The sequence below is a fragment of the Vicia villosa genome, linkage group LG2, assembly GCF_029867415.1.
Source record: "Vicia villosa cultivar HV-30 ecotype Madison, WI linkage group LG2, Vvil1.0, whole genome shotgun sequence".
Lineage (NCBI taxonomy): Eukaryota > Viridiplantae > Streptophyta > Magnoliopsida > Fabales > Fabaceae > Vicia > Vicia villosa.
The window spans coordinates 200,219,869-200,362,999 of NC_081181.1; the positions used below are offsets into that span (position 1 = coordinate 200,219,869).

General features: G+C 33.1%; 12 protein-coding genes and 2 non-coding genes across 19 annotated transcripts; 4 read left to right on the forward strand and 10 right to left on the reverse strand.

Moving 5' to 3' along the window:
* Positions 1-559: 559 nt before the first annotated feature.
* On the forward strand, positions 560-8,537 carry LOC131653573 (DDT domain-containing protein PTM-like). 2 transcript variants are annotated; one of them, XM_058923759.1, is made up of 10 exons: positions 560-1,451; positions 2,084-2,746; positions 2,978-4,187; positions 4,286-4,559; positions 5,096-5,226; positions 5,316-5,770; positions 5,889-5,917; positions 6,233-6,712; positions 6,798-7,334; positions 7,455-8,537. In XM_058923759.1, exons 1-10 carry the CDS (start codon positions 646-648, stop codon positions 8,015-8,017), a joined length of 5,148 nt encoding a protein of 1,715 aa, XP_058779742.1. In that variant the 5' UTR covers positions 560-645; the 3' UTR covers positions 8,018-8,537. The 2 variants fall into 2 exon arrangements, with proteins under 2 accessions (XP_058779742.1, XP_058779741.1); XM_058923758.1 differs by having other exon boundaries at positions 561-1,451; positions 6,798-8,531.
* An 11,973-nt stretch (positions 8,538-20,510) lies between these two features.
* LOC131653574 (AP-2 complex subunit alpha-1-like) lies at positions 20,511-33,030 on the reverse strand. The gene is made up of 27 exons (XM_058923760.1): positions 32,544-33,030; positions 29,869-30,000; positions 29,581-29,706; positions 28,194-28,256; positions 28,019-28,116; positions 27,717-27,924; positions 27,491-27,562; positions 27,321-27,413; positions 26,593-26,694; positions 26,287-26,384; positions 25,975-26,056; positions 25,724-25,812; positions 25,041-25,146; positions 24,896-24,961; positions 24,430-24,536; positions 24,243-24,347; positions 24,037-24,157; positions 23,744-23,935; positions 23,382-23,612; positions 23,082-23,162; positions 22,769-22,933; positions 22,601-22,687; positions 22,052-22,177; positions 21,835-21,915; positions 21,666-21,737; positions 21,183-21,262; positions 20,511-21,099 (listed from the first exon to the last, which is right to left on the reverse strand). Exons 1-27 carry the CDS (start codon positions 32,673-32,675, stop codon positions 20,940-20,942), a joined length of 3,075 nt encoding a protein of 1,024 aa, XP_058779743.1. The 5' UTR covers positions 32,676-33,030; the 3' UTR covers positions 20,511-20,939.
* A 2,953-nt stretch (positions 33,031-35,983) lies between these two features.
* On the reverse strand, positions 35,984-36,065 carry TRNAS-GCU (transfer RNA serine (anticodon GCU)). Its single transcript has one exon. It is a non-coding gene; the product is annotated as a tRNA-Ser (tRNA).
* A 9,034-nt stretch (positions 36,066-45,099) lies between these two features.
* LOC131647931 (protein RETICULATA-RELATED 1, chloroplastic-like) lies at positions 45,100-48,871 on the reverse strand. The gene is made up of 7 exons (XM_058917743.1): positions 48,297-48,871; positions 48,101-48,199; positions 47,753-47,973; positions 46,204-46,273; positions 45,916-45,995; positions 45,717-45,781; positions 45,100-45,631 (listed from the first exon to the last, which is right to left on the reverse strand). Exons 1-7 carry the CDS (start codon positions 48,750-48,752, stop codon positions 45,438-45,440), a joined length of 1,185 nt encoding a protein of 394 aa, XP_058773726.1. The 5' UTR covers positions 48,753-48,871; the 3' UTR covers positions 45,100-45,437.
* Positions 48,872-48,886: 15 nt separating this feature from the next.
* On the reverse strand, positions 48,887-48,968 carry TRNAS-GCU (transfer RNA serine (anticodon GCU)). Its single transcript has one exon. It is a non-coding gene; the product is annotated as a tRNA-Ser (tRNA).
* Positions 48,969-50,594: 1,626 nt separating this feature from the next.
* Positions 50,595-54,062, reverse strand: LOC131653575 (BTB/POZ domain-containing protein At3g44820-like). The gene is made up of 4 exons (XM_058923762.1): positions 53,788-54,062; positions 53,603-53,672; positions 51,988-53,208; positions 50,595-51,855 (listed from the first exon to the last, which is right to left on the reverse strand). The coding sequence occupies exons 1-4, from the start codon at positions 53,838-53,840 to the stop codon at positions 51,274-51,276; spliced, it is 1,926 nt and encodes a 641-aa protein (XP_058779745.1). The 5' UTR covers positions 53,841-54,062; the 3' UTR covers positions 50,595-51,273.
* A 22,366-nt stretch (positions 54,063-76,428) lies between these two features.
* LOC131653577 (GDSL esterase/lipase At5g22810-like) lies at positions 76,429-78,551 on the forward strand. Its single transcript, XM_058923766.1, has 5 exons — positions 76,429-76,902; positions 77,060-77,190; positions 77,316-77,549; positions 77,790-78,045; positions 78,128-78,551. The coding sequence occupies exons 1-5, from the start codon at positions 76,665-76,667 to the stop codon at positions 78,319-78,321; spliced, it is 1,053 nt and encodes a 350-aa protein (XP_058779749.1). The 5' UTR covers positions 76,429-76,664; the 3' UTR covers positions 78,322-78,551.
* Positions 78,552-78,859: 308 nt separating this feature from the next.
* LOC131653576 (uncharacterized) lies at positions 78,860-84,471 on the reverse strand. Of its 3 annotated transcripts, XM_058923764.1 has the most exons (11): positions 84,290-84,471; positions 83,720-84,070; positions 83,455-83,520; positions 83,181-83,320; positions 81,918-82,044; positions 81,515-81,666; positions 81,189-81,324; positions 80,330-80,414; positions 79,961-80,211; positions 79,124-79,219; positions 78,860-79,032 (listed from the first exon to the last, which is right to left on the reverse strand). In XM_058923764.1, the coding sequence occupies exons 1-11, from the start codon at positions 84,371-84,373 to the stop codon at positions 79,000-79,002; spliced, it is 1,521 nt and encodes a 506-aa protein (XP_058779747.1). In that variant the 5' UTR covers positions 84,374-84,471; the 3' UTR covers positions 78,860-78,999. The 3 variants fall into 3 exon arrangements, with proteins under 3 accessions (XP_058779747.1, XP_058779746.1, XP_058779748.1); XM_058923763.1 differs by having other exon boundaries at positions 78,860-79,219; XM_058923765.1 differs by having other exon boundaries at positions 78,860-79,219; positions 83,720-84,038; positions 84,290-84,424.
* Positions 84,472-88,669: 4,198 nt separating this feature from the next.
* On the reverse strand, positions 88,670-90,146 carry LOC131653578 (uncharacterized). Of its 2 annotated transcripts, XR_009299103.1 has the most exons (4): positions 89,792-90,146; positions 89,265-89,326; positions 89,074-89,170; positions 88,670-88,806 (listed from the first exon to the last, which is right to left on the reverse strand). XR_009299103.1 is itself a non-coding variant. In XM_058923767.1 (3 exons), the coding sequence occupies exons 1-3, from the start codon at positions 90,117-90,119 to the stop codon at positions 89,150-89,152; spliced, it is 411 nt and encodes a 136-aa protein (XP_058779750.1). In that variant the 5' UTR covers positions 90,120-90,146; the 3' UTR covers positions 88,846-89,149. The 2 variants fall into 2 exon arrangements, 1 of the variants encoding a protein (XP_058779750.1); XM_058923767.1 differs by lacking the exon at positions 88,670-88,806 and having other exon boundaries at positions 88,846-89,170.
* Positions 90,147-90,625: 479 nt separating this feature from the next.
* On the forward strand, positions 90,626-98,856 carry LOC131653579 (magnesium transporter MRS2-11, chloroplastic-like). Its single transcript, XM_058923768.1, has 14 exons — positions 90,626-91,168; positions 91,394-91,466; positions 91,942-92,012; positions 92,142-92,227; positions 92,346-92,436; positions 93,527-93,595; positions 94,577-94,657; positions 94,746-94,911; positions 95,015-95,060; positions 95,468-95,548; positions 96,065-96,147; positions 97,313-97,356; positions 97,460-97,577; positions 98,433-98,856. The coding sequence occupies exons 1-13, from the start codon at positions 90,812-90,814 to the stop codon at positions 97,553-97,555; spliced, it is 1,344 nt and encodes a 447-aa protein (XP_058779751.1). The 5' UTR covers positions 90,626-90,811; the 3' UTR covers positions 97,556-97,577; positions 98,433-98,856.
* Positions 98,857-102,029: 3,173 nt separating this feature from the next.
* LOC131653581 (uncharacterized) lies at positions 102,030-106,733 on the reverse strand. The gene is made up of 4 exons (XM_058923769.1): positions 106,328-106,733; positions 104,101-105,069; positions 103,214-103,261; positions 102,030-102,940 (listed from the first exon to the last, which is right to left on the reverse strand). Exons 1-4 carry the CDS (start codon positions 106,514-106,516, stop codon positions 102,551-102,553), a joined length of 1,596 nt encoding a protein of 531 aa, XP_058779752.1. The 5' UTR covers positions 106,517-106,733; the 3' UTR covers positions 102,030-102,550.
* Positions 106,734-115,621: 8,888 nt separating this feature from the next.
* LOC131653582 (aspartic proteinase 36-like) lies at positions 115,622-119,310 on the forward strand. Its single transcript, XM_058923770.1, has 10 exons — positions 115,622-116,138; positions 116,953-117,082; positions 117,156-117,406; positions 117,534-117,761; positions 117,902-118,067; positions 118,222-118,295; positions 118,428-118,524; positions 118,647-118,713; positions 118,845-118,916; positions 119,037-119,310. Exons 1-10 carry the CDS (start codon positions 115,915-115,917, stop codon positions 119,201-119,203), a joined length of 1,476 nt encoding a protein of 491 aa, XP_058779753.1. The 5' UTR covers positions 115,622-115,914; the 3' UTR covers positions 119,204-119,310.
* Positions 119,311-120,043: 733 nt separating this feature from the next.
* On the reverse strand, positions 120,044-123,174 carry LOC131653583 (uncharacterized). 2 transcript variants are annotated; one of them, XM_058923773.1, is made up of 8 exons: positions 122,937-123,174; positions 122,762-122,802; positions 122,607-122,670; positions 121,291-121,479; positions 121,109-121,180; positions 120,850-121,028; positions 120,643-120,761; positions 120,044-120,351 (listed from the first exon to the last, which is right to left on the reverse strand). In XM_058923773.1, exons 1-7 carry the CDS (start codon positions 123,090-123,092, stop codon positions 120,647-120,649), a joined length of 816 nt encoding a protein of 271 aa, XP_058779756.1. In that variant the 5' UTR covers positions 123,093-123,174; the 3' UTR covers positions 120,044-120,351; positions 120,643-120,646. The 2 variants fall into 2 exon arrangements, with proteins under 2 accessions (XP_058779756.1, XP_058779754.1); XM_058923771.1 differs by having other exon boundaries at positions 120,633-120,761.
* Positions 123,175-125,971: 2,797 nt separating this feature from the next.
* Positions 125,972-127,773, reverse strand: LOC131647932 (phosphatidylinositol N-acetylglucosaminyltransferase subunit P-like). The gene is made up of 4 exons (XM_058917744.1): positions 127,359-127,773; positions 127,175-127,247; positions 126,858-126,976; positions 125,972-126,584 (listed from the first exon to the last, which is right to left on the reverse strand). Exons 1-4 carry the CDS (start codon positions 127,546-127,548, stop codon positions 126,460-126,462), a joined length of 507 nt encoding a protein of 168 aa, XP_058773727.1. The 5' UTR covers positions 127,549-127,773; the 3' UTR covers positions 125,972-126,459.
* Between the last annotated feature and the right edge of the window lie 15,358 nt (positions 127,774-143,131).

Here is a 143,131-nt window from a genome sequence, read left to right on the forward strand (position 1 = left end):
ATTAGTGAACTATCTCAACTGCACAAGTATTCTACAATAATCTTTGTCGAATTAATAATTGCATTTTTGAACTCTAAAATATATTGCGAGTTGTTATTTGCCCTTTCAATTTTTAAAAATAACTTTAAATCATTAAATCTCTTAACTAACATGTTATTTACAATAAAAAAAATTAAAATACTAAAAATTACAAAATTTAATTAATAATTTATTCAACCTCATGTTAATATTAGTATTTTTATTTTAAATAACAATACTTTAGTCGTAAGAATTGAGTATCATCACATTTCATCATTAAAAAATTCATCACACATTACGTCATTTCAACAAATATTAACTAAATCGAACGAAAAGTAACACTAAATTAGAAAAAAAAATAACATAAGGAATGACTATAGAATTTAAAGGAATAAAGTAACAATTTTCGATATATAGTAGTGTTAAAGTACCACAATTTTAAAAAGAACAGGTGGATTAAGTAAACTAATCCAACCCGCTAAAATTTACGTTTAAACGGGCTGATGACCCAATCATCAAACAGCCCTAGTCCGTCAAAAGCGCGCGCTCTTATTCTTTCATCATAAGAAGCTGCAGAATTTTCAAACCCTAGCTTTTTCACCCCCAAACCCTAACTCTTCACATTCAATGAAGCTTCCGCGAAAAACCAAAGCGACGGAACTGCCTCCGGCGACAGAACCGCCGTCGGCGACGGAACCACCGCCGGTTCCGAAGCGGCGAGGTCGACCGCGGAAGCAGAGAAGAGCAGAGGATGGAACGGTTACGGGTGTTTCGAAGAAGCCTAAGCCGATTGTATTGATTGGACGATACGTTTTGAAGCAGTTTCCAAAACGCGCTCGAATCGGAAAAGTTGTAAGCTACAAGATTGGTTTATATAGAGTCGAGTTTGAAAACCGTGTTTCTGAGGATTTGGATAGTAGTGTTATTAGGAAGATTCTTCTGGAGGATTGTGAGTTCGATGAAGATTTGATTCGGAGGAAGAAGAAATTGGATGAAAGGTTGTTGCAGAAGATCGATAAGGCGAAGGAGAAGGAGAAGAAATTGTCTGAATTACGTGCGGAAAATGAAAAGGAACGAGATGAAACGGGAGATGTAACGGACGATTCCATGGATTTAGGTTTGGAAGCTGAAAAACGGATTGAATTGCCAACGTTAGACTTGCCGCCGAAGTTGCAGTTACCACCGTCTTCGAGAACTATTGGTGTACCTGATAAATATGTTTCACACCTGTTTTCAGTTTATGCATTTCTAAGATCATTCAGCTTTCGATTGTTTCTGAGTCCGTTTACTTTAGATGAATTCGTTGGTGCGCTTAACTGTCGAGTATCAAATACATTGCTTGATGCTGTTCATGTTTCTTTGATGCGTGCTTTGAAACGTCATCTGGAAAATCTTTCGGCCGAGGGCTCGAAGATTGCATCAAAATGCCTTAGGTAATAATTTTTTTTCTCTCTTGATCAACTTTTGGTTTTATGCTGTGGCACTATCTTATTTATGCTGTAACTTAATCATGCTTTCGATATTAGAGCTCTAAATATTTAGTGATTTATTTATTTCAGAACTATACATTGATAGAGGTAGGAACCTACATTACTATAGGTGCAAAATTGATAGAGCTCTAAATTTTTGTTTTGGATAAAAACAGCATGAAAGTTAAGATTCTGAAGGAAGTTATGCATAAGTACTTATGAGTAGTTTGTTACTTTTAGTGGAAAATAACACATACAACACCTATGATAATGTCCGTAAACATTGTCAGACATCCGTTAGTCAGCCTAATATAACTTGGAACATCCTTTAAGCAATGTCCGTAAGCATATTATGTGTATTTTTTTTGGAGTCTTCATGATTGTTGTAAAGGAATTTGAAAGTGACCGAATGGGTTTTCGATTCCCACTAACTAGTTTTCAGAGGCAGGAGACATCAAATCATCTACATAATTGCAGCATTCTCTTAATGTGTCTCCATTTGTGCACCACCATATACATGCTCGTGTTATTCTTTTTGAGATTGTTATTTGTATTGAAAAAGCTATCAATTTGAATTTGAGTATGTATTATTCCAGGTACAGTGATTGGAGCTTGCTTGATGCATTGACTTGGCCTGTTTTCATAATTCAATATTTAACAGTTAATGGATACACCAAGGGGTCTGAGTGGAAAGGATTTTATACTGAGATTTTATGTGGTGAGTATTATTCATTGCCCGCAAGTAGGAAGTTAATGATATTGCAAATTCTCTGCGAAGAGGTTTTGGAGTCCGAGGAGCTGAAAGCTGAAATGAACATGCGTGAAGTATTAGAGGTCGGGAAGAATTATGATGATGAGGACATTCCTCTTGCAGAAAATGGACCACAAAGAGTCCATCAACGACATGCCAAAACTGCTGATTGCCAGGATGAAGAATCTCTGAAGTCTGTTTCAAAATTAGATGCTGTGAACTTACCTGGTAATTCTGAGGACGAGGTTGACGATAATGGAGATGAATGTCGCCTCTGTGGCATGGAGGGGACCTTGCTTTGCTGTGATGGATGTCCCGCTGTTTATCATTCAAGGTGTATCGGTGTGATGAAGATGTACATACCAGAAGGGGCATGGTATTGTCCAGAGTGCAAAATAAATATGACTGGGCCAACAATTGCACGAGGAACATCTCTTAAAGGGGCTGAAGTATTTGGAACGGATTTATACGGGCAGCTTTTCATGGGTACTTGCGACCACCTACTTGTGTATGTTCAAAATCTATTGCGTTACTTTAACTCTTTCATTTGTTATGATGGATAAATGTGCTTTACTCGAAAGTTAATGAAATTCAAATTCCAGATGTATTTTCTTCTCATAGACTTAAATTTCTGCATTGGTTATGTTCTGTTTTACTTTTTTACTTTTGGCCCATATTGTCCCCGTAACTGCAACTGCACTTATAATTTCAGGTTCTAACGCATGATCCATGATTGCAGGCTCAACGACAGCAGCAGTGAGTTTTGTCTTAAATACTACAATCAGAATGACATTCCTGAAGTCATCCGAGTGCTTTATGCTTCCATGCAACATAGACATGTATACTCCAGTATTTGCACAGCGATATTACAATATTGGAATATTTCAGAAAGCTTCTTACTCCCATGTTGTCCAAACGGAGTAGCTATAAGCTCAGAATATTCAAAGATAGATGAAAACACCTCTGCTGCATTACTTCCTCATGTGGTTGAAAATGACCATAAAGGTGTTAGTTTCGGTAAACCAGGAAATGGTCTAGCATTTGTTAATGGGATTTGCGATGATAATATGGTCCCATCCCTTGATGCTTCGTTGGTTACCAGTAGTCCCACTAGTGAAGCCAGTGACAATACTATAACTAAGGAGTCCCCTAGCACGGATATGAAACTTCAGAAGGAAACTGTGACGAATTCTGTTCTTACTGTTAACCACCTGTCTGATACAAATTCCCCAAATGCTGATAAAAGATCAACTGCGCCTATTCTTGCCAAGTCCTCCTCGGTAAGCAACCAATTTATTAATCAAGGGCATGCAAATGACACGGGGTTGCCTATGAATTTGTCTTTGCAAACTAAAGGTGATCAAACTGGTTTTGGAAAGAGCAAAGGAAATATAACTAATGATTTTGTGTATATGGGTTGCTCCTATAAACCTCAGTCATACATTAATTACTATATGCATGGTGATTTTGCTGCATCTGCTGCTGCTAACTTGGCCATTCTTTCTTCAGAGGATTCTAGATCAGAAGGTCACGTGACTGACTTGAGGAGAGCTACATCTGAAAACGCTAACTTGATGGAAAAAGCATTCTCACTAACAGTTTCACGCTTCGTTTGGCCAAGTTCTGACAAGAAGCTTGCGGAGGTTCCTAGAGAGAGGTGTGGCTGGTGCCTTTCTTGTAAAGCCCCTGCTTCAAGCAAGAAAGGATGCATGTTAAATCATGCTGCTATATGTGCCACCAAAAGTGCCACCAGAATCTTTTCGGGTCTTGCTCCTGTAAGGAGTGGAGAAGGAATTAGCCCTACCATCGCAACATATGTCATATATATAGAGGAAAGCTTACATGGTTTAATAGATGGGCCCTTTCTTAATGGAAACTATAGAAGGCAATGGTGTGAACAAATGGAAAGGGCCACATCATTTAATAACATAAAGCCCCTTTTACTTAAAGTAAGTAGTCTTATTCAGTTTTTCAAAATCAGGGATATTTTTAATTATTTAAGGTATAATTATATGTTTTTGTATGTGTAATAAATTTTCATTTTCAGCTAGAAGAGAACATTCGCTCAATTACTTTTTGTGGCAAATGGTTGAAGCTGACTGATGAGTGGTTGGTTGAATCTCTTACAATACAAAGTGCTACATCTATTGTTGGAACAACACGGACACGTGCATCATGCGACATATGTAGAAAACAACCTATCAAATATGCAGTTGACCCTCTCCGTGAGAACTTTGGCTGGCGGAATAGCAAATTTACCAAATCTGTGTTTCAGAAAGCTGCATTGCCAAAATTCATGGTCAGAAAAGCAGCTCGGCAAGGTATTTCTTTAAATACATGTTAATTCTACGATTAACTGGGAATGAATTATTGGCTACTCCTCTGATGGGTGCACAGAACATAATGAAGCAAACTGATGGAATTTTATTGACAATATATGAATGGGGAAAATACATCATAATAGAACAGAAAAACAAATCTAGTAGAGGGATACTCTCTCTAATGACAGATTGCCAAGGCGATTATTCTCTTACACCATATTGTTTTCAAAGTTTGAAGTAGTATTAATTATTATTTTGTCAAATATAGCTCTTACTATTTATTGTAGAGGGAGAAATATGTGAAGTGAAATAATAAAGAGTTCCGTTTAGGAAAAACCAAATAATTCTATCAAAAGTAACCAAAATTTATTGATTTTATTTCTTGGTACGTGTAAACAATCTTAAAACAAAAATTACAAAGGAATGGAGGTAGTAAATAAATTGACGTCTGGTTGATCAAATTTAATTTTTCCATTTTTTGGTTATTGTTTAAATATGTTTGGGAATAAAATCACTAATTGTTGTATGGGCAACAGGTGGTTCAAAGAAAATTTTGAGTATTATCTATCCTGATTCTGGTGTCTCTGAAATTCCTAAGAGAAGCCGACAGATGATTTGGAGAGCTGCCGTTCAAATGTGTAGGAATGCATCACAACTTGCACTGCAGGTTCCCCTTTGATTATTATAAGATGTATCACAGTATATTGGATCTGACAACCATAACTCGATGATGTTTGATATTATTATTTGTACCAGGTCCGGTATCTGGATTTTCATATCAGATGGACTGATCTGATTCGGCCGGAATATAGCCTCCAGGATGGAAAAGTTCAAGATACTGAAGTTTCTGCTTTTAGAAATGCAAATATTTGTGACAAAAAACGTGAAGAGGGAAAAACATTATATGATATAGATTTTGGGAGCCAAAAGCATATTCCTTCTCGGGTATTGAAGAATGCTAAAATTGATCAAGGGCCAAAAGGAGGGAAGTACTGGTTTTTCGAAACACGAATTCCTTTACATATGATAAAAGAGTATGAAGTAAGCAATGAAAAAGAGCCATCTTATAAAGATAACTTGAATATTGCATCTCAATGGCACAAAAGGCGGTTGAATGCTATCTTCACGGACATATTTTCTTACCTCACTCACAAGAGAGACAATTTAGACATGCCATCATGTTCTGTATGTAAGCAGGATGTTTTTTTTAGGTAATTACCCTAACTTGGTTCTAGTTTTTCACATGATTCTACGGTATCCCTTCCTTCTTTTCTTTTAACATCTCTTCACTCTAAAACCTCAGTTTCCCCCCTATTTTTTTGTTTACAGGAATGCTCTCAAGTGCAGCACATGTAAAGGTACCCCATTCATCATCCTTTCGCTTACTATAGTATTCTGTTATAGTGCTTTTGGGAATTCTTGAAACGAGACATTTTAGTTTCTTATAAAATGAATCGTTCTCTTCCTAGAATAAAAACAAGTAAAAAATAAAAAATAAAGAGTCACTAAATTGTGTCTCTTCATCTTTTTGATTTTGTATGTGCTTTGGTTTAACATTTTTTTTCCATATATTAAAGTACACAACACAGTAGTTATATCTGTAACTACTATGTTCGAGATAATCATCACCTTCTCTATATTTCTAATATCATATGGGTGGGTATAATTGTCAGGTTATTGTCATGAGGGCTGTTCAATAAATCCAACTTTCCCTACATATACAGACGTTGAGTTCTTGACCACATGCAAACAATGTTATCATACCAGATTACTTGCTCAAAAAGAGACCAATAACAAATCTCTAACCAGTCCCTTATTGTCAAAAGGACATGAACACAGCTCCTTGCCAATTTTGAAGGGACTAAAGCCTAAATGTGATAACCAAATACTGTTATCTACCAGGGCAAAGGATTGTCGATCTGACATGGAAAAAGTTGCTTCGTGTTCCTCTCTGGAATCAAAAAGTAGTCGCAAAAAATCTTGGGGTATTATATGGAAAAAGAATAACAGTGAAGATTCAGGCCTTGATTTCAGGCTAAAAAAGATAATTCTGAAGCGGCGTACAAGCTTGCCTCAATTGGAACCTGTTTGTCAGGTGTGCCAAAATCCATATAGGCCTGATCTAATGTATATAGGCTGTGAAACATGTACCAGTAAGTATTTTTCTCTGGTTGTAAATGATAACACTTTTTAACTGCTTACAATTTATTATCTAATCTTTGTATGTGGGCTTTTCAGGGTGGTATCATGCTGAAGCTCTTGAACTTGAAGAGTCCAAAATATTTTCTGTGCTTGGCTTCAAATGTTGCAGGTGTCGCAAGATAAAGTCACCTGCATGTCCTTACTCCCAGGCTTCCAAGAAACAAGACTCTGGAGCAGATTCTGGTTCTGGAACACTAGCTGATGCAAGCGCAAGTGAGCCTGATACGCCGATCTTTCTTGCAGAGGAGGTTTCTAAATGCAGAACACTAGGTAACGGAAGAGCAAGTGCGCCTGATACCCCGATCTTTCCTGCAGAGGTGGTTTCTAAAAGCAGAACACTAGCTGACGCAAGAGCAAGTGAGCGTGATACTCTGATCTTTCCTGCAGAGGAGGTTTCTAAACGCAAAACACTAGATGACGCAAGAGCAAGTGAGCCTGATACGCTGATCTTTCCTGCAGAGGATGTTTTTAAACGTAGAAAACTAGCTGACACAAGAGCAAGTGAGCCTGATACCCAGATCTTTCCTGTAGAGGAGGTTTCTGAACGCAGAACACTAGCTGACGCAAGAACAAGTGAGCCTGATACCCCGATCTTTCCTGCAGAGGAGGTTTCTAAACAAGAGAACAATCCTCTGTCATTTTTTCTTTCAAATGTCGAACTGATTGCAGAACCCAACTTTGAGGTCGATGCAGGAATTGAGTCTAACCTCGTCTCTCGGTCAGGCCTTCAGAAAATGCCAACTAGAAGCGCTTTTAAACCCGAGGGGAACAGTAATGGCTCTTTTGGAGGTGAAATTTCAACAAAGGATGAAGTGGATAATCTGCCTGCAGAGGTTTTCCCACCTTTTGTAGAACATGACTCTCTATCCGCTCACTACAATCTTCTGAATGACTCTGAAATTGTAGATAATGAATACACTGAGTTTGAATCCCTAATCGAGTCTAAACTTATGGACCTAGATTATGGGGAAACTTATGCACCCGGTGACTTGTCAGGATTTACCAAAGATTCTTGTACATTCGATGTTCCTGAAGAACTTCTTGCATCTACTAGTTTAAAGAACAACCAGGAACCTACAATTTCATCAAATCAAAATGTTCATAGTTGTACGGAATGTTCACAAACGGAACCAGCCCCGGATCTCAATTGTAAGGATTGTCCGAAGTGGATTCACAAAAAGTGTTCACGCTGGATTGAATCACCATCTATGCTTGAAGAAGAATGGAAGTGTGGTGATTGCAGGGATTGGTCGTAGCTGAATTAGTCACCATCTCAACGAACAACCCAAATGTCTCAAGAATATGGGTATGAACTAGTTCAGGTATAGACAAGGTGCTGTGATTTTTCTTGTCGTAGATCATCACAGCTTCCCCAGCAGACCAAAATTTTGTTAGTGATTTACTTTCAACAGTTGAGTTTGGTTGAATGCTCTAGGGCATATAAACTGAAGTTATACTCCCAAGTTTCTTTTAGGATTCCTTCCCCTCCTGCCCCGACATTGTTTGATTTTCAGAAATCTGTTCCTTGGGAGATAAGCAGTTTTATGTTGCTTATCTGATAGTATTTTTTATACAGGTTAGTAATGTTCAAAATTTTTGTTTAGGATGAATGTATGGTATTCCCATTTATTATTTTTTTGGCAAAGATAATGTAATAATCGGATAATTCCCATTTATTATTTTCTCAAAAATAAGACATCACAGTATGTATTAAAAATTATGGTGAATGTATGGTATTCTAAATATTCAGTTATGGTTGGAGAGTGATTTTCAATAGGTACGAAAGAAATTTAAAAACAACTTGTGAACATGTTATTTGATAACTTTACAAATTCTTTTATTCTTTTATTAAACAGCTTAGCACATATTTATGATAGTTAGGTTCTAATAAGTCAATCTAAACGTGTTTTTGTTGATAAGTATGTTTCATATGTACTATTTCTATTTATTGCTTTCAATAGTGGGATGTTTCTCCTCTAAGACGATTTCTAAAGAAATGAAGCAGGATTTTGAAATAGTAAAGCTTAATTAAAGTTTGTGATGTTTATTTGCCTTACTTTATATATTCTTTGAGTTTGTGTACGGAATAATAAATTTGATTGTTCCGAGATAATTACGCATGAACTTAATTGAGATATTTTATGAGAAAGTAATAAAGAACTAGATACATTAAACATTGTGCAAGCTCCTAGATAGGGTAGTCGCTCAAAATAAACCTATAGGTCGCTCAGTTGAATTGGGGGCTAGTCGCTCAAAATAAACCTATAGGTCGCTCAATTGAGTTGGGTTGTTTGAGGTGAACCACTCGATAGGGCGAAACCCACAATTCGCGCCACCTATCATACATGGTTACAATGTGGCTGAGAAATAACAGTTAGAGAAACAATCAAAGAGGAGTAGTTGCTCTCTCCACGATGGAAGGAGGATTCGTCACTATCCGTTCCAAGTTTGGTCCTAGGAAAATCGCTCTCAACCTTTCAGCCCAAATTTAAAATACTAATAATATACTCGTTTAAAGTACAAATGCTTGATAACTCCCAATAGATAAGAGTTATCAGAGATTTTAAGGCTGTTCAAATATTGAGAGCCAACTCACGTGAGGTGAGAGGCTACTATATATCTGTATTTCTCTAAGTTATGGCCCATCATTAATATTATGATGCTAATGTATTTATAGTCACATGAGTCTGAAACCCGGTCTTCCTATTTAGAGTTTGACCTAACTCATCTTTACAAAATCGACTTGTAAGGTGAGAGATGTCACCGTTGGAACAAAATTGGTTTATACCATATCCTTTAAGTTTTGATGATAACAAAGTATTTGAAGAATAATTGGATAGTCTAATGTGTGTTCAGGTGTGCAAATACAAAGATCAATATACTGATTGAAAGTTAGTTCTGAAACTGCATTGAACATTGAAAGAGAAGCTTTTTAAGAGGCAAATTCTGAAGATCAAACTCTAAAAAATCAACTTCTGATTAAGATGATCAAAATCTGATATCTCCAAACTCTGAACAAGCCATCTTATGAAGAGTCAAAGTATGAAGGATCAGAAGTCAAGACTCAGACTCTGAAGGACAATAGCCTGAACACAATCAAAGCTCAAGAATCGAGGAAGTTAGGACACGTCGCTATCAGAATCTGAGGTCAATTTTTCTTGTTCTGGTTACGAGATAACTCAACAGAAATTTGCAGAAGACTGAACATTTGCAACTGATAATTCCTTTTGTAGCAAAGGAAGTTCAAATGAGTTTGTAAAAGCATTATCTATTTGAGGAAGCTTTGCAATGGATCTGTTGATGTTTCTCTACAACGTTTCTCTTGTGTATGAAGAACTCTCCAACGATTCTTTCATGGAACTCTTTAAAAAGAGCTAGAGATTTGAAGAAAGATACAACAATGCGCATTGACAAGAAAAAGAGAAGTTACTCTGTCAAAACAAAAAGCACAAGCTAACTTAGAACTTCTTACCATTGTACATTCTTAGAAGTTCTTAAGTCTTAAAGTTTTCTGTATTGTAATTTGATTACACCTATGACTGTATATCAAGTATAACTATCACTCTATCACTATCATTTATTGGTTAGATATATTGTTAGAAGTCTATTACTTGTGTGCTTAAGCTATTGTGAAGTCTCTTACTTGTGTGCTTGAGCTGCTGTGATGTCTTTTACTCGTGTGCTTGAGCATTTGTGAAGTCACCTTCTTGTGTGCTTAAACATTTGTAAAGTCTCCTGCTTGTGTGCTTGAGAAATCTGAAGTCGCTTGATTGGGTGCTTGAGCATTGAAGTCCCTTATTTGTATGTTTGGGAGTTGGAAGTCTCTTGTTTGTGTGCTTGAGAAACTTGTAATTAGATTCAGCTATAGTAGAAATCTCTTGGAAGTGCAAGAGGGCTGGACTACGCCTGTTTGTAGGAGGAACCAAGATAAATTATTTGTAAAAGTTATTATGCTCTGATACCGTATTAGAGTTTGGACTAACTCGTCCTTATAAAACTGGTTTGAGTGACACTCTATATAAACGTTTTCAATGCTCTCTATCTCCAACCAACAGGGGACTTGGAATTTTCCCGATATCCTATAATTTAGCAACCACTCTAAGCATGGGTGGTTGAATCCCTAAAATCCAAGGGGCTTAGTTAAGCTCCCATGTAACTTCTATTGACCTAGTATATGCTCTACGCATGATTGAACGTTATGGACAGGGAAGCTTGAGGTTCAGGAGACACATCTGGACCAGGGGCGCTCAAAATGAAAGAGGGAGCTCTAACTAATGAAAGGGCGATTCAGAAAGGATGAGGGACCAAGCGTGTGACACTTCCCACCCCAAAGATCTCTCTAAATTATACTACTACACAATTCCTCAAGCACAAGGACTCATAGATGCCAAAATGTATTAACGTATGATTCGTCTCAGATCTCCGTTAAGAGCCTTGTTGAGGCTTTGTTCCTACCTATAAGTCTTAAATGGTTCTTCTATGTGCTTCTTGAGTGAGACTTAGTCAAGTCCCTCTAGAAAGACGTAGTTGAGTCCTTCAAGCGAGGTTTAAGCATGCAATAATTGCATAAAATCAATGAAGATTCTGCCAAGAAAACATGAGAGCCAAAATCTTCTAAAATAGGTCATATAATCAATTATATTGAGGCCCTAATTGATTAGACCCTATTGTTTGTTAGGATTGCACAAGTCTGCCATTAATGCACATATTTGACTTGGAGTCAAAGATCAAATTAGATTTTGTCTAAAATTTGAAGCGCTTAGGTTACCTAGTCAATTATCTAATTGATTAGCCTCTTGATTTTCATCCTCCTTAGTGTTTTTTTATTATTCTGATGAATTTTTCCTTGGTACCCATGCTTCTTACACCCTTGCTCATTCTGGTTGCACCCTTTTCTTATTAAATACTGGAAGCTCAAACATTTTGTTAGAGATTTTTTTAAAATAATTGATGAGCTGATAATAAAAGTACTTAATTAAAGGTTCTATTTGAGTTTTCCGATTATTCAACCTTTAAACAATGTACTACTTTTATTACCAAATAACGTTAATATAGGCTCCCCCTTTCAAGGAAATGACGACATAATGTTGTACACCATTCTCTATGGAATATTGGATACACGGGTTGGTTAAACATGAGATAGATATATGCACTACAAACTTATCTTCTCCACTTACTAAGAGGTTAAATGATCATCATAGATCAAAGATGTTGAGACCATCCTCACCTAACATTTACTTTTATCACAATCGTTGATATACACCAACAGTTAACATCCTTGGATCACCAACATCGTTATAGACACACATTATTGTATAATCTAAGGTATACACTATTCTTTGCATATCTACATTTAATATGCTCCAAGGCTTCATTAAAGCTACAAAGCATCCATGCAAAGCACAATAGGTTTCCAGCTTTGGTACCCAAATTTTCTTAGGTCCTGGTGCGTTGGTGCTTTAGTGGTTTCCAAAATGGATCTACATATCCAAATGTATTGCAGAGAGAATATTTATGTATAGGTCGATTCACTATTAAATCGTTTACTATTTGTTCTACCAGACTTAAACCTTAATCCAATTTTATTTAAGAATGGTTTTTGACTTGATATAATCAAGACCAAGGTTTTATTTCCCCTTAGTAAAATTACTTAGAATTTAATGGAAATCTTTTACTTTTTTTTTATCGAGACACAAGTCTCACATGTTCCAAGTAGGTTTCTAATATTGGCAATTTTGTTCTTAAGTATTTCATTACTCTTTTCTAGAAACTCAAGATAATATTTAAGGTCTAAGTTATGCTACTTAATATTATAATTTTCTTTGATTAACTTAGAACTTAATTTAAACAACTGCTTGTATGATAACTTTATTACCTATGGTCATCTTTTTTTATGAGATGCTTTCAAACAAACTTCATCTTCTTCGTTGGTCAAAGATTCTTTGAAGGTTCTACCAGAGGTTGATTCTTAGATGTTCCTCGTTGATGTTGAATATCTAAATGTGTTTTTTGTAGAGACTTTCTTCTCTCAAATATTCCACTAGATAGAGATTTTTCTTCATATTCTCTTCTAGATGAATTTCCTCCATTTGATGTTGAATCCTATGAGGATCGTTCAAATATGGAGATTGTTCTTTCGAAAGATATTTTTGGATTTAATTTGTCTTCACTAGAGTTTGTGATAAAGTTGATAGGTATTTTTATAGACTTGATCCCATTCCTTCTCAACAACTTCTTCCTTCTAAGAGTTTTCCGAAAAATCATAAAGTTTCACATCTCTCAATTTAAGGATTGAATCAAATTTTTTATTCCAATTCTTAAATCTTATTTATTCAATATTTGTTAGCAACGAAGGTTCTAACATTATTTCCAAAATATCTAAGGGTTTAAAAACATTTGTGAAAGAGAGATTCATCTTGTTTACCTCGAGTGTTCATTCTCTTTTGTTTGGTGCTTGGAGAGACTCCATAGATCATTTCAAGAGTATCTCACATTTTCTTGGCAAAGTTACAATTATGAACATGGAACAATTGATTATCATCGAAAGACATGGCTAACATTTTTTTTTGTTTTGAAATCAATTTCAAACTTTCACTTTACCTTTATGGGACAAAGGAAATATGGTTTATCTACTACTTCACTATTTATGCGATGAGTAGGGTTCAACGGACTGTTAATTATAGTTTCCCATAATTCTAAATCAAGACTTTGAATGAATATTTTAAATCTAGATTTCCTTAGTTCAAACCTATCACCATTAAACGAAGGTGATGTCTTTAGGAAAGTCATCTTTATAACAATAGTATTGGAAGTCATCCTCCACCTGAGATGATTAGTCTTTGAATATAAGTTAGGCTCTGCTGCCACTTGTTGAACATAAGACTCCAAATTCAAGAGGGGGTTTAATTGTGGAGGGTTAAAACGCGATAGTTCAAAACATAGTTATTTTTTAAATTAGAGTTTGAAAACATTTAATAAAAACGTTTGAATATGCAATAGAAAATAAGGATAAATAAAATAAGAAAAGTAAAAAGTTTAGGAAAGAGAGATAACACAAGAGATTTATAGAGGTTCAATCTAAAAGAAGTAACTTACTACTCTCCGTAAGAATTTATCTTGAGAGTGTTCAATAAATCTTGAGAGATTTTAGAAGGTTAAGCCAACGAACCCCCTTACAAAAGGAAAATAAATTTACAGGTTGACTTCCAACCAAACAATGAATTGAGGAATGACGCGAAGTCTTCGCGCCAAACAACGAACAAAGATTTGAGCGGTTAGTATCTAATCCAAACTGATATTTTGCACTAGATAATCTAGAATCAAGTTGGAGTTTCGAGTTGGCTATCCTTTGAACCGGGCAGAGGCTTTACACGGGTTGACTATAAACTGAACCAATATTGTTTATCGGGTTGATCTCGAACCTACTGGGATTTTACATAAATTGAACTAAAAAATCAAGTGAGATTTTATACTAGGATGAACTCGAACTGTTGGGAATATTTTTCTCTTGTTTTTCTTCACGAACACAAAAAAGGAAATTTTCTTTAATGGCATAGCTCACGAACCAAATTAGGACTTATATTAATCCCCAAAAGAGCTTTTATACAAGTTTAGCTCCAAACCTAAACAATTACTTTCTAAGAAAGAATAGTTTACTCAAGAGGAAAATAACTCTTATTAAATTTACCATAATTCTCTTTCTCATAACAGTTTTCTCACTAAACTCAAGAACGCTCTCAAAGTGCTATCGCTAAAAATATGTCAGAGCAAGAGAAACAATTTAGAGAGAAATTAAGAGGAAAGTGAGGCATCTCAGGTTTTCTGGTGTATTTGAAATGAAAGGGATTACCTCTATTTATAGACTAAGAAATGGTTCATTTTATAAAAAAAATCCATGGGAAAATTAAATGATTTAATCGATTAGGTACTTGCAATAATCGATTATTGCCGCCCTAATTGGAAGGTTTTCATAGAGAATCTTTACCATTCATTAAGAAATTGTTATAATCGATTATAAACTTGATTCTCGCTCATCTAATGTTTAGACATTTGTTCTAATGATTATATAATTCAAAAACATGTCCTAATCAATCTGGAGTTTCAAATTCATTTGGGTAGGTTAAATTTTTTTGGTGATTTTATTTGAAAAAGAAATGCTTCAAAACTAGTTGTGTGTGTGATTTAGCCATAATGCATCCAAAAAACACCCTTGTGTTTTTACAATACTCTTATCACTCAGAAAGGCACAATCAAACAAGCTTTCACTATTCCTCTCTTTCAAACTCTAAAGCTTTAAGTCCTTTTGATGGATATATAAATCATATAAGTATTTCATTTGAATATTCTTCTGTGTGAGGCTTGATATATCTTCGAGTCAGACACCATTATCATAGGACATCACTGGTGAACATAAATCCTAATTTTTTAGCTTGATTTGGAGGAATAACTTGATCACTCATCTAGGGAATCTTTGACCGCTTGAGTTAACTTCAATCAATGTTTGACTTCAAGTTTGTTACCAACATGTGCTGTCATTATCAAAATCATGACATCATCTGAGATAGACAAATCTTGCTTATCTTTGAGCTTTTATCACTTTTTAATTATACGTACAAGCACATAGTTCCATAAATTTTACAAGCAATCAATGAAAAACCCAATTTATCAGGTAAATATGATAAAATATTTGTATGAACTTTTTAACTGTTTGAGAAAAAGACCTAGAAAGCACCGAGAAAAGGAAAAATTCACCATTCAATCAAAATATGGCTAAGCCAGAAAAAGCTAGCTAAGCCATGGCGCACTAAGCTAGAAAAATCTGGCTAAGTCACGACGCGCTAAGTGAGATGAGGCAGCCAAATATTATTTGGATGAGCTGGCATAACTTCATGGTGAAGTAATGTTTTACTAGTTAAGTGAAAGGGTAATGTACCCACCGAAGAATGGTATCTAGGACCACCTGTTAGAAAGCTAGAATTGCTTAACATATAAGACAACATGCTCGCTAGGTGAGTATGGGAGATGCGCCTAACGAAAGCCCTGATCCACAATTATAAATAAGGGTCTCCTGTTCATTGCAAAGAGATTTTTAGTTAAGTGAGTTAGTAAAAATTGGAGTATGTACATCTTGGTCTATAATAGGAGAATAAGAGAGGGAGATTGAAGGTGGAACTGTTGCTCAAGTGATACGACAGATAAACTTCCAAGCTCGTGTTTGTGGGATTACCGGTACAACTTCGATGAGTAAGCATAGCTAAAAATCTCTTTGTAGGGGGTTAGATGTAGTCATTATATTCATGTATAAAATAGGTCATGGTGTTTTATGTAAGTCTACTCAGGCTTTAATATTGATGACTATTTTATCTTAATGCATGTTTTAGATTTGCTATCTAAAATTTATTTTTCTGGTATGACTTGACATTCAAAAGGTGTTTGTCATTACTAGATCCAAAATTATCATCTACTAGATACTAAGGTCTAAACATAGGGTTAGATTCAATATCCACATGTACTGTAGTGAGATAAGTGCAAAGTCTTGTTGATTCATAATCATTAGAACTTACTGATTTATGTTGGTTAATAGATTGAGATATCAGTTATTAAGTAATGCACTGATCTCTCAATGTTGAGACCGACATGAGATACAAATGAGAGCAACAAGTGGTAATATTAATGGTTGAGTAAAGGATCATATTACTTACCTATGGTTATTAAAGATAAATACATAATTACAAATTCTACTTCTAGAAAGACATCTTAATGTTAACACCAAAATCTCCATTTTACTTTGTGCCATTTATTTTTTGTCATTTACTTTCATGCATCAAAACAACTATAAAACCTTTTCTACTTAAGAACTTTTGAACGGTATTTGAAAGTCTTTATGGATAAGATAATGAGTTAAATATGTTTTTGGTTCTTATAAATATCTCAAATTTTATTTTTAGTCTCTGTTAAAATGACATATTTTGATCCTTACAAAAATTTTATGCATGCTTAGTCCGTGCTATTTTCTAAAATTTTGAAAATAGTTTTATTACCCTTTAACTTTTAAGTTTTTGAATAACATTTTTTCATACATATTTAGAATACTGTAAAATATTTATTTACCAAATTTTAAATTTTTTTAAAATAAGAAGAATTAAATATGAATTTTTTAAATTTCAAAAGGTAATGATAAAAGTAATGAAAATCTTGACTTAGAAATCACATTTTGAGTCCCTTTTTTTTAAGGAACTGTTTAGAACGTTCTAAACATGTCTGTAAAATAATCATTCAAATATACACATTGGTTTAACAGTAGAGACTAAAACTACGTGCATAATAATTTTGTAGAGACCAAAACATGCCATTTTTTATAGGGACCAAAATCAAAATTTGGTAATTTATAAAACCAAAAACATATTTAACCCTAAGATAATTATAAAACTTACTTTTGTGTTCACACCAAATCCCTCATCGTTGTCATGAATCTCACCATACAAATGAGTGCTTCGAGTCTTAGAGCTAGGAACGACTCACATCTGATTGCGAATCAAATCACTAGGGAGCATATGTGGAAAATGAATCCCTGATGATCAAGTATAACACAACAATAATTCAATTATCTGAATGTTTCAAAGCCTTTGAGATAACATATAAGCCTAGGGAATAAAACTTTTGAGCAAATTTCCTCTTAAAGCTTGCCAATAACAATAAATTAGGACATAATTGGAATGTCATACAAGAAACTCTAGTATTCCCTAGCATTAAGACAATAAATCAACGTTGTTGAAGTCGTCAAACCCATCGGTTGGATGGCGCATGTAATTCGCTACCCGGTGATGTAAGAGTTACCTTCAAACTATATGGAGGCAAACAAAGTCCAAAAACATGCAGCAAAATACACCATGGTGTTTGAGAAGCTCTATAATATGGGAAGGCTCTTCCCCATGCTAATATGTCTAAGGAACATGCGACATTCATATTGGTCGGAAAGCTCTTTCCCAAAACTAATGAGGGCAGGCTATTATTGGCCCACTCTAATGAAAGATAGTACATAATTCATTAGAAAACGTGACAAGTTCCAGAGACATTCCAATGTACACCACATGCCAGCTGAAACTCTTCACTTTATCACATCGCGGTGGACATTTAATCATTGGGGTGTGGACATATTATGTATTTTCCCAATATTGTTGGGGCAATTGAAGTTCCTAATCGTTGGGGTAGATTACTTCACAAAGTCCATAGAGGTGGAAATCGTCTCCAAGATCACAAAGGGTTCAACTCTTCTATTGGAAGCATATTATATGCAGGTTTGGCCTACCAAAGGTCATCTTAGGCAATAATACACAATTTGTGAGCTTTATTTTGGTGAATTTATGCAATCACTTGAAAATACAAATGAAGTTCATCTTGGTCGTTCATCCGCATGTGAACGGGCAAGTTAAATAATGATATTAGGCGAGATAAAGAAAAAATAGACGACGCCAAAGGACTTTGGGCAAAACATCTCCATAAAGTATTGTGGTCATATCACACCACTCCACATTCAACCATCAAGAAGACTCTATTTATAATGGTATACGATACTGAGTCCATGCTACCGATCAAAACTAACATGCCCATATGGAGGTGTGCTTAGTTCAATGAAGAGGAAAACGAGACAAAACATAGATATGTAGCTAACCTGTTGAGACCCATGACATCACCTTATTAGAAAATCCGCTGCAAAACAAAGGATCGTCAGAAGATACAACTCCAAAGTGGTCTATAGGAAAATTCAAGAAAGCAACCTATTTCTTAGGCAAGTGGAAGTTCCATCTTGCTTGGAAAAACTACAACCTAACTAGGAATACTCACATTGTGTATGCGAAAATTACGTCATGGCGCCTACAAACTCGAAGATCTAGATGGAAAACACATCCCAAGAGCTTGGAACTCGGTTAACATGTAGTCAGTCATTTACTATTTCTTATTTAATAAGGCGAGAGGATTTGACACTCTTTCCCCCCATTTGGTTGAGGGTTTTTAACGAGGCACCTTATCTTAAGAACTGTCTAAATTATGATGTTAGATGTATTAAACATATTAGAACTTCAATGAATTATCCTTGTTGCCTACGATGATATTAAACGTTGGAATTTTAATGAAGTTTCCTTGCCGCCGACGAGGCTATTGAACGCTTGAACTTCAATGAAGTATCCTTCCTGCCCATGAGGCTACAGAAAGTTTGAACTTCAATGAAGGTTATTGAATAATGGAACTTCAATGAAGTATCGTTGTTTTCTATGATGTTATCGAATGTTGGAACTTCATTGAAGGATCCTTACCGCCCTAAGAGGAAATATGTTTGTTGGACCTTTACTGAACGATCATTGCCGCCCTAAAAGCAATATGATTGTTGGACCTTCGTTGAAGGATCCTTTCCGCCCTAAAAGAAAATATGATTGTTCAACTTTAGTTGAAGGATCTTTGTTGCATTATCAAGAAACTTACTATTGGAATCCTCGTGAAATAATACTTAACTCACCCATAAACAAGGTTTGAGGGACTGGCCCTATGCGAAAAATATATTATTGTAGGGTGACATAAAAGAATATGCCTCGAAACTAATTAAATTTTGAAGACATAAATCTAAATAACATAAGGCAAATTGACACAAGGTCTGAACATTGTCTTTAATAAATATATTGAAGGGAGATGTTACATGACCCCTCTAACAGGGAAATGAAATAAATAGTACAAAAGAAAATGCCTAAGAGTTGGAAAAATTCATCTTTATAAAGTCTCACCTGAGAAACTCGATTGTTTTAGTCTCGCTTAAGATACTCGCCTCTACGAAATTTTATCTGAGGGACTCGACTATCTAAGTCTCGCTCGAAAAACCCGCCTTTACCTTATGCATGGGTACAATTACTTTACCCTTTCCATGGCCTCGTGCTTGAGGGACTTTGTGTTGAGATATTTTTTTGGGCTTCAACAGAGGTATCCCATGAAAACTCAACAAAGAACCAGATACATTAATATCAGGCGAGAGATCATGGAAATTCTCTCAAAAATACATACATAGAAGTTCTAGAACACCCTTACGTGAACGGGCTCGCATCACACCACAAATTCTAAATACTCATACAACTCTACACAAACTGGGGCACCCCTTATTGTGTTTTTTTAATAAGTACAACTATCATAAATTCAAGAAATTGCTTATCTCACAAACAGGGGCACCCTTTTATATAAATAAAACATGCACTTATCAAATAATACCATGCACTTATCAAATAATACCAACCCTTTTATATAAATTAAACCATGCACTTTTCAAATAATACCATGCACTTATCAAATAATATGAAATGACACACACCAGTGTATGTCAGACTTGTGCCCCTAATATGAAATAACACACCAGTGTATGTCACTTGTGCCCCCTTGTTCATACTGCCTCTTGTAATGTAGTGCCGGCAGTGCCTCCTCCAGAAAGGCATCTAGAATGTCTAGTATTTGTTTTTTCATATATTTTTCTATTGGAGATAATATTTTTGACACTAAACATAGGCACCTGTGTAAAGAGATTCACATTGAGATGTTATGTATATTATTTTTGCTTGCATTCGCGTCCAAGATCACGTTTACTCTTTGAGATTTAGGTATTGTTTAGATAAACTAATAAATTGTTTGCTTTTAAGAGTAGTATTGCATTAAATGATCAAATTAAATTGTCAGGGTAATAAAATTTTCATTCAACTTCCCTAAAGCAAAGCATTTGAAATTAAAATGCTTACTCCACGAGCTATTATTGCAACTATAATTTGAGAACAACAATTCCAAACTATTACAATTGGTTCTACCAAAGGCAATATCTTACATGCTACGAGGTGCACCACCACAAACAATCCAGTAAAACTGGGAGGGGGGAAATATGGGAAAACTGAAAACCCTCGCCCAAATATATAAAATCTGGCTTAAAATACAATCACTTTGTGCAGAAAGAATCTCAAAAATGCCCACCAACCCATAAATCCTAATTGGAACACTCAGCTGGCAAACAAGCTCACCCTTAACTCCGCCAGCCCTTGCTCATGATTTCGTTTAACCACCCCACTATAGCTTCAAGGACACATGGGTGAGTTGGGCTGCATAGATCACGTTTACAAGTGTGTAATTAATGACTAATGAACACCCTCTATATTGTCATAGAAGAGCAGCAAGGAGTGCCCCGGGATCGTCCGATGCTGCAGGAGGAGGAGCACTAGCTGGTTGTGCCACCGGAGACATTGGAGCTGCTTGCGTTGGCGGTACACGGGATGCTAGAGGGATACTGACGAATTGTTCCTTGATGAACTCCTTCAGCCTGCAAATAAATGTCGAAATGATCTGTAAAAGCTGTAGAGTATATTGATAATATCCTGCAAGCAGAAAACTTAAATCACATACTCAAATGTTAGTGTTGGGTCCCCTGAAGCAACTGTCATTCGTAGCTGGGTTCTATCTGCCGGATCTGTTTCAACTCTTGCCTGCACATCATTTACGTAAAATATTAAGACAGCACTTCCCTTAAATTTCAACAAAGGTTATCAACTTAATTTAATTATGAAAGACAGTCAGAAAAGCCTAATAATACAACCAGGATCTAAAAACGACAGTCTAAAATAAAACAGCAACCCTGAACTCCCAATGCTTCTACTATTCTTGGTAGAGAAGTAAGCAGCTATGCAGGCTTTGTTGCACATGGAGGTTCTTTATGAAAAACCAATACATACACGGTAATGTGATACTGAAGAAGGTAAAAAAAATGATGTTTCCTTGTTAAAAAAAATGCTGCCTCCATTTCCTTTCTTTTTCACATCAGATAATTTAGGAATACAGTTCTAGGGAAGAATGCAGTGCCATATATACGGTTTTGACAAATATACTTACCAAACAGAGCATTGCCCTTGTACTTTCTGAATAAAATGTGGTACTTGCAACAATATTGTTTGGATTGGGATCCTAAAGAAGATATATAAGCCAAAGCAAGTTAGTACAGGTTGATTTGGGAAAATATATAAAAGAGTAAGTTTTATGAAGAGGGACTTCAATCACGTACAAGCCCTGGGCAAACTATCAAATGGAAACTGTTGAATAAGTTTGCCATTTCAAGCAGTGGAAGTGGTCTAACACCTCTAACCTGCAAAACCAACAGGAAAGAAGTACCTATCACTGCATGACCCGAAGAAACCACAATAAAATCTACATTTTCAAGATATCCATAACCAAATCGGCAAGTATACAAGCTTCACATGTACATAAAGCAGAATACATACAACTTCTTGAAGCTTCAAAGGTGGTCCAGGAAGCGATCTCCACTGCGGGAAAAATTCTTCTGGAGATATAGTTATAGGCTGAAGAAACTTATTTAGGACAGCTGGTAGGCGAAGCTTGACATTGACCTATGGAAAACAACACAGATGAATGCACATTAATTAAAATTTTGTGATTGTAGCATGTCAAGACTTCCATGTAACTTCACATATTTTTTCAATTCAATTTCGGGATGGCAAGGAACTTATAGATATACAATAACATATTGCCTAAATATTAAAAACTGAGCTATATCACAATTTTGGTAAAGCATGCCTTCATTTTTTTTTAAATCAACCAAAATAAAGACTTGGGCTCCGCATGCTTTCCTTTTTCCGAGACACATCTCATTATTCACATTTATACAACTAAATGTATTACAAAAATGGCTAGCCTGCATTTGTTTTCTGACTAGCTGCAGAAGTACACGATCAACTCTATCATGAGTTGAACTACATAGGGGGAGACTGGATTTAAAATTAGGAATATAATGTACGAGTTTAATTATGTACCATATCGTTACCAAACTTGTACGAGAAGTCAATAACAGCAACATCCCTGCTTGGGTGAAGATTAATGATCTCAAGTGGACATTGTACCTAAGCAATCAAAAGAGGGGAAATGTAAACAAAACTAACAGTATTCGAAAGCAACACATGATTGTAAAAATTTATTCTCACTTGTGCCCGGGGAGGTATAGTATCTGGTACTAGAGAGAGCTCCATCTTCAAATGGATGGGAGGCAATATTAAAGCTTGAACAGCTATAAGAGGAGAAGTATTCTTGTTCCCCAAGAAAAGAACAAGATGACCTTGATGAGCTCTCCATTCTGCTTTAATGCCAATCTGTACATTTACATAAATAAAAAATTAAGAACACAAGAATGAATGAAACTTTAATTACCACAATCACAAATGCATGACCTTACAAGCTACAGAAAATTTAAACAAAAATATAAGAGGACCATTATTAAAAAAGAAATGAAGAAAAAACCTGAATATAAGGATCCTCATATAGAACACCACTATCCTTCACGCACAAAGCCTGAAATCTTTCAGCAATATTTCCAATTGGCTGCACATGCAAAGGGTGCAAATTATGCTCCAATGCCCATAAATGTTTGCAGTAATATTCTTTAATGTTGAAAAATGGAAAATGGAGTCTACTACCAATCATAAAATGTGAAAAGTTGTAAAGTAAATAATCTTCAAATGGAATTTCATTGGTAGAATTCAGTAAGCATGTCTGTTTAGGCAGAAAACTACATTATTTGATAATAGTCAACTAAAATACCTGCACAGAACTGGCATCTTGTCCAGCAGGGACTATGGCTGTGGCATCGACTGCAGACCCTTCTATTCCTGGATTTGAGCTTGGCTGAGGGTGGCCACTGCTACTAGGAGGGCCTTCAATAGCCAAAGGACCCAATAGATCACCAAGAAGATCTGCAGACGGTTGTTGAGAATCTATGTTATTTGAAGTCCCATTATCCTGGGATAATCTTTCATCTGCTGAAATATCATCCTGTGTACAGATGAAGTCAGTAGCAAACTAAGAAGTAAAAGGAGGAGCTGTTTTATGGCTAAAACGGAGGACGCTGTAAACAATTGATGCTAACCAAAATAAACTCATAAAAATAAAAGGTACGAACTAACCACATTACTGCTCGTGATGGGCATCTTTACAAGACTGAGTTGACCGACATGCGGAGGAGCTCCATTAGCTTGACTTTGGTCCGTTACAACCAAAGCATTTGATGCTTGAGATTGTTGCTGAGCACGCAACTTAATGGCACTTGTTTCTGCAGTATCAACTTCAGTATCTTCGGCCTTTTTAATTAACGCAGACTGAATTCAAAGATTAAATTCGTGATTTTTATGTCATTGGTTACTCAAGTGATTGTAGAAACTTCAAACAAAGTGCCTCCGAATTAGTATTGCAAAAGTACCTGTCTCTCAGGGAATTTAGGCATTTCAGCCAATATATCCATTAAGGCTGCCCCCTTTCTACTCAATGCAAAGTATTCAACTGCCCGTTGTTGAATTTCAACTTCAATTGAGCTTTCATATCTAAAAGGATGAGAATGGCTTAGAAAAACTTATGGCATTATAAAAACAACAAAACAGTCACAAAGAAAAAGTGAACATCTCTCACTTTTTAAATATCGCCCATATCTGATTTTGCAGTTCAAGGTCTGGTGGTTGACAGTGCATCAGAATTTTAGCGTATGTTGACAGAAGTATAGATATAGTAGCAATCCTGAAAATAAAGTATGTGTTGTAAGGCATCAATGGAATTCATTTGAACTAGAAAAACGAGAAATAAGGTTTGTTCCCCTTACGATACAGTAGGAAGCTTTTCATGTATGATGTTAAATAGCTCCTTTGGGCTGCACCCAGGCCGTCTCCCCAGAAGGTGTCCAAATTCCCCAAGTAAATATGCACTGACCTGTTGAAATGTTCAGATACAAAATTATATTTTAAAACAAAACACTGACAAAAATTTGGAGCTTTTGCTATTTCACAGCAACTTATTGAAGTTCAAGCAACACATTATTTAGTCACTACGAATTAACATAAAGTCATGGATTAAAATAGAAATTGACATTCTGTATACTTCCTAGTTCCTAAGAAAATATCGAAGTTTTAAATTAAATTGCCCCCTATAACAAAGATATCGCGATAGCTATTTAATACAAATTTTACATTTTTGAATACATAGTCGGTGAGTGGCACGTAAAACAGGTAAATACTATATATACACTATTAGAACTTGGTGAATTTCAGCATGCTAGTGAAAACACAAACCTTAACCATTGTCTCATGTATGGCAGGTTTGTCAAGATACTCTCGAGCTTTTGCTGCAGCATAAGGCTGATTAAAGACATAACATGCCCTGTGAGTGATATGACAACTAGGAAGCAGCAACTGTCAGTTCAAGTTTCAGACTCACCTGTAGGTCTTCGTTGTTTGTAACAAACTGTACCACTCGAAACCAGATGTCATCACTAACAAAATCCCCGGCCTTGTCAATTAATTGAAGAATCACGTCTACATACCTATTAAAAAAGGATGGCGTGATATAGATATTGATGTTATCAATTCAGATGGCAGCAGATCCCAAAAATGTTAAAAGAGGAATTACAAACTCCCACAACTTTATTTTGATTTTTGAAAAATATCAAAAGTTCCTTACACAATGTAACATAAATTATACAGATGGAAGTAAATTGGTACATTGCCTCCATTAAAATTTACCCCTTCCCTTGCAAACCAAACTAAAAGGGGTTATCTCGCCTCCTCTTATTTCAACAAAGCAAAACATCTAATTAAATCCCTCCCCTCCTTTCTCCTCGATTGAGAAAAAACATACCCCAAAGGTGCGATAAGTTATTGATTTTGTTTAGTATTTTGAGGTGTATATTGAGTTTTTTTCAGGCCTACCTTCTTAAGTGAAAAATTCATTAAAGGCTATATAACATGTATGTAATGTAACCTTCTATATGAGCAGCTAAGCAGTTACACAGAGTAGACAATGACACGGTCTAAAACTATTTCTCAAAAGTATCAAATGATGATTACTTGCTACAGTATAAATTGACTATTGGATTCGTATGATAGGCTCGAATGAATTACCACGAAAGATCTGGTGCAAACTTCTCAGCTAGAATAGCCGCTTTAAGTGACAATTCTTCACGCATTGCAAACTCTGCAGTGCTGAGATACTACAAAACAGTTGGAATTGCAAAGTAATCACTTTCGGGTTTACATGAAATAGTACATTTATTTTCTTACATTTCGTTTGTTCTACGAGGCTGGGGAGAAAAAGGGTTTACAATAAGATCTCTAAATTGCATGAATAAGTCCATATGGATCTAGCTCCATACCTGCAGTATTTCTTCAACTATATCCTTTGCATTTGTAACATCACACATGCCATAAAGCAAATCTAGAGCACGCCTCCGAATACTGTGTATATCAATGCAATTGAAAATATTAAATTTAATAAAAAGTGAAAACTTTCATGAATGGGCATCTTATCCTTAATATTACCACAAGCTTATACATATTACCACAAGCTTATACATACATGTAAACCATGTTACTGATAGATTCTGTGATAGGCTAGATTTGACAAGCAAAAAATTCAGTGATGACACATACAAGATCAATGATTTCAACATATAAACACATGTAACCTGATGTCAGGATCCTTCAATGAGGTAATAATTTGGGCTTGATGTCTTTTTATGATATCTTGCACATCTGTAACCATCAACATTCTAGTCATATTCTCCTGCACCGCAATAAAATATATCACGAACTGGACACAGTGTTATGATAATAACAACTACCAAACCTTCTAATCTCTTAAACAATGAGATCTACAGCATAATATTGGTCATGATCATAGATTCCTTGCTACTCCATACAAACAAGGAAAAAAGGAAAGGAAAAAAACACCGTAAACAAATATAAATAAATCAAATGTTCCCCCAACATACCAAGCCAAGATAACGAATATTTGGTTCCCGGACAGCAATAAATTTTCCAAGAAGGGCGACACATTGAGACATCATCTCCTTTTCAGCATCAAGATGCATTACCTGAACAGAGCAATTACAACAGAAAGTATAACTAAAACATCTCCAATATCAACCTCAGTAGCATGTACAAGTAACTAAGGTAAGAACAACAAAACCACCAAAATGAACACTGTAAGCATCCCTACATGGCTGTGCATAGCAAAGTACAGAAACAAATATATCCAAGTAAAATATGGAAGAGGGAAAGAGAAGGGATTTCACCCCCTGTTATCAACTCTTTGGTTTTAAGTGTATTATGTGCTTTAATGTGTGAACAATGGTATAAGGGACAGCCCTACATAAATCATTTAATCTACTTGGTTAGATCCATAACTGCAACTGTGCAAGCAGTCAAGTGTGAAAATATAAATAAATAAATCAATAAATAACAAAATTAATGTATATGAATCATTAACCATTTAACAGAATTAAATATACTAAACAGAAATAGAACCAAGGGGAGAAAAAACATGCCAGAGCACCATAGTATAAAGTTCTCCCCTCCTCTGTTGGGGTTTTAGCTCGTTTTTAGACCAACAAATTCATAACCAAAGGATTAGCAATTATTTACACATCAATGTCATCTATAAGAAGATTACAAAAAATGAGCAAATTGTATTTGTTTTCAAAAAGTGCAATGAACATACCAGAGCAAGGGCTTCAAAAAGAACAGCATGGGAAGCATTGTTTTTGTTTACATTTTTCACAACATCGGTTCCCATCAGTATCCTTTGTAAGACCTGAAATAATTCACAAGGCTCACTAAAAGACATTACCTAAATAAAAAATTTGGATGCATCATTGAGGTACTACAAACCTCAAACAATGATCTTCTGGTATTTGGATCTTCAATGGTAGGAAAATACTGGAGAGCTCTCATAGTTTTGACCTACATTCGGCAAAAATTGTCGAGTATTAAAGATGAGATGAAAAACTTTGTTTGACACCTTTAGTTCTCAATAAAGGCAAGCATAGCAATTGAAAATCTTTGTAAAATCAATGCCCCAAGATATATTTTTTCATAAAAAGAAAATTTTACAAACCTGAAGCCATGGAGATGGGATACCATAATAGGTGTATTCTTGTGGGATATCCTGGTTCCTAGCAAGCCGCTCTAAAGTTTTGACACACTTAGGAAGACAACTCCAATATGCCTCATGTTGGTTTGATACTAATGCAACAAGAAGACTCATAGAAGATGTTAAAACACCAAGGTCTCGTTCATCCAAAAGTTGAGCCATTCGATCCGCCCTTAAAATTAATGTATGAGGGGACTAATAAGATATATATTTGGAGAACAGTGAAGAAAGAAGTATATTATCAGCAAAATTACATTCACATTTACCATCCATCTACATTGACAACATCGGGATTTTTCCTGTACAGTCGCAGCAAACACAATGCAGCTTTTTTTCTCACAAGGGGCCTGCAGCTGCTAGATAACTAGATGACAAAAATGCAGTTAGGATCAATATTTTCCAATCATGCCGCCTATTCAATAATAACAGATAATTTCTTACCAGCAACTTCTGTACATCAGGAGCTAAGGACTCAGCAAATTCTCGGCCACCAATATTTCCAACCTACAAATTAGAAGACACAATATAGAAGTGACTCTAAGTTTATAAAGGCGATAGAGTTTTAAATACACAGTATATGTTATTACAATATGGTAAACATGGAAATAAAAGACTCAAATGAATCCGGTTTATCTAAGATACTAAAATGACTAGTCCAGCTTATATGGCAAAACTAGATGATAAAAAATGAGTTTCAATAATCTGTGAAAATTTATGCCCCCCTCGTTGGTTAAAGCAAGGCACCAGAAGTCCAGAACAGGTCAGTACCTCTTGCTGGTTAAGGCACACACCTTTGGTGCCACAGGAACCCTTTATGGTTTTGGTAATCCACTACTTTTGGAACCTTCAATAAATATTAAGTCTAAAATCAGTCACCAAAACCAGTGGATTGTGATGCTAAGTCACTACCCTAAGCATTGTATGGTGGGCCTTAAGACTCTTAACAGTAAACAGTGAACAACTTTTGGTTTGCTGCCGAGTGACTAGAGCCCACGGCTTTGACTCATGGAATTAGCCTCTTACAGTGAAAATGCAAAGCAAAAGGCTAACTACAAAAGATTCACAATGAATCCGACCCTTCCTTATACTCCATTATAGCGGGAACTCTACAGCACCATTTCCAGGTTGCACACTTGCACTTTATTTTATTATGAATGTTTGGGTCAGATTAACTAGTTAATTTACACAATAAGTAAACAATAATTATGATGCAGTCAAACTTTTTATCGGTTTCTTATTCAAATATGCCATCTTTCTTCAGTGAACTGTGTAGTGCTTCTCGCCAAAAGATACTTAAGCTCCCCAGAGTCTACTTTCTTTGACAACCTTGAGTGTTATTGAATCAGAACAGAAGAAAAGATGGAGAATTTACTAGAAAAGTAAATTGTTTCAAATACACTTGTGTTTTTATTTGATAAAATCAGGAACTTGCATGCAGTTTTCCCAACAATATTTCACCAGAAAATATTTATTTTCCAAGGAAATAAACAGGACGTCTGGAAATTCTTGATTGCAAATGTTATAGAATAATGCCTTTGCAGTGACACATTTAATTCACATATGTTAGAACGATGATAATAAACAAAAATCGAGTGTGGATATTTGTTGTTTAAATACTATATACATATTTCCAAGTAAAAGCATTGCCATGACACACGCATAAGCAGAGGATGTCAAAATGTGAAGAGGAAGTTCTCCAGAAATGACGAAACCTACTGTATAACTTCTTGCTAGTATATTAAGATATGAGAAACACAGTAAGCACTGCAAAATTATTAACTTTAAGAACAAGCTATGGATATGTTGGCAGGTTATCAAATTACCATACCATAGTCAATGCTAGGCACTGGAAGGTTTCATTCCGACCAATGATATCATTACGCACGGTATTGATGGCCAACCTGAGAAAGTCGTGATTTTCATTGAGCAAACTTGATGTTACAATGTACCCGACCTGCAGACATTTATGACAGTATTAGAATACCATCTTTTCAATCCATATATTTTCTATGCTGGGTGAGCATGTAAACGAACTGAAATGCCAGTTCACAAGAATCACACACACAACACAGCAACAAATCATTATGAAAATGTACAATAACGGAAAATAGTTTACCTGCTTTTCTGGATACTTTGGGGCAGATATAAGAGAAACAGCCTCCATGTGGCCAAAATCCACATCATAACCAAGCATGTATATGTAAAGCATTTTCCAAACATATTTCTTTTTCTCATATGGAGTCAAAGCCTGAAGATAGAACAGAAAAGCAAGAAAAAAGGTAACTTAGAGGCAATATTAGGACATTTAAGTTTCTTTAACAGCAAGCAACCATGGAAGCAGATATCAAACAAACATGTATTTTTTAATTGCCAATGAAAAGGAAGATAAATGTGAAGATACAAATATAATATAAAACCCCTAAATGTGTCTTCAACTAACAACAAAATGGTATTCAAAGTCACACGCCAATTTCTATAACAACAAAATGGTATTCAAAGTCACACTCACGCCAATTTCTATAACAACAAAATGGTATTCAAAGTCACACTAACGTCAATTTTGAAAACACGGATATGTCATATGTGTGTGTGTCACAACATGATTCAAACTAACAAATTTGTTGCATCTTATATCCTATATATGCCAATAGCTATAGATATACTGGTAATAAGAAAGAGTCTGTTGTGAGATTACACATATCTTTGGGTTCTAATAACTAGAATTTTCAATTGAATTTATTTTATCTCAGTTGATATTTTCAGATTTTGGATAAACTAATCCTGTAGTTTTTAGTTACATTCTATAAACGTGTGTGTGCGCGCGCGTGTGCTACTTTTGCTACCCTTGTTCTAGAGTATTCAGTTATAACATAACAAATTCTAACCAACTAAACACTCTAGAACAAGAAGAACAACCAACAGTAGCATTTGGAACTATGCTACCAAACTCATATATATTGGAGATATTTTAAAGAAAAAAGGGTTATCAGTTGCTGATGGCATGGCAGAGGGAAAAAAATCACCATTTTAAGACACCAAAAAACACCATGGCGGTTGTTGAAAAAATTTGCCACCGCAATCCGCCATAGCCGAGATTTGACAACACTGAAAGTAAGAGAAGTTAAGGCATTTTACTCCTGTCTGCGGTCTTATCCAATGAAATACATCCACGGAGAAAATCAAACAAACCTATCCTTGCAAAAAAATGGAGTAAAAGGCCTAGAAGGACATAAAGGCCAAAATAAATCAGGAAACATAGGTACATGACTCCTAGACCTAATTTAGAAAAAAGGAAAGGTGGTTTTGAGATACGAATATTGTTTGACAGGAATCCGTCGGAAAAGTAGCTTGTGCTTAGATTACAAAATAGCTAGAATGTGTGAAGAGATAATAAGACACATACATGTAGGGTATAGTGCTAAAATCTTATTTTCTACTTCCATTAGTTATGATGAAATGAATATTGTGCTAGAGTGAAGATGTAGTTTGGACTGAAGATATATTTAGATCCCGATTGGTTTAACTGTAAGTTTCATTGTATTCAATTGAATGTTCATCAATGTTCTTGATTTATTTTCAGGAATTGACCATTTATAAATCTATCTAGATAGTAAAATAGGAATATTTATGCATAACTTAAAACCACATAATACGATAATCATTAATTTTCTAAGAATAGCGGTTAGGGCCTATGAGGGACTTCTTGAGACCATAAAATAACGTCTAACCTTAAAATAAAAGCTAAGAAATTAAGCATTTTTTAGGAACAAAAAGGGATTGATGCAGCGAATTTGACATCAGTTAATGAAGAGAATCTCCAGATCAACTGATCAGTTAAGATAACTCAACGTTCAAAATAGTAGTTACAAAGAAAGAGTGAAATTGAATTGCAAGTGTCTTCAATATGGCACGCTTACTGCCTAACATGTTATCATGATATTATTATTTTGAACATTTCCTTTCAAGCTTTTTAGGATTGAAATTCAGCTTGTATTTTGATTTCTTCCAAATAAAATTAAGGCCAAGAGAAGTTTGCTAATTAGTTATGAAACTCGCAGGAATCAATTTGGACTACTACACTTTATTACTTGATCTAGTCATAACAAACTAAATTTGAAAAAAAAAAGAAATAGAACATCTACGAGGCTAAAAAGCAATTAACATCGAGACCTGACCCTAAACATTTGAAGTCGATCCTCACAGAAACTATTACTTTTAGTGCAATAGTACAGCTATCACGGCATTCTTAGTGGCGGCAATAAAAGTATGATCACTTAAATTTAAACCAGAACAAAAATCATACTACTTCCAATCTATACTGTAATCTACCAAATCTGTTAAAATTAATAAGCATAATAAGTTTTCTAGTAGAGCCAAACTATGCTACTTGCAATGTATTTTACTTCCTCTAAAACCCCCCTGGAATTTCTGCCTACAACTTAACATTGACGCTTCTTCCACAGAATCATTAGTACACAAATTATCTCGATTTATTGTTCAAGTGTAACTAATCATACACAGTTCAAGTAATATTCATTCGAAAACCAAGCCAAATCGAAAAGAAAAAAGAAAAAAAAGCTCAAAATCTAACCTACTTCCACCAAATTTCACAAATCAATCGCAACAACAACAACAACATCAATCAGCTCCATGATTTTCAATTTTCTAGGTCTCCAGTAATTTCCAATTAGCAACAATTTCATTTCAAGCTCAACAATCACTAAACTCAACACAAAACCACAATTGAAGTATAATAACAGCTAAAACCAAAGCCAAAAACCCTAACCGAACCTTTTCGTTTTTGAAACGAGTACGAATATTGCCGAGCTCTTTATCAACACGAAGCCTCTCTTGTTCTTTATTCTGGCAATTGCGGATGTCGCTAATAAACACGGAGAGTCCTCTCATCCCCGACATCGCCATCGCCTTCTTCTTCTCCTTCTAGATCCTTCTATCCAACGATTTTTCAACTTAGATCCCAAAAAACTCGATTAGATTATCGTAGATTTTACAGATCCAACACCGAAATGAATGGTTATGGATCTTTCAGCTACGAAATTCAAAGCGAAACGGAGAAGAGTTGGAGTTTGTTGCAACGGTTGTTGATCTAGAGCGAGAGAGAGGAGAGAGAGAAACAGTGGTTGTTAGAGAGAGAAAACGGAGTGACGAAAATTGAAAAAGCTCTGGCTAGCGAGCGCAGAGCTGGAATTGAATCCCTTTCTTTATTTACTAGTATCTGTATCTGCATTCCATTTTCTGTTTTTTCTTCCCACCTTGTAATACTTTTTTCTTTTCCCTCGGACTTTTGTGCAAATTTAATTATTTTTTTAAAATATTATTACACGGTTTTTATGTAAGAAATAATAATGACTAGTATTACAGTTTTTTTTTTCTCTCTATTTTTTTGCTTTGGTGTTCAAGTCAATGGTATCTTGGACGGGTCAAAGTCTTTTTTTTTTTTCTTTGTTTGCTCCTTGCCTTATTGCAATTGAGTTTGAAATTTATGTGGATCGAAGGGTATGATGAATCACATGGGAGCTCTACTACATTCATGAGGTCTTGTCTAACATGAGTTGTTTGAAGTATAGTTCAAGTTTATTTAATATTCAAGTTGGTATTAAGTTATTTTCTCTTATACTTTCTCTCTCACAAACAATATTCTAGGGTGAAGAGTTTATCCTAAATTGAATTAAATAGTGTTATAAATATTGTTTTTCATTCACTGATTGAATGAAATTGATGTGTATCTTATTGTTTTATGTATGAACTATTGTGAGAATCGCATGCTTTTCACTTTGATTTTACATTGATCTGTTTAAGCAAATCATTAGACAAGTCATTAGTTAGAAAAGTTATAGGATTCTTTAGAACAAAATTCATGTGTTTTTTCTATAATGTGTGTAAGTGAAGTTGTGTTAGTTTCGATTTAATTTTCACAACACTCGTCTCGACAAGTATCATAATTCCTTTTACACATTTAAGGTCAAATTGGTTCGGTCAACGCAATTGGAGAATAAACTTTTCTCTAGTAGCATCTAGATGTAATCTTTGAAATTTTTCCTCAAAATTTTAAATCAACGATTTCGTTGATGTGCGACAAATTTAAATCCATCTCAATTGAAGAAATTGATACTTTATTGTTATGTCGTGAGGTGCGCCTTTATCATTTTCGTAGATAAGCCATAGCTACGGTGAATCTCAGTGTTTTATTTCATGTATCAAATTAATCTTTTACTACTCAATCTCCTACTCACCTCCTGAAGCAGATCTTACACAAGCTCAAGTTAAAATCACATATACTCTTGTTTTCAATTTCTTTATAACTTTAAAATTAATCTTACCCTTTAAAATCGTATTCATATTCCTTTTTTATCATCAATATATATATATATATATATATATATATATATATATATATATATATATATATATATATATATATATATATATATGTGTGTGTGTGTGTGTGTGATTTTGTCTCTTGAATGATAATTTTCATTTGCATTTTGTAACATTTGTTAGAGGTTTCCCACAAACTTAACTGAGATTTGTTTGGTTACCTTAAGAGCTTAAAGAGTTGCATTAAGAGTGGAAAAAATGTGCGATTAAATATTATAGAAAAAAAATCACCATTGCGTAATATACACTAGTGATACATTTTTGTAGTGTAAACACTTAGGGAAATTGTTCTTTATTTTTATTTTATTGTATTACTTTTATCTTGTTATTTGTTTGATCATTGTGAAACTTGTTAAATTTTTTTTGTTGAAATCATGAGTGAAAATGAACTAAACTCGTATTTCCTTAGAACTGGTTCTCTTATGAAACACCCTACAAAAATGTTGAATAGTCAAATGAATACCTTGAGAGAAGAGCTTGTGAATCAAAGAGATGCGAGATCACATCGTGATATATCTTATCAAAATGAATATAAGTTTGAAATTAATTGTGAGACATATATATCATGATGAGAGAAGGTGGCATAGAGAGTATGTAAGATATTATAATGAATGTGAGAATAACCATGAATCTGAGGTGAGTTGAAGACAAAGAGAACATGTGAGAAACCATGAAGCTTGTTATGAGAGAATATATTGTAGGAATCATGAGAGAAACCGCATAGATTATCATGAAAATTAGAGGAGGGATCAAAGACATGATTTTATGTATGGAGGTGGTAAGATTATGTCTCATTCTTTTCATGGAAAAAACTATCTGAAAGCAAATATCGATCTGGAGCTTAATATAGATCAGTTGTTTGAATATCATGAAACTAGAGAAGTAAGAATAGTTAAGTTGGTTATCTTGGAGTTTAAGGAGTATGCTTTAATTTGGTGCGACCAAAATGTCAAGGAGAGAAGAAGATGCAGTGTGAAACAACTTAATGATTGGGATGGATTAAAAGTAATTTTGAGAAAGAAATATGTATCATCTCATTAACAAAATGAACTACATCAAAAAATCCAAAGGTTTAAACAAGGTTCCAAGGGTGTGGAGGGATATTATAGGGACTTTGAAACTTTTAGAATTCATTCAAACCTTAAAGAGGATGAAAATATTATAATAGTTAGGTTCTTTGATAACCGAATCCATGAGATTAAAGATGTATATGTGACCACTTAATCTTCATCAAGTGACAAGGAGAGTGAATGTGAAATGATTCTCATTGAAGGAGACCTTCTCATAGTTAGAGCTACATGCTCTAAACTTTAAATAACACTTAATAGTATCAGAGTAAAAGGATAATGATGGATCTCAAAGAGATAATATTTTTTCATACTAAATGCTTAGTTAGTTGAGAAACTTGCTCTTAGATAATTAATATTGGTAGTTGGACGAATGTGGCTAACACTAGACTGGTCAAGAAAATTATATCGAAAGCCTCTAGGCATTCACATTCATATAAGTTTCAATGGCTCAACGAAAATATTGATATTTTGGCTGATAGACAGTGTTGAAGGAATTGTTGTTGAGAGTGATGGAACAAAATGTGTCGAGAGATGAAACAATGTTTGGTTGTGGTGTGTTTTGATTTGTGTTCCATATCGTTGCAGTGTTATTGGAAATGGTGAAATTGGGTGAAAAGAGTGTCATGTTGTTTTTGTTCATGTGTCACAAGTAATAGTGTGTGTTTTGTGAGAAAGAAGATTGAAGTGGTTTCTGAACAAGAATTAAGGAAACCTCACTAGGTTCCAACATTATAAACATTTAGAAAAAAGAAAAACTATAATCGTCGCCTGAGAGATTCGAACTCTCGCGGGGAAACCCCATGTACTTAGCAGGCACACGCCTTAACCACTCGGCCAAAGCGACTTGTTATTTGATATTCATATTAACTAATATATTACATAACAACTCAATTTTATTTTGTTATAAGAAACAATTCTTAACACGTAAACTAATATTAATGCAGAAATACATTGAAAATAAATGTGGAAATACTTGCTTGTAAATAACCTTATATGTTATTTGAACAATTAAAAATTGATAATATTTTGGGTCACTTATAAATTCAAAATATGTGAAAGCCCAATAACGATGAAAGACAATGTTTGACACAAAACAAGTGGGATATTTTTCCCTACCCAACATGTAATATATTTTGCAAGCCCTATCCTAGTTGTCTATATTGATCTGACGACTGAATGCATCTCACGCCTCATCACACGCATTTATATTCTAACAAATTCTCATATTTAAAGAGGATAACATGCCATTTCTCAGATATTCAAATTCTTCTCCATTCAAACTTCACTTTTCACTATCTTGATTACCTGAGCATTGAAGTGTCAACCTTATAATTCATCCTTCTTTTCCATGCATTAGAAGTCTCGAACAACCATAATAAAATGTGAACCCATTATTTTTTATCAACTCTAGTTATGGTATGAAACATTGGTGCCGTTTGTGGGAATCTAATTCTGGTTCCTGGAATTTTCCAAAATCAAACTTCTCTTGTTTAAACTGAATCTTTTTTTATAGAAATTCATATCTCACTCGATCGAAGCACAAATATCCATTTTATGATCACTTCTCCCACACTCTGATTCAAACTCTCGTCCTCACATTTTCCTCAGATCTGTCAATGATGACGACTTCCAAAGCTACTCGCCCCGCTGTTCTATGATAAACCACTTTTATCACTGAAGCTAATAGAAATCCTACACATCCTCCTCGAGGAACGAATGATCAAGTTTTGACAATTCATTCATCCATCCCCCCAACACAAGATCATGTCCAACCTCTGGAAGATCAAGAAGCATTTCAACCATATAAGTGAACCTTCATTTAGACCTTCGATATTTCCTATATTGTTATGATGAGAAATGCTTCCAAGTTTTGAAATCTCGCACACTAATTTTGGTTTGTAAAGGGCCAATGACCTGCTGGATAATGTCTACCAGACAATGTAACATCAAAAGAATAACATTATGCAGCAGGCGACTCATATAACACAATCTTTCTTGAACTAAAAAGGAAATCAAAAGAGGTCTAGAAGTCACAAAGCCTTTGACGTCCCATGCATCATACTCATTCCTCTGGTTCCAAAGGAGGAAATGTTGGTGATAATATGGACACAAAGAGATCTATAAGGGGTTGAGTAGAGCTATCCCCTAAAAGACAATTTCAAAAATGTTTTAGGTCACTTAAATGAAATCAGGGATTTTAAGAAGTGCAAAAGAAAAACACAATACTACAAGAGCTTGGAAGCATCTCAATTAAGGGTGGAAATAGGCTGGCCCGAGTTAGGCTTTGTCAAGCCTGAGCTTGGCCTGTCAAAAACACTGAAGCCTAAGTCTGGCTTATAGTCTGTCGTAGGCTTATTTTTAGGTCTGAGCCTGACCTTTTCAAAGGCTTCGTTAGCCTGTTAGCCTACATAAAAACCTATTTGTTTTAGACATATGTAAATAAGCATTTAAAGTAATGTTTAAATAGACTAACTAACTAAAAAAATAAAGAGACTAAAAAAAATTTTGTATTGACTTATTTTAACTTACCTATTAACATTAATTATGTGAGACTATTTGTTCAAGAGAACTTATGAAAACAATGTTCTATCCTTTTTAATTATATAGGCTTATAAAAAAGCCTAGGCCTTCTCTATTTAAAAAAAATGTGTGGCCTGGCCTGAGCCTATATAGGCTAGCCTGTAGGCCGCTGTTATCGGCCTGACCTAATTCCACCCTTAATCTTAATAAATTAAACTAAGTGAAATAATACATGATATCACTAATAACTTCATTGTTTTTAATGTAATTCAATCACAATATAACAAAAGTCGCTTTAAACAAAACGATTTAAAAAATCTTTACATAGATGTTCTTTCAATACATAATTCTAACTCACAATAGAGAAAATCACCAGCTAAATCCAAAAAAACTAAATCCACATTGGTTGTTATAAGACTAGTCTTTCAAAGTTATCCCGAAGACCCGAGGCAATTAAAAAACCCCTAAAAATAGTCTTAGTTAGTCCAAGACTTTCAATTGAAGAATCAACCATGATAAAAGTGTCATCTGCTCTGATGTTTGGAAGAGTGTGCTTCAATGGCTCCAAGTGATGCATATACCTTGTAACTGGCTGGAGGAAATCACATGGCTTACTAGTAATACGCGAGGAAAGGGTTTTATGCAAAACATGCTTAAGATTTCAATTGCTGAAACTGTATATGGTTTGTGGACATACCGAAATACCAATATATTTGATAGGGATAATGTTGATAATACTGATAGTGTTACTAGGAATATAGTTGATATGATAATTCAAAGAGGGTGGATGAAACCCAAACATAGGAACAAACTTGCTTTGCTCATGTTATAGTATGTTTTAGGAAGGGCAGGATCTTTTTGATCGCCTGGTTGTAATTGTTTTTTTGAAATATATTATATACTCTTTTATTTCAAAAAAAGTGTCATCTGCATACTGAAGATGGGAAACCACTAGATTCAAATAGCATACCATAAAGTCAGAGTAAATATCTGATTCCACAACTTTACTAAACAACCCACTCGCCACATGCAGGTAAAAGGACCGCCTTGCTTCAATTCCCTTTGAACTGTAATCTCTTAGGTCGGGCAACCATTTACCAACACTACAAGATTCCTCATCAAACAAATAAGCACACATCCAAGATCTCTATTTACCAATAAAGCATATGATCCATAAAATTTCATCTAATTGAATCATATGCTTTCTTAAAACCCACCTTGAAAATGAAGCGAGTTTTTTTTTCTTCGCAAAGCCAATCAACTTGTTCACAACTATCACACCAATCCACTAATAACCTCCATATGAGAAGCAAGTTTTTTTTTTTTTGTTTTCTTTGCAAAGTCAATCAACTTGTTCACAACCATCACACCAATCCACTAATAACCTCCATATGAAGAAGGACATTTGGTTTGTGGAAAACAGGGTAATAGGATAGAGATGTGATATGATATCAAGCAGGGTAATGATAAGATATGATAAAGACATGGTAAGACTTATCCTATCATGGGTTTGGTTAACACATGATACCAAATAATATATATATATATATATATATATATATATATATATATATATATATATATATATATATATATATATATATATATATATATATATATATCCTTGGAAAACAATTATATTTTTTTAAAATTATTTTGTAAAATATTTTAAAATTTATAAATTGGTAAAAAATAATAATTTAAAAACTCAGCGACAATATTGAGTACATAATTTCAATTTTTCTTAAAAAAGATCATACGATGAATTCTAGTATATATATTAGAAATGTCCACTTAATGACTCATGATTGTTTGTTAAAATAGTTTCTTCCTATTTTCGATAATAAATAATTTTTTATTTTATCAAATTATAATTTGTTTTTTCACATAAAATTAAAAAGATCTCTCCTACTTTTTCTAACAATTAAATTACTCTTCATTTTTAAAAAGAAAACATGCTTGTTAAAAAAACTTGATTATAAATATTTTTTTTTTTTTAAAATCATTATTCGAAGTTAAAAAAAGTTATCTAATGTAAATAATGAAATTGTTTAATTATTAAATATAATTCAAAATAATCCTGAAAATATGTAAAAAAAAATACAAAACAAAATATTGAATAATTAGTACATAATAATAATTTAGTTGTGAGTAAAATATAATATTATTTTTAAAAATATTGAAATTTGCTTAAAATTAAAAATACATATTTTTTAATTAAAAAATTATACTTTTATTAAGAAATATTAGAAATCAGGAATTTCAAAAAAATATTAATAAAAATAACGAAATTTTATTATTATTTCTTAAAACTACGTAATTTAATATATTTCTTATTAACAAATGTTATTTTTCATTAAATATCGTTTATTCTCAATTTTAAACAAATCCAATTTATTAATAAAATAAAATTACATTCAATTCACTTATTGTTATTAATTTTTTTAAGAAAATAAAGTGATTTTTAATATTTATTAATAAAAAATTATTCTTAAATTAAAAAAAATTTTTTTTTGAACTTTAAACAAATTTTACTATTTTATTTAAATAAAATTATATTGCATTTACCTATTTTACACTACAAAATTGATATATTTTTTAAAAATCATTCAAAATCTTATAATATAAAAATAAATAACAAATAATGAGTAATGATTAACCCAAAAAAATATATATGAAGTGAATAATAAAACAGATAAATTCTCTTATATATAGATAAATTTTATATATATATATATATATATATATATATATATATATATATATATATATATATATATATATATATATATATATATATATATATATATATATATATATATATATATATATATATATATATATATATATATATATATGAGGAGGGATATTCTTACTCCAAGAGAGTAAGTTATCAAAACTTATTCCACATCTTGACCATTAATTATTTTCAATCTAATGGTTAAAATTAATGAATATTATTTTCTCTCTCTACATTTAATTGCTTATTATTTTTAGCCATTAAATTGAACAAAATTAATGGTCAAGATATAAATAACTTACTCTTGGAGTAAGAATATTCCTTATATATATATATATATATATATATATATATATATATATATATATATATATATATATATATATATATATATATATATATATATATATATATATATATATATATATATATATATATATATATATATATACAGCCTTGCAAGAACATATATTTAATTTGATAAAAAATAAAATTAGTATTCATATTTTTAAAATTTCAATAACTATTTTATTTTTAAATATTCTAATTTTTTATATTTTATAAAGTTAAAAAAATATCCTTATGACAATAATACATATATTTTAAAAATTATTTATTAATATTTTTGATTTAATATCAAATTAACTTTTATTTATATTTTGTCTTATTTAATTTTTTATTTTAAATTATATTTTATAGGGGTAAATAAATAAATCATTTCCTTATCTTATCCTGTCGAATTTTAACCCAGCACATATTGATGATAACAATTTGAACTAGTGAGGAAGGATATGATAAGTTTCAGGACTAACTTATCTTATCCCGTTGTGTCAACAAACAATAGATTAAGATAGCATATGTTACATATATCTTATCCTATCTCTTATCTTGCGCATCAAACAAACTCTAAGGTTTTTTTTTCCAGGTAGGTTTTTCATTCTTGAAGATGTCATAGGTCAACAACTTTTAATTGTACATTCAAATGCAAAGCGAAACAACACAATTTAATTTTATCTAACTTGTTTGCTCTACACCAAAAGAAACACAAGTCCAACAAGCAACACCCCAATCTGCAGAGGAGCCTTCCTAAGTCATGTTTAAAGTTTACCAAGTACCATAGGAACCATAACTTTCTCATTTCTTCACCAAGAAGAAAAGTCACACAACTTGAGTTTGAAGCAACCATTTGATCTAACTTTCCCTCCACAAATCAAAAATATTGCTTATAAGTAGAGGCCTTTGCTGTGAAAAGAAACACATAGAAAATCTCATTTTCACTACCCCACTTGAAAGCTTCGAATTTCCAACTTGCACAAACTTGTGAATTTTGAGTTTCAAGTAACTTCTGTGCCAAATAACCACTCAAATACATTCCATACATTTCATAGAAACTGTCCAACCCTTTACATTTCATATGTAACACCTTAAACACCATCCTCCATTTTCAACTTTTGTTACTTGCAATTGGATTCGGGTAGAGCAACTCAGGCCATCTCAAGGTGTCCTAAGCATTTAGTTAGCATCACCAAGGTGCCAGGAAGTAATCAGGATCATCTAAGCATTTCTGAAAGCCATCTAATACATCTTTCGATATGCACTGCAAGAGGTAAGTTCTTCAAACTCTATCATTTGTGTATCAATGATGAAAAACTCGATTCTATCTTATTTAGAATCACATGAGGATAAAAAACACTTAATTAGTTGTTATTTATCATAGCTATACATCATTTTATTTTGTTTTGAAAAATTAGGGTTCTTTGTGTTTTCTGAAAAACTAAAGAGTTAAAGGTTGAATAAATTTATGTTATGCACATGGTTGGATTTGTCTTGAAAATTTTCATGTTTAAAGTTTTTGAAATGGTTGAGAAATGATCAAAGTCGAATTTCCCGAAATCCATTTGGTCCAAGGTTGAAGATGAAGTTGAAAATTTGATTTTTTTTTTTTTAAAATAGAATTATATGGATGTGTTTTAATAAGTGGATGTATCACCACCCCAGTGGTATAACATGCGCTTTTAGTCTCCTTGTGCCATAGGTCAGGGGTTCGAATCCCCCCGCCCCAGACCTTTTGTGTTATTTTTATTTTTTATGTTTTCTAACTTTGTTTGTTATTTTATGAATTGAATGGGCTTTGTTATTACCATGGGCGCATGGTACATTGGTAAAATTTTTCACCAACAACCTGGAGGGCCTGAGTTCAAGACTCATGGAAGCCAAAACTAATTTTTTACCACTTGTTTTTTATTCATTTATTTCACATTTTTGAGTTTTTATTTAAAATAGTAAATCAACTCATTTCCACTTGATTTTTTAGACACTCCTTATTTATGTGGCATATTTTGTGAATATATTTTAAAAATCCAAAAATATTATTTATTTAATCAAATTTTAATTAAGTCAAAATGATGCTTTTATGCCTTTTGAAGACCTTTAAAATCAAATCTTTTTCACATGATTTTTTCACCAAATGCCTTGATTAAATTTGTGTGATTCTCTTAGGGTTAGACTTAGCTCCTTGTCATATATTTATACCATGTTCCCTTAGTTATTCATTTAGGGTTTTATTCAACTTTTAAATGATTAGGTTTAAGTTTGCATATACAAAATCCTAACCTTTTAATCTTTGATCTTTTTCCTTGATTTCAATGTAATGCCATGTTAATATTAGCTTGATTGCCATGATCCCTTTTATCCATTTGTACATACTTGTTGATTTACATAGTGTACTTTATACTTTGGTTACGTTATTATCCTTGAATATATACAGTGTCTACTAACTCCATATTTATAAGATATTCATCCATCATCACATCATACTCATACATGCATGATATGATTGACTTTGAGGTATGTCATCCCTTTTATTCATAACATCTTTTATACTTGAGTTTGTACATTGATATCTTTGTTTATACTCACCCTTATTTGTATCCATGATACACATACCATGTCACACACACCACTTGAGATTCTTACGCTTATATGCTTGCTTGAGATGTATGATTCCTCATTGTGGCTAAAAATCCAAAGGAATGAGAATGATAATGACTAAAATTGTCAAGGTATTCACTCATTTTTCCTCATCTTTACTTTGTGTTTAGTATTGTTAAAGTTTAGCACGTTCTCCCTATTTAAAAGTGATTTTGTATTGTTAAAGCTCAACTATTTTAAATCACTTGGTTTTGTATTGTTACAATTCAACCACCACTCTTTTAAATCACTCTTGCCTTGTATAGTTAAAGTTTGACACCTTTTAAAACTTGTTAATTATTGATAAAGCTTAACATTTAAAAAACCCGTTGAGTATTGTTAAAGCTCAACACCCAATTTTTTTGCCACTTGGCTCTTTTATTTTCCTTTTAAGGGGAACTACATATGCTCTAACTTACCTATTGCACTTAAGGGGTATGTAGGCACAAGATGCGATGTCTTGCCGAACACACTTTTAAAAATCTCTTTTCTCACCCTCCCTCTCTATTTAAACAAAAACACTTAAACAAAAACAATAACAAGAATGATGTATATTTTCAAAGAGGTTCATGTAGAGTACTACAGATGTGAGGGGTGTTAATATCTTCCCCTTGCATAACCAATCCCCGAACCTAAGATCTTTGTTTATTTTATTAGTTTTGATTTAAAAAAAATTCTTTGGGTTTTATTTTGTTGTTTTTCCTATTTTCTTTGAAAACAATAAAACAAAGTGACAACTTTCACAAAAATAATGAATTGGATCAATTCAATGGTCTCGGTCTCAATTTTTCACCGCTTCAAATATGACTTAGAGTCTTCAGTCCTTAATAATAACCACTTGACTTTAGACCTCTAATACACGACCCGAAGTTCAATAATAATTTCAATCTTAGCCCCAAACTCATCCTCCGAAAGACAGAATGCCTTTATGAATTTTTGAATCTAAAAGTTGTCACCAGATTTATTTATTCCAAACTTTCATAACATTTTTGAAGGATTTAAATATTTTTTTAGAACAAAAAATTTTCAAGGAGTTGTAAGAGTCATTATACTAGTGGACCATCTCAAGGAAACCAAATATCTAATAAAATATTTCTTTTTATTTTTGTTGTTTTTTAATTTATGCTAGGTAGTGCCACTGTCCAATTTTTCATAGAAAATTCATTATTTTTTATTTGGAATATAACAAGTTTCATTTTAATTGTGAGAGCTCAAAATCAACTACTCCACATTAAGGATTTCTTCATTCTTTTTTTCAGGTAGGCTTTTCATTCTTGAAGATGTCATAGGTCAACAACTTTTAATTGTACATTCAAATGCAATAAGCGAAACAACACAATTTTATTTTAACTCACTCATGCAACTAGTACATATAACAAATAAATTCATACTAAATAATCAATCACATCACATAATTAGCCTTTTTGTAGCTATGAGCATTGATTAATTATTTAGTCAAATGAGTTGACAGCTGTGTGGGGTCATAAAAGCATCATGTTCACAGCTAGGGTAGACTTACTGGCCCCTCTACTTGCCTTTATTCCTTAATCAAATTTCTCTGCTTATATTTACTCTTTTGTGCTTGTGATTGTGATTGTGAATAGTATAAAAGCGAACAATTGCTACTTAATACTAGCATGCTGATAAATGAACTTCAATCATAATCATATAAGAGATTAAATGCTACATAAAATGGCAAAACTGCTTCTCTTATCTTATGTGGCTTAACTTAGGAATAAAAGGAACCAGAAAAAGAAAATAGAATCTTATTACTAAGTTACATAACATCAGACAATACCTTAGGGAAGGGCTATGGTCCTAATCTAATCCCAATAGAAGCTTCCCAACAGATGAAAAAAAAATGATTGGAGCTTCACTTCTTGAATAAGAATTTTCCACTTGGACAAGAATGAGCTAAACCAAATTTCGATGTAACTTTCAAAAAGGCGCAATGGGAAGGGTGGACAATGCCAAGGACAAGGCCAGTTATTGTACGCCGCTCAACTTGGCCCAATCTACGAACTGCATACCACCATAGATGTTGTTGCTGAATCGCACACCAACAGTGAACGCCATTGCAACAAGCGGAACCTTCTTTGCCACTGGAGATTTTTCAACGAGGCTTTCCAGTCCGTTAATAATTTGATAACGTGTGTTGGATGACACAGCGAGGAAGAAACCTGATATAGAGCAGGAAAATCAATTAAGCAAATTACATATACATTGCAATGAAATCTTGTGTGACAGTGTAAGACGTTGGCATACCCCAAAGAGCCGCGCTTTGCAGAAGAGGAGGAATCGGTACGTCATCTTCAGATTTACTAAAGCTCCTGGTTGTTTATAAATAAGAAAATGAAGAGTTGCATTATAATTTTATATCACACAGAAAATCAAGAAATGATGATAAAATAATGCAGCCAACTAAAGAAATAGTCGATAAGACATATTTGTAATATAATCATACCTTTTGGCATTCATGATCATATTTGCAATTCCTTGACCAACAATACCACATCCAAAGCCAACAGTTCCGTACAACGCACCCTGAACATATGGTGTAAGGTATTTACAGGAATGTCAATAAAAAGTTCGACAAAGATGGCATCACAACAAGTACCAAAGCAAATGAAAACATTCTATCAAGATGCAATCAAAGTTCGATTCTGTTATTGTCAGATTTTTCGTATGAGCTATATTCCATCACGCAAATAATTACTTATTTTATCACTTAAAGTTTAAGAACATATGGTACCTTGTAGAAGTACGTGGCAACGCGCTGCATTGCAGAGAATTTGCATCCGGGTCTTTCAGCTTCAAAAACACTGCATTCAAGATATAAATTAGAATTACATTGATAACTTCGGTGATAAAATTGTTGCCAGCCACAAATGTAGGGGAAGGGAAGCGACTATTCCTAGGAATTCCCTGAGAATTACAATTGAAGACTAACGCTAAACATAAACCCTAATTGCTAATTAACACCAGCTTCCATATACAATTTCAAAGAATAATTGATTTGCTGCACTAAATATATATAAAAAATGGTGACATTGTGCAGAAAAGTAATTCAGCCTTGATGCCACAAATTTACAATTTATGAATGCCAAATACTATTGTTGATAATGCTATTGCTAAGCCATTCCCTCTGAATTGAAACTCACCATACTTTTCTCCCTTTCTAGAATTGGCCATTAGTTGTAGAAAACAAACATGCATTTGAAACATTGTAAGTCAATCCGCGACCAACTAGCTCTTACAAAACTTGACACAGTTCAGGACGGGAACCCAACTTACAGAAAATGCATAAACTGTAATGTTAATGGAAATAGCAAGAAATCTTATAGAAGAGATCTCCTCTAATCCCAGAGCAAAGCTCCTCAGAGATGAGGTAATTCTCACTCTGCCCAAGCCCAACTCAATGAACTCATAAGGTTCCCAACATAAAAGACAGAGTAGTCAATAGCGGTGCTATCCCGCTATAGCGGAGCAAAGGCCGGCCTCTATGGGAAGAGCCTTAGTGATGCAGAACACTATAGTGGCCGCTATAGGGTAAATAGCAGGTAGCGGGGCGGAGCGGTTTCTGTCCCATAACTCCCGTTATCCCTTTCCCCTTTGAAAAACCAAAATCACCCCTTAAATTTACAACATTTTAAGGGTAATTTTGAACTTTTTTCAATCAAATTTAAGTTGAGACTCAACCCTAGCCCTCCTTCACTGACGATTCTGCACTTTAGCAGTTCCAAAGAAAAATTACAAGTTCCTTCCTCACCTCTCTCTGCACTTCGTTCTTCCCTCTACACTTCGTATGCTATTATTATTCATGTAATTAGTCCAAAAAATGATCAAATAGCGGTCATCCCGCTATACGCTATCCCACTATCCCATTTTTGAGGTTGGCCGCTCCACGCTGCTATACAAGATTGATTACTCTGAGAAAAGATACTCGATGAATTCTCTCGGGCTCTCCCTATCCTTCATATAACTGCTGATACCCTCTAATTAACTAGCCACATTATAAAAAATAAGCAACTCTCCTATTCAACATATTCATCGAGCTATGACGCAAATTCACTCCAAACTACTCAATAAAGCACAAGTATCAATCCTTCACAATCACACCATTTAGGTTTAGGGGAAAAAGAGAACATATAGAATTACAGATAGTGTGTATACCAGAACCAGATCATGTGTCTTTCTAGTATTATCATCAAAAACAAAGGAAGGAGTGTAAAAATATTGTAATAAAAATGATAAAGAAACAACATCATCCTTAATTGATACACATAAACGCAGACACTAACCTGCTAGGAAGAGCAGCACAAGCATGCTGAATGCCTCCGAGAAAACCTTTTGATAAAGAAGGCTTGCCAATTCGTGCATAAGGTGCCAACATACCCACCAAAGCAATGTCAACAACCACACCAACAAGAAGATCAGCAGCATACAACTCAAACTCAGCCCAGAAATCCTTGCCTCTTTTCTGAACCTCCGCAAATGTCGCACAACAAGAATCTATAACAATCTGCACATAACAAATCAAAAATCAAGGAAAATCAATAGCCATTACCATATCTAATTATGAATTTGATTTCAGGTCGAAAATCTCAACCAAAACCCTATTGTGACACCAATGCAAGAAACCAACCAACCTCAGTTCCAACTTTGAAGAGAAAAGAAGGGTCTGCTAACATTCGATTTCTCAACATAGAACAATGCTTCATCAGAAAAGACAGTGGCCCAGAAGAACCCTATACACACAAAAAAATAGCGAAATAAAATAATAACAATACAAAATTGAACTTTGAAACGAAACAAGAAAAAAGTGAAAGAATTCGAAAAACCCACTTGTAATTCCAAGTAACGAAGAAGAAACATTTCACGAATGCCAGTGATCCTCGCAGCTTCTTCCATATCAGCAGGCAACGTAACACCACGAGCTTCAACTTCTTTCATAACAGCTTCGAAATTCAACAAAGGTCCAAACTCTTCATCTCCTTCTTCTCCACCGCCATCTCCATCACCTCCGCCCCCTCCGCCGAAATTGTCACCGTCATCACCTCCGCCGTCGTTTCCTCCGATATCAAGTTGATCGGATTTGAGAGGCTCCAATGGTGAGATGGGTTCTGGGTTGATGCAGTGGATTCTGAAAAGGTGTGTTTTGTTGAAGGAATTGTTGTGGAGAGTGATGGAACAGAAAGTGTTAGGAGATGGAACAGTGTTGTTGTTGGGTTGTGGTGTGTTCCATGTTGTTGTTTTTGTGGTGTTGTTGGGAATGGTGAAACTGAGTGAAGAGAGTGTCATGTTGTTTGTTGTGCCGCAGGTAACAGTGGTTGTTTTGTGAGGAAGAAGAGTGAATTGGTTTTGGAGCGTGAATTAAGGAAACAACGCTAGGTTCCAAAACGTTTTGAATAAAAGAAATGAAAAAAAAATATAAACGTCGCCTGAGAGATTCGAACTCTCGCGGGGAAACCCCATGTACTTAGCAGGCACACGCCTTAACCACTCGGCCAAAGCGACTTGTTGTTATGTCGTTCTTATTGTACATATATTTTCTTAGTTAATCACTTGTACTTTTATAAGAAACAAAAACTGATATCAACGCAGAAATATAGAAAATAAATGTGGAAATACATGCTTGTATAAAATCAAATATGTTATTTGAATATTTAAATTCTGATATTCTACAAAATATTTAGAGTATTTTTGCTATATATTTTATGTTAAGTATTGTGGAGGGTGTACAAGCATGTCACAAGCTTAATTACATTCCCATTATTATGTCACAAGCTTTAAAATAGAAAAAAAAAATATGAATCTTGACCATTATATACATATCATCACCTTCATACTTTAATTTTAGGTTTTTGAAAAAAAACTTAATATAAAAAACAACCTTAAATAAATTCATGTGTTACAAAAATGAAAAATATCTAGTGTAAATACAATTACCAAATACATACCATACACCAAAAAAATATACCTTAATATACAAGAACAACTACATACATGCACCAAAAACATACATGCTAAATACAATTTAACATCCAAGAAATACGCAAATACAATTCAATATACACTAATCTGATTCAACACAAATACAATATATTAAAGTGAAAAAGATAAACACGTATGAAACCATCATTTTTAAAGAAAATAAATATTTATGTATGAGAGACCGTCGCAAATAACTTTCAATGTCTTCACCAATTTTTAGTGAAAATCGTACGCGCTACTTTCAATGCTTATATCGAGGGATCACACCAAAATAATACACAATACCTTGCCTTTTCTTTTGAGTTCGATTTTTGTGTTATGTTTTTCAACTTGATTTCTAGGATTTGTGAGAAGATTTTCCGGTTTCAGGACATCTAGGTTCACAATTGTTTTTCAAATTCAAGGTTTCAAAGTTTTTTTCAATAATATACTATGAAGCACGGACACCTCTAGGAGTAGGCGTGTCGCGGTGTCCGACACGCGTCGGTGTCCGACACTTGTATGACACTCGTACGACACGTGTCGGAAAAGTCAAATAAGTGTCGGAAAAGTCAGACAAGTGTCCCATAAAAAATGGTTCTTTTCTTTGCTTCGACACTCTTTTAATGAGTGTCCGACACTCGTACGACACTAATACCACATATGTCCGACAACTCAGACAAATGTTTCAAACAAAAATTTATCTTTTTACTTTGCCTCAACACACATTTATATATATTTTTGGACAGATCTCACACACATCTAAAAAGGGTTAAACATGTATTGAAACAATGTTATCAATAAAGAATTAAAGACATTAATTTTGATCAATATATGGATAAATGAAACTCAAATATTAACTTATATGTAGCGGTGTCGGTGTCCTATATTTTCAACATTATCGGTGTCGGAGTGTCCGTGTCGTGTCGTGTCCCGGTGTCCGTGTCGGAGTCTGTGCTTCATAGATAATATATTTCGAAACTTTTTAATTTTTGAGACTATATGTTTTTTATTTGAGTTGGAGGCTTAAAAGTTAAAACCATGTTAGCAATCTATCCAATATCCAATAAGCATTTGTTGACACATCAACCTCTGACAGTTGGAGCAAGAAAGATGACTAATTTTATAGAACGAAAACTTTAAAAAGATCACCAAGATATTTTTTAAATAGAGAAACACCAAACATTATTAAAAAATACAATTAATAATATATTAGATTTCTAAAACACCAAATATTCTAGAACAAGGCAAAGATTTGGGAGTATCAGTACAAATGCTTTCAACTAACCAAAGTTAATTAATTTAATCAATACAAATCAATACAATAATCAACTGACATGATATCACCAAACTGCCGACCCTAGAAGAACCAAAGGAAAAGGCCAATTGCCGACACAACCAAACTATACTTGCTTTGTCATTTACAAAAAGAAAATTTAACTACAACTATACAGATAATGCAACATCTTTCATTCATATAAACTATATTAAATCAAATAAAAAATGTTAGTATCACAACTAATAAAGTTCATGGTCAATTACATTAATTTGGAAGCTCTAAACTTTACATCTTCAATATTCTCTTTTTGACAGCAAAAAAATATCAATTTTCATTGCCAATATCTGAAAATCTATAAAAAATGTACAAAGTTAAACTCAACTTTACACATGGGAAAGAAATGGAAAATGTTCACATATGTAAATTGCTTAAATGAAAAAGCATAATGGAATGATAAACATTTTCCTTCCCTTTCCCACTTACAAAAAAAATTGAAACCAAACAACACTTTCTTGGGTATAAATATGTAAGTAAAAATGAAAATAAAGAGGAACTATGGTTTCTTGATTCTCAAGAAAAACTTTCGGTGTGTCTAGACTTGTGAGAACGGCGTGCACGCTCAATGGATGCTCTCGGCGTGCATAATGAACGATCAAAGGAACGATCAAGGGACTCTGGTTGAGCATCTGAAAATCTAGGAACAAGTTTGCATCCGATTTTCCTCGCGAATAACCGAGGAGAATCGCGAGCACTGTGAGATTTTGTCACGGTTTTCATTTCCTGTTTTATTTTAGTGAATTCTTCTACAAGTTCTCCGACTCTAGTACTCATTCTATCCATATCCTTTTTCAAAACCTGGTTTTCGCGCACAACAGCAACCCATCCGTCTCTTTGTACAATTTCGCTGGCGGTATCCCCTCGAGCAGTCACACGAGCCGCTGGAGCTGGAGCGCTCTCGCTGCCTAAAGCATTGACACATCCAGCTAATGATGTTCTCAAATGTTGCTGTTCAAAGAATAACACTTGGAGAACAACTCTTAGGGGTAACCTTTCATTTTGGGATGCATGAGCACAGGCATGGATTGAGAGTTTTTGACAGTCAATGATGTTAGATAGTTCTTCCTTCTCACTATCAGAGAGCCAAGGATGAGCCTGAAATGTATCATAAGCAGTAATCATTAATTCCGCAACCGGTTTTCTTAATATATGTGAAAATTGGAAAATGTGTATATAAAAAGGGACTAGTAAGCAACTGAGGGAAAATGTAGCTCAAGAAAATCGAACCTTGAAATAAATGTCTAGTGCTCTGTAGATTCCGTCATGCAATGATCTCGATGACTCAGGCAGGGCCTGTGCAAGCGAGCGTAACTTTCCTGGTTTTAAATTAACATCAGATGCAATTTCGGCAATATAGCTATCTATCAGCTTCGCGACTTTCCTTAATGATTCAGACAATGACGATGATGCTTGTGGATCGAGTGACGAAGGAGAAAAGGCAGATAAATTTGATTCCGTACGAACAAAATGATGAACGATATGTTCAATACAGTCTGTGTTATATAAAGCATCGGAATCTGCATAAGCTGGGATGAGAAGACTATCTAAAGTTGCCAGTTCCAATTGCATCCCTATTCTCTTCTCTAAAGACTCCTTGCAAGTTTCACTGACATTCAATATCGAAGCTACACGAAGAAGTCCGAGCAGGAAACGACAGAAAGATTTTCCCTTCTTTTGAGGAAGAAGTTTTTCGATGCTTTCCAAAAGATCCTTTTGATCAATGGTGGTACCACTAGCAGGCGTCAAGCTAAAGCTTGCAACTGTTCTTGTTTTTCCACCTTGTCTACCCTGCCACCGACCTAGACCTGGCAAGTGCTTCCTGGAATAATACATTATAGCGCCTGCTAGACTTTCGGGTCTCATACCTCTCGCCCGCATCGTCTTAATAAGCCTCTCAAACAAACTGACGCTGAGATACGAGATATCTTCAAACCACCACTCAGATTCCGAGGTTCGAATCCTAGCGCCAGTATTTATACCGTTCCAAAGAATGCTTCCGCCAGGGCTCTGAAAACTCCCATACATCATCATCGGCCATCCAAATAAACTCGGGTCCGTGCAAGCCATCATCGATAGCGCATTTAAACACTTATCCACTAAATGGAGATTTTCAATTCTTGACAGAATAGGCTCAGAACTTTGAAGAGCCAAAATACAATCTTTCCAATTACGCAATATATTCTTGTGGAAAAAACTCTCAGATTTCGTCAACAAGTTCGATTCTTCGTATTCATCCGTCATTTCAAGATATTCCGCGGCACAGTGGACCAGCACTACGTTTTTCGCTGTCAGCTCCACACGAAACCCATAACAGAATTTAGCCACAATCAAGAAAATGTCAGGACCCCCGGGAAATTCTTCCAGCACCATTGTCAGGTTCTTCTGATTCGTATTCTTGGAATCGTCATATTTCCGCGCAATTTTCCCACATTTTGAAACAAGAGGAAACTGCAGTTTCACAGCACAGCATATCTTATTGAAACTAACTCCAACATATTATTACAAGTAATTTTTCATATAAAAGGCATAACAGTTCAACTTTAGTTTCATCCTTAACTAGACAATTAAGAAGTACTAGTAGCAATTACAAAGTTGCAATAAATAAAATAAAATTAATTTTAATCTCTAGTTAATGAAGGGTTTCATAATAAAAGAATAGTTCCGAAACTAGGACCACATTAATTAATTTTGGACCAAACTAAAAACAAAACAATAAAAACCAATAGAATAAACTGGAACCACAGAAGAAAAACAAAGTCCCAGGAACTAGTTCATAATGAAATTATGAATAGGATAATTAGGTGAGAAAAAATTATAACAATTACGAAATGAAGATGCATACCTTATGAAGATGGAAATTGACACCTTCAATTGATACAGTAATATCACTAGGCAATCCAGCATCACTATACCTTATATAAGAAATTCAACAACACAGGAAAACAAATTGGAATTGATGATCACAAAAAATGCAACTTGAAAGCGAATAATTAAAAAAAAAAGAAAAGAAAGAAGAAGAGAAAGTACCAGTTATGATCTTGACGATGAAACCCAGAAAGTTTTGCAGGTGGAGGAGCCATGCTCTAGTTACTCTATCATGGTTGCCTTCAAAATTAATATATATTTTTCAAGAAGAAGAAAAAAAAGAGAATGAAGAAGTTGGAAGAAAGGAATAAAGAAGAAGAGAAATAGTAATTTGTGAAGCGGAAAATGACAGAGTGTGTGTGATCACGACGGAAGAGACGGTTGTGTGGTAAAGTAAAGCAGACTCTAATTAAAATAGGAGCCACAATCACTTTTTAGACAACCTATACAATTTTAAGTGATATTAGTCAAATATATAACTTATATATTTGTTAAAAAGTACTAATATTTTTAAAAATAAATAAAAAAGATAATTTAATAAAGACTCATCACAAAAATGTGACAATCAAAAAAATAATAATAGATTTGACCCACAATAATTAAACTGAAATACTTTTTGAGAAAAAAGATGATGCATCGTAGATATAAAATTAATTTTATATTATCAATTATAACAATCATGTAATTCATTAAATGAAATTAAAAAAATTGAATTACTTGTATAACATGACATAGTGATATATTTTTCTTGAATGATACTTTAAAACTCTTTTACACTCTAAATGCATCTCCTTTAAACTTATATAAATTATAATTATTTATAAGACATATGGTTAGTGATTTAACCCTAACTATATGACACACACAAGTTACCACTAAAACTAACTAACAATGTTTGTTAGTGAGTTAGCAAATGAATATAAATGGGATCAGATAATAAAGAACACAGAGGAGCGTCACTCACAATTCACACCTATCTAACAACATTATTAATAACTCGTAGGAGTGACTATGACACATTTTGTGTAAATCATTCCTTTGTCCCCCACACCATCTCTCCTTCATTCTCCACTTGCTCTCTCTCCATTTCTTTCTAAATACTAAACTTTGTTTGGTTATTCTTTTGGCTTGCGCACAACACCTTTACCTCTTTAACCTCAAGAATCACGATCAAACCAAAACACGCGTGGTTTCGATCTTGTTTAAAAAATACTACTACCTTCCAACATGGGGTCATGTTCTTGTTTTGTGGTTACGGTCGTTAGGTGGGTAGTAGGTCCCACTAAGGTTGTAACATTTGTTTGTCCTTTGAATTTGTTTATTAGAATTTGAGAAATTTTGAACTTCTAGTTATGGCTCATTATGCGTAAGTAAAAAGGGATTCAGTTGTTTTCAACTCATTATAGGATTTCTTCAAAACTAATTGAATGGGAGTTGGGATTAAATGAGGCATGTCATGGACAGCAATTATTATTACCTTGTAACGTGGGAACACACCAACAGAACTTGTCGTAATATTTAAAATTTTCACTTAACTTAAAACATTCTTATTTTTGTAGAAAGAGTATTATATTAGCTAGGGGTGGGCTATGGGCCGAGTAGGGTCGGCGATGGGCCCAAAAATATACCAAGTCTTATAGAGATCTTATTTTGCCACCCCACCTTGATATGTCATCTACTGTAATAAAAATACTTTTCATACTATTCATCTTAGTTCCATTCATTCCCAACTTTGTCAATCATCATTAAGTTACTCAGTTTCAAATCAAATTTGTTTATCTTAGTTCCATTCATTCCCAACTTTGGTATCCAATTATGTTCCAAGTAATGCGTGTGTTGCTTCGTAAACCATTTTTAGAATCAACTTTTCATGTTTATTGGTTTATCACACAAATTTTTTATGGATATTATTTATCATAGTCATTTAATTGGTTATTGTTTTTAATCTTCTGAATGCTTATATGAATCACATACTACACTAACTATGAACATGTCATTTCTGTTATACTTGCTACACTAACTATGAACATGTCATTTCTGTTATACTTGCTGCTGTTATATATACATTCTTTTATTCATGTTATATAATTTTAAATTAAGTTATACATGTTTACAATCTTAACTTTCTATTCTCTTTTGTATACAATAGAAAATTTCCAAGAATCAACTCTTGATTACTTGGTCATAGAACCTTGATGTCATGTCATGAACTACTAGAGGAAAAGCTTAAGCAACTGAATGAAAAAACTTAATGCCTATTAAATATTAAAATTGAGATTCAAACATTAATATCAAAGTAAGAAAGGGTGGATAATGACTATTGAAATATAAATGATTAAAAATTAAAATCAAATGCAAATTCAAACTAACTTGGACTATTTAAGATTACCATTACACAATCCATACACTTATTCATCAACTCCACATCCACCTTTCCACTTAATATCAACTATGACGGTTAATATTTTGATATTCTCTGCACTATCAATTGAAATTCAATTCCAAGTCAATGTTAAAAATCATATTTCTTTATTAAATTGAATGATAGCAAATTGACTATCTTTCATCGGTTGTGTTTCTAAACTGCAGTCATATTTGTTTTACTTTCAATATCATCTATAAATTGTTATCCAATTTAAATTTAATCATGATTTCCGATTGCTAATATCATAACATTCCTTTTTATTAATTAATTTATTCTATGATTAAATTTAATTGTTAATCATTTTGTAGTAGTAATTTTTTTTAGGTAATGTCTAAATAATTTCATGTCTAAAATACAAAGTCAGTTTACAATAGTTAGGGGTGTTCGCGGTGCGGTTTGAGCGATTTTTACGCTAAAAATCATCTGAATCGCAAGAGAAAAATGCATGTTGTTTGGTTTGGTTCGGTTGGATTTTAGAAATAAAATCGAATCAAACCATACCAATCCAATGCGGTTTTGGTTGGTTCAGTTTTTTACTATATTTTTATTGATTCATACATAACATATCTAAGACAACATAATTTTGTGTTTAGTCATTCACATGATCATAAAATAAGTTTATTGTTCAAATAAGTTTATAATACGATGCATAAATATGAATTGCGTCTTATAATTTTATCTTATATCTAATGGATAATATACATGAAATTTCATTCTTAAATAAATTTGAAATACTATTATATTTCATATATAAAGGGTTGCAAAAATAATGCCCATTAATTTCTTTTTAATCAACGTTAACAAATACAAAACGAAAATAAAATAAAATAAAATATATAGTAATTTCATTTAAAATAAAGTTAATAGTATTTTTAAATAAAATAAAATTTATTTCTTATTGATATGTAAATTAAAATAAATATCATATAAAGAATATGATAAAATATACACATAGTACATGTTGATTTCTCTAAAGTATTAAAAACATATATAATGGTTTGAAGGTTTTGTTATATATTGCGGTTTGGTTTGATTTGATTGAGTTTGAAAAATACAAACCGCAAACTGAACCATATCATGTGGTTTGGTTAGAAAATGACCCGAACTAACGCGAATCAAATGTGATTTTTGCGGTTTTTAGTTTGGTTTGGTTCGGTTAGCGGTTTTCTATTTGGTTGGTTTAGTTTTGAACATCCCTAACAATAGTCAATGAAGTAATTTAGCTATGAAATTTTTTATGAAACAATCTATCCGACCGTCTATTATCATTAGCAAATTAAATAATTCACAACTGAAACTCACTATTTTCACGGGTCACTATCACCGCAATATCGTTTTTATTTTACTCAATAAAATATTTGTAAGTATTAGTTATTAGGCATATTGAATTTATCACATTGATGATTTGTTACATATTTATTTTTGAATAATTTTAGTATTAGTGATTCTATAATAATAATTATATCAGCAACAATTAAGACGTAGCGAAAGATTTAAGATATGAATGAATTTACTTGTGCGGACGCACGGGTCTTCTACTAGTTCATTTATAAAAAAATTATTCTGTAAAACTGCTAAAAAAAATCCAGTAGTTAATTGAAAATATCCAGTACGAAATTTTTTACAAAAGGAGAAATTTATACATTTTTTATCGAAATTTTTAAAATTCGATGAGTTTTTATCAAATTTTTTCGAAAAATTTGATATGTTGTTGCATTTTACTAGAAATTTTGCAATATCTGATATTATTTTTATAGTTTTATTTGATTATTTTGGAAAGAGTATTATATTAGTGGGCTATGGGCCGAGTAGGGTCAGTGATGGGCCCAAAAATACACCAAGTCTTAAAGATTTTATTTTGCCACCCCATCTTGATTTGTCCTCTCCATATATTTTAATAAAATACTTTTCGCATTATTTATTTGTAAAATAAATTATTCTAATAAAACTACTAAAAGAATCAGATAGTTATTTAAAAATATACAGTATGAAATTTTTTGCAAGAAGAGAAATTTATACATTTTTATCGGAATTTTTAAAAATTCAGTATGAGTTTTTATCGATTTTTTTTATATAAAAAATAATGATATTTATTGCATTTTACTAAATTTTTTGAACATATCCGGAATTAATTTTGTATTTTTATTTGACTTTTTAGAAATATCTGGCATTTTTTGTAGTGGTTGTGTTCTTACTAGAATTTTCAAAATGTTCGATACACTTTTACCAGATATTTCAAAATATTTGAGAAACATTGAAAAGTATCAGATTTCTAAAAAAGATATGGTTCACAATACAAAAAATCTGGTAGTTCATAATGCTTTATTTGTGCGTGGCCCAGATTCTGGTGGTTCCCCTGCAGATTGTACTCAGTTTTTCACCACTGAAGTTTTATTTGAATGTATAATTTTTAACTGGTTTAAAAATTAATAGGCTTATGATATCTTTGACATTAACAGGCTTATGACATTTTCCTCTTGAGCTGACATTTTGGCATGTGCGCAGCCCGTTGATAAACGATATGGTTTTATTGTTGTTACTATTCGTTCTGATACCACAAATGGGATTAGAGAGAGAAAATATAAATTGATTATGGGTTGTGAGAACTAAGAGGAAACTACAAAAGAAAGATGTGTCTGAAGGCAGTTATAGAATGAAAGTTACTGTCCATTTATGCTGAGATTTGTGCCAAGTGGAAGTAGTTGGAAGGTTACGAGTATGTGTGTGTTTCATAATCATATACTAGCTAAGGACTTAAATGGTCATGACATATTAGGTCTCTCAAAGGATAATCAAAGAAAGTTTGTCCATGACATGGATAAATACAATACGGCTCCCAGATACATAATTATTTCTTTGAAAGATAGAGATCCAGGAGACATGACGAGTGTTACACGGATGTATAAGGCAAGATATACATACAAGACGAACAAGAGAGGTTCGTTGACTAAAATGCAACATCTATTGAGTCTTATTCATGAAGAGAAATACATGTATTGGATCACAAATACAGACACTTCAAATGTTGTTGTTGATATCTTTTGGACGCATCCTAATTCAACAAGGTTGTTGAACATAATTCATTTGGTGTTGATTTTTGATTGTACATACAAAACAAATAGGTATCACATGCTCTAATTGCTTGTGTTTTCATTAATTTAATTCTAGGTTGAAAGTTGTTGAATATTTATTGTACATTAAAAACAAACAGGTATCGGCTACCACTACTTAAGATTGTTGGTGTTACATCAACGAAATTGATAATTTTGATTGGATTTGCCTATATGAAACATTAAAGGTAGAAAAAATTCACATGGGCACTAGAGAAGCTAAAATGGTTATTCGCTTCCGAGAAGTTACTATCGAAGGTTTTGGTTACAAACTGTGAATTGGCGTTGATGAATGTCGGGGAAGTTGTGTTTCCAAACTCAACTCATTTTTTGTATTTGTTTCATATTTTAAAAAATGTTAGTATGAAGTGTAAGGAGTATATCGAATCACATATAAATGACATGTTATGGATCTATGAAACAACATCATATATTCGAATAGAGATTCTGAGTTTTTGGTAAACTTGAAGAATTTTGAGGTTGTATGGGCTAATATTCCTAAATTTTCTCACAATGTGCATGAAACTTGGTTGACACCCTATAAAGAAAGATTCGTTACTGCTTGGACTAATAGAGTTACTAATTTAGGGAACACGACAACGAACAGGTACATCAATGTGACTTTGAATATAGGTACATCAATTCTCTCTTTAGACGCTCCATGGAATGAATGTGCCAAATTTTCATTTTCATCGGAGGTTTGGTGGCCGAGAAAATAACGTACCCATCTCTCGTGAAAATCATAGGAGATGTCATGACGTAAAAAAACAGAGAGAATGTGAGAAAGTGTGAACAATGTTGGAGAAATAGGTGTTTTATTTATAGAAAACACGATTGCATGTAGAAGTCGTCTCAGATGACACTTCCTCCCACAATTATAGAGCATGCTATTAGAAAATTCGCTTTTAGTGACCGAATTAGCCACCAAAATTTGATAAGCTCACAAAATCAGTCACTAAAATAAATCAGCCTTCAATTTAGAGACCAAAATTTTGTGACCACCTATTCGGCCACGAAAAGTTGTTTTTATATACAATTTTATTTATATATAAAAGTTAGAGACCAGAATTTCAGTCACTAATATTTTTTTTGTTTTCTTTTTCTATTTTTAATCATCTTTATTGTGTTATTATTTCCTTTCCATTTTTTTAAATTTTTTTATTTTATTTCAATTTTTAATTTTTACAAAAACTTTTATCTTTTTTATTGTTTTAACAAATAATATATTTATATAAAAATATATGTATGTTTAAATATAAAATATAACAATAAATGTATATTGGTGTAGTGGCAAATTCTTAATAAGATACGTAGAGGTCACGAGTTTGATGTCTTAGTATCACAATTTGCATGTTAACATTTTTTAAAACATAGTTAGTTGCGTAATTTTTTCCTAAACGTGATTATTTGTAATTTTTTTCTTTAATATTGAAAAAATATTCGTTACCTTACCTCATTAGTTTATTTATGGGCAAGGTAATGGATGTCCAGTTGTATTTTGAGACTTTAGTTGTCTTTGTTATATATATAAACACTTGATTAATATATTTATCTACCAGCAACAAATACATTATTAAAAAAATATAAATGGTTTAACTATTTGTTCAAAATCTCCATTTTTCTTAATCAGTATTCATCTTTAAAATATTATATCTTCTAAAATATTAAAACTTTTAAACGAATCTCAAATGTAAATATTAATTTCATCGACAAATTGATACCTTAGTTTATCAAGAAAAAATATATCCAACCACTCGTTCAATAGATAAACCGTGCTTGTTGAGAAAGCTGTGACAGCTTATATCATTGCGTACAAGAGTATACTTAGTAACCATCACCATTTGTTACTAATATAGTATTAAATTATTAATGTTAGTTAGGGTTTTAGTATTCGACATTTTAGAATAATAACTCGTAACAAATGAATGAAAAACTACGTTCACCCATAGAGCAATTAACTTCTTTGTTATATAGCTCTCTTTGTGTCTTGTATGGAAAGGCATTCTAATAATTCCCTTTTGTTTATTAACATTTACACAAAATTAAGGGGCTTAATATGGTTACTTCTAAGAGTCCGTTTGGTAAGACAAAAAAAAGAGCTTTTAGTTTTTAGCTTTTAGTTTTTCAGCTCGTATTAATAAAAAATTCTGTTTGATAACTCTATTTTAGCTTTTAGCTTGTAGCTTTTTTACTAGCTTTTAGCTTTTTTTTCAAAAGCTATTTGAAGTAGCTTTTGAGCTTGTAGCTTTTAGCTTGTGAGTTTTTCTTCCATTAATACCCTTATTATTTTAACTAAAATATATTATTACCCTTATTAATTAAAATACCATTAATGACATTTTGTATCTATCAGCTAATGAAACAGCTAATTTACCAAACACTCACATTAGCTTATCAGCTATCAGCTACCAGCTAAAAGCTACCAGCTACCAACCAGCTAAAAGCTACCAGCTACCAACCAGCTAAAAGCTACCAGCTATCAGCTAGTTTTACCAAACAGAACCTAAGATTGCTTATTACTTCAAATAAAAAATGGTTAGGTTAGGTTAGCAAGTACTCATATTTTGTCTCATAATAATTGTCGCACCACTCCACACATATATAATTATTGATGTATTCTCATTATAATAAAAAAGAAGTGAATAATAATAATAATAATAATAATAATAATAATAATAATAATAATAATAATAATAATAATAATAATAATAATAATAATAATAATAATAATAATAATAATATTTAAAATTGTGTAAATTGAATTTATAAAACTCAACTAAAAAACAATTAACACTAAATTATAAACCAAAAATAAATCCTTTTAAAACAAATAATGTTTTACAAATGATATACCTCTAAACTCTTAGGATGAAATATGATCTTGTAAAAATCTTAGAGATTTCTAAAGGGGCGGTGAATTCGGATCTAACGGTAAACTATGATGTGTGTTTGGTATCTCGATGCTTTGTTTTAGTGTAGGGCGTATTCGCACACTCTGATGTTTAAGTTAATGACGGTCGAAAGTGAGAGACATCTTAAGATTAAAACAGTGAATCCCTTAATTTTGTGTCTTTGTTAGACTTTATAGTGATATTCTAGAGTTTTAGAGACCTAAAACCTTTTGTTTGCGAATAGTTGTCAGTTAAAACCAATGTCAGGAGATCTTGTCTTTGTATCATCTGATGGTTTTGCTCTTATTGATTTTTCATTATCATATGTTCTCTGAAGTCAATCTTAGGTTCTCTAAATCTATAACCTTCTTGTGGATAACTATCTTGAAAATATGACATCATCGATTTGACGAAATTATTTGTAATCGCCTGATCTGACGGTTTGTAGGTGTTTTCCCATACCGCTTCTAAAATGTTTTGATTTTGGGCTGAATCATAATCATTTGAACCTTGAGACCAGAACAATTCCACTCGTTCAATATGGACTAATAAAATCAGGTCGTCACTTATTTTTTAGGGTTAGCCTGTTGTGTTTTATTTTGATGTCTTTGTTTTTTTACTGATTCGAACCGTTGGGGATCGAATAGGTTAATTAATTTGTATCTTGCATTCGATGATACGACTTCGTCTTTCCATTACCTTTTCAATTGAGTGGAGGAAACATTGGTGGATCCTTCTATAACTCTTGGCATTTCTTTGTGTCACTACTTATCTATTAGGCTTGTCCTTGTGAATTCTAGATTTTTGTTGTGCTATGTTTTTTTTACTACTACACCTAGGTTTAATAATTGTGGTGTAAGAAAAAGTTGTGTAATAATTTTTGTCATGTGTACATAGTCTTTCATAATTGGCTTATGTCGCTTGAGTTCTTATAAATTGGAGTTATCATTGTTGACTCATGTTTCTACTTTCTTGCAATCTTCTACTACTCAACACATATTTGATTTGGTTTAATTGTAACTTTGGTTCCTCTATTTTGTCTTTCTTTGAGTTTTAATCCTCCGATTTTAAAAATCACGTTTTTGGTCCCTTTTAAACTTTTGTTTTGGATTTTAACCCCAATCAAATTTGAGACCTATATTTAGGGACATGTTGTTTTAATGATGTGACAAATCCAGATTGAACACTTTTATTTTAATATTATATTAATTCATTTAATGTGGATTTTTTTCATTAAATTCAATATTAACTTATTAAGTTATTAAAAACACGTTTTTTTCATTAAATTTAAGAGAAAAGGGGTGATGCACTGACAGTGTAAAATATTTTTACACTGTCAACCAATCACCACCATGTATCCAATTAAACCACTCTTTTATTTAAAAAATAATTTAATGACATGGCTAATTGATAGCTTTCTATTGGATGACACTGTAAAACTATTTTACACTGTCAGTGCACTACCTTTTAACTCTAAATTTAAATATTTTTTCAAATCAATGTTATTACATTAAACAAATTTCATCCCTCATTTTTCATAAATGTACCCTAAATGTTCATCTCCATCTCCATTTTCCAAACATATGCATGAAATTAATTAAATTTATAAAAAGACAAACACACACTACAATGATCATATTTAATCAAATTGATAAATAAAATTTCTAAATACACAACACACTGGTTTTTCAAGAACAATTTAGAAAAAAGTAATATAACCAAACAACTAACAATTCAAGAACACCGTGTTTCTTTCATTACCATTAAATTTCACAAATGCTAAATCAGTTTCTGCATAGCTATTGGATCTGGTTTAAACTGATTCGTTGATCCCAATACGAAATCAAGAAAAAGAGAATAAAACAACTAGATAAGAAAAATAAGAAGAAGAGAATAGAACAACGTGATTGCAGTTACAGATTTGGAGACCAGTAGAAACTAGAAAATGAGAAAAAAAAGGTTAAGGTTCTTGGTTTTGCGAAAGAATGGAAACAAAAAGAACACAATTTTAGAATAAATATCACAATGTAAATCACTTAGTATATATTACTGAACTATTTTTAGTTTATTATTATTATATACTCCATCCGTCCTAAATTATAAGAGAAAAAAACAAAATCACGCTTATTAAGAAAAATAAATACACACTCATTTGACTTATGATTTTCTTGAAATAAAGTGCTTTGAAAAACTTTAAAAAATTTCTAATTGGTTGTTATGTAACATCCCAGTATTTTATATACAATGTATTTATTTATTTTATTATTTACTGAATAAATATTTTATATGTATAGTTTAATTATTATATTTATTATTTTATTATCTAAATAATTTTATAAATGTAAAAGTATTTTTAATATAAATATTTTAAATAAATATGTGAATGGTAGTAAAATTAGTAAGGGTGATGAGATTGTGGTTTATGAAAATAAAATGAAGAGAAAAAAAAAAGAAAGGTAATACGTGTGGGTGGGTGGTTAGTTTTATTTTTAGGTGCTAATAAATAATACTAATAATAATAATTATTAATAATAATAATAATAATAATAAATAATGGTAATTAGGTTAAGTAATTTCTTCCATTCCTATAATTAAGTTGACTAGTTCCTCAACTGTTTCTTACGTGAAGTTATTCAGTTTTCCCACTTTCTCTCAACTCCAATCTTTAAACTCTCCTAGGCTTCACGTACAAAACCTTACCGAATCAAAAATCATATTTTCTAATCGCCGGTAAGCTTTGTAGCATCAATAATACTTCAATTTTGTTCCAGTTCCTGAGAGTGCTGTTTAAAGTGGTTGTTGGAGTAATCATATCGTAGGGCTATTTTCAATTCAGAGGGACATACGTTAAGGTAAGGGCTTTTCTCCATGTAACTCTAAACTAAACTTGATCTAAGAATTAGGTAGATATCATATACATTTTAATGTTTAGAGATTTTAAATAATTAAGAACTTAAATTTAAAATACGTGGAATTGTATGTTAATTTTCTTCTAGTAGATTCTTCGTGTAATTAGTCTTACAATGATAAAGTATGAAATTTGAGCTTCACTTAAATTAAAAGGGGAATTTGAGTTTCAAAACTATACGAATATTTAGTTTACTAAATTTCATTAGGAACATATATGTATTATTTGGTTGTTGTAGATATATGAAATTACTCTGATTTCATTGTTTTATATCGGCTGTAGCCATATATTAGACGTGTTATAAAAGTAGGGGATATATGTGTACATGGGAGTGAGGTGTTTGCTATGTGTTGATACCTATTATATAATACCTTGGTTTGCCAATAATGAGTGAATGCAAGTGAGCAAATGCTTATTAATTTCTAATATAATATAGTCATATATTTGTGTTGAAATTTATTTAGGTAATTAAATAGAGAGTTCGTGTTTTAAATTGATTTGGTTACTTCAAAAGATCATAAATTAAGTGAATGAAAATAATTTAAATAAAGAGTAAATATAAATTTTGAAATTGTGGTTGCATAAGTGGCCGGGATTATATATTATCAGTTTTTGTAATGCATGATTTATCATATGCATTGTGTGATTGCCTTAGTGGCGGGTAAAGATTTTTGTGTGATTGCCTTAGTGGCGGGTAAAGATCTTTGTGTGATTGTATTAGTGACGTGATTGCATTTCATGACATGACATAGACATTTCTGTGTGGTGCCTTAGTGGCGGGTTATTTTCCTCATTGATATGAGATGAGATCTGTGTGGTGCCTTAGTGGCGGGCTGAAATATCCGGATCATGTAGTTTAAGAGCATGCATATTTTGCATCTAACTCTTTGTGGTTGTTGTTGATGTTGTTAATCTTGAGTTAATTACTCTGTATGTATTCGGTTATGGTTATACTTCTATATTAATAACTTTGGTGAATTTTTCATTTTTTTATTTCTCTTGGACATGAGAGGTGTATCGGTATTTTTCTAGTTTTTAACTCTTGTTTAGTTTATTTTTGACACGGATGACTGACCCTTACAACAATATTTTAGGTACGAATGTGGAGTTCTAAAGTAATTGATGCTTGCTTGGTGCGTGATTGCGGGGAAGAATGGGTTTTCAAAATAAAAGCATTTCTTTAACTTAAAACTTGATCGCTTTATATTTAGAATTTTTCAGTTATTTATTTTAATTAAAAATGCGGTGATTTTTCCGCTTATGAATTTGGATAGTTATAAAGTTTGATTAATTTCATAACCATTTTATTTTTGTTTAAACAAGTATTTTAATCATTTATAAGTCATATCTTGGATGAAAATCCGGGGCGTTACAATTGGTATCAGAGCAATAATCCTCGGACAAATATTTTTGGGGTGAGGCGATTTTTGTTTTATGCATGTCCTTGATTGATGTTTGAATAGTGTGATTCTTTTGTTGTTGGTACTTTCATATTTTTTTTCTACTCATTAAATTGTGATTAAAATTTACTTATAATTATAGGATTTTTATTTTATTTTTTTGCTCATTGCGTTAATTTTTGAGTTTATCTTGTATGGTTGTAAATATATAAGTGTTTTTATTGTTTATTTGTTTTTGATATTTATAAAATTTGTAATATGTATTTATAGGTTTTTTTTATGAGTGGTTGAATTACTTTTCATTGTGTAAAGAAAAGAAGAAAATCTTATTTATCATTGTTTGAAATATTAAACTCATTGTTTCTAAAAATGATGTTTCATATATATGAAAATTTTGGAGACAATTTTTTTTAGTATATTATGGTATATATAACTATTTACTTGATTTCAATATTAAACACATTGTGTGAATAAACACAATGAAAACAATTGAATTGTTTTAGGTAAGATGTATTTGTGAATATTTCTTTTTTTGTTGCAACCTTCTAGTTTCGAGGACGAAACTATTTTAAGGGGGTGAGAATGTAACATCCCAGTATTTTATATACAATGTATTTATTTATTTTATTATTTACTGAATAAATATTTTATATGTATAGTTTAATTATTATATTTATTATTTTATTATCTAAATAATTTTATAAATGTAAAAGTATTTTTAATATAAATATTTTAAATAAATATGTGAATGGTAGTAAAATTAGTAAGGGTGATGAGATTGTGGTTTATGAAAATAAAATGAAGAGAAAAAAAAAAGAAAGGTAATACGTGTGGGTGGGTGGTTAGTTTTATTTTTAGGTGCTAATAAATAATACTAATAATAATAATTATTAATAATAATAATAATAATAAATAATGGTAATTAGGTTAAGTAATTTCTTCCATTCCTATAATTAAGTTGACTAGTTCCTCAACTGTTTCTTACATGAAGTTATTCAGTTTTCCCACTTTCTCTCAACTCCAATCTTAAACTCTCCTAGGCTTCACGTACAAAACCTTACCGAATCAAAAATCTCAGAAAATATTTTCTAATCGCCGGTAAGCTTTGTAGCATCAATAATACTTCAATTTTGTTCCGGTTCCTGAGAGTGCTGTTTAAAGTGGTTGTTGGCTTAATCATATCGTAGGGCTATTTTCAATTCAGAGGGACATACGTTAAGGTAAGGGCTTTTCTCCATGTAACTCTAAACTAAACTTGATCTAAGAATTAGGTAGATATCATATACATTTTAATGTTTAGAGATTTTAAATAATTAAGAACTTAAATTTAAAATACGTGGAATTGTATGTTAATTTTCTTCTAGTAGATTCTTCGTGTAATTAGTCTTACAATGATAAAGTATGAAATTTGAGCTTCACTTAAATTAAAAGGGGAATTTGAGTTTCAAAACTATACGAATATTTAGTTTACTAAATTTCATTAGGAACATATATGTATTATTTGGTTGTTGTAGATATATGAAATTACTCTGATTTCATTGTTTTATATCGGCTGTAGCCATATATTAGACGTGTTATAAAAGTAGGGGATATATGTGTACATGGGAGTGAGGTGTTTGCTATGTGTTGATACTTATTATATAATACCTTGGTTTGCCAATAATGAGTGAATGCAAGTGAGCAAATGCTTATTAATTTATAGTATAATATAGTCATATATTTGTGTTGAAATTTATTTAGGTAATTAAATAGAGAGTTTGTGTTTTAAATTGATTTGGTTACTTCAAAAGATCATAAATTAAGTGAATGAAAATAATTTAAATAAAGAGTAAATATAATTTTTGAAATTGTGGTTGCATAAGTGGCCGGGATTATATATTATCAGTTTTTGTAATGCATGATTTATCATATGCATTGTGTGATTGCCTTAGTGGCGGGTAAAGATTTTTGTGTGATTGCCTTAGTGGCGGGTAAAGATCTTTGTGTGATTGTATTAGTGACGTGATTGCATTTCATGACATGACATAGACATTTCTGTGTGGTGCCTTAGTGGCGGGTTATTTTCCTCATTGATATGAGATGAAATCTGTGTGGTGCCTTAGTGGCGGGCTGAAATATCCGGATCATGTAGTTTAAGAGCATGCATATTTTGCATCTAACTCTTTGTGGTTGTTGTTGATGTTGTTAATCTTGAGTTAATTACTCTGTATGTATTCGGTTATGGTTATACTTCTATATTAATAACTTTGGTGAATTTTTCATTTTTTTATTTCTCTTGGACATGAGAGGTGTATCGGTATTTTTCTAGTTTTTAACTCTTGTTTAGTTTATTTTTGACACAGATGACTGACCCTTACAACAACATTTTAGGTACGAATGTGGAGTTCTAAAGTAATTGATGCTTGCTTGGTGCGTGATTGCGGGGAAGAATGGGTTTTCAAAATAAAAGCATTTCTTTAACTTAAAACTTGATCGCTTTATATTTAGAATTTTTCAGTTATTTATTTTAATTAAAAATGCGGTGATTTTTCCGCTTATGAATTTGGATAGTTATAAAGTTTGATTAATTTCATAACCATTTTATTTTTGTTTAAACAAGTATTTTAATCATTTATAAGTCATATCTTGGATGAAAACCCGGGGCGTTACATTGGTTATGGAAATAATCAGAGAAAATGTAAGTTGAATGCATTTTGCATTTAATTTTATCTTGAAAGAAATGAAAGATAATTTTTTTTCTTATATTTTGGGACAAGAAAAATGCATTTTTTTCTCTTATATTTTGGGACGGAGGTAGTATTAATGAAATACCTTTAAATCAATTAACATTAAAAATTTAATAAATAATGAGCTGGAAAAATTAATTATAATTTGACATTGACACATCATCAGAATAAGCACCACATCATCAAAATTTATTCCCAAATCAGTCCGAGGACTAATATTCAAAACAAAACTTAAAATAGGGACCAAAAACATGGTTTTTAAACCGAGGGGATCAAAACTAAAAAAAACAAGATAAAATAGAGGGACCAAAGTTGCAATTAAGTCTTTGATGTTTCTAGTGTTTTTCTTTCTAAGGGTGTGTGATAGCTCGAACATCTCAAACCCATAAAGCTTAGGTTTTTCCTGAGGCACTAGTATTTTACTTCTTTCTCACGTTGAAACTTCATCTTCTACTATGAGTGTTTGGTATTTATTGTTGTTTATTGTTGTTTCAATTCTCTGTTGGATCTTCATTAAGTTTTGGTGCATATATTTCTTGTAAATTTTTTCATTTCTCTTTATACTTAAAAATTATGTGTTTTTGCGTATGTTGGGTGTATCTTAGTATCTAGTTCCCCTTTGTCCATTCGAAATAGCAGGATCCCTTTCTCATCCTTTTTTTCTTTTGCACTCCTCGTTTTTTATAGAGAAACTGTTTAAGGAAAAAGTTAGCATTGACAGATTGGGAAAATGGAATTCTATAGGATATTGTCGATATTTGACATATTACTTTATTGAGAGATACCCCTAGGCGAAGTTCCCCTGGTAGGGATGGCAATGGGCAGGGTTTGGGCAGGGTACTATAGTACCCGTCCCCATACCCGCAGTTTAAAAAAATCCCCGTACCCGAGCCCAAACCCGCGTGGATATCAATATTCATGCCCGTACCCGTACCCTGTGGGTACCTCAGTGCCCATACCCGTACCCGTTTACCCGCATTTATAATAAAATTAAATCGTTTAATTATAAAATATCATATAATTTAAGTCTTTTTAACAATATTAAAAAAAATTTGTATGTTATTATTGAGTTAAGAAACAAATAAACACTTTTATTAAAATGTATAATGATTTCATAGCGATATATTTTTAAAATAATTTAGAATCATGGATTTTTATATAGTAATATAAATGACATTATAGAAATATATAGTGTGGGTATGGGGCGGGTTGGGTAGTAAGGTACCCGTGCCCGCACCCATACCCGCATATTTTAATGGGTAATTACCCGTGCCCGTGCCCATACCCATTTTTATGGGTATTTACCCTACCCGATATGGGGTTTTTTGTGGGTACCCACTGGGGATGGGCCAAATTGCCATCCCTATCCCCTGGTGGAACCCCATGGGATAATGTTGATGTATAACACACTTCTTGAATGACGTTGTGAACCTTGTTATCTTGAGTCATTATTCATATACTCCTATTTAGATATTCATGATTATTTGATGCTCAAATGTACTTTGGGAAACTAGGTGAATGGTTTGTTGCCTTTCCTAATGTGAGAGACCATCTATGTTTGTATATCCTAGTTGTCATTTTCCTATGTATAATGTAACTTTTTGGAAGTATGAGTTATGGCGAGCTTTTACCGCTTTTGAGCACCATTTAATAGTAAGTGTGATGTTGGCTCCTTCCCAAATTTACTCTCCCACGTGGGACCATAATAGGTTTTTCAATACGTGTTTCTTTATCTTAAGGTGAATATACGTGCTTCTAATTTTTGCACCATGCTCGACCTTCAGTGGGATTTTATTGGACATACCCAAAGTCTAGTTATTTTTGTGCCAATTATTTTAATCTTAAATCTTTTGTCATGTCCACCTGTTAGATTTCATTTATAGATTGTACTAATATTTTCATTTACCAACTTTCTTCATTATGAGGAAATCAGGAGCTTCTTCATAGAATATGCAACCATTCTTCAAGGTACAACCAATTTTTGCTAGCTCATCCGCAACACAATTCACCTCTCGAAAGGAATGCTCAAGCTTTACAACATCATGTCTGGCTATTAAGAGACGAATTTGACAGATTATGGACAAATTTGAATCTCCATTATTGTCGTTTTGCATGATTGCATTGAGAACTCGTTTGGATTCTGTGTTAATAATAACTTTCCCAAAACCTTTAGCGGAAGAAAGCTTGAGGCGTTCATAAAATCCCCACACTTCAACCTCAAACGCATTGCACGCTCCAATAAATTTCAAAAAACCACACACCCACAAGCCTCTATCATCTCGGATAACACCCCCACAACCCAAGTGTTTTTCGGCAACACTAGAACCATCCACATTGATCTTAACGAAGGATGGACCAGGCAGAATCCAACTAATCTCTTCCACCAAACTCTGATTACTCATAATATCATATTGCCAAGTCATGGTTGTAGCATAATCTTGGCAGCGCTGCATTATACTATGTGCAACATAAAATGGTTGAGTATGATCCTCCACATGAATATCTTTATTCCTCCAATTCCAAAGAGCATGACAACCAATGGCCCAAATATTGCACCAATTATTAATAGCTCCACTTGCGATCAAACTCGCATGAATCCAATTAGGAATAATGCCTGCAAAAAAGATATTCTGTAAGTTAGTTTGAACTAAATTATTCCACATGTTTCTAGCTATCGGGAAGTCCCTCAATGCGTGAATCGTGGACTCGCACACATCTCCACAAAGCTGGCAAGAAGCATTTCCTATACCACACAAACTCTTTCGATAATTAGTCATTAATCTATCGTGAGTTATCAACCAAATGAATAGCTTCACCCGCCCTGGAACCTTCAGATTCCAAATATTCCTCCAAACTTCATTGTTTCTTCCCTCATCAGTATCCTACAGATTCTAATACATATGGGTGACCGAAAAACAGCCATTTTTCGTCCCCACTATACACATTCTATCTTCACCCTCCTATTCCAACAGCGATAGGACAACTTTAATAGCAAGGTGCAAATTATTAAGAATCCAACTATCCAACAGAGTCCAATTCCAATCACCATTTGCACTAATTAAATCACAAACTCTAGCATTATGTAAATCACAAGGAATGTCTAAATCGTAATCTGCAATACTCTTTCCAGTTTCTACCCAGTTATCATTCCAGGCATGTATAGATTCTCCATTGCCAATACCCAAATACTCGCATCAAGAAGATCAGGCATGAATTTAACTATGTCTCTCCAAATGTACGAATCCGTACTTTTTCTTTTAAGGCCAGGATGATAGTGATTCATTTGGTATTCGCTACGCAGGATTTTACACCATAGGTCGGAGGAATGGTTCAAAATTTTCCTGCTTAACTTCATGATACAAGCTTGGTTCATAAGCTCAAGGTCACGAAGACCCAAGCCTCCACTATCCTTCTGACGAATAACAGTCTCCCACCGAATAGCATGCAATTTCTTCTTAACATCGGTATCACCCCACACGAAATTTCGTTGTAACTTCTGAATCTCTTTGATACATGTTTTAGGAAGCAAATTTGTCATCATAGGATAAACCGGAATAGCCTCGGTAACGTTCTTAGCTAGAGTAATTCTACCCGCCATGGACATATTTCTAGCTTTCCAGTTAGCTAGCTTAGAAGAGACTTGATCTATAAGGTATTGATAGTCTTGCCTTTTGATGGAATTCCCACTTAAATGGACTCCAAGGTTTTTGCCAAACTTTTTTGTTTCTTGGTAGCGAGAGAGGTGTAACAGTTTCAACCGCATATTCCTCTTAACATTATCAGAGAAGAGAATACAAGACTTTTCTCTACTGGATTCCTGTCCAGATAATTTGCAAAACGTATTCAAGGTATTGATAACATAATTCATTTTGTCTTCATTGGCTTCCCCAAAGAGGAGGAGGTCATCCGCAAACATTAGATGAGAGATGGTCAAGCCCTTGGAACCTAATTTTACACATTTCCAATTCTTTTTGCTAACCTCATGCTCGATGATGTGGGATAACTTGTCCATGCATAAAACAAAAAGATACGAAGATATTGGGTCACCTTGACGGATTCCATGTTGAGACCGGAAGAACTCGCCTTTATTCCCGTTCCAATTGATGTTTGAATCAACACTAGTAATTCCATGCATGATGAGATTAATCATAGTCTCGGGAATGTCAATTTCGACAAGAATTCGTCAAATAAATTCCCAATTAATCTTGTCGTAAGCCTTGGCAAGATCAATCTTAATGGCGAAGAAACCTTTTTTACCTTTCTTCTTGGCCATGTTGTGCATAACTTCCGTGGCGATGATGATGTTTTCTTGAATTGCTCTCCCAGGTACAAAACCAGTTTGGTAGGGAGAAACAAGGTATGACATGTGAGGCTTTAGTCTCTCCACTAGCACCTTGGTAACAATCTTGTACATAGTATTACATAAAGATATAGGCCTAAATTGACTCACAAGATTCGGTTGAGTAACTTTGGGGATCAAACAAATGTCTATTTTGTTAACTTCGCTAATAGCACTAGGATTGTTCCACACTATAATTTATGGAAAATAGTTGGTAAGCACATGATAAAATCTCAAGTTTCACATTACTCCGATATTGAGACTATAAAAAATTTATATAGATTGATACTCCTCTTCTTATAAATAGATTTTTTAAAAATGAGTTAGATCAAATTTTAATTTTAACATGAAATTAAAACTATTGATTGAATCATGAGTCATCAGTGGTTTATATTCATGTACCTAACCTAATAGTGTTGAACGGATAGCCCGCTCTGTCCCGTCCCTCTCCGCCTTACGCCCGCCAAAAATAAAGTAGGACGTTGCCAAGTAGAAATAATTTAATAGGTTTTTTTTATCTTTCAATTAGATTTTTCACTTATTTTTTAAAATAATTTTTTATAAAACATCTTTTTAACAAATTTTACTTTAAAAATATTGCATATATTCACAAATAAACATATAAAATAAAACATAAAAAATTAAAATTACTAAAATTAACTAAAAAATGGTGGAAACGAATAGGCGATGAAGGCTTTGACAGATGACGGATTTTGGCGGAACAAGTTTTAAAGGGCAGTGGACTTTGGCGGAGCAGACTTTAATAGACGGCGGATCCAAAATTCTAACTCAATCCATCATTTTTTAACGGGTGACCATATCGGTAAGGCGGACCACACCTGTTACCACCCCTATGTTCAACGTGAAAAATATATTAGAAAAAACTTAAATCTCATTTTAGATAATCATAGGAAGTTTACAAGTTTAATTAATAAGAACTTTAAATAGTGACTTTAATACAGACAAACAAAAATAAATTCATGTAAAAAATAAGGACAGTGACTTTAAGGGTGTGTTTGGTTCGAGGTACAGCGAGGGGAGGGGAGGGAATATTTAAAATAAAATGTGTTTGGTTCAATTTTTAGGAGGGGAGAGGAGGGGAGGGGAGGGGAGCAAAATCCCTCCAAATGATACTTTTTGCGTTCCTCCGAATCGGAGGGATTCGGAGGGGAGGGGAGGGGATCTGAGTTTTAATATTAATTAAATTAATATATTTACTAAAATATCCTCAGTTTTATTTTATTATTTTAAAAATATTATTTTCTTTCTTGTTTAAAAATATTATTTTATTATTTTAAAAATATGATTTTCTTTCATGTTCCTACTTTTCTCTATTGCTTCCATCAACTTATTATAATTACTCTTCACCTTCAAATTATTTTTTATTATTTTTTATTTAATAAAAATTATAATTACTATAATTTTTTTATTATAATTTATTTTATATATTCAAAAGTTGTTATCAACGCAAAGTTTATTTTGTGTCGAGAGTTATAATACGAATCAAATGTACTAAATTTTTTTAATATTATGCGATAAGTTATGACTTTTTAATCACTCAGTTATACAAATATTATTTCCAAGAAAATATTTATGAAATTTTTACAATTGAATATCATATCAATTATATAAAATTACAAGGATAAAATTGTAAATTATTATTAAAATTTCTCCCCTCCCCTCGTGAACCAAACATATTTTTAAACAAAATCCCTTCCCTCTCCTCCCATCCCCTCCCCTCGTTTGAACCAAACATATATATAATTACAAAAAATCCCTCCCCTCCCCTCCCCTTCCCTTCCCTTCCCTCCATTAAAATCTCTCCCCTCCCCTCCCCCTCATTTAAACCAAACAGACCCTAATACAGACAAACAAAAATAAATTCATGTAAAAAATAAGGACAAGAATTATGACGATATCTCAATCCACCCCATGAATATCTCATACACCACGCGAAATTCCAAAAATACCTTCAGTTTTCGAAGATGTATCCCCGAAAGTACACTTTTTTAAATAAAATTAGTTTTTTCCGTAGATGCAACTACGGAAGTGTTAAAACATAGTGGAACTTGGGATTTTCCCAATTAATTGGGAAAACCATAATGTTTCGTAGATTCATCTACGGAAGATTTCATGAACTTCTCTTTTCAACCCCTTCCGTAGATACATCTACGAAATATTTCATGAACTTAATTAATTTGGGATTTTCCTAATTAATTTGTAACTTAATTTAGAATTTTCACAATTAATTAAGTTCATGAAATCTTTCATAGCTACATCTACGGAAGAGTTAATTTGGGATTTTCCTAATTAATTTGTAACTTAATTTAGAATTTTCACAATTAATTAAGTTCATGAAATCTTTCATAACTACATCTACGGAAGAGTGTGTTTCGTAGTTGTATCTATGGAACATTCTGATTTTCCCAATTAATTGAGAAAATCCCATGTTTTAACGCTTCTGTAGATATATCTACGAAAAAAATTATTTTTTAAAAAAAATGTGCTTCCAAAAGTGCATCTACGGAAGCACGAGGGCATTTTGGTCAATTCGTTCGATGGTATGTAAGAAGCCATGGGATGGATTGAGAAATTTTCAGAAATATTAGCACTCTACTAAGACACTCTGAAATAAATTATAAGAATTAAAATATTAAATTTATGAATTACTTATATAATTTAACAATCTATTTTTAAAATCGAGAATTGAATAATGTTTATGTAAGAGTATTTGTATGTATAAAATAAATAAAATAAAAAATAATAATAATTTGAATTGAATAGAATCTTATAAAAACTCAACAAAAAATATATATTTAAGGACCGAGAAAATATATTAAATACACTCATAATGACTGTGAAAATTGGAGAGTGAAACAACAATGACAATAGTAGCATATCCACTTGTTAATTTATAGTTACCTAGAAAAATGAAAGCATGCAAGCACTTTTCCAAATTCACCAAACTTAATTAAACAAATCATTATTCATTTTTCTATTTTGACTTTTGCACCTATTAACAGTGAAGTTGAAGCTTTCACAATAAAGTTTAAGCATTTATAACACTCTCGAAACTCAAACCTTTTCTACTCCTCCACTGCAATGCATGTTACACCTTCAATGCACAAAACCAGCTTTTCTTCAGATCATCACTTCCCAACACACATCTAGAAAACCCTTCTCTTTGTCTCTGAAAAAACTCATTGCTAAACAAGATTTGAAAGAAGAAGAAAAAAAAACATGAAGCATTCAACTTATTTCTTGACTTTCTTTGTGCTGTTTGTAGTGTTCAATGTGGTTAAAGGACAGCCTCTTGTCCCTGCATTGTTCATATTTGGTGATTCTGTTGTTGATGCAGGAAACAATAACAACTTGTACACAGTAATTAAATCAAATTTTCCTCCTTATGGAAGAGACTTCCAGAATCACAAGCCAACAGGAAGGTTTTGTAATGGAAAGCTTGCAACAGATTTTACAGGTATTTTCTTCCTCCTTCCTCTAATTCCTTATTTAGTGTCGGACATCAACGCAGGTCTTATGTAGTTACATTACATATATGTACATGCATGCATGCGTTGATTCATCAGTGTCGTGTCTGATACTTGTTTTTATGTTGAATTTTTTCACTATTGCAGCTGAAAATCTTGGATTTACAACTTATCCACCAGCTTACCTCAACTTACAGGTTAAAGGACAAAACCTCTTGAATGGTGCAAACTTTGCATCTGGTGCTTCTGGCTTCTATGGTCCTACAGCTAAACTATATGTAAATAAATATATATACATTTTCAAGTTTAAAACTAAATAAATTTCTTTTTCTTTTCTACTTTATTTTGAATATATTGTTTAGGTTAGTCATGATTTTGTTATATTTGTTTCATTTGGATCTAGCGTGCAATTCCATTGGACCAACAACTGGAACACTATAAAGAATGCCAGAATGTATTGGTGGGAGTAACAGGAACATCAAATGCTTCATCAATTATATCTGAAGCTATATATCTTGTTAGTGCTGGTAGCAGTGACTTCGTTCAAAACTATTACGTAAATCCTCTACTTAACAAGGTTTACACTGCTGATCAGTTCTCAGATATTGTCATGCAAGATTATATCGTTTTCATTCAGGTATATATCGTAACCTAATGTTTGACTATTACCAGAGTTGTCTTAAATTTTTAGTGGTCTTGTGTATTGCTCCCAATTTAGCCATGGTTTAAGTCTGTCAAATGTGTTATGAGGTTCTAAATTGGAGGTCATGTGTTGTGGCCCGCCTTGCACACCCTTATCATCGGCCCTGACTATTATATAACTTACCTGATTTTGATTTGACATTTCTAAATTGCAAACATGGATGTTATGTTACAGAGTTTATATGCACTTGGGGCAAGGAGAATTGGTGTAACAACATTACCTCCGTTGGGTTGTTTGCCGGCCGCCATCACTCTTTTTGGCTCTCATAGCAATGAATGTGTGGAAAGGCTAAACACTGATGCTGTTAACTTCAACAACAAACTAAACATCACATCTCAGAACTTGCAAATATCACTTAGTAACCTTACATTGGCTGTCCTTGATATCTACCATCCTCTCCAAGACCTTGTCACTAAGCCTGCAGAAAATGGTAAACTAGTAAACTGCTACAAAGTTATATATTTGTTTCCAATTTGTCTCATCTTATTATCGACACGCTACTCTTTTCACAGGATTTTTCGAAGCAAGGAAGGCTTGTTGTGGATCTGGTTTGATAGAGACATCTATATTGTGCAACAAGGACTCCATAGGAACATGTGCAAATGCTAGTGAATATGTGTTTTGGGATGGTTTTCATCCATCTGAGGCTGCAAACAAGGTTTTAGCTGATAGTTTGCTGCTTGCTGGCATCTCTCTCATTTCGTAATACAACGTTTTTGGGTCATTATCTGCTCTATCTATTATGATTACTATTATTATTTTGCTTTCAAGTGTTGTGTGTGTTTGTGGCTGCTGCTGTTAAATGAGTTTGGTTTATGTATAAGGAGTTTGAATATGATTAATTACAAAGCTCAGTAGGTGTTTCATTATTGTAGCAAGACCAAAGTTCTTGAGAGCTGTGTGTAAATTTTCTGTTTGAATGTTCAAAGTTGTTCATGTTGGATTTGCCTAACAAAAAGTGCTGTCCGTATGTAACAACAGTGATTAACAGAGCACTTAAAAATTCACAAACTTAGACTAAAGACGGTGACTTCCATGTGTAGTAACAATGATTAACAGTGAAAACCAAAAACAAACAAACTTAGAATAGAAAAACGGGGACTTAATGTGTAGCAATAGTGATTAATAGTGTCTTTGGAAAACAATTTTTTCACCAACCTTTTAATATGGAGGATGCAAATTGACTTTGAAAAATCTGCTTGAAGAAATCTCATCATTTCTTTGCTGTGTATTTCGAACACATCTTGAAGCGATCAAGCCAAAGAAAATGTACTTCCTGTTTTACTCTTAAAATCAAACAAAACATGACCATTCAAGCCACTAAACTTCATAATTTCTTTACATTGAGGCTTCTTAATTCTCAACGGCTTAGCTAACTGAGGTTTCAAGAGTGAGTTAAACGGAGTACTTGCCAAACCTACAAAGATTGTTTGGACAACTGTAATTTACAACATAAAAAAGTAATTCTACTTGGAGAATTTGTGACAAATATCCAACAACTTTTTTACATCTGTCTCGCTTAGAAGAACTTCAGCATTTCCATTACTCTCAGCTTCCTCCCTTACAGCAGTCCACTGATTCACAATGCTAATTATTCTCAGGAGCTGTTATTCCAAAGGTAAAGGGAAACAAATAATAGAAAAAACACACATCTACCTAAATAAGCAGTCAACCTAAATATCAATACATGCACCTGGCCTTTTACAGTTAGCTGCATTGGGATGGCTAGTAGCAGCAGATTAGTTAGCTGCATTGGGATGGCTAGTAGCAGCAGATTGGATAAACAGTAGTTAAGTACAGGTTTGGTAAATCATTAGATTAGAAAAAATTGCATCAAAAAGGTCAACACACTTCCATGTATAGCTTCTAAATTTTCACATCAAAAAATGCCTGGGATGGAAAATGTCATTCCAAACGCCATACCAAACATACTAAGAGCTTATGCATATAAAAGTTTATGTAAAAGCAATTTCCATAACAAGAGAAAAAATTAAGTCATTTTAAAACAAATTACTGCAAGAGGAATCAACATGGATTTATAATTATATAATCATGACAGCATGCAAACTAATGCAACATCTTATTTCTAAGAAACTGACACCTCATTCCAAGAATCGTGATTCCTCATAAATTTCAATTCCTGTCATTCAAAGAGGCATCAACATGGACTTATAATTATATAATCACGACAGCTTGCAAACTAATGCAACATCTTATTTCTAAGAAACTGAAACCTCATTCCAAGAGTCGTGATTCGTGATTCCTCATAAATCTCAATTCCTGTCATTTCAAGAGGGCCTCAAAACAGCAAACAATAAACCAAAATAACTAAATGAGAAGGATACAGATGTGTTTCTAGTATCTGCTGTTGAGCCAGGACTGTAGTCAACACATTGTTGGTTCAGAAGCTCATCTTCAATCAGATCAATTCTTCTGACAAGAACCGAAATAAAATGACATAAACTTGATGAGTTCATTTCGGTTTCGGGTATTCTGACCAATATTCTAGCAAGTACGCTCCAGATTGCATTTCTTGCCTCCAAATCATCCGAAGCAAAAGGAAATATATCAAGCAGACCACCTAAGAGGCACCAATCTAGAAGGCACAATGTCATTTACCACTATACAACTAATCAATGTACACCAAAAACAAACAAACAAATAAGTAGAGCATTATAGTTTATGGATGAGAGTGAAAGAGATACATGTTTTACCTTGTGATATTTCGGAAGCCCGATCAACAACATCAGACAAAATATTTGCAATAAGAACTGCAGCAGTAACACAACAGTTCCCAACCTACAAGAGATAAGACCAATACCCTATTGTTTTTCAGTTATACAAATCATTTTCATTTCTTGTCAATCTATGAGAAGCACATAGTAAATAGAAATGGGCATAAGAGCATGTAGGTCACAAGATGACACTATTCCAGTTTTATCAGTAATAACCATTTTCTAAATCAATTTAGAAACTAGGTGTTTATTCTTTGAGAAATCATATGATTTCCAAAAATCCTCCATACTGAAGGAGGAAGACCATTTTGGTTCAAGTACAAGGAACAGTAGCTTATTTTCTCAGCCACGCTGATAATATTAAAAAAATGATTCACCATTAAAATTTGTAAGATATACTCTATGGTTGTTTTTATTCTGAGACATTGTTGCAGCCCGTTTTTTCCCAAGGATCCATAATATTTGAAAACCCTATCCCATCTTGTCTCACCGAGCAAACAATCTATCAACAACTAATCATGACTAACAGAAAATTTGGAGTGTATGTGAAAAAAATATCAAGTAGACAATTCAACTGATGCTACTCAAGAGAACAAAGCAGAGAAAAGTAAAACAAGCTGGCAACTGATGGGAAAAAAATTTACTATAAAAATATATAAGCTTGTGATGCATCTTGGAAGGGAAAAGGTGTATTGCTTTTATTGAAGAAGTCACTATAACATTTGCATGTTTTGTGAATATAATTTTTCAGATTAAGAAACTCCTATAATAATATCTCAACAGTTGATGTAAACTAAATTGTATCTTGACGAAAGTGTTAACTACAACAGTGTGGTACCTCAACTTTATCTGTGAACTTGACCAAGGTACATGCTAGGTGAAAAAGCTCTTTATTTGAACATATTTCCTGAGAATGATCATCTATAGCAGAAAGGCCTTCAATTGCACGAAGAACTAAATCAAGAATTGAATACCTGAAATTCGAAGATATTAGGTTCTCAAATCAAATTCACCAGAATGCCTTTTGCAACAACAAATATTCCACCAGACTGCTGGATGAATGGTTACAAACATTGTGACGGATGGGGTCAGAATTGGCATCAGAAAATAATAGGAACTGTATAATTTCATCTATGTGAAATGGCAGATTGTGAATTACGGTACCTTTCGGGTATTCTGTCACTCGTTAGTTTGCTTATCTCAAAAGTCAAGAGATTGATCAATATATTTGCCAAACCAAGCTTCATCATAGGTGGAAGAAGATCATCCACAATTTTTTGCTGGCTTTCTAATATAGCTAATATAAGCCCTGCAATCTGTTAAGGAATCAAATAATCTTAGCTATTGATTAGATGGAACTTGCATTCTGACTCAGAAAGAATGCCAAAACAAGTAATTAAAATAATCATATTACTTTTCACTCCAAATTTGTTTTTGTTTCTAGTGCAATATTTCATAGCATGCTATTCACTAAGTCTAATGTAATATTACCCAGTTCAATATCACCTCTATTTAGATCAAAAAAGTTGAAACTATGATGAATAAGGAATTACAAAGTATTCATTACCTTTTCTAAAAGCTGAAGGTTCAGAGTATTTTCTGCAATCCATAATATTTGACTTAATACATGTTCGAACTTCAATGCCTCAGCCCATGAAATGGATTCACCACTTTGAAGGCCCACAGTCAATAATCTGTTTGCAGAACACAAGAAAAGTTTGTAACATAAAGATAATTTTGATTATTAAAAAAGTAGTATGACACCTAGATTACAGCCCAACACAAATAAAAGTTTATGGATAGATAAAAAAATAAACTAATAAAGCAGCATCCCCTCTTCCTATCTATTCTTCAGGGTGGTGTATATATGTGTGAATGTTCTTTTACAGATAGAAATTTTGGTGTATATATGTGTGAATATTCTTTTTAGCAAAGCACTCCAATATCACTAAATGGCTCAGAAAGATCCGGTAATAAAAAGGCCATTAGCAGAATACCAAACGGTGGCCAAAATAACAATCCTGTGCAAAATAAGTCCATAGCAGAACAAGAGCCCTTTAAAGTTCTAGAACTTCCTCTCCAGACATATACAACAAAAGAATTGTAGAGACATGGCTTTGCCACAAAGTATTAGCATCAATGTGAACCAAAACCTCTGAAATCAACAGAAAGAAATTAACATAAGTCCCTAGAGCTAATCTACTAGTCACTAAAAAACCTACACAGCGTACTCTAGGAAAAAGTAGCTATGAAACAATTCAAAACGAAATGATCCGTAGTTGGTAAACTAGAATTACATAGATATTTTTGGGAGAGAAAGCAATGAGATTCTATGCCGCTACATGCCATTAATGTTACAGAGAATTATGTGCAAACAACAATCCAAACATAATATTTGACCATAGGTGGAGCTTTAGAGACTCTATTAGGAGAATGGGTATGTAACAAATAACAAGATTTACAGGATAAAAGATTCTGAAGTCTTTCATCAGGATCAAGAGAAAGATGAACAAATTCAGCATAAGTACTCAGTAACCTCGCTAAATCCGTGAAGAAGAAAAATTCAAGAGGAAATGGACGGAATAGAAAAGGCATAATTAGAACAGCATGGAACATGTACATATTTTCTTTAAAATAAAAAGAAAAGAGACATAGCATTTCATACTAGCAAGTGTTTCTTTCTCACGGTAATAAATTATTAATGCTTAGGAAGCAGAAGATAAAAAACAAGGATAACAATATGGAAATAGTAACCAATTAGGTAACTTGGCCCTTGACAAAAATGAAAGTGAGAATAACTACATCTACATGTGTTAGAGAAGCGTCATACCTAGATGTTTCAGATAGGCATTGAGGATCATCCAGAAATAATTTGTCCACAATCATCTCAATCAGTCCTTTAGTCGAGACTATACGCTTCATTGGAACTTCGTGGCAGGCAAGGTTTCCAATAATTCCTATGCTAATCTCCTGCAAAATGTAATGAATACAAAAAACATAAAATGAAGTAACATTTGATCTTCTAATCACCTAATAGCTTTATTTTCACATACCATTAGCAAATTGCACACTGAATCATGGTACATATTTATATATTGACTTACATTAACACGCATGGATTTGCAATCCACAAGATTTGCTAAAAGAACTTCAAGTATGAGATTCTCCACCTACATGATTAAACCACATAATCATCTCATTTTAGTTTATACAACTAAAAAAGGTTGAAAGGCATAAAACAATGACAACCGAAATGTGTTTAGGCCTCAGGTGAGAAAAAGTTGCCATGATGTTTCTATACCAATGATAGGATGCTTGATTGAAATACAATAGAATTCAAACAAACACTAAACAAAAATAGAGTAATACCATGAGCTCCGCATGTGTTTTACTCGCAGCCAAGTCCCACAAAATACAACCGTGTTCTTCCCACGCGTTCTCTCCAACCAACGCACCAGAATGTTCAAATCCATCGCCATTATCCTTATATTCTCCTCCCGGGCGAGAAGATTCACCGGAAACATCAACATCCATATTTTCAGATTTACTCTTGGAAGATTCAAACTGTTCATTATTACAAACTGATGCACATGGAGCATCCCCTTCTTTATTAGGGACATCGGAAACAACTCCGTGAACAGAAGAAGAATCCAAAGGCAAAAGCTTCCTTATCAAGGAGATTACATAACTGGGATCAACAGTTGTTGATAAATCAAAAAACTGCATCAGCAATTTCAAAACAATCGCACAATAAGAATTTAAACAAACAAAAAAGCGCCATATATTGCAATCGCGTTTCAATTTGCAGTTACCAGAAGCATAATTTAAAAGTAATAGGGATAATTGTTAGTTGCGGTTACTGAAATGAAGATGGATTCATAGGTCATAGCAATGAAACGAAACTAGAGTTTGAAATTAAGCGGAAGCTTTGATGATAACCTCGTGTGAAGGTGCAGTGGGATGATGCGTGGGAGCTTCGTGCTCTTCTTCTTCTTCGATTACTGGATTGGCCGGAACCGCCATGCGCTTCGCTTCGTATTTTGGTTGTTCCCTCCAATTTTAAGCTACGGGAAGAGTGAGAAGTGGAGACTGTGTTGCTTGAATTGAATTTGCTACCTCGATTTGACTTTTCTCACACCAAAACTCTTCAAAAGCCTAAATTACATTTTAGTTACAAATAAAAAAAATATTAATAAATTAAATATTTTGGATTTTTAAAAAGTGTTAAACCAACGTTAAAAACGAATAATCATCAATATTAATACATGAGTATAACGATGATTAGCTAAACACTTATTTATTGTAGTTTTACAATTAACTTCCTATAATGCCTTCAATCTTCTTCTCCTTATTCTTCTCGGTTGAAAAATGGCATCCCTATTTATATCTTTGGAAAAGGTAGACTCGATAGGCGCATCTTTCATCTTCGCCTAGCGTGTCTGCTTTCTTTCTTGTTAAGAAATGCCAGTTGACTTGCAACTTGCTCTAGCTGCTTCGTCTCACTAGACGCACCATCCATCTTCGACTAGGACACAAACCCTTCCTTCATCATGAAGTAACTTAACCATGAAGCCATGAATTATCTTTACTTGTTAGGCTCTCTTATGATCTTGACTTAGTGAGACTGATTACTTCACCATGAAGTTACTTAGCCATTAACTCTTCTTAGTCGCTTGTGCTTGCTATGCGCACCTATGATCTTGTCTTTGCGATCCTTGCTTGTATGAAAATATATTGGCAAGGTTTTTGTGAGTTACTTCATAGTTTTTTAGTCATTTTTACCTGTTTTTGGTTAATGTGCAGTTGATAAGTCGAAGCAAATGTTGTATCACTTGTCATTGATAAATCAGAGGGTTTTCTATTGACTACTTGTAAAACAAGTTCATATCCATGTAATTGTCTCCATTTTAGTCTATCAATTGCTCTTGTATCAATATATTAAGTATTCTTTGAATCACAAGTTAGAATACTTGAATCAAGGCTACAAGGATGTATGATTTGAATCATACCTAGCGTGACTCAAATTATGAAGTCTCGTGAAATCTAGACTTGAATCAATGCCCTTTTTTTTTACCTTTCAATTAAAATTTTCAATTACTTTTTAGAATAATTCTTTTAAAGCATCTTTTAAACAAACGTCACTTAAAAAAATGTTGCATATATTCATGAATAAATGTATAAAATAATACCATTAAGAATTAAAATTATTAGAATTAATTAAACAAAGACAGACATAAGGCGGTACAGACTAATCAAATAGGTGAGGCGGACTTTGGCGGACGACGGGTTTTGGAGAGCAACGGCGGGCGGCGGGCCCAAAATCCTAATCCAACCAAACGTACCATTATATGATGGTGCGCGGACCGGCCCGACGGACCACGACCCGTTTTTCCACCCCTAGTTGATATGATCACCAAGACATTACCAAGTTGCATGTTTTTCCACTATACGCAGTTGATAAAGCTGCATGAAGAAAGCTAGTTTGTTCCATTGATATTATAGATTTTGTTCCAAGCTGGAGATTTGTGAGATATTGAATCGAACTCTAGTATGGTTGAATGTTAGCTTCTTCGTTCGACAATTTGACAAAATCTTAGCATGTCATCGAAATTTGTTCACATGTTGTAGTTGAAGTCGAAGTAAGCTATGATTGTTAGCATGTCGAATTGGGCTTGTTTGTTAAGCCCAATTGTTCAAGTTAACTTGTTTCCTAAGTTAGCTTGTGTAATGAGTCTGTGTGAAAAAGCTCATTAATTTAGTGTGTTAATTTTCTTATAAATAACATACTAGTCTCTCATCACTGCATACTACAAATCCTAATTAAGGTGAGAGAGGTTATTTGTTATTCTGTAACACTTGTAATCTTATTTCTAAAAGAAAGTAAAGAATAACAGTTTATAACCAATTTCATTGTGTTCTTTTTGTTTCCCTCTTTCCTACCCTTGTGAGTTTCTTGTCAAGAAAAGAAACCTATTATACTTTATTCTTGACATTGATTTCACAACAATATTCTTGTCTATTACACAAACACATGAAAGATCATATGTTTTTTTAAGTGTACAATCACATTTTGAGTTATATGAACTTATTTTATCTGATCACACAACTTCGTGATTGATAAAATTCAATTTGCACGAGATATATTATTATTCAACTGTGAATACAATTTTTGTCCTTGTACTTATGCTTTAATATTGTGATACTTTGACTAGAATATTTGTATCATAATATGTTGTAGTACAATTATGTTTTTTTTTTCTCGACCCTAAGAAAAATATTCTTACTATCTTTCAAGCATTCTTTCAATCTTCCATGCAGGGGCGGATCTAGAGCAATGCTATTGGGGGCTCAAGCCCCCACAAGAAATAATTTTTTTCCTTTAATACTATTAACATATAATATTTATAGCCCCCATAAGAAATACATATTTTCTTTAATATTATTAACATATAATATTTATAGCCCCTATTAAATTTAATTGGTCCCATTAGTTTTTAGTTTAAACATTATTATGCATGATTGACGGTTGAGTGAACAAATATTTAATGTTATTATTTTTACAAAGTATTAGAAATATAGTTATTAACTATTAAAACAAATTTTATAATTATTATTCAATTGGGCAGCCAGCTAAGTCACAATTCACAAACCAAATTATAGCCTATATAGTGAAATCTGAACATCTATCTAAATGTTTACTCAGAATATTTTAAAAATTAAATTCTCTATCATTTACTTATATCACAATAAATACAAAATATAAAGTGGTTCAAAGATTATAAAATATCCATTCTAAAAATTGATTCAGCCTCTTTATTTCTCATATAATTAATTCTGTCACATTAAGTTTAAATACATACAGACTACGCCAAACTTCCAACCCCATTACATTGACAAAACTCAAGCACATCAATTTCAGACAACCCTCTTTACAATCAATCATTCTAACAGATTAATAAAAAAAAATTCTTAGCAGAAATACCCTAATTGATTCCTGAAATTTTAAACAGATCAAAAAATGCGGTCTGACCACACCGATGCAAGAGAAATCTGAGATTATATGCGGGCAAAACACCTAACACACCAGAAAAATAAGTCAACATAACCTATTTGAACTCGCACAGCGCCTAAATCCCCAGAAACAGAATTTTAGCTTTAGCTCAACTTTAAATCCTCTAGCCCCAAGCTTTTGTACAGCAACTCCAAATTCAAATCCAATTACGCAGATATACCAATTACCTGTCCGAAGCCAAAACCAGTAGCAGGCGACTTTCAATCCGGTGCAGATATACACAGAACGGACACATAATCCTTATATACATGCAATTATCATATATACATGCAATTATAATTACTATTATTTCTCAAAAATATAAAACTGACTATGGTTAGGCTGAGTTAAGCTTGGACTGAAACACTGTCCAAAGGATAACTCAAATAAAAATGAAATTTTAAGATGTACCAATAATTTGATTGAAAATGTTCAACTAAAGAGGTAGAATAGGTGAAACACACTCTAATGTTGGATTGAAAGCAAGGTGAAAGGAAAAATTAAAAGCACTGCATTTTTCGATAAAAAATCATACGACCTCTATTCAGTCCGAATGAAATCGTCAATCAACTTACCAAAGGCACTTATACATAATCTGTAGAGGAAATATTATGAGATATATCAAATGTATGGAATTGTCTTACATGTACAAAAAATTCCGACGATCAATAGATTAGAAATTTATTGAAGCAATGACGATCAATGATCTCATTCGCAAGAAGATAATAAGCATTATTATTTATTATATCCTTGAATTTGTTGGCATTCAACACATGTATTAACACAAAATTACCTCTTCAATCTTAGTAGAGTGACCAAGTCTGATTTGAAATAGTTGTTGTCTGATTTGGAATCAAGGAAGAATTCTCATATCAATTTTATCATACTCAGAAAACTCACGGTTAGTTACATAACCCTGTCTCATTTTACTGAATTCAATAGAATAAATAAAGAAGAAAAAACTTACTGTTAGTTCTATTGTGTTGTCTTTAGGTTATGAAGTTGAAGGGGATGTTGAAAGAGCAAGGATGTAGTTATGGAAGAATTATCAAATAACATCAAGTATACGTGTAGTGATTTGAGCATGGAATACCTTTGCAATGTGATTTAAGTAATAAATAAAAATTGACATTAAAATATATAGAATAATTTAAAAAACTGTTGCAGTAACAGATTTGGAAACAACAATGTAGCCAAACAACACTGTTGCAGTAACAAATTCGGAAAAAAAACTTACCCGTGCAGAACAAAACTATGCTACAGACTCACACCTGCATGAGTTTGATCGATTCGAAATTCCAACAGATATAAAACTACCACTTGAGCCAAACTGAATCATATGCGGCGATCAGTTCATGATACGCTAACCGCAAGGAGGCAGAAGTGCACTCATGACACAGCAGACCTGCATTATTATTATCATGGTCAATTTTGTTAAATGTGCCATCAATTTGTATGAAATATTCCTGGAAAGAACAAATATATTCAGTTTAATGCACCATATACCAATTAATGCAACCCAACACTACCAACAAAAGTTGAACTATATAAAAATCAGAAAACGCTACATTAAAATATAAGAAATCTTTTAAAATAAAGATAAAACATGAATCAAATAACATGAAAAAACCCTTAAATCCCAATAAGAAATAAAGTTTTATTCAATACCCACATGGAAATTGATATAACACATCATGAAAAGTCGCCGCCGGAAATGCATTGCCCCAACACAGATCCAGCGCAGATGTTCACAAAAGATGAATCTCTAGCTACAATCAACAAAAAAAGAACATATCAGCAGCTGCTAAAAGCACATTATTTAATCAATCGTAATATTAACTTATTACATAACTTATGGTAAACCTTAGATTCATTAACAGTAATCTTCCATCCATTGCTCTGCATCTTGCTTCCTAACATAAACCCTAAAATAAGAATAAGAAAAAAAACAAACCCTTCAATCATAAATCACAGCGCAACAGCAACGACAAAGATTCACATAACACCATTTAAAGATTCACAGAACAACAAATATGAAATTATAACAACATAAATGATGAAAATAAATATAAAAATATTAACTACTAATTCAAGATCTATTCTCATAAACTCTTTCCCGTAAACTCTTTTCAACGTTTAAGAATAAATCTTAGTTCCAACTGTGAACTTAGAGTGAGAAATAGTGAAAGAGAGATTGAAATGAAAGATGAATTTCTAAAATATCATAGAATCGGAGACGAAGATTAGTGTGGTTATGGGTTAGATCTATAATCCAAAGAGTCGCGAAATAACGAACAGAATTCAAAATCGCGTCTTGTCGCTGCCATAGTGGGTTAAGACAAAATCATAATCGTAAGACAAAAGAAGAAGGGTTCGAAGGTGTGCGACACCTTTGCTATTGACGACGCTCCACAGGTCATTGTTACGAACAGCAAGACGCCAGATTTCTTTGGAATCATCTATATCGCATACGAAATCTGTTTTGCGAGACATTCTACCGGGAAATTGAAATTTTTTTTTCACGATTAAGGTGAATGGGAGTTTTGCAACATGTTTTGGAATGGTTGAGCAATATGCTAGATGAGAGATTCTGATTGTGTGAGGGTTTATATGTAGATGATGCATTGCAGTACTCCCAATACACGAAATCAATTTTTGCCGGCTACAGGAATTTGCATGGGCGCAAGCGTGATGGGGGAGCACCCTTGGAAACGACATTTTTATTTTGAATAGGGGAATAGTAGTAGGTATTTCTTTGGTCAGCGTGAAAAGTTATTAATTGCAAGTAACCATAATGATTAATATGATTAAAATAAATTAGTAGTATTAAAATATATGTAATGACGAAGTTATCCCTAAATATTGATTAATCCTTTGAATTTTTTTGGATTAGAATGTAATTAACTGAGGCTTTAGTTTTCTTAGTATAGTATTGATTCCATTCAAATAAATTCATGACTCAAGCACGCGCGCACTCGCGCTATGTAATACTATTACTATTAACTCACTTCCCGTGTTCTTGAGTCACATTCTCACCTGTAGTTTTAATTCGTAGCCAAATATCAGCCACAGATAATATTGCCCAATAGAAAAATATACATAAATTTTTCACTTTTTGGCCTTTTCTGCTTATTATCCTATCCTCTCACCGGTCCCATCAACTTCACCGGAACAAGGATACTGCAATTTAAAAAAAAAAAAAAAAAAGAAATACACTGTCAATTTTATACTATTAGTAATTGAAACTCATCAAATAATAATAAAATATCCAAATTCGAATAAACTATTAATCTGTTTCGTTTTAATCGTTACGCATAGTGAAACACTGCTCCAATCCAACCACCTCATTCCGTTACCGGCATGCATGACCACCGTAACCGTCGCCAGAGTCTCTTCTGAACTAAATTAGCATGGCTTTAACTTTAACTTCAACTTGGACGCACCTTCGTTTTCAACCTTTACTCTCGCGCACCAACTACGTCTTCTTCTCCGACCTTACTGAATTCCGGTCTCTACAGAGTCATGATTCTCTCACTCTTCTTCGCCGGAGAAAGATCTCTGTTACGTCACCGTCGGCTCTGAAGCCGGTGAAATGCAGTAGATCCACGGAGGAGAAGCAGTGGAGCGAGGCGGAAACCGTTCCGTCTGATTCCGATGAAGCTGTGGATGAGTCAAATGGTCCGACTCCGATCCGAACTCCTTCTATTGAGCCTCAGAGGATTGCAGGCGATTCTCCTTCTCTCGGAATCCGAGAACCTGTTTATGAAGTTTGTTCTACTCACCTCCTTTTTTTTCTCTCTCGATCTATTCTACTATAATTAGTCTTAATTTAGAAATTATCTTGTGGATTTTAGGCATTTTTATTACTACTTCAATGAACTAAAACTCTAGGAAGCTTTTGCTGCAGCTTCTTAAATTTTGTTGCAGCTTCTCCAGTGTTACTAATTTCGCTTTTCTTACTCTGTTTTCTCTCTCTTTCTATATTTGTGAAGGTTGTAGAAGTGAAATCAGACGGTGCAGTATCGACTCGAAAAATAAACAGGAGACAATTATTGAAGTCGAGTGGTGAGTTAAATCAATTGATATTAATTGAGTTAGTATTTTATCATGTTCTATTATTCATTCATGCAATCATGCTATGGTTCTTTCACTTAAAATAGTATCAATTCAAAGCCTATCAAGCACGGACACCGGAAACACTGACACCGGTTATAATTTGAAAAAATGAATAAATTAAACTTAATCACAAGTGCTGGTTTCAGACACCGATATTGATACAGACACACTTTTTCAAATGTGTCGGTACTACATGGTTCAAAATAGGCATGTAGGTTTTTTTATTTTAAAAACATGATATTTGTAATGCAATTTGCATAACAATTTTATTTTGATCGGCCATTAGCACCTAATACATCATACTAAATTTTGTTTTATTTTTGTTATTGCAATGATATCATTGGTTATTCAACAATGATAACCTATTTATATTGTTGGTTGTTTTTGTTTACATTTTATATTTGGTGAGTGTTCAATTATTCAGGTCTTCGTCCCCGGGATGTCCGAAGTGTGGATCCCTCATTGTTTTTGACAAATTCAATGCCTTCTTTGCTGGTAATCTACTCTACACATATGTACATCTGTTTTGCTTTGGAAAGTTTACCCCATATGTGGCATAGGGGAATACACAACATCAATATCAAGTTCTGTCCTTAACAATTCAATTTCATTGTTTTGTATTAGGTCCGTGAGTATGCTATACTTCTAAACCTGGGTTCGCTACGAGCAATAGCAATGCAAGATTGTGTGCTTATATTTGACTATAATCGGTATTGTTTTAATCTTAAATAATTCATATATTATAGGATGCATTATTCTCGCTAATTCTGTGATAAAGGAACGCCGAACTAAAAACTAAACTTCTATCTCTATTGATTTTTTTACCAGTAAAGGTGGGCAAGCTTTTCTAGACACTTTGCTGCCTAGGTTGAACCCCAAGAATAACAATGGAGGGCCATCAATGCCATTTGAAATTGAGGTCTGTTGGAATTTGCTTCTCCATTTAACATGCTAATTGTTAGAATTGGAGGAAAAATAGAATAGAGTTATATTCACTCCAAGCAGAGTCTTGTGAACTAATGCTAGGTTTCCTAACTCATTTTCTGCTACATTACTTCATTATGAAAACATGGTGATTTTCAGTACTATATGACAGAATAAAGATTTCAATATGGTTTATTTTCAAGGGTGAATTATGATAGTTAGTCTTAGACCTGAGTTAACTTAATAGCAGTGTCAAATTAAGATTAATTTGTTCTTATGAGACAAAAGAAACAAAAGGAAAACTAAACTGAATTTAGTTATTTTTCAAAGGTTGAGATATGATAGTTAGACTCAGGTCTGAAAAAACTGAATAGCAGTATTGTTATGAGAATAAAGTGGTTTACAGTCCTATAAGACAAGAAAGAAAACAAAAACTGATTTGCATATGGTTTATTTTCAAGAATTGAAATATGATAGTTATACTCAGGTATGAATCAACATAATAGCAGTACTAATATGAAACTCAGTAATTCCTAATTTTATCTGAGGAATGAGTATAAACAAGAGAAATAGTAAAGTATAGGAAAGGACATATTTATGGCCCAAGGTTTGGAAAGGGTAGAATTGGTGGTTATAGTGAATGTCCAGAAAAAAAAAATAATGACACTGTTTTATAAAAAAAATGGTGCTTAAAGGTAAAAGATGAGGCAGAAGGATCTAAAGATGGTAACAATTCCAATGCAGAAAGCCAAGAAATAAGTGGCCTTAAAAGTAGGTCAGATGCCGGAAGCGAAAGTATATAGGAACCCAAACTGGTCATGACTTTTGAGGAGTAGATTTCCAAGCAACTGGGTTTAAGTCTTATTCCCTGTGGCAAATACCCTCTTTAAAAACTAAAGGTATTTGAATATTACAGTTCCTAACATTCATATGAGTATATGACCAGTGGTTTACCATGGGTGTAATTTTGTTCTAATTTAGTATGTTAAAGAGTCACAGTCCATCTTGCTTGTCAATGCCATTGTAGGCATACTATTGTGAACTGTCTTCCACTCTCCCTCTTAATTACATGGTTGAACTTTCAGGTTGTCGAAGCAGCATTGCTTTCAAGAATACAACGTTTGGAGCGGAGACTGATGGACTTAGAACCTCGTGTGAGTATGAAAACACAGTGAGTAACTGAGTATGTTTATGTTGATTCTTTGTGGTATGTGTGTTTTTGCACATGTGTTAGTTTGCCTGCTTTTTTGTTATGACTTTGATAAGCAGTTGTTTCTAAACCTACACTTAGGGGTGGTAAACGGGTATGCCCGAACCCAAAAAAAAAACGGCGGGACGGACATAGTAGAGGGTATGCCCCACAAAAAAATGAGGGCGGGACGGGCCCGATAGGCCTTCCCTAAAGCCTAAAAGTTGCAAAATTCATGTTAACGCTTGCGCCCACAAAAGTCCGCAAAAATATGGGGCGGAACCAACATAGTAGAGGGTGTGAACCTAAAACTTTGACCCTCATTTCGAAAAAATGCGGGTAAAATGGGCAATGCCCGGGGGCCGGGCCCATGTTGCGTCCTCTATCTGCATGTAAGCAAAAACTGATAAAAAAAAACTATGGGCTTTAGCCACTACTTCTGTGTGATGTTTTCCTGCCATTTCTTCTTGCAGACATTGTATAAGATCTTAACAGTATTATAAATGACGTTTCACGAGGGTTTTCTAACATATTTTATTTAGCATGTTTGTTTGATTTAAAGATTGTGTAAAAAAATCTTTGTTTTTTAAAGCTTTGACATAGAAGTTGTTTTCAAGTGGTTAAAGTTATAAAAAACACTTAAATCTTTATATGCTTAAAATAAAAGATCTATTTTATTCAACTTTATTTCTGAAAGGTAAACAAAGATCTTAAGAAAATTAGAAGTCATATAATTTCAATGTAAAAGTAATATTTAATGAAAAGCTGAACTCTACTGGCTCTTTCTATTGCACATGTCTAGTGGCAGAAAGCTCCTTACTTGACGAAATATTCTACGTAGTAAATTGATTTTTGCCTTCTTGGTTCATAAAAGATTATATATTTTCACCTTTTTTCTGTACCTGATTCGGATAGCGATTTTATTTCCCCCTACCCCTGGCCCTAGGTTCAAGCTCTTCTTGAGGCATTGCCAAATCGGATAACTGGGGACATATTGGAGCAACTTCGTATTAGCAAACAAACTTTGGTATTTTCTTCTGACTTTTTTCTCACTAATCTGCTGTGGTTCTGGGAGAAAACAACTAATTTTATTTGGCCTTCTGCCAAATTGCTAGGTTGAGTTAGGCTCGAAGGCAGGAGCTCTCCGACAGATGCTTCTTGACCTTCTGGAGGACCCAAATGAAATACGGCGGATGTGTATTATGGGAAGAAACTGTACACTTAATAAAGGAAACAATAATGTGGAATGCTCAGTGCCCTTAGAAAAGCAGGTTGCTGATGGTAAGCTGTGAAATATGGAGACATGGATACAGATCTTTTCATTATGCAGATGACTTTAAAAATTACAGTACAGTTGCTCATTTTTCTCTCTCATGATATGTAGAGGAGGAGGAGGAAATTGAAATGCTTCTGGAAAATTATCTCCAAAGGTTATTCTCATTCCAAACTTGTGCATTACTTTTTGTAATAATTATTGTGTACTCGTGTGTTGAGGATGTATATATGATATTTGTAGCATTATACAACAATATTGTATTCCTTCAAGGCCTTTCTTATGTCATGTTTAAGAAGGCAGTAGTCAAAACACTACATGGTGGAAACATGTTGAAACCAAGAATCTTGTGCTTTTACTTACCATTAATATCCAGAAATCTCTCTCGTCCATGTTGCAATATCTGAAAGGAATCTGCATTATGAAACAAGTTTCAAAGTTTCAAACTCGACAATTAGTTGATGATTCTGACAAATGCTAATTACTTTTTCTTTTGTATTAAGTTTAACATTTTTAATTATATTTCTTTTCAAAGTTGACTTTTATGAATAAATGCACTTGCAGATGTGAATCTTGTCATGGTCAATCTGAAAGGCTTCTTGATTCTGCAAGGGAAATGGAGGATTCTATAGCTGTCAGCTTGAGGTTTGAATTTCTTTTTTCTCTCTTCTGCCAGGGTGGGTTTAGAGTTGTATCAAGTGATTGTTGATGTTAGGAAGTTAAGTGATCTCTGAAAGCTGTGTTCTGCTAACCCCAGGATTGTGTTTGGACTGACATCGATCCTTGGTTCCGTTGTGAAGTCAAATTAAGCACTTACCCTGCATTAAGGAATCACAATTAAGAATGCCTGAAATATTATTGCATTCAAGTACTTCAATCACAATTAAGAAAGGATGGAATAATATTGCATTCAAGGACTTCAATCACAATTAAGAATGCATGAAATATATTTCACTCTTGAAATTAAAAGAATCATATAAGTGTCTATCGTCCTTCGTTCAACATTGTTACATGGGGTAGTTAAAAACATCATGCATATAGCATGACACCATAGATTAGCTTAGCTTTTTAACCCCAATGCAAGAGAGAAATTTGTCAATGTCCATAGCTCTCTATCTTCACTAACGTTTTTTGTTCTAATAACTTATGTTCATTCAACAGCTCGCGAAGACTTGAAGTTAGTAGAGTGGAACTGCTTCTCCAGGTTGGAACATTTTGTGTAGCAGTTGGTGCCCTTGTAGCAGGTACAGATTTTGGGTGGTTCTTTGACAAAGTATACACAATTGGTTGCATAAACCCACCCACAATTTTAACCAAACTTAATTTAAATATTCACACTCTAGTCTACATTAAGCAGTTAATGTTGATATTCTCAGATAATAAATCAGTTCCACATACCAGGAATTGAAGTGGACTAAAACTTGGCTAGTTATAATTTTGTTGGTGGCTTAGGTTTGCATAAAAAACAACCTCAACTTCTCTTCTTAAAATCTAATAATTTTTTGATCATTTAGTTCTCAAGTTTTTCCAGATATTACTAGCATACATTGCATTATTTAATCACCTTGATACAGGGTTGAGATCCTCTCCATTTCTCAAAAGAAATGGAGAATGCCATTACTAATGTTTTCATTAGATATAAATCAAATTACATAAATTATATGTCACAAATTTCAAGAATGTATACATTTATACACCAATACTTTGATAATTGTATTCTCCATTTCTTTTGAGAAATAATGGAGAGGATCTCTACTCATCGGTGAAGGACTTTCAAGATTTAGAATCTGGAGTTGCCAATTTGGGGACCGTTTGTTTTGGCTTTTTTTTTTTTAAATGATTTTATAGTGTTACATAATTTTGTGTAAAAAAAATTTATAAAGAAACTTTTCATAAAAACTTCAAATAAAATTTTTGTTTGAATAGTTATTTTTAAAATGTTATTTTAGATATTTTATCTTTTTATTGAAACTTTTTTTGGATATCAAAATTTCAAAAGATCACTTAATTTTGAAAACTATTTCAAATAGATTTTCATAAAAATCATTTTTGAAATACCACTTTTTAAAAAAATTGCGATTTTGACTATGTTTTGGTCTTCAATAATGTTTGTTTATGTTATAGGATATCAAAAGTAATGTTTCAATTTAGAAAAAAAACAAATATAAAAAAATTTGTAATATCTTGAAAAACGGTTTTGTAAAATCTATTTTCAAAAATACAAAGAAAACAATTCATTTTTTTAAAGCTGAAACAAACAAGCCATTAATCTCAAAAGGAACATGCAATTTAAATAAGAACTTTGGTTATACCCAAAGTATAATCATGTGAAATGCACAAGACTGTCGGAGAGGAGAATATTATCTACATTATTTGATTTTATATCAAGATATATTTTCATGGTTTCAGGTATATTTGGCATGAACCTGAAGTCCTATCTTGAGGAACATGTGGTGAGTTGCTGTCTAAAATCTTATTCCATGCATGATTTTGTTCTTTTTGAAAGTTATTGGAATCAATCTTGTTAAATTAACTATATCTATGGATTTAATGCAGTTTGCATTCTGGCTAACTACATCTGGGATCATTGTTGGTGGCATTATTGTTTTTTTCCTTATGTATAACTACCTCAGAGCAAGAAAAATATTTTGATCGAGTGAACCTTCAAATATAGGTAATTTTGTTACCTTCTCAGCTAATTCCTCTCGCAAAAATGTACGAAACACATATGTAGATGTATTATCATGAATATGATATCAATAATATAACATCTTTAACCCAAGATATGTAAAGTTTTTGAACTCCATTTGAGTGGCTACTGAGCTAACCAATTTATAAAATAAATAAGGCCAAGACTTTTTTTAAAATTTATTTAGCTAAAAGACTAGACTACAAGGTATCCTAAAAGTCTTTTAAATCTTTTACCTATTTAGATAAATGTAAATAGTTTAAAATTTTAATTACTATACATTTATATATTTATATAATGTATATAGCCAAACATATTTTATCTTCTTAACACATCATAATATTTACTTTTAAAAACTTACTTATACTATGACAGGTTGATGAAATATGATTGGACGTGTTCAAAATTTGTTTACGTGTTTTAAAGAAAAATTTCTTTTATTAGATGTGTACAAAAATTATTACTATTATTAGATCAAACTTTTATTATAATATACTGTAATGTATTAGAATCATATAGTACATTTAGACAAGTTTAAACATTTAAGTCCATTGAACTGCATACCGAGTTTATAAGATTTTTTTAGCAATCGAGGTATGACTTATTTAAAGATCTTATTACAAAGTAGAATTTTAATTCAAGTGAAAGTTCTTTAAAATAGACCTATATTGTGTAAGTTGGTTAGGCTCAAGTTTAAGTTTGGAAAATTGCTCGGGCTTTAGAAAGTCAGCCTAACTTATTTTGACCTCTGCTTCAGAGGTTTAGTCATAAGTCATCAATATATAACTATAATATGTATTAAGTGATCCATACCTGAAGGGATTCTGATTCATTTTTCAGGTTATTTTAAAACGTGAAGGAAAGTAACCACGCACAAATGCAGTGATTGTGCATGAAGATCAAATCATCCGAAATGGATTTGGAAGTGTGCAGGATATTACTCATATAATTGATGTTGTAGCTAGCATTAATTTTTATTCTTATTCCAGAGGGGGATATACATACAATTTTTTACTGCTTCACAAGTTCACAATAGCTATGTCAGCCATCAAAAGACTCTTCACCGTGTCATCGTTGCTTTGTGGGCGTTGTGTGCAAGTGCATTAAAACATTCGTCATCTGCCACACTATCTTCAGAGACATGTAATTACATAATTGTCAAACTTTATTTAAACTTAACTATCCAAAGTTAGCCACCTGCTTGTGTTCCAGCAAGATGTTAAAACTGTTTTAAGCATTATTAATTACCTAAAAAGTTGTGTAAGGCATTTTTGAGCCCATTCAAGTTTTATTTGTAAGGGAAGTTGAGAGGCAATTTTTTTTTCAGAACGTAGTTGTCAACTCGAAACTTTACAACCCATAAGACCATGTACAATGGTTTCAACACTCAACACCCACTTTTTCAACTCTCAACACTCCACATCATTTTCTCTTTCTTCCACCTAATAACTCAACACTCATTCAATTTTTACCCTCTCCAATGGTTTTTTACTCAACACCCTACCCCACCACTTTTTATTTTCATATTCTTATTTAAATTTTATTTTTATTTTCACTCAACCATTCATCTGCTGCCACGTGTCCCCTGCGTCAGCCTCAATTGTGTTGAGTTTTCTCAACACCTCTCTCTTCCAGCACACACTCAACACCTCTCTCAACACCCATTGGAGGGGATTTTGCATGTTGAGTTCAAACTCAACAGACCCATTGCACATGGTCTAACATGGAGGATGCCAGGGCCGGTCCTTTGACTTTGGGTGCCTTGGGCGAATCAAAAGAGTGGTGCCCCTATAATTTTTTAACAATAAATACATAAGGATAAAAGAAATAATTGGATAAAAACACATTTTCATTTAACATTGTGCAAAAAGAATAGAAATATAGATCTTTGAATCAATGTTTATACTACATCAAAACATAAACCACTATAAAGAGACTTATTCTTCTTCTTCTTGTTGATCCCGTCTTTTTTCCTATAAAAAAATTGACCAAACCTTTAAAATCATTTAAATATCATACTCTTAGCATTTTTTTTGTTACAAAATCGTTAATAATTTGTTCATAATCAAGGTTCTTCAAAAAATTGGTTTCAATTGAAATCAACGCAAGACTATTTAATCTATCTTGAGACATAGTAGACCTCAAATAAGATTTTAATAATTTTAATTTAGAAAAATTTCTTTCAGCAGATGCAACACTGATAGAAATAGTCAATATTACTCTATAATCTAAGCGTGCATTAGAAAAACAATTAAAAGTCTTTAAAGAACTCAATATCATATAGCTTGATTTTGATTCAACTGTTAAAACTTCTCTGATAACTTTCGATTCTTCAAACAAAATTTCACCATCAAGATCAAGAGAATCGTCATGTTTTAAACAAGTTTCAAGATGTTTACAACATGCTTTCAAGTTCCTATCAAATAATGATCTAAGCCTTTCAATACTAAACAAGAATCCAAAAATATTTTCATTTGTGTTATACTGCTAAAATCTTCTATCAAGTGATCCAATTGTTTGATCTACAATATATATAAGAAATAATTATTTCGAAAAAACTCTTCAGTAGACACAAGATTCAGTTGTCAGGGTTGAGATGGATTTTCATCATAATGTTGTTTTCTACTAATTTGACATTTTTGAATAAACACACATTCAATCTCTATTTCATTCTCAATCTTTTCGGCACTAGCCTTAGCATTTACAAATCCAAATTCTCTATATTTTTTCAAATAATTGATCAAACCTTTTACTAGTTCTATATCCACATCAATACACATGTCTTTTTTTGTAAACTTTTGCTAATTTCATTAAGAACAGTTTACAATTCAAACCAAATAATCATAGCTACTAAAAATTCAAAGTTTTCAATTTTATGAGTTGCTAAAAATTCGATTTCACTCTTATTTTAGGGATCATTATCTTGTTCAGCTAGTTGAAGTAGTGCTTCACTCTTAATTTTGGGATTAATAATATAAAATATTTTCTATATCATTGTTTTAATTTTAGTGTCTCAATTAAACTCTTTAGTTGCTAAAATTATGGATATATTAATTGATTTTATTTTAGAGAAATTAATTCATTTTATTCTACTCTATATTTTATTTATGAGAAATTACATTCTTTTATTAAGTAGTGCCCCTATAATTTTGTTAACCAGTATTTTAAAAAATATATATTTTTAGCAAGTATTTTTATAATAGAAAATTCTCTTTTAATATGTATAGGGCTACGATTTTTTTTTGGTGCCCCTAAAATTATGGGGCCTTGGGCTCCCGCCCCACGAGCCCGTGCTCAGGGCCACCCTGGAGGATGCTTAATCCACTTGACACAAGAAACTCAAGTTTTCTTAAACCTTAAAACCCACGTTTTTAGACTGAGTAGTTAAATTGAGATTAAAAAAAGTTGAAAAACCATCTGTTTACGAATTTGTTTGTTTATATTTTATTTATAATCAAATTGATGAAAAGTAAGTATCCATAAAAAAAACCATAAACCATACGAATATAGAGGAATGAACATGCCATCTCTCGTTTTATACATGTCATTTTTTAAGTAGGGCGTTTTTATGAATTTAATCTTACAAAATATCAAATTTTTTCGAAATTTTTGGTACCGAATCAGAAATTTCATATAAATACCGGAAATTTTGTTGAAAATTTACCAATTTATCGTGTCTAATGTTACATACCGAAAATTTTAAATTTTCGGTACCGAATATTTCAAATTTCCAATATATAGCAACAGTTAAAATTAATACCTGAAATTTGAAATATCCGGTATATGAAAATTTCAGATTTTAAAGAAATTTCCAGTACACACCGAAAATTTAAAATTTCCGGTATTGGTTTTCTACCAAAAGTTCGTGAAATTTCTGAAACGGGATAATGAATTTTGTAAAATTACCACAATTTTTAAAATCTCCGGTAAATCGCACCAAAAATTTTGAAATTGCCAATAAATGAATACCTAAAATTTGTTAAAAACAAAGAATATTCGATATCGGCCAAAAAAAAAAAATACCGAAAATTTGCTATCAGCAACCAACCAAGAATTTGCTTTTTAATAATTTTGGTAACTGTTATTTTTTTTAATAAATAGTGTCCGAGACATTTTAGGGATAAAGTAAAAGCTCACAATTTCACAAACATAGCAGCACATGTAATAATTAAAACACATAACAAGCTTTCAAAGTAAAATATTGTAATTTTACTACACTTATTTCATAAATACATTACAATCATTTTTAAGTTAACATTTAAAATCATCATTTTTTTAGAGAGACTAACAAAAAACAATTATTATAGAGTCGTAATAAAATTCACTCAATTTGTTTGTAATTCACTCAAAACATCCCTCTTGCTTGTGAAACAAACCTAGAAATTATGATTATGGGAAATCATGTGTATAATGATGAATCCAAAGATAAGATTTAGGTAAAAAAAATCCCCGAAAGTAAAATCATTTAAAATGTTAAAATTAAGAAACAAAATATGTCACAGTAATGTCTACTACAGCAACAAAATCTGATATAGATACAAAAAAAAGAACTCATTCAAATGTACAGTTCAAATTCCTAAAATATAACATTTTGGAAGAAGAACACCTAATCTAGAGATAAATATCAAACTCTCCAAAAAATTAAAATATTCTCCTGATGATAATTCAAGAACCTGCGCACTCTATTGAATGTGAAGGAAGCTATCTTCTAGTCTAGACAGTTTTGTAAGAGGTGAAAGAAGTGGTTAAACTCCACTGTAATAGGCATCCAGCTTCCTTTGCCCTACCTTATGAAGGGTTTCACAAATCATAACCTCTTAAGTATGACCCATTTGCACACAGTAACAGTTAATAGAGTATCATGCTCCAAGGACCATCAAAACTTACCATATAAAAGTAACAGGTTGCATAAACCACCGACATAAGCCAAATTGTCTCTACTCCAATGGCTTTGTAGGTTAAAAATCTTTGAGTGGCATTTGATTTCCATCAATCACCATATTTCCCATACCAACTTCAACAGCCTCATGCTCGGTCTTTTCCCTAGACTTTAGAGACTTTTCACCGTTAGCAGCATCAGGTTGCACGTTAGTCAAAGAGGGCTCAAGAGTCCGAGGACCTGCACTCATCCATGGATGATTGAGGCACTGAGCAGCCGTTGGCCTCTTATCAGGAACAAAGTCAAGTAATGGAACAAGGAAGTCAGCCATGTCACTTGCATCTTGCTCACTGAAATCATATTTCTCCGTCAACACCTTAGTGATAGGCCAGAACCGCAACCGACGAATGTGTCTCAAATCACCACATCTATTGAAAAAGTCCCGGGAATAGCGGCCACTAAGAGCAATCTATAGACAATATAATTGTTCAAGTTGTGAGAATGGGAACAAATAAAATGCTGGCAACACCAATAAAATCAAAATTCAGAATCATAGACAGAAAGAGAGTATATTCAATAGGATTAAGGATCATGTCTGTAATGAAGTGACTGAATAAAATGCGGGATAATGAAGCATCCATAACACGCAATATTTTTCTCCTTGCGCATATCAAGATATCAAGATCCAAATTGATAATATAACAACTTGGACATTTTGCAGCATAACACCTAACATGCCTACCTTGCGAGGCATCATTCCAAGAAGCTCCATCATCAATGCCAGATGGTCCTGAAGAGTAAATTTAGAAATCTCATCAAACTAAATCATCAATTAAAGTTGAAGTCCAAATAACCACAGTCCACAGCAGTATTTCATGTTTTTATACATTTTTTCTAAGAGAATAAGAAACGACGGCATTTTTAATGGTTATAAAAATAAATTTTATCAATGTGCATTATTTCTAAGGAAAATGTATGATTCAAAGATATTATTGAATTGTACTAAGAAAAATGTATGATTTTAGTACCCCAATAAAAATTTTACGGCAAATTTAAACAAGCGGAACCTCAATTCTAAAAACATAAACAAAATAAATAACAAATACAACATCAACCACCACCACCAATTCTTGTCCCACTAAGTAGGGTCGGCTACATGGATCCACTGTCGCCATAATGTTCTATCCAAAATCATGCTAAATAAACAACAAACATATTAAAAAATTGAAAACAGTGCAACATCTTGAGACTAAAATAATTTCATAATGCTAGAGTATAGACACGAGTTCATTTCTTTGAAGAAATGTCTTCTTAGTGATCTAGTAGCATTATCGCATATCAAAAGTTCTAGCACTATTTCAATTTTCAGAAAACAAAACTGAGCATAAGTAACATAAAAATCTTAAGTTGGAATAAAGTTCATTCTTCAAATAGGCTAATTTGGTAACAGAACTTTTCAATTTTACCAGCTTGAACTCACTTTTGAAGCACAAAAATAGAAGAAGCATTTTAACAAACCATTTCCTCTAAATGTTATTTTTCACATGCCTTTGACAGCAGATATATACAAAGAAAAAAGTATATAGGAAGTAAAGTCAACAAATTCTTTTGAAATTCAAAACAGGTTACCTCATCCCTGTCATAGTTATCACCACTGTGAGGATCGAAAAGAACATCACCAGTGGCAAGCTCAAAGCAAATGCAAGCAAAGGACCACATATCAGCTGGAGTTGAGTATTTGGAACCAAGAAGAACCTCAGGACATCTATACTGCCTTGTCTGAATATCATTCGTAAATTGTTTATACGTCCAACAAGCATTACCGAAATCCACCAGCTTGCACTTGAGATCAACAGCAGCAAGCAACTTCTTTCTGGTAGAGCGGCTACCTCTCCTAGAAACTTGACTTCCTTGTGGAACATCCTGAATTTCAGAAGTCTTTGCTGATTCATCTAAACTAGCAGAACTATTAGGTTTACCTTCACCATTTTCTACATTCGGTTTCACATCATTACTACAATTATCTTGCTCCGGTGCTTCAGAATCCTCCTCTGCTACCTCGGAACCTTCCTTCTGAGCTGCTTTTTTAGCCTTTTTGCGCATTTTCTTTTTCTGGTTCTTGGTTAGATCTCCATTTGAACTTTTATCATTTGTGGTCCCATTCCTGGACACAGTCTTATCTTTGGTTTTTGAAAGTATAAGTGGGGCTCCGGATTTCCTAGGATCCTTAGATGGATCTATTGGTGAGAGAATCAAGACATTCTCGGGCTTCAAATCGGTGTGTATTATAGAGAGCTCGCGGTGCAAATAATCCAAACCGACCAAAACATGGTAACAAATTTCTTTGACCATGGGAAGGGGAACACCTCGATAATCACTATACTTTATAAGGGTGAGAAGATTATCACCAAGGAATTCAAAAACCATACAAACATGGTTGCCATTAGGCCCTGAATGCTTAAAGTGGTCCAAAAGCTTCACAACACATTTCTTATCCTCTACATCCCCTTCAGCAATTTGTTTGAGAATCTTTATTTCATCCATCGCTGCTTCAGTGTAATGCTGAGCACTCTTTTGAATTTTCAAGGCAACATATCGCTACATAATAAATAATTCCCCCCATCATTAATAGATATTTAAACAAAATACCATAGCACGTGTGCTATCTAGGGCTTCAACAAACATAGTCACAAAGTGAATTGTGTCATTTAATAAAAAGAACTTCAATGACACATGAACAACAACTTAACAAATTAGAAAGAGAATCAAGGCAACAGGAGCATGAATAACTAATTACAAAATCAACTTTAGTTACTAAGACTATTTACAATGGTTTCCAAATTCAACACCCTACTTTTTCACTTTTTATACTCCACATCATATTCTCTCTCTTCCACCTAATAATTCAACACACATTCAACTTTTACTCACTACAATAGTTTTGTTTAATAAAATTCAACACCCTACTTTACCACCATTCACAACACACTGAAAATTCAAATAATCACAACAACCAATAGGATTTTGCAAAATATTGTATGTGGCCCCCACGCTCATTCATTCAACATGTTGAATTCTTTCAACACAAAGTAATCCACGTCATATTAAACAATCTATTAAACATATCATTGCATGAATTCAACAGTTGAAAAAAAATTTCAACACCCCCATTGTACATAGTCTAAATTGAACACACAACACACACAGACATCGGTTAAGAATTGTGGTTTAGGCCTAACTCATCCCTACAAAACCGACTTGTAGGATGAAGATTGTCCCCACTTATAAGCACATGTTCATGTCATATATTGTTCGATGTGAGACTCTTAACACACCCTCACGCTCAAGACTGTCCATCTAGAGCATGGAAATAAATGGTGGGTGGCTCGATTGCGGAAACCTAATAGCAGGTGACTCATCGGATCTTATACCAGAGACTATGATACCATGTTAAGAATTGTGATTTACGCTTAACTCATCCCTACAAAACCGGCTTGTAGGATGAGAATTGCCTCTTACAACACTTGAGTCTTACCAGTTACCAACCACTAGCACTAGAGCCCGGTGGTAATAGCTAGAATAAAATAATACAGAAGATCAAGCAGCAAAATCTCCTAATCCATAGTTGAGATTTGAGAATGATAAATTTCAGTTAAAAATTGATAATTTCTAATATTGAAAAAAAATCCATAAAAATTGGAAAACAAAGCATACATTTTGGTCAAAGCTCTCCATTTCAGAAACAATGACACACCCCTTCATATTCCAAAACCACTAAACTTAATCATCAATCATCAAAATTCAAAAAGCATAAATTTTTAATCCAAGGAAACAAAGAGAATGAAAAGGCACAAACCAATTTGTGAGTATCCCAAGCGAGCCAAACAGTGGAAAAGTGCCCCCATCCAAGCTTACTCTGAACCACATAGCACCCATTTTTGAAAGTATCGCCAATCTGAACCTTGTGATATCCACCGCGTCTGTAATCTTCAGTTCCTTCATCCTCCGAACTGTAATCACTCGCATCTTTGTTGTCCTCCGCCATTGAAGTCGAAGGACTGAGCCCAAACTCTTGGACTGAAAACACGGAAACAAAAAATGGAAATTTCAACTACGATTGATCTATTTGACGAATAATAAGTGTCGCTGATGAGATGGGTTAGAGTGAGGCAGACGGAAATGAAAAGTTTGAAAGCAGTGAATGGTATAAATGGGAAAATTAGGGTTTTTGAGTGGTATAATGGTATTGGTCCTTCTTATTGTTGTTGTTGCCGGGAAACAAACAAAATAAAAGTAAATCATAAATTCTTTCTTTAAAAATATTATTAGATCAGAGGGATGAGTTCGAGTTCCAACTCACGACACTATACTTATTCATTTTTAAACGGTGAAATACAACCAAGTTTATGGACATACAAATTATTTTTAGTGAATTATTGTTATCTCCAGTGTTCAAGGGATCCAAGAGAGCCAACGTTATGTTGGCATTGTAATTCAAAGTCAAATGATTGTTGCTATAGTAAGCCTTCAGAAAGTTTAATCTAATCATATATTCTTATCAATTCCTTGAAAAGAACGCGTGGAGGCTTGCAAGAGACGAAGCGCATGCAACGAAAACGTGTCATCTTTTGAGTAGAAGACCGTTGCAGTCGAATTAGTATATATAAGAGTCTTAGCAAATAGAATTTTTGGTGTGTTCAACATTGTACTATACTCATACTCAAAGTATCTAGCATATTGAGAAACGAGTCTCACTGAGAAATGTACGTTTGAAACACCCTTTTTTCAGTTATAAAGCAGTTTATTTACATTCAAAGCCATTTACATTTCTTTTATAATTCCTGTCGAAACCTTTACATTTCTGTCCAATTTATCTTCCTTCGCCCTTTACCTTTTAAAGCAACCCTTTTACAGTCATGCATTTCTTTATCTCTAAGATTGTCTTTACATTTAGCGTTTGAAAAACCTAAATAAACACATAAACACTGAACACATATGTCTCAGGATCAATCTATTCGATCCTGCGAGTAATCGAAGTTTCGAATTTAGAGGACTGACGCCTGTTTACCAAAATCAAGGGTAAAGACATACATGTATTACAAACCCACTTTACCAAAATAATGCATCAATGAGATAATAATCCACCTCTGATTCTACATAAATAGGGGCTCCAAAATTCAACAAAAAAGGTGTGTTGTCATCCAGCTACAATCAAAGCTAGATCTTCTAAAAAATTGTTGGATCCTAACCTCATGGTTGGTATACCATCAAAAGGAGTTTTGTGATATAGTTGAAACATATGGATAAGTATATGTATATGAAACCTTATCCCAAATGGGTGGATAAAATGATGTATCTTCCAAGAGGTCATAAAACTCATGAATCAACCATTTATTCAAGAAATATGGCAAAAGACTCATTGCACGGTGCGACGAAGGGAACCACAATGAATTTCAGAAATTAAAGTTATTACCTTTATCACTGCCACTAACAACTTTTATGTGGTATTCCTCTTTCTTTCTCCATGTCTCTCTCCCTCGCTTAAAATAAGGAAAGGAAATAATATATCATTTTTTAGCAGTGATTATGATTCAACGACCACCAATGGTGTACGTCCTCCATTATGAGAGAAATTAGTAGAAATGGCTGGCCACGACTTAAATGAGTTAACTTTCATATTAGCATGATTACAAAAGTTGATTCAAAAGAAGGAAAACAAGTGTGTTACTTGAGAAATTGGCACACAATCAATCTCCATCATAGACATGGAAGAATCTAATGATGATATGTTAGTCGAATTCACATTAGATTTATCAATGGATAATATCCTTGAGGGGAAAATTTATTTGTATCCTGCCTTGAAACCCACCGAAAAGAAGGTGATTGTGTGTGTGAAGCAAAGGTTGAATACGCTTTTGACATTAGCAAAGTTGAAAAATTATTTAAATATTTTCTTAAAGATAAACAAATTTAGCTATTAGACTATTACAAGCTCCCCTTACTCCTCAAGAAGGCATAGGTAAGAGGTATTGTAAATAGTCTAATTCATACAATCACTCTACATATCTAACTGCATGGTCTTTCCCAAGGATATCTAAAAAGCTATCAAGGAAGGTAGATTAAAGTTAATTGATAAAGTAATTGTTGAGAAGATCACTAATACATATTTCCCCATTTAAGACCATGGTTATGGTATCGGTTTTTTTTAGCCGACAAGGTTCAAATAACCTGCAAAGGAAAGAAATTGACACAACATGTATGACCACTTAAGGTGAAGTTAATTGAACATAAAAGTGATTAAAAATTGTAATATAGGCTAAGAAGACAAGTTATACCAATGTATGCTAGTTGAAAGTCTAATAAACCTCCCTATATTTGATAACCAACACATGGGTTAGTAGATCATTATACGCTGATATATCTTGTTCCGTTATGGAACCATAAACGAATACTATTGTTTCGTTCAAGAACCAAATATGCATCCCCCACAAAAGTGGTCTTTTGCTACTTATAATGCAATTATATATAATAGTAAAGTTTGAAAAATAATACATGAACCATACAAGAAAGTAAGTGAGCTTCAATGGTGAAAAGGCTCCCACTTAACTTTAGAAGGACTTTGAAAAATATTGTTCTTTAATTAAAATTTGAAATCCCTAAACTTTTGTATAAAATAAGAAATGTGTACTTGCTAAAAAACACAATGAGAGACAAAACCTAATTATGCAAGACTGTATGAGATTTAGGGTTTATTGTGTGTTAAGTGTAAGAGTAGTAGAGAGTTCATGTATATCTTTCAGAAGGAATTTCGTGTCCTCTCTTCCCTTTTTCAATTGGAGAATATATAGGGGATTTTTTGAGCTTGGAATTTAGAGTTAAGAGCGGTTTTCCATAACCATAAAAACATAGAATAGAGGAGATGAACCATCCTCCCATCGTAGAAGAAGCAATCATTCCCTTTTGTTTGCTTCTCTGGACCTTGCACTTTTGCTACCATGTATCCACATATGTTAGATGGTATGAATCATGTGTTTTGATCCATACCCTATTGGGAGGTTCACCTTGGGCGGGCCAACCTAATTTGGTAACCAATAGGTCCATTATGGGTTGTTGCTACTGCCATTATGCGCGAGCTCGCTTGACTCACACGCACACACATGCGCGTACACACGCACACTATTGAGTATGTAATTCTTTGTGTCGAAGTAGTATTTGATAAAGTCTGTATTAACTATATTTGACAGAGAGTTGAAAATAGCAAGTAGTTGTCGAAATTTGTAAGTTGTGGAAGAAGAGTATGTCGAAAAAGTTAGACTTAGCCTTTGTTTTGTAACTTAGTTAGAGTTAGTTAGAGTTTGCTCGGTGGACAAGCAAACTAAGCTATAAATAGGGAGACATCCTATTTGTGAATATAATGTAATTCAATTAGAATCGAGAATCAATAATATAATCTTCCTCTCCCAAAACCCTAGCTTTCATCTTTCTCTATTTTCTCTCTTCTCTCTCGATTATCTTTGCGCTTTTGCGCAATAGAATCATCTTGCAACCAATGCGTGGTTGAATCACTCAAGTGAAGAACATGAGGCATAATCAATAAGAAAGATTGATTCTTATTCATCAAGATTGATTCAGATTATCTCCGAGTTTGTGGTTTAATTCCAACACATACACGCACACACACATCTGCTGGTTTTTTGTTGCTTATTCATGGGATATCCCTACTAAGGCCCATCAAAATTATTCTAGTCTACAACCCTAAAACACGAAGTCTTGAAAAGACGGAGTGATTTATTAAAAAAAAAACACACACACACACACACACGCACGCACATATATATATATATATATATATATATATATATATATATATATATATAATACTATAAACTTTTTAAATTAAATTTTTAAAAGCTTTTTAAATTTTAGATTCACTCTAAATCAACATTCTTTTCTTCTCTATTTTATTTCAAAAATATATTAAGTGTATCATATTTCTTTCATGTTTTTTCTTTCTTTAGACTATTTCTTATATATATTTTTTCTAATAAATTGATGTTTTATTGTCTCCGCTTGTTGAATGAAACAGGACATATCTTCTAGATCACACTATTATATCACCTGGTCAGCTTCTTAGTAGCTTTTTCCATTTGTTTAAATTTAAATGTATTGGCTACTTTGACTTGGCAATCTTATAGACCAAAAGTTCATAATGCAATTGTTTAACAATAAATAAAAGGGAGTAGTAACTCTGATATTTCATTGCTAAATGAAAGACTTTAGTTAGCATTTTCAATTAATTAATTATTGATGTCACTATGCATTGGTGTTGAACACATCACTTGCAAGAAAAGTTCAGCACATAAGTTGGTGACGACAACGACGAAAATTGGGTGTATATGGTGCACAAGTTATATGTGATTTATGTGGTTTACTAAAGTAGCATGTTGAATTTAGACCAAGAAAAAAAAGTAGCATGTTCAATGATATTCCATGCATTATTTTTCATGTATTCATGATTATAAAACTAACTAATTTTGCATTTATTAAAAATTCAGTTAAATGTAACTATTGATTTTGATCTCATAGATAAATTAATGTTTCCTAGAAAACTTTTCATTTATGAAAAATTGTTCCATAAAAGTAAGAGTTATAAAAGATAAAACTTATTTTAATTGAAACATAATTTAAATATGCCATCATTAAATAGATAAAACAGATTAATTAAATTTATTTATTTGAGACATAATTTATTTAAGTCTACATTTATAGAGAAAAAATAAAAAAAAAGAAAAAGAAAAAAAAATTAGTATACGTGTCATTAGGGGAATATCAAATGTAAAAAGAGACAAATTTGAAGGACAAAAATCAAACAATTGAAATTTGAGGGTCAAAATCAAACAATTACAAAATTTGAAGGACCAGATTCAAGCAATTGAAATATGAGGGACCAAAATCAAGTAATTGAGAAATTTAGAGGGCAAAAACTAGGGGTGTTCAAAACCAAACCGGCCCAATAGAAAACCGCAAAACCGAACCAAATCAAATCGAAATCGCAAAAAACCGCATTTGGTTCGGATGTGTTTGGGCCATTTTTTAACAAACCGCACGGTTCGGTTTGGTTTGCGGTTTATATTTTACAAATCAAACCAAACCGAATCAAACCGCATTATGTTGCAACCCCCAAACTTCAATTAACTTATATCGAACCCAAACTGAAACCTATTATGCCTTAGTCTTACGATTATGAATTATTTTCTCTTCCTCACGCTTAAGATTTCAGTTTAAGTCTTTTCAAATCTCTCCTAGCGGTATTGTACCTTCTTCTCATCTTCTTTTTCAAATACATATCACATATTGTTTTCTAGTTTTTCATCTCTTAAGTTCTTTCTTTTTCTTCTTATTATTTGTATTCTATTGTTCTCTCTTCTAATTACGTTTTTAATATTCCTCTTCTTATCTAATCACATCTCTTCTGCTCTTTCTTTTTCATCTTCTCTAATATTTCATTTCCTCTTTTTTCTATTTTATTATAATATTTTTATATTATTTTATGCTACTATTTTATGTTTTTCATCCCACTTTTATTTAATATTATTTTTGTATATTAAATAGGAAGTAGTTATCCAAATATGATAAATTTTGTTGTTATTTGATAATGCATAAATGACTAAATATAAAGTTATGCTTTCATCATATGTGTATGTATGACTCAATAAATTTTTGTAAAAAAACCAAATCAACCGAACCAATTCAAACCGCGTTGGTTTGGTTTGGTTTTATTTCTAAAAGTCAACCGAACCAAATCAAACCATACACGTTTTCCTTTGCGGTTCAAATAATTTTTTACGTCAAAACCGCTCAAACCGCACCGCGAACACCCCTAGCCAAGACTGCATTTAAATCTTAAAGATAAGAATTTCAAAAATAGTTTTTGATTAAATTACAAAATTGTAATATTATATTGTTTTACAATTTTTTCATAGAATTTCATTATCTGATTTGAGAGTTTAATTGAAGGCAAAATAAATTGAGAACTGTTTACTAATTGAGAGTTTAATTGAAGGTAAAGTAGCTCCAAAAAATTTGATTATTTTAATTTCTTGAGTGATTTTTGGAGCAGTCGGAGCTTCTCAAGTAGCACCAAAAAATTTGATTATTTTAAATTCTCGAATGCATGAATGCTCATGCCCTATAGAAAAGTTTGTTGATAAGAAACCTTATTTGATTGTTCAACACAATAGCCATATTATTTGGACTATTGTCAAACCGCATATTCTTCATGTAAAACCAAATATATTAAATAATGTTAGTAACTGCTCACAGTATTAAATTTTTAAGTTACGAAATCTAATTTATATAATTTATATTAATTATGGAAAGAAGATTATGTATCAAAATGAGGTCCAAAGAACTCTAAGAACAATTGGGAACAATTTTCAAATGTGCGCATTTAAAAATAAGACGATGCGTGTCTTCAAAATTATTAATGCAATAGAACTGAATACTATAGTGAAACTCCTCTTGAATAGAATTTTCTAAATTCAACCAATTTTTTTTCTCCATCCAACATGTTGATTATGAATAAATTGATCATAATTAATTATAAGCGATAATTTATAAATAATTGACTAATTAATATTCTTGATTTTACCGGTAATCAGAAAGTGTGAGTGGCCGACAACAAATCTGTAAGCTTGAACGATAAATGAAGAAGGGGGTGTACCTGCAGACACTCTGATGCTTAAGTCAGTTCGGGCGAAGAGATAAATGAGAAAAGATAAAGAATTGAATCCTTGACCCTCCTGCAGAGGAGGGTATTTATAACGAGCCTCCAACGCTTGGTCATTGATCTCCGTTATGGCCTAATGTCCAGGTCCATGATGGATGACTGATAGGATTCCCACGTGAAAATAGGGATGAGCAACACATACTTATCGTTCTGGGTCAACTGCCTCGCAATTCTCAAATCATGGATGAACATGTCCACTACGAAGGGCAAGACGGTTTTGCCAGTCACGCAAAACGCGAGGCGCAGTTGGTGACATGTCCTCGGGTGAGGAGCACGTGGGGAATGCGTTCTCCACTGGTCTCAACGGATCAAACAAATACTTTAGACCGTCCTCGACGTAAAAATAGGTTGGCCTTTGCTCGTCGATGAATCAGCCACAAACCCAATCCAAAACTATTCTCCAATTTGAATAATGACAATAAATTATTAAAAGAATATGTATTTTAGAATTAAAATATCAAATTATGATTAAAATACTTCTCAAGCAAGGTGCCGTTTTTAAGAGGCAAAACTCTTCAAATTTAATTTTGACAAAATATTGTATGTTGGTTGAATTTAATTTATTCTTACACAATCAATTTGATAGGTGAGCAGTGATATTATGGGGGAGAGTTTGGGATATTTCCAATTCAATATAAAGAATTTTAGTTACATTATGAAATATAATTAAAATTTCAAATATACTTATGAACATCATGCAAGTGGTTGTGGCCTTATTTGTCTGCTACGAGCTACTTATCTTTTGCGCAGCCTCTGTCAAACACAGTTAAGGTTCTCCAATAATGGACATCACCACACACACACCAATGTCTCTTTGTTTACAAAAAGACAATAAAGACTTCATATTTATTAACCGATACTAATAATTAGAGTTATGGTCCTCCTGTCCCACAACAACACTAAAACCTCAACTTTTTTTTTTCTTTTTAATCTCTCAATCAGAAGAGGACCATAATAGTTGGTCGCGTATGTGGACTGCATTTCCCCTCAAAAAATTGATTCTACAATTTGTTAATTCTGCATAGGGTTTAGTTAAAGTTTCATACGATGTGATGCAAAGCAAAAGCTCAATACTCCATTTTTTTTATTTCCATGCTTTCCCTTTTGGTTAACAAAAAAAATTATTCATAATAAAAAAAACAACACCAACATGATATGTTTAGGTAATATTTTGTTTTTGTTTTTTAGTTAATAATAATCACTAAAAATTCATATATATATATATATATATATATATATATATATATATATATATATATATATATATATATATATATAACTGTGAATACTAGGGGATGGATTATAATATTGACATTCAATCTAATTATATCAATTTTTGACGATTGAACTAGAATTTGTGACAATATTTGTTGAGTTTAAAGATAGTGCACTATTAGTGTAAACACAGTTTTACACATACAAGCAACCAAAATGTTTTAATTTGTCATGTAATTTCAGTTTTTTAAAATTAAAAATAAGATTTATTCTGATGCATGTCTCTCATTGGTTGTAGGGATGACAACGAGTCGGGTCGGGTGCAGGTTTCACACTACTCAAACCCGCACCTGAAATCGGCACCCGAACCCTATCCCGAACCCAAATCCAAATGCTATTCGGAAGGCAAAATAACACCCACGCCCACCCCCGTTGTGTTCGGATTTTTTCACCCAAACCCAAACCCACAGCAAAATACATAAATTACATTTTTCCTACAATTTTTCTATAACTTTAATATATATATATATATATATATATATATATATATATATATATATATATATATATATATATATATATATATATATATAAGCGGGTGTAATTTTGTGTTTCGGGTGCGGGTTTCACACTATCCAAACCCGCACCCAAACTCAAATTCAGTCAACTCGAATTTTCACGCATTGACTCGGGTTCGGGTGCAGATGAACCCCACAGGTTTGGATCTGCTTGTCATCCCTAATTAGTTGACAGTGTAAAATTACTTTACGCATTTCCTTTTTTCCATATTTGTTTTGCTTTCTTAATGATCTTTCGGTAGGTTTTTTTTTTTTTTTTGATAACATCTTTCGGTAGGTTTTTACTTCACTAGAAAAATTCCAATAAAAACAACACACACATTCTAGGAACATTCATTTATGGTCAAACCAACAGGACATTCCAACGAGTAAATTTTCTGTGTTTTTGACCAAATAAGGAGAAGAAACAAACTCCCAACAGAAAAATCAAACAATCTCTCTTTTGAGTCTTTTCTACTTCACAAAAAAACGCGTGCGTACAACGCACATGATTATGTAACATTCACGTCAAAACTATACTTCCCTTAAAAAGAGAAAAAAAAAACATTAATTATAACAACTTTACGTAATCCATTGTTGAATTGAAAATTGTAACTTACCTCTTTTCGTAACACTACAAATACATTCCCAACTCTTTCTTTCTTTCTGCAATTCCAATGTTATCATCGTAAGTCGTAACACAACAACAACAACATTCGTTATCAACAACAACAACCTTCTACACTTCGTACTCTTGTCTTGTTTTTTTCTAGATAATTAACTACTACTACATACTAATACATATACTTAATTGTATAATTAATCATAATTGGTAACGATAAGTCGATAATTAGTTACGACTTAGTAAATTAAACGATACGAATGGCGGTCGTTTTTGTAATATTGCTGGTGATGCTAGCGGCGGCGACGGTTATTTCTGGATCGCCGGTGACTCTCACGTTAGAAAGAGCGTTTCCGACGAATCATGGAGTGGAGATGAATCAGCTCAGAGCGAGGGATTTGTTGAGACATCGGAGAATTTTGCAGTCTTCAAACGGTGTTGTTGATTTTGATGTTCATGGTACCTTCGATCCATTCCAAGTCGGGTAATTTGATTCTCTCCGATTTTGCTTTTGGTGGATTTTCTGAAGTGATGAAGTTGTATAATTTGTTTAGAATCTTTGCTTTGTTCATTCAATTTCTTTGTCAATATCATGTTGCTGATTTTTCCCCCTTTTGTTGTTGATCAATTTGGATTGTTACTATTTTCATGGTTTTCTATTTGTTTGGTTAATAAAAGTTAAAACCACATATTGCTTGATTTAGTTTAGTTCTTTATGGCTCACAAAATTTCATTTTTCTTCTTTCTATTTTTGATAATTTGAAGATGGTTTTATTGTGTAATGGTAGGTTAATATTTGGTTTCTAAACTGCTTTCATGATTTCCTACAAGTTAGTCTTTTTTTAGCACTCATAGTCACAATTTAACAAGTTTAAATTGAAGGCATCTTTAGTGTCCGATACGGCGAAACAGTTACATATTGTTACATAAATAGCATGTTTGGTAACATGGTGAGGGGAAGCAGAGGCAGAGCTGTCTCGAGTTTTTAGAGGCCTTGTGTATACTCTGTGCAGTAGCCTATCTTACATGCCCTCGAAGACGAGGGAAAGTAAACACATTGAGTATGATGAAGCTACTAGCTGTAGCTTCTAGTTGAATGTGGATTTTCACCGGAAGAAGTGTTATATCCAAACACATGCTAACATATTTGATGTTCTCAAATTATTAACAATGTCAACGTGTTAGTGTTAGTGTTGTGTCTACTGTCTGTCAGACAGTCTTTTTTGTTTTTCTCATTTGCATTATATGTTATCTTTGCCTGTGTGTGTGATTGATTTAAAATTGATGAACTATTTCAGGCTATATTTTACAAAGGTGCAGTTAGGTACTCCTCCGGTAGAATTTTATGTGCAAATTGACACTGGAAGTGATGTTCTTTGGGTCAGTTGCAGCTCCTGTACTGGTTGTCCACAGACAAGTGGGCTACAGGTAAACTCAATTTTATTTCTTTGTTGATTTAGTATCATAAATTCAATGTAATGGTTTATGGATTTTGATACAGATTGAGCTTAATTTTTTCGACACGGGGCGTTCATCGACGTCGTCATTAATCTCTTGTTCTGACCGAAGGTGCAACAGTGGGATACAGTCATCAGATGCGACCTGTTCCAGTCAAAACAACCAGTGTTCTTACACTTTCCAGTATGGAGATGGTAGTGGAACATCAGGCTATTATGTGTCAGATACGATGCATTTGGATACTATTTTCGAGGGATCTGTGGCTACAAATTCTTCAGCTCCTGTAGTTTTTGGGTGAGATTTCATGAGCATGCAATGGTTAATACTTGATACCATTTCCCTTTTTTTTTTCCGTGTTTAAAGGGTTAATCTAATCTATTCTAATCTAATCTCGAAAACCGTTACTTTGTGAATCGAGCAGTTGTAGTAACCAGCAGAGTGGAGACTTGACAAAATCCGACAGAGCAGTTGACGGAATATTTGGATTCGGGCAACAGGAAATGTCTGTGATCTCCCAGCTCTCCTCACAAGGGATTGCTCCTAGAGTATTCTCACATTGTCTTAGAGGTGATAGCACTGGTGGAGGAGTTTTGGTTCTTGGTGAGATTGTGGAACCTAACATCGTCTATACTCCACTTGTTCCATCACAGTAAGTTCTTTCATCAGAAATAAAGCTGCTAGAATTTAACATCTTTCATCAATTAAACATTTTTTGTTGTTAAGTTCCTAACATGGTCAAACTTTTTGTGAGAATGTCCATCTAAAGAGTGTTTATCTAACATATTTCAGGCCTCACTACAACTTAAATCTACAGAGCATCTCTGTCAACGGCCAAGCTTTGCAAATCGATGCATCAGTTTTCGCTACATCAAGCAACAACAGAGGTACCATTGTTGATTCTGGAACAACTTTGGCATACCTCGCAGAAGAGGCTTATGATCCCTTTGTCAATGCGGTGAGTTTCTTTTAAGTAATTCCACGTTCTTCAATTTATCAGTAACATTATGTTTCTTTAATGCTTCGTATATTGCTTAGCAATCACGAGATGCTTTTTGCTGGTTGGAGATTTATCAAACATTGATTATGAAATGATTTTACTACTTGTGCAGATTACAGCTACAATACCACAATCTGTACGCACTGTTGTTTCTAGGGGAAATCAGTGTTTCTTAATTACTAGCAGGTTAGGCTGAGCACTTCAGACATCTTTTCCTAGATTTATATTGCCGCTCGTGCACTTTTGCTGATGATGTGCTATAAATTATATCATTCTGATTCTTTATTTCTCTAACTCCTTTCTTATTACTGTCCTTAGTGTCGCTGATATTTTTCCTCAAGTAAGTCTGAACTTTGCCGGTGGTGCATCAATGGTATTGAGACCACAGGACTACCTTATACAACAAAGTTCTGTTGTAAGTATTCAAGATTCAATCCTTTTTCTTTTCATATTCAGCTTATGCTTCACTTTGTTCAATATTTTTAAATACCGCATGTTATCTCACTAAATTCTCCGGCGAAACTATTCATGTTACAGAGTAGTGCAGCAGTGTGGTGCATTGGCTTTCAGAAAATCCAGGGTCAAGGGGTGACAATTCTAGGAGGTATAATACCCAATCATATTATCAATTTAAAATTTTAAACTCCCATTTTTTGTTCTTAAATTATTGTCATAATCTGTTGAGGATTTTTTTCTTATAGTATTTATTAACATCACTTATTTATGTTTTGACAGATCTCGTATTAAAAGACAAAATTATTGTTTATGATCTGGCCGGTCAACGTATTGGATGGGCTAACTATGACTGTAAGTTTCAGCCATACTACCAGAAAGACATGTAGTAAATTTCACGAGGAAAATAAACTCTGTTTATCCTCGACGTTACATTAGATTCTGATCATGTTAAATTTAAATTTATCAATGTAGGTTCTTTGTCGGTAAACGTCTCTGCAGCAACTGGCACTGGCAGAAGTGAATATGTGAATGCCGGAGAGATAAGTGGGAGCACTTCTTTACATGATATACATAAGCATCCAAAGACAGTATTCTTGTCTCTCTTTTTAGCATTGATTTGCTGCTTTGTGTTTTTATAGCAGTGATTGATGCACTGTGGAATATAGATCTAATATTCTTTTTCCTATGTAAATTCTATTTCCACTGTATATTTGTGATAATAGAAGAGACCTCATATTATTTTCAATATTGTTTGTATTGTACTTCTTCCTTTCTGCACAATAGGTTTTTCAGGTTCAGGTTTAGATGATTCTGTAGGACACAATCAGTCTTGTAGATTCTAATCATTACATTTCTGTTATTCTTTTGGTTGTTTTGTAAATTACTTCACAGGATTACAGATTGAATTACTTATACAAGTTAATATAATATAGTTTTTTTGTATCTCCTAGTTCAGTTAATGTTTGCATTCTGCATATAATCATCGTTATAATTTGGCATAGCACGTTGGATTTGGATTTGCTGCAGTAATAATACCATTTCAGTAGCACACTATAATCAATCTCAGTCATCGATTTGACACCAAACACCTTAGATTAGACGATCAAGATCAGTAAATGCTTGACACAGTTATTGCTGGGGACCTGATCTCATACATATGATCTAGATAAAGCTGAACTGATAATTTTTTGTGTACATGAATATGAATCAATAGAAAGCAGCATTCGGAGTTCTTTTTGAAGATCATGTGTAAGCCACAGCCATAGGAGTATTTATTAGATTCTACATTTTTCTTTTTGTGGTGTGTCTGAGGTTTACAACTTGACAAAAAAACTTGTTATTCAACATAATATAATATAAATATGCACTATCTCAGTAGTTTTTATGAAAAAAGTCCTCTATAAAAACATGTTTTTTTTAATTAAATAGTCTAACGGTGAGAATCACACACTTCAAAACTGTAGGTTCTAACATGCACCTTTAAAATAAAAGAGGTGATACCTTCTTCATTAACCATATGAAGTGATCATTACAAAAAAAAGATGCATCCTCATGGATAATCTAACACTGATAATTCTAAAACTGTGTATGCTTTTATTTGAATGAGTTTCAACTTGTAGTTACAAAATTATAATTTATCCTCACACAGCTTCCTTAGGTTACAATTTTCCTCCCCCACAAGGTAGTTGCTCCATAACACACCAATTAAAACAAGAAAAATCTCATCCGACCTTTTTTATCACATCCCAAAATTTCTGAAATACAGAACAACGCTGTAGTCTTGCACCTACACAGGTAAAAGAAAAAAATTCAAATAAGAGAAACATTACAGACAACAAATAGGGTTGATAAGTGAAGAGAAAAAAATGGTTTGAAGAATTGTTCATTGATATGATATGACTATAGCAAGGTATATATCACCTTCTGTTTGAATTGACTTATTTGACTGTTTGGGAGAATTTATAGAAACAATTTAGGATTCGTTCATAAAGTGTGCTCACTTTTCAGCTTATCTCCATAAGTTCAATAAAAATAGCTCATAGCTTATATGAAAACAGTTTAACTTACATGGTGTTACCTCATTACGAATCTAGAAGAAGTGATGTGCAAGAAAGAAGAGAAGAAACTTCATCTTCTGTTGCCATCCCAAAGCCCTGCCATCTTATCCTACCAAAATTATCTAGTAGGAAGACGTACCTGTGAACTTAATGTTAAAAAATGTACTACACATAGCTTCATTGGGTAAAATGATGAATTGTATAAGCAAAAGTAAAAGCTTTTATACCCAGTGAGGAGATTCTCTAAGTTTAGTTCTTTTCTGAAATAATAGTGGTCGCCAAATGAATACACCATTTTCCCTTCAAGTGTATCCTTGTTTTCATTTTGATTAGGTTTCTTGATAGTCCACAGAAGGAAGTGTTTTATAGGAGGTAGACATAAAAACCATGAATCTATAAATGATACCTGATAGACAATGCAAAAGGTGGTTAATATTTCGCACTCAATGATGAGAAAATGCATAAAATCTGAACAACAAATATTACCTTATATAAATGAACATCTTTTGAGTTACTAAATGTTTTAGAAAAAGGCACGCTCCAGGAATCGATCATTTTCTGTCAACAGTAAATCAAAACCAATACAAATAATTGTTAATGAAATGCCAAACATCACAAGGAACAACATAGTACAATTCTTTTATCGCTTTTAAGCCATGATCAATTACCTCGGAATATCCTCGGAATGAAAGACAAACCAAAGATGCCTTTGGGACAGATGATTTGTCGGAATCAACTGCAGTATCAGAAATACGAATTGGAAGCTTCATTGTTTTACCATCTGGGAAGCTGACTTTGATATCAGGAAATTTCACAGCACTCATTGCCGGTATAATCACTTTATTAGCTACAGAAACCTGCAGGACACAAATACCGATAAATATGGCATACTGTTATCTGGTACACCTAAGACGCACTTCCAGTCTAACAACTCACCACTGTCACTGGCTAACTAGACAATGATGTGCATGAATTGACCAAAATAAAATCAAAATAACATACAACTAATTGCTGCTCAGGGGGGTTCTCATGGTTTTGTTTATAGGCTTTGTAAAGCTTTATGCAGCCTCACGCAAAGTCCTAGAACGTGATTTGGTAGATTCAGTTCAGGACTTTGGCATAGTCTGCAGCGAAGGCAATCATTTGGTGTTTTATAGACATTATTCTACTAACCACTGCATTTATCTTGTTTATATGGATGTCATTGTGATTACAAGAGATAATCATATTGGTATTCAAGACTTCAAGAGGCATTTGTTTCGGCACTTCCAAACCAAAGACTTGTTCCAACTAAAATATTTTGGAATTGAAATAGCTCAGTTTACAAGAGGTGTTGGCATCTCTCTGAGGAAGTATGCAATTGACATTTTGGAAGAGACCCATATGTTAGATTGTAAGCCCATCTACACGCTCAAGGTAGTTAAAATCGAGATTTTACGCAAAATCGGAAAGGAGAAGTACAATCGTAAATTGTGGAATCGTAACACTAATTGTAAGTTGAACTGCCTTACTGAAACTAGACCTGACATATCCTTTGTTGCCACTTGCCACTGTTGTGAGTCAGATCCTTAATTCTGCTTGTGATAGATCCAGTGCAGAGACAGAAAATCAAGTTATGGCTCTTACTACGTACATGTGAGCTTATTTGATCGAAACAACTTTCTTTACGAAAATGGTTTGACTTTATTTTATGCATTGTTATAGAAACATTATACACATAAACACTAATATAATAACATTGATAAACCCTTGTGCTATAACCGCCTAATTAAATTGTTTATCTAAACAGGTCAAACTATTAAACAATCAAAGAAACAGTTCTTTGCTACTAACAAACTGAATCCAACCAAACCTATCGAGCACCAACACATTCATGATTAGCTTCAACTTATTAATCTTCATAAACTATTTCCAGTGTCAACGTGTTAGTGTCTGTGCTTCGGTTAAACCAAACACCAAACAGACTATCATAGAACAACAATACCTTACCGCCATGTTGCTTGATCTCGGCCAAATCAGCAACATAACCCCTCTTCATTTCATCATTTCTGCACAAAACCCCATCAACTACATCACTAAATCAACACTACACTCCATCAAATTACATAACAACAACTCAACAAAAACAAATAAACTCACATTCGAGCTCGCTCCTTCGCAATTTCTTCCTTATTGCTAAACTGCAAACCCATCACCAATATTTTGTTAAAAAACAAAAAACAAAATTTTGATTAAAAAAACTTAAAAATTCAATTTTTAGAACATTTTGTTGTACCCATCAAAAGAAAAGCGTGTGAGAGAGTGAGAGATGGACCTGGGGCCAATCAAGGAAGCGTTTGGGGGTGAGGCGAGATAAATGATGAGAAGGGAGTGAATGATGGAGATTATCAGGTTGCGTGGTGGGTATAGAAGGCGAAATTGAAACTCTGAGATAGGAACGTCGTCGTATGGATTGCTTCAAAGCTTGCATTTTGATGTGAATGCGTTGATTTTGTTACTTCGTCGTCTTCGTTTACACTAGGACCTGTGTTTGTAACTAGTGTAACTCCATCTTTAGGTTAGGAACCTATTTTAAAGTTATTTGATTTTTTGAATAACAATTGAATTAAAATTGCAAATGGGCCCACAAATTATTATTTTTGTCAAATTAATAATAATTTATTTTCATAAATGTTTAAGAACTCTTTTTTGAAAAAATTAAAAATAATATTTTTGTTTGCAAATCACATCTCATAATTATATGTAAATTTTTAGGAGTTATTGTCATTTGATATTCATAAAAATATATAAAATTGGCAAAGAGAGGACGTGCATTACAAATTTACAATATATAAAGCATAAGAAAATCAACTTTTCTCCACACACATTACACGACATATAGGTTATACGATGTTTATCTACTATTGTTTATCAAACACATTCACTTTGATTTGTAATTACTAATTTATTTTTAGTTTTAATTGTTTGTACCTCTTTTCATTATATATTTTAAGGGGTGATGTTAACATGTGACCTTAGGGCACATGTTAAGGATACTATGATTATTATTAGAAAAAGTTAAATGTAATTAAATGTAATAAAATCATATTTAAAGTTTCGATACATTAAATACACGCGTTTCAAGATAATATTTCTATAAATAGTTTATTAACTTGTGACACATGTTAGCTTTTCCCATATTTTAATGGTGTTTATAATATAACTATATTTTTTATTTGAAAATTGTTAGTGGGTCAAAAAGTCAAAAAGATCGACATAATACAAAAATGTCAAACGAACATACAAATTTTCATCACGAGGCTGCATAACGGAGTTAAGCAACAGTCTTCTACGGTGTACATCACGCCTATCAAAAAGGACTTTACGAGTAACAATATATAAGCTTAGTTATACGTCATAACACACACAATTCACCTACTCTTGCAAGTGACATTTCTCTAGCCTCACTAACACAAACATTTAAGTGCTAACTTTGTAAGTACACTTTCGCTCCACCTATCAGAGATTTAATCTCATTATAGTTGAGAGCTTCTACGACAACTTTCTTTCTTCATCATATTATTAATCTTATTTTGTTATTATTTACATTTATAAGTTATTTGTTAAATTATGTAAAAAAAGTACTAATATTAATTATTAATTAAATTTTATTAATAATGATTTTGGATGTTTTTAGAAATACTCTTTCAATAGGGGTGTCCAAAAATATCCTGACAAAACTATATTAATTATGTTTGAGTTATGTGTACAGTGTACTTAATATGATCCTTCTGAAACATTTTTTTATCGAAAGGGTTCTTCTAAAAAACATCGCAAAAGATTGAATCAAAAACTAAAAAAAGGATTTTTCTAAAAAAATATGTGAGAATAAAGTTTCCTAAAAAAGAAAATTATAGAATATTTTAGGTTCCGTGAGATGAGAAATGTTAGCAACACTCTCTTTTTAACACTCTCTCCAACACTCACTTTTTTATTGGCTGAAACATGTGCGGATCCTAGCATTTTATGTGGGATCCATTTCCAAAGTAAGGGACCCACACGTGATTTAACCAATAATTAAGTGAGTGTTGAAAAGAGAGTGTTGCTAGCACTCCTCTCCGTGAGATATATGGAGTGGAATGAGAATTTCCGTAACCCTATGTAACATAAAAGACCAACTAAAATAAAATTTGGAAATTGATATCCTAACCCTATGTGTTTGAGTTCCATGATGATAAGTGTTTGGTAAAATCATAGACCCACTATGACGTTCTCTTGCAAGGATCTCTTAGCACACGATGGCTCTACACTTTTGGTGATTTACAAACTGTCGACGCTACTGCTTCTCTCTCTATTAACTTTCTCACTTATAAAACTTATCAATCTTCTCAAAATAACATTGCATCAACTATGGGACCTTCATTATATACTGTTTGGCACAAAAATTAGGACATCTCTATCACGAAGTTGCATAGGAAAAGTGCATAAAATTCCTAGTTGCCTATCTCACTCAGTTTATTATATTCCTTTTGATTTATTGTTTGCAGATGTATGGTGACCAACTCCTACGATTTCTTCCTCTGGTATAAATATCGACCTACTTGTGTAGATGTTTGTACTAAACACATCTAAGTGTTTTCACTTGAATAAAATAAAAAAAATCGTATGTGTTCATCTCTTTCACAGACTTCATCACTGTTGTTGAATAACTAGGGAGAAAGTAGTGCAGATAATGGTGGAGAATTCCAGGCTCTCACACAGGCATAGCCCACAGACAAATTTGTCCACACACACACATCACCAAAATAGCTATGATAGAAATATGCTTCACACTTCTTGCACATGCTACACCCCTCAAAGATAAACTACATGTTTTAGACAGGTCATCTCTTCAAAAAGGATGATCATGCCTTTGAAAGAGAGATAATAGTGTATATGCTAGTGTAGTCTAGCCAAACAATCCTTATGCATGAGTTGTGTAACAAACTTTCTCAAAATTACAAAATAACAGAATATGCAAAATCTCTCCCTCTTCTTTGATTTCTCTTGGCAATTTCTTAACATGTACCTAAGTTTACTGCATTATTGTAGTTATATACCGTTATCAAGTCTGACAATTCTTCTTGCAATTATTTTTGCTAATTAAAAAATTGCAATAATGCAAGGAATATATATAATAGGCATGTAAGAAACAACACTTATTAACATTTCTTCATAAATGGTTCGAATGTTCGATGTACATATTCTATAAAACCCCAAGCTCTGTCTTATCAAATCATTTTTTTTTTTATCAATGTCCATCTACATTTAGGAAAAAAAAATTAGTTCTATATTTTGTACATCCTTACGAACTACCAGTAATGAAGAGACTTTATAGCAATTATTTTCACTTATCATTGTAAATTAAAGGTCCAAGCCCACCAACATACAATTCTCACGAGCAATATATTCTTGACATCCATTTTCACTAATGTAAACCCTTTGTGATACAACAAAATACTATTCTGATCTTAGAATCTAATTTAGCTCCAATTTACATTTTTGCATATGCAAATGTGTGGACGCACTTTCTTAACCTTAGTCGCATTCAAAATACGAATGTGCGAGATTAGATATCAATTAGCCTATTATTAGTGCATCAATGCTAGAAACGACACAGATGGAATAACAGGGTGATACTCAAAAGCCACTATAAATTATAAAAATCCAATCACTCTTTCACATGACCAACTCAACCAAGTTCATGTTTAAAAGCCATATCATCATGATCTCATGTGAAAACCCACATTAGTAGCAACTGCTTGGCAGAATATCCACCCTAACATTGGAATTTGGAAACAGCTCTGAATGTCTTACTGTTAGGCTGAATTACTGAACATAGCATCATTGATTCTGTCGATACCAATATCAGATATGGGATCAATGGGCTTCTCATCCCCCTCTTCTGAAAAATCATGACTCAAAGGGTCCCTGCTGAATTCATCTGAACGAAGAGATGTCAAAATCAGTTATCAAAAAACTTGAACTCACAAATTCACTTGGGCCTAAGTGATAGCACAGTTTTGAGAAAAGAATAACCGAAAGGAAATTCTCCAATGCTAAAAATAACATAACTTAGATGGAGAGGACCCCCCGAACACAATTTTTTTATGCAGATAAATAAATAAACTATTCACATGTGCAAGATGCGTAGGAAGTAATCTAGCAATCAGAATTAATCACACCCGAATCGCTAAAAAATCTGCATTTAACTCACCATAAACTGTATTTATGGATGCAGGAGAAGGTGTTGACATGAAGTTAAGGCCAATGTAGAATGCCAACATTAATACAATGGTCACCATCACATATGTTGGTACCGCCAAAGCCCAGTATCTGAAATGCATAAGTAATTTTCAATCAATTGTCATAAACAGTTGAAATTACAATGTCATTCCATATGTTTTAGCTTATTTCCCAGCTTAATATTTAGCAATTCAAAGTAATCTTCTTGTTTTTGTGCACTCAAACAATTACACAGGAGCTCCATAGTTGTTAAAGCTTCAATCGATAACAGGAATTAAGTTGTCTAACCTGCTAGGATAATAGGATATGCCAATAAAATGTAGCCATGATTCTGGAACATATGCCCATACCAAGAAAATAACTATTCACAGAGAAAAAACAACAGAAAATCAGAGAAGTTAGATCAAGATGAGAGAATCCATGGTTTCAACATTTTGGGGATTTTCAGCAAATAAACGAAAAGAAAGAAGACCTGTAGCAACAACGGTGGTTATAGATCCGACGAAACCGTAAACTTCAGAAGGCTTAGGGCCATGATCAGCTGATAAACCAGAGGCGGAGTTGTTATTGTTATCGGAATCGAGAAATGACACAGTTGCCCTCCGTTGTCTTGATAGACTCAGTGTTCTTCTTGGACTGTTCACAGACTGAGGACTCTCCATCGCATCGCATCCCTTCAATTACAACATTTTTTGCGGCATTCACGGTGGCGGCGGTCTGGACCAGATCGAAAATCCGCTGACCCAATTGTCCGAGAAGAAAGAAACTTCACCGACACGAAAGGGTTGTTGTGAAAAATCGAAGCTTTAGAGAGAGTATGACCTGTGTAGGAAAAGGGTTCAGGTAGATCTTGATGGAGAGTGTGAAAGAGGGAAAAACAAACGAGTGTTGAAAACCCCAATTGCAACCCTTAATTGAGGAACGAAAAGGGTATTTCGGTAATTCACAAATAATATTTTTGTAAAATAATTTTTATTTTTATTTTTCATATAAAATTAATTGTATTTTTTAATACGTGAAAATAGCATTCAATGAAAAATTGAGAGAACATTGTTTAAGAAATAAAAAAAGATGACTAGTATAAAAATAATGATATATTACTTTGTCAAATATTTTGATGATTTTTTAAGTTGAAGTTAAAAAATATGTCTCAAAAATATAGAAATTAAAAAAAATTAGAATTTAATTGGAATGCACTGACATTGTAAGGAATTTTACATCGTCTTGTTATAAGTATTTGACTTTTATTTTAATTTTTTTTAAATAATATAATTGAGTGATTGTGATACATTGATAGTGTAACAAAATTTACACTGACATTGAATAGCAATTAAACTTTTATAAAATTATTATAAAAATAATATATTCATTAGTAATGGTGAGAATAGCTTCAAAAGCAACCATACTTTTCATACTAGCCAAGGTAGCAGCCTTTTGCATCAGAAACTTAACAGTCAACCCAAGAATTTCTCCTTTAGTCACAAGGTGAGCTTCAATCTCCGCTTTCCTCAAGTGCACAACATCACCAATAACATGAGTTTTGGGAATCTCCTCCAAAAAATTGAAAGGTATCTGATATGAGACAAGTAACCATATCTGATAAGAATACTCCTCCAAGATGGTTGCAAGCTAATAGTCAAGAATAGGGAAACACTGATACGTCAAATCATAAAACTATACCAGAGTCTCTAAAATCCCATATTCAACATCAGTGTTCAACAATGTCAGAAGTCTTCCATAACATCTTTGAAATTAGAAGGACTAGCCACTAAAGATTCTAGCTTTCTCAACTCTGTCAACTCGGGGCGTTTGAAATGAAACTGACGAATGTTTCTCCATCCATAATCCATGTCAAATTACCTGGGACATTTGCAAGTAAAGTTCTTAAGTTCCTTGAAAACTAGGGAAAAAGACTTCATGAATGCATGGATGTATGATTATGCTACAATCACAAACAAGGTGGGTTTAAAGGTTCGAGATCACAAGCATTGAGTCAGGTGGACAGGTTAACAACCATCTCACAAGGTGTGTACTAGAGTCTTGGATAACCTGCACAGTAATCGGGTTTTAAGAAAGTTCTCAAAGTCACGGATCCATCTTACAGATATTACCGGTTTAGTGGCTGATCATAAACCAATAATATTTCTCAGAGAACCTCATCTGAGTGTAGTATCGTGTATGAACCAAATTAGGCTTGCGCCTAGATGGTCACCACATTATGTCCTAAAAGGCCAAGAGGGGTTACAAATGTTCTAAAGGTCTCTAGGAATCATAGGCTCCTAGCTCGAAAGAAATAACGCCAGTATGACTGCTCGTAAGACATCAATCACTTTCCAAGGGGTCTCATCTGAGTAGAGGATCTCAAGTCAACCAAACGAGGCATACACCTAGAAAATCAAACAAGACTATACCACCACCTTAATCTTAAGTGCACTCAAGTCCAGGTAGAGGACTTTTCCTCACTACACAAAGATCATCAAGCACCCAAAAAGAAAACAGAAAAATAAATAATAAGGAATAACATAAACTCAGATAAACAAATTAGGCTTAATCCGCTTAGGATGTGAATTGTACCCAGCAGAGTTGCCAAGCTATCGCGGCGAAAACATTGAGATTAAGCTATTGATTAACTTAACTTGCAAAGCAAGAGTCACCGCCAGACTTTATTGTTTCCAAAGGAAAGAGATAATATCGATAAAATACAACAAAAGAAAAGATCTAGATATAAGGGTTGGTTATGCAATGGGGAGGTATTAACACCCCTCACATTTGTGGTACTCCACATGAACCTTTTGAAAATCTGCATTTTTAGGCTAAAGCGGCATGCTTGTAAAAAGATTGAGGTGATAAGAAAAGAAATGTTTTTTATTATTTTTTGTGTGCTCGACAAGACGTTGCATCATGTGCCTACATACCCCTTTTATGCAATAGAGAAGTCAGAGCATTTGTAGTTATGCTAAAAAAGAACCACAAAAGTTTGTTTGTTTGATTTTAATAGAACATACATTTTTTCGTCTTTCAGTGGAAAAGACTATTTGTCATCCACAAGTATGAGGGAATGTGTATTTGCATCATCTTGATATGGAGAAATTTACTTGGACTTTCTCACAAGCATGTCTCAACATTCTGGTGGAAAATATCAACAACTTCATCATCAACTCTTAGGGGCTTAGGGTTTGTATCACTTCAAAAATTGACTAATGCTTTCCTTTCTTAAAAGGTTTTAAAAGAAAAAGTGCACAGAGGGCACAAAAATAAAGTTTGATGAGTTTTATTCTTTTTAAAAATTTTAAAGTGTTTGAATATGCTTAAGTGTTTTAGCATTTATTTAAGAAAAATATTGTTACGATCACTTGACAAAGTCAAGGTTTATTATGACTATTCGAAGTTGGGAAACAAGAAATTTCAAAAAAGGGAGAAGTTTTGAAAATTAAAGAAGTGAGAGGAGATGAAGAGACTATACTAAAGTATAAAGATAAAGGACAAGAAAAAAAGATCTTATTGTAAGGTAGTCCAAGAAAAAGCCTTTGTGTGTGCAAGTGAACTAACCACAAGATGGAGCAAGCATTGGCATTGTTCAAAAATGAGCACTCATTTCCCTTTGGATTTAGCCACAAAATAAGCAACAAGCAAGAAAGCAAGCAAGCAAAGCATGTGATCATATAAATCCAACAACTTCAGATGAAATCCAAGTATTAGATGAACCAAGACCACAAAGCATCAGATGAACATTAACATTAGAAAACATCAGATGAACATTAAGATTACAAAACATCAGATGAAGTCCCAAGTTTCCATGCCAAGATCAAAAGTTTGTCAGACTAAGGCCAAGTCTTGTTTTGAAAGTCCAAGGTCCAAATGAATTCTCAAGGTCTCACATACAACAAACTCCAAGCAAGGGAAATACTATCCTAAGTCCAAAAGTCCAAGATACTCCTTAAGCATGGGATAGTAACATCAAGTCCACACAATTATTAAGCCCATTTTTTAGGATTTTGCCATTTTTAGATGTTTTTGGTCTTTTTATAAGAAAATAGAAAACAATAAAGACAATAAGCATAAACATAATGACAAGTAATAAATAACATGAATGTAAATGGCATAATGTAAAGAGCATTAAAGTAAAGGTGCATAAAAGTAAAGTTAGCACAATTATAAGTCAAGTTAGTATTAATGATGGAATCAACCAAATGGGAGAAATTTAGCGCTATGTTAAGAGATCGTAAGTGTATTTATGTAGAAGTAGCACCTATACAAGGTCGTCAATAGCAATTTATGTGTCATACATGTTAGAAAAATGATAAGAATCATTCTCTTAAAACATCTTACACAAGTCAAAACAAAAGAAAAAGAAGAAAGAGATGAAGAAATAGAAAGTTGATCAAGCAAATTGGAAACACCAAGGGGTCATTCATCATCAAGTTCACTCACTTTTTTTAATGCCACAATGAGATAAACCTATCACCAATCCAAAGTATCAAAAATGATCCAAATGATCAATTAATGATAAGTTTGAAATGATAAAGGTTCATACAATCAAAACATAATCCAAAAGACTTTTCAGATTGATGAAGAATTAATCACCTTAACATGATTCAAGTCAACAGAAAGTCAAACCAAAAAGATGAAGAAACGCATTAAAAACAATTTTAAAAGATTTAAAAGGGTTTTAAATGGAAAATAAAAGAGAAAATGAAAAAAAATGCATCAAATCATCAAATAAATGTCCAAGAAAATTTGAGAAAGTAAAAAATATTCCACACAAATTGGTCTCAAATGTTGGACTAAAAAAAGTTTGAAAATGATTAAAATAAAATTGTTTAAAATAAATTAAAATAAAATTTAAAGAAAATAACAAAAAAAATGCTAAAAATCATTTTTAAATTTTGAAAAAAAAACATATGTGGCAGCAAATAATTTTATGAATTATGAAAAGATGAAGGGATTAAAAAAGTTTTAGGAGCTATTTTTACTGAATTAAAATAGAAAAAAGAAAATTAAAATTCAACGGATAGCTAGGTGCCAGTGCACTATTGGTTGGAATTCAAATTTGGCACCAAAATGTGCGAAGCTCAGCTTCGTCTTCAACCTCTAGCCAAAATTACAGATCCTTGAACTCTGAGTTTCAAGCTCAAACACCTCAGCTTAAGCTTATACTCATGTCATCGTTCTCATCTCTCTTCATCAGAGCCATTGATTCACTCTGAGTAGAGAGAATGTGGAAAAATTAAATACACAGAAAATCTAGAAGCTTCAAAGTAAAATTAAATATTGTAGGTGATGAATAAATTCCAAGTGAGTGAGGGCTTTCACTCTAAAAATCAAGAAGAAAAGAGTGGTAACTTGCTTGTTGTGAAATGGAAGTTGTATCTATCTTTTCAAAGTGGAGGCTCAAGGTTTGAAAATGGTGAAATGGAGTTGGTGCTTGCAAGGTGTTTCAGACTTCTGTATTAGTTCAAACAACTTCAGATGATGACGATGAAGGTTTCTGGGTGGTGATTTGAAGTTAAAACAAGCTGAAATTGAAGAACCAACTTCTGGTTTTTTTGGAGTATCTGGTTGAGATTTCTGCAGAGTTTCAAGGGCTATTCAAGCTTGAAAATGAAGGGAAAATGATGCTTTATTTATAGGAAAGTGAACGAGTTCAAGGTACGTCTGAAATTAGATCCCAAATGTGTGAAATGATTCTAGAAAATTCTGATTTTGCAAGTGTGAGAATGAGGCATGAAATGTTTGATTTCTGAGGAACTACATGTCGTTTTACACTTAGTGGGATGCGTTTGATCAAGCTAAAGGAGTTTTCACATGTGAGACTGGCCCTAAGTTAATTTTCACGCATTTTCAATTTCAGGTCATGTACGAAAATGCAGAGTTTAGGTCATTGTGTGCATTATGTGATTTTTCTTGAGTTATATGGTAGTCGGCTTCTGAGTGAGAGACTTATTAAAATGCCCATATCTCTGTGAGCGGGCCTCTTTCTTTGGCATCTTGAGACCTTTTTTTCCATATTGCTCTCTTCATCTTTGATGTAACATTCAGCCCAGTTCATCACCCCATCCTTACTGGCGGCTGACTTCTGAGCGAGAGACTAACTAAAATGGCCGACCTTCAAGCCGTTTTGGAAGGCTCCCACAAACATTTCTTGATAGGGCTCTGAATACCGTTGAATCAACTATTTAGCAAGAAAAACATGATTATGATGGTCTTGAGGTTTATTAAAATGGTACTAGGGGTTGAAATTAAACTATGGAATAGCTTAAAAAGTCCAAAATAAAAAATAACACGAGCAAGGGAAATAGCTGCAATAGCTAAAAAAAATCACTAGACAAATATCACTAAGCATGTGGAGAAAAATATAGTTTGACATTCGCTTTTAAGAATGTGGAAAATACACATTTAGATGCAAAAATTCAATAGCCTCAATTAATCCATTAATGTCATTGAAGAGTGATATCCATTAATAGTATGTGTTATTATCACAAGATAAAATCGTCCAAATAATATAAAAAAAGATTGATTTTTAATGATGAGACCATGTCAACGATTGAAATTTCAATGTCCTTGTTGATAAAATCGTTATCTGAAAATCTTTTAGTTGTAGTTCTTCTGATATTTGAGTAAATGAGTTGGTCTAAAAATTGAAAAGCTATAAAACAAAATTGAGACATCTAGTCAGAGCTTTTCAAGTTTTATGCCAACCCATTTATTCACGGTCAAAATAACTCAAACCAAAAGATTCCTGAATAATGATTTTATCAACAAAGACATACCTCTAGTTATATATTTTTCTATGGAAATATTCATTATTTAAAAGAGAATTCCAAAATGTTTTTTTCTCCACGTGATTTATAAATTTGTATGAATCAAACTTCTATGGTTAAAGGAAACCATTTTAATGTCTTATGTGCAGAGAAAGATGGTTCTGATCTTATGTTGTTAATTCAATATCTTGATTTTGGAAATTCATTGTTAATCTTGTGTAATCAGGTTCTTTACATGATATTGTAGAAAATTTCTTTACCCACCTCCCTATGGGGGTCACCCCCAGCGAAATCCCAAAATTACCCTGCTTCGGAGATGCATCTCCGAAGTTATTTTTTTAAAAAGATTTTTCATACATTTTGGAAATGAATCTCCGAAAACACCAAAAAAGTGGTGTTTTCGGAGATGCATCTCCGAAGTAAAAAAAAATTCAAAACCGTGAATATTTCGGAAGTTCATTTCCGAAACTATTCCTGCATATACAATTTTCCCTCCTTCACTATTTCATCATTTTTTCTCCAAAACTTCTCCAAACCCTCTCCAAAACTCAATCAATCTCTATCCATTTTTCGTCTCAAAATCAAGTTTCAAACCGTTGATCACGTTAAAGGGAGCATATAAAGCTACAATTTGAGGTAAACATCTCTCATTTCATCCCTTATTTCACTACATTGATTCAACAAATTTATGCTGAAACCTGCGATGGTTCGGAAGTTCATTTCTGAAATATATTACCTAACAAATTTTAGAAATGAACTTCCGAAATATGCCCTGGCAGTTAAAAAAATCAGTTTTGGCCAATTTTGCTAATTTTTGCATATGTTAGGTATGGTGCATCCGGACAACATTGTGCAAGACGATGACGTAGTAGTTCCGGCAGTTGTCAACGTTAATAACGATCCGATTATCGATGTTAAATCTATGATCAATGCGGTTGATGTTTGGAAACAATTTACAAATGATCGGAGCTTCGGTAGTCGCGAACAATTGATTGATTGGGTTCGGAACGAAGCTAGTAAACTTGGATTTGGAATTGTTATTTTAAGGTCCGACAATGGAAATAGTAGGCGGAAAGATTTCGTTGTTTTGAATTGCGAACGGGGTGGGAGTTATGCACAATCAAACCGGATGCTAAAACACGAAGACACGGGATTGAGAAAGTGCGAGTGTCCGTTTAAGTTGTGGCGTTTAACCGTAATTTGTGGAATTCATAATCATGCCTTGGATGCTAAGTTACACGGACATCCAATGGCGTGTCGTTTGTCCCGCAAAGAGAAGAATGTGATTTCGGATTTAACGATAGTCAAAGTGGCGCCTCGCAACATACTTGCCGATTTGAAGCGTAAAAAACCGGATAGCGTTTCAAATATCAAGCAAGTTTACAATGAACGACACAATCTCAAAGTTTTGAAAATGGGCCCTCGCTCGGAAATGCAACAACTTTTGAAACTATTAGGCGATAACAAATATGTGTCAAGCTTCCGAACGTCCGAGGACAAAGTTACGGTGCGTGATATTTTTTGGACTCATCCCGAAAGTATCAAATTATTCAACACATTTCCAACCATTCTTGTCATGGATTCGACATACAAGACAAACAAATATAGGCTTCCTCTTCTAGAGATAGTTGGTGTGACCTCGACGGACAAGACTTATTCGGTCGGGTTTGCTTTTTTGGAGTGTGAAAAAGAAGAAAACTTTACATGGGCTTTGGGAATATGTAAGTCTTTATTAGTTGATTAAAAGGTTATGCCAGACGTCATTGTCACCGACCGGGACAATGCTTTAATGAATGCGGTTGATATCGTCTTCTCGATATCGACCGCGTTACTTTGTCGGTATCACATAACTTGCAACGTGAGAAGTAAGTTGAAACCCGCGGTTGGGACAAAAGATAGGCCGGATGAAAACGGTAAAGTTATCAAAGCCGGTGTTGTGGTTGATAGGATAATGGCGGCATGGAGGGAAATTTTAGATGCATACTCCGAAGAGGTGTATACCGAGAAATTGGTACACTTTAGGTCTTTGTGTGGTTCCATTAAGACTTTTTGTCATTACATCGAATCCACCATTCTTGACAAAGTCAGAGAAAAAGTCGTGTGCGCTTGGACAAATCGAGTTAGACATCTTGGTTGCACCACGACTAACTGAGTTGAATCCGCACATGCGGTCTTCAAGAGGTGGTTGGGTGATAGCAAGGGAGATTTGTGTCGGGGGTGGGACACCGTGAACCAAATGCTTGAAAATCAACACGATGAAATTCAAACATCGATCGGTCGGAGCAAGACGGTTATGGAACACCGGTATAAGGGCCAAATTTTATTCTCCCAATTGATTTACAACATATTCCGATCGGGTTTGAATTTTTTGTTTCATGAAGCGAAGCGGTCGGAGACCACTGGGCCGAATAGTTCTTTATGTGGGTGTACCATAAGAAAGACATACGGCCTTCCATGTGCTTGTATACTTTCAAAAAAGAAGAAGTTGAATTCACCAATATGCATAGATGAGGTAGCCGACCATTGGAAGAAGCTTTGTTTTGATGATTTTGACCCGCCGAAAGAAAATGACTCCAAAATCACCATCTCCGGCGAGTTGGAAGTGATAATGGAGAAGTTTGCTAAAGCGGATGACACAATGAAAATGCACATAAAAGAACAATTGCAAAAAATTGTATTTCCGGAGACCACCGATTTGAAACCGCCATCTCAACCGGTTAAAACGAAAGGTGCACCGAAAAAGTCAAAAATTACACAAGAAGACACATCAACAAAACGATCTCCTTCCTACTTTGAACATGTTGATGCATCATTCCCGGATTCACCGACACCGAAGTCCAAGTGTAGTGGTAACAAAGGAGCCCGTATTTCGAAGCCACCTCGCACACCGCCGATCAAAAAATCATCCATCTTCTACATTGATGAGATGCCACTTTTTATGCACAAATATATCGATGACATCGTTGATGTTGGAGGCGACGACAATTGTGGATATCGGGCCGTTGCGGGTTTGCTCGGTAAAGGGGAAAATAATCACACTTTAGTACGACGGGAACTTATTGCGAAGTTGACTTCGTATCGGGACATCTACGGCCGACTATATGAAAATCAAGAAAAGTTTGCGAAAATTCATGATTCACTTGTTCCATCACTTACCGGTATCGCTCCGGTTTCGAAGTGGATGTCATTCCCCGATATGGGTCATCTAATAGCAAGTGCATATGATATGGTGTGTGTCGATTTGACGAGGTTTGGACTAAGTGAGACTTTCTTTCCACTTCATAGTCGACCGTCATTGGACGCGTCGAGCCGCATCATATGCATCGGGTATCTACGATCGCGGCACTTCGTCCAAGTGTTTTTGAAACCGGGGTGTCCTATACCGGCTACTTCTTGTCAATGGACGACACATCGTTCAAATGAGGCGGAGACTTGGCCGGATCCTTTCGTTTCAAGAATGGCGGAGTTTGAAGAAATGATGAGCCACGAGCGCGAGCAAGATAGAGAGCGGTCGAAGAACATACCTATTTTGGACTTAGGATCCACCGATTGGTTCGGTGAATTTTAGTTTGTTCCGGATCATTTTTTGTTTGTAATGACCATTTTTGTATGTATTGTTGTTTATCATGTAAAATCGGACCGATTCAATACATATATAATATAAGTATGTTTTATGTCATCATTGTCTAATTTATGTCTATTTTGAATTCCTTTTGTATTTTTTACACAAAACACTAAGCAATCAACAAAATGCAAAATTTACATCTGTTTCTGCATAATTCGGAAATGAACTTCCGAAATATACTAGTCTGCCTCCAATTTTCGGAAGTTCATTTCCGAAAAGTCCCCTGAGCAGGATAAGGTTTGTTGGGCCATCATTGCTCCAATAAGTCTATAAATACAACACACTCTTATTCATCATCTTCACACCAGAAAACACAAATGACACAAACCTACCCCACCTAGAATTCGTCTACTTCACCACCGGCTACCCGATGCCGTTCCAATTTCGCTTCTCGCGCGACACGCCGTTTGCGGAGTTGATAACATCGCTCAACACGCTATTGCAATATCCCAAAAATCGAAAGGTTGTCAAGCTCGAGTACCGCTCGCCATCGCTTAACGACGCGGGAGACATTGAGTTCACACCTTTTGAGATCAAGAACGACGAAGATTTAGCGGTTTTGTGGACAACGTTCGACCGGTTTTCTTCGAAGGGTCCGATCGAGTTGGACGCGAAACTTCAAAGATCGGGGGCCGACGTTATCAAAATGTTGACTCATCCTCACCTACCCGTGTTTAACAATATGTAATTTTAATCTTATGTAATGTGATTGATGTAATCTTCATTCGATTAAATAAAGCGAATCGTTCTTGTTTGTTATTTTTCTTCCGTCCAGACCTTATTTCGGAAGTACATTTCTGAATTCCTCAAAGGGGGGTGAATTCGAAGATGAACTTCCGAATACACCAATTTTCTGAAAAACAACTTTATTTCGGAGATGCATCTCCGAAACCAATATTTTTCATTAAAATATTCACCTTTTCGGAGATACATTTCCGAAAACACATTTTTTTTCAATAAAAGTACGTTTTCATAAATGAACTTCCGAAACAAGGGGTATTTTTGTAAATTCACCAGAGGTGACCAAGAAGGTTAGGAGGTGGGTAAAGAAATTTCCAATATTGTATTGTCTTCACCTTTTTCTAGGCTAATCATATTAGCAACAATGCTACATCTCATATAAATGTTACGTCATTTCTAACCATTGCTTGCATTCTAAGTAATTCATAGTATGAGATTTTATCCATTAATAACATATTTAATTTTTAATAATGCACTAATACTAGATAAATTTTAAAAGTTACTCCATTAATAAACATGTAAATTACGCGGTTAGCATTAATTAAAACACATTGAGATAATTACTAACTTGGAAGATAGTAATATAGTTCCTCGTCCAATCTCATTTTGATTGATTGGAGGGAGTATCTGCTTTGGGCTTCTCCACCCTCTCGTATCTATCCATCTCAACACACACAAAAAAAATTAATGTATAATAATGTAATATTATATATTGATTTATAAAAAATCAATGTATAATTATGCTATATTATACAAAAAATAAATAAAGAATCATGTAAAAAGAGACAAACAACATTGATTAAGATTCCATCACCATACACATACCTACCTACGCATCAAACCAACGTGTTAAATTGAATTTGAACTAATATTGCAGGCGATAGTACTTGATCCAGATCTGGTTTTGATGATGGAATGGTTGCAATTTATAATGATGCTATTTTTTTTATTATCACAATTTCTTACCGTTTGCTTTATATTTCAGCTACAAATTCGGAGGTAATTCTTTATTTATAATTGCGTCATCTATCACTATGAATTATTCAATGACTCACCGGTTACCATTTCAAACATACTTGTATTACACTTTATTTTATTATTAGGAATAAACACACTTATAATATAAAAACATTTATTAAAAATTTAATTTAAACAACTAAAGAAGATTAAGGGTGTATTTGTTTAAAGATTACAAAAACTATTCATGGGAATATGACAATAGGAATGTAATATTCTCATATTTGATTAAGGTTTTAATAAGTTATTCTAAAAAAAAAAAATTTTAAAAAATTTTATTTTCACGTAATTTTTCAATTCTTATTCTAAGACATAAAGCGTGGAAATAAATATTCACATGAAAATTCTTGCAACTTTTTTTGACAGGAGGATATTTCAAACCAACCCCATATGACAGGGGTAAAAATATGTATTAACCCTTGAATATTCAGAGCAGCCTGAAATTTGTTTACCGAGTTTATGGTAATGACAATCACAAATTTATAACTCTACCATCATAAATAAATAAAAAATACAAGCATACTCACATGCATAGTGACATTGTGAATCTGGCACACGAATTGAGGTGGCAAGCTAGGATAACTCGGTATGTGCTCGTCGATTTTGTGGTTAGTTGTGGCAGATACCTGAAATCAATATAAATGCTTAGCTCAATGTACATTCACAAAATCTATTCAATTGTTTCCAAAACAAAGTTTGCATGAAACATTGCATTATTGTCTATGGTGTGCAAATTGAATCAATCTGGAATAAATAGTGGTAGGGATTAAAAATAGACCAGTTTCCAACTACAAGTTTGGAGGATGAAGAAGAACTATCTTACATCCATTTTGAAGGTTAATCATATTCCACCAGTTTTCCTACAATCACAAGAAAATTTTCAAGCATATAAAAATATTATTTAAATTTAGAACTCTCAAGAAAACCCAGTTTACCATAAGAGAGAACCATGACCATGTCATTATCGAGAGTTGGAATTTTGTGAGAAACAGTTATGATTGTACATTCTGCAAATTCTTGTCTGATTATTTTTTGTAGAATAATAACATCTGTGTTAGAGTTAATAGAGGAAGTAGCTTCATCCAAAACTAGAATTCTATTTCTTTTTAGAAGGTCCCTTCCAAGGAAGAACAATTGTCTTTGGCTCCAATTTTCACCTTCATTACTCATTGTTGAATTAATCAAAATCTTAGTCAAAAGTTGTGTACGATTGTTTTATTATATGGCAATGAAGTCAAGAGTTAATCCTTGCTTAATTAGTCTAATGGATCCAAGTTGGTTCTAGCAATACTCTGGAAAATAATTGGTTCTTGAGGAATGATACTTAACTTCATTTTAAAATTTTTAAGGCCAATTAAGCATATGATAAGTCCATCTATAAGAATTTCACCAATTGTAGGCTCCACCAAACGAAGTATGGTTTTACCACTCTAAGTTCTTCCCACAACTCCTACTCTCCTTTTTTTGAAAATGCATGTGATTCCATTTAGTACTAATAGAGCATTTGGATAATATATATTTTTTAATAGAAAAATCTATTAGAAGGGAGCATTTGGATAATATCTAATATGAAAAAAAAGAAGGGATATTATCAATTTTGCCCCTTGCCATATAGCTTTTAATTCCTTACCACCAATGCAGATACCACTAGGCCATATGAATTTACTTGTAATGTTTACACATAATGCACATATTATTATCACTTTGTTATCACTTAATTATAAATTTTACTTTAATTATATAATAAACTGAAATTAATTATATATAAAATAATTAAACCGAAATAATATATATAAAATAAACTGAAACTAATTGAAATAATTTAAATATATTAATTTAAATAATTAAATTATATATATATATATATATATATATATATATATATATATATATATATATATATATATATATATATATATATATATATATATACTTAAATTATAAATTATTCTCTTAAATATATAATTTTATTCTAATAAATAAAGTGAAACTATTATTAAGCACTCCTCTCCACTCAAATGCTTAGCCTTTACCACTACACTATAACAATTGGTTTGTTAATATTTCACATGATATTTATATGTAGTAAACATTGTCAATACATAGTACTTCACATGTTCTCTTTAAAAATATTTAGAAATTAATGTTTTAAATACATTTGAAAAATTAATATTTTAATTATTTTAATATTAACAACTATTAGATTTATTTTAATTAATTTCCGATTTTAATGTTTTGTTTTAAGTGCTTTTTATATAATATAGCATATAATAATAAACTGAAATTAATTAATAATATATAGTATAATTTGGATAAATAAACTGGAATTAATTTTTCATATTATTTCAAAATACATACTATAGTTTATTATTTAAGTTTATTTCTAAATTTATCTTAATTTATTCTTACATATCATTTTAAAAATAATTGTACATCAAAACACATTTTAATAGTATATATTATAATAAAAAAAGCACTTAAAGCTGGAAATTAATTAAAATAAATTTAATAATTCTTAATATTAAAATAATTAAAATATTAATTATTCAAATGTATTTAAACTACAAGGCAAATTAATTCAATGTATTGACATGTTTACTACATATAATTATCATGTGTAATATTAACAAGACAATTGTCATAGTGTAGTGGTCAAAGCTCTAGCAATTGATTGGAGGTGGGTTCAAGTCCATGTGAAGCAAACTTTTTAAAATTTTATATGTTTTGAATTTTAATAAAATTAAAATAAATAAAATATTACGTTAAAATAAATAAAAAATAAAATAATATATTACGTTCAATAAAAAATAAATAAAATAAAGAAATAAAAAATAAATATAAAATAAAATAAATATTACGTGGAATTAAAAATAATAAAAAATATAATTCCACGTCAGCATATTTGAATTTTAAAAATTTAAAAAAAGTAAAAGAATTACACAATCAGCATGCCACATATGCAAATGGCATGTGCCATTTGCTCGCGAGTTCTAAAACGAACGAATCTTCGTTTGGCAAGGTTAGTTTTACAAAAAAAAAAATTACAGGAGGTAAATCAAAAGTCGCCTATATGACAGGGGGCAAAAATAATAATAACCCAAAAAAGAATAATGATCATTGGTTCATCAAACTCTCCAAAAGTGATATAAATAATGAATAGTCATTTTGGTCCATATGCTTATGAGAGGTTATCAATACATCTATGAACCAATCTAACCGACAAAAGACTCATTCGAAGATCAAACTGATTAATGAAAAACAAATTTTGGTATTCGCTTTTAAACAATGTATAGCTCCACCAAAAAATACACAGTTAGAAGCCAAAATTCAATAGTCCCAATTAATCCATTAATGTCATTAAAAAATGGTATAGGCCTTGATATTAATTACAATTGTTATTATCACAAGATAAAATCTCCAAAACAATCTAAAAAGGTTAATTTTTAATTGAGAGATCATACAAGGGATTGAAATTTCAATGTCATAATTGATAAAATCCTTATCCAAAAAATCTTTAATAGTGATTTTATCAACAAAGACATTAAAATTCAAATCCCTTGCAAGGTCACTCCATTAAAAACTTTAGATTGGTTTGGAGATCTAGTTTTGTGATGATAACAACTGTAATATTAATGATGATACCATTCTTCAATGATATTGATGAATTAATAGGAGTTATTGGATTTTGATCTCTAATAATGTATTTTCCTATGAAAATATACATTATTTAAAAGAGAAAATAGAATTCGTAATATGGAAGAAAAGAAAGAAAAAAAAGGAGAAATTTAAAAATGTGATAAGGAAACAAGTACATTAAAACACTGGTACATTAAAACTTGTTTGTATATAATATGTGGTGGAATAACATGTGCAGACACAACAAAAGAAGTAACCTTTTTGTGTAGGTTCTGCTGTAAAAAATGAACACCTCTCGGATCATCCTTGTGGCGATGGTGGTTGAAGTTGTGGCTCAGTTCATAACGTGGTGGCAATTTATAATGCTTCTACATTTTTATTGTAACAGTTTGATTTATATTTCAGCTACATATACGGAGGTAATTGTTGACTTATTATTAGCCTTATGAATTATTCAATCAATTT

What these genes read in the sequence shown, in the direction of transcription:
- LOC131653573 (XM_058923758.1), top strand. Translation starts at nt 646, where the DNA reads ATGAAGCTTCCGCGAAAAACCAAAGCGACGGAACTGCCTCCGGCGACA. An exon ending in ACTTGCGACCACCTACTTGT is followed by an intron (nt 2,747 to 2,977) that starts GTATGTTCAAAA and finishes CCATGATTGCAG; the next exon opens with GCTCAACGACAGCAGCAGTG. An exon ending in AAGCAGGATGTTTTTTTTAG is followed by an intron (nt 5,771 to 5,888) that starts GTAATTACCCTA and finishes TTTTGTTTACAG; the next exon opens with GAATGCTCTCAAGTGCAGCA.
- LOC131653574 (XM_058923760.1), bottom strand. Translation starts at nt 32,675, where the DNA reads ATGGCGATGTCGGGGATGAGAGGACTCTCCGTGTTTATTAGCGACATC. An exon ending in TAGTTGAAGAAATACTGCAG is followed by an intron (nt 25,813 to 25,974) that starts GTATGGAGCTAG and finishes ACTGTTTTGTAG; the next exon opens with TATCTCAGCACTGCAGAGTT. An exon ending in AAGATGCCAGTTCTGTGCAG is followed by an intron (nt 23,163 to 23,381) that starts GTATTTTAGTTG and finishes TTGCATGTGCAG; the next exon opens with CCAATTGGAAATATTGCTGA.
- LOC131647931 (XM_058917743.1), bottom strand. Translation starts at nt 48,752, where the DNA reads ATGACACTCTCTTCACTCAGTTTCACCATTCCCAACAACACCACAAAA. An exon ending in TCTTCAAAGTTGGAACTGAG is followed by an intron (nt 47,974 to 48,100) that starts GTTGGTTGGTTT and finishes TGTTATGTGCAG; the next exon opens with ATTGTTATAGATTCTTGTTG. An exon ending in GCAAAGCGCGGCTCTTTGGG is followed by an intron (nt 45,632 to 45,716) that starts GTATGCCAACGT and finishes GCTCTATATCAG; the next exon opens with GTTTCTTCCTCGCTGTGTCA.
- LOC131653575 (XM_058923762.1), bottom strand. Translation starts at nt 53,840, where the DNA reads ATGGCTCCTCCACCTGCAAAACTTTCTGGGTTTCATCGTCAAGATCAT. An exon ending in CATCGTCAAGATCATAACTG is followed by an intron (nt 53,673 to 53,787) that starts GTACTTTCTCTT and finishes TTCTTATATAAG; the next exon opens with GTATAGTGATGCTGGATTGC. An exon ending in CACTAGACATTTATTTCAAG is followed by an intron (nt 51,856 to 51,987) that starts GTTCGATTTTCT and finishes GATACATTTCAG; the next exon opens with GCTCATCCTTGGCTCTCTGA.
- LOC131653577 (XM_058923766.1), top strand. Translation starts at nt 76,665, where the DNA reads ATGAAGCATTCAACTTATTTCTTGACTTTCTTTGTGCTGTTTGTAGTG. An exon ending in GCTTGCAACAGATTTTACAG is followed by an intron (nt 76,903 to 77,059) that starts GTATTTTCTTCC and finishes TCACTATTGCAG; the next exon opens with CTGAAAATCTTGGATTTACA. An exon ending in GTCCTACAGCTAAACTATAT is followed by an intron (nt 77,191 to 77,315) that starts GTAAATAAATAT and finishes ATTTGGATCTAG; the next exon opens with CGTGCAATTCCATTGGACCA.
- LOC131653576 (XM_058923763.1), bottom strand. Translation starts at nt 84,373, where the DNA reads ATGGCGGTTCCGGCCAATCCAGTAATCGAAGAAGAAGAAGAGCACGAA. An exon ending in AAACACATGCGGAGCTCATG is followed by an intron (nt 83,521 to 83,719) that starts GTATTACTCTAT and finishes TTAATCATGTAG; the next exon opens with GTGGAGAATCTCATACTTGA. An exon ending in CAGATACTAGAAACACATCT is followed by an intron (nt 79,220 to 79,960) that starts GTATCCTTCTCA and finishes TTGGAATAACAG; the next exon opens with CTCCTGAGAATAATTAGCAT.
- LOC131653578 (XM_058923767.1), bottom strand. Translation starts at nt 90,119, where the DNA reads ATGTCGTTTCCAAGGGTGCTCCCCCATCACGCTTGCGCCCATGCAAAT. An exon ending in GAGCGTCGTCAATAGCAAAG is followed by an intron (nt 89,327 to 89,791) that starts GTGTCGCACACC and finishes TTCTTATTTTAG; the next exon opens with GGTTTATGTTAGGAAGCAAG. An exon ending in TTACTGTTAATGAATCTAAG is followed by an intron (nt 89,171 to 89,264) that starts GTTTACCATAAG and finishes TGTTGATTGTAG; the next exon opens with CTAGAGATTCATCTTTTGTG.
- LOC131653579 (XM_058923768.1), top strand. Translation starts at nt 90,812, where the DNA reads ATGGCTTTAACTTTAACTTCAACTTGGACGCACCTTCGTTTTCAACCT. An exon ending in CTGGAAAATTATCTCCAAAG is followed by an intron (nt 95,061 to 95,467) that starts GTTATTCTCATT and finishes ATGCACTTGCAG; the next exon opens with ATGTGAATCTTGTCATGGTC. An exon ending in TCTATAGCTGTCAGCTTGAG is followed by an intron (nt 95,549 to 96,064) that starts GTTTGAATTTCT and finishes TTCATTCAACAG; the next exon opens with CTCGCGAAGACTTGAAGTTA.
- LOC131653581 (XM_058923769.1), bottom strand. Translation starts at nt 106,516, where the DNA reads ATGGCGGAGGACAACAAAGATGCGAGTGATTACAGTTCGGAGGATGAA. An exon ending in CTTGGGATACTCACAAATTG is followed by an intron (nt 105,070 to 106,327) that starts GTTTGTGCCTTT and finishes TTTATTATGTAG; the next exon opens with CGATATGTTGCCTTGAAAAT. An exon ending in ATAACTATGACAGGGATGAG is followed by an intron (nt 103,262 to 104,100) that starts GTAACCTGTTTT and finishes TTTACTCTTCAG; the next exon opens with GACCATCTGGCATTGATGAT.
- LOC131653582 (XM_058923770.1), top strand. Translation starts at nt 115,915, where the DNA reads ATGGCGGTCGTTTTTGTAATATTGCTGGTGATGCTAGCGGCGGCGACG. An exon ending in TTCGATCCATTCCAAGTCGG is followed by an intron (nt 116,139 to 116,952) that starts GTAATTTGATTC and finishes GAACTATTTCAG; the next exon opens with GCTATATTTTACAAAGGTGC. An exon ending in CACAGACAAGTGGGCTACAG is followed by an intron (nt 117,083 to 117,155) that starts GTAAACTCAATT and finishes ATTTTGATACAG; the next exon opens with ATTGAGCTTAATTTTTTCGA.
- LOC131653583 (XM_058923773.1), bottom strand. Translation starts at nt 123,092, where the DNA reads ATGCAAGCTTTGAAGCAATCCATACGACGACGTTCCTATCTCAGAGTT. An exon ending in GCTTCCTTGATTGGCCCCAG is followed by an intron (nt 122,803 to 122,936) that starts GTCCATCTCTCA and finishes ATGGGTTTGCAG; the next exon opens with TTTAGCAATAAGGAAGAAAT. An exon ending in TCAAGCAACATGGCGGTAAG is followed by an intron (nt 121,480 to 122,606) that starts GTATTGTTGTTC and finishes TGTGTCCTGCAG; the next exon opens with GTTTCTGTAGCTAATAAAGT.
- LOC131647932 (XM_058917744.1), bottom strand. Translation starts at nt 127,548, where the DNA reads ATGGAGAGTCCTCAGTCTGTGAACAGTCCAAGAAGAACACTGAGTCTA. An exon ending in AACCACCGTTGTTGCTACAG is followed by an intron (nt 127,248 to 127,358) that starts GTCTTCTTTCTT and finishes CTCTGTGAATAG; the next exon opens with TTATTTTCTTGGTATGGGCA. An exon ending in ATCCATAAATACAGTTTATG is followed by an intron (nt 126,585 to 126,857) that starts GTGAGTTAAATG and finishes CTCTTCGTTCAG; the next exon opens with ATGAATTCAGCAGGGACCCT.